The sequence below is a fragment of the Blastomyces gilchristii genome (assembly GCF_000003855.2).
Source record: "Blastomyces gilchristii SLH14081 genomic scaffold supercont1.5, whole genome shotgun sequence".
Taxonomy (NCBI): domain Eukaryota; kingdom Fungi; phylum Ascomycota; class Eurotiomycetes; order Onygenales; family Ajellomycetaceae; genus Blastomyces; species Blastomyces gilchristii.
Genome location: NW_003101678.1, coordinates 1,497,243 through 1,639,868, shown reverse-complemented (window position 1 = coordinate 1,639,868; position 142,626 = coordinate 1,497,243). Strand labels below are relative to the sequence as shown.

Below are 142,626 nucleotides of genomic sequence, written 5' to 3'. Positions count from 1 at the left end.
CTTCATATTCAGATATTTCTGAATTTAGTCATTTTCTTGTAGCTGCTTGAGTTTCTGATAGAAAGTCTATTAAGTATTTAATTCCTGTCTCAGTTGAGAATAAGAATCTCATATTTAATTGATTTAAATCATACTTCTCTTTCAATCTGGCTCTGAGACTATTGTATAATGCACAGTGCATTATAATATACTCAGAATTCTCATTTGTATTGCAGAATGAGCATTCTATTGAGTCAAATCTATCATCAAATCTTTGTATATAAGATTTGAAATAGCCATGTCCTAGTTTCAGCTGTATTATAGATGAGAATATTTTCTTTTTACATTTAATTAAACAAGATTTTCACTTGGGTTTTGTTTTAAATCTTGAATAATGTATACTCTTCTTTTGTTTCTGTCAGCTTTCATTCTACTTATCTAAACAAGATTCTTTTATTTTTCTCTTTATAAAAGACCAGGACATAATTTTTTGAATAGATCTGCTTAATTCTGCACTCTTTTTTACAGCTGAATCAGTCAATTCATTGTCATGAATATTCATATGAGCAGGAACTCAGTGTAAATGAATTATCAGCTTTGATGTTCTTCTCTTTTGAATTTTCAAAACAGAGTTTAAAATCAGTTCAAGATTCATTTGACTATTATGAATCTGACTATTTCTAAGTCTTTTTAAAGCAGCTTGACTATCAGAGAATATTCATGTCTCTTTTAAACTATTTCCTCTTTTATAAGATTTTATTTCAATGAGTTTGAAAGCTTTCACTATTGTAAATAGTTCAGCATCAAAGACTTCAGATTCACAGTCTAAATTTCAGAAATCTGAGATAAAATTGATATTATCTTCAGTATAAGCAATGTCTGCATCTAATCTATTCAAATTCTCATTTTTTGAGTCATCTGAATAAATCAGAATAGAGTCTTTTATATTGATTGTAGAAATTCTCTTCAAATGCTGTTCATATTCTTTCTTCTTAGATAGTTCACTTATTTCTAAGTCTATAAGAGATTCAAGCTTTTCTCTTCAGAGAGATATCTTCTCATGATCAACTTTTTCAATATTTAAAGAAGAAAATTGATTTTTAATCAGAGAGCATAGTCTGTACAGTTGAGAAGACATTTTCTTTAAAGAATTATTTTCATTTCAATCAAGAAATCTATTTCAATCCAGTTCATTTCCAGAGTTAATTGATAGAAATGAAGAAGAGACTCTTTCTCTGATTATATGATTTGAGCTCATCTTTATAACTCTCAGAGCATAGTTCATACAGGCCTTTTCAAATCTAATAGCAGAAGAAGAAATTGAAGCTTCAATTTTCATTACTTTAATAGAAGATGATTTAAATGCTCTCAGAATTCTTCTCAAAGCTCTGTTTTACAGACTTTGAAAGAGTTCAGTGAAATTCTCTTGATTATTTCATCAAACTTAAACTTCATAATCAGCTACTGAGATAATACAGGCTATATATAACTATCTCATAGTCTGGAAGAATAGATCTCTCTCTATATTTGATAGTCTGATTATGTTATTCAATAGTCTTTCTGCCTTGACAGTTCTTTGTTGAATGTGATATTTAAAATTCAACTTGAAGTTTAATCATACTTCTAATTATTTGATATTAACACTGGATTTAATCTCTCTATTTAAAAGAGTTAGAGATAGTTCTTTCTTATTGAATCTAGAAAAGAAATGAATTAACTCAGTTTTATTCATATTAAATTGAATTTAATTGATATCTGCTCTAATAAAGATTTTCTTTGCAGCTTCTTTAATCACTTTCAAATTCTCTGTGATAGTTTTTAAGCTGTAGACTAGATCAATATCATTCATATAACTCAGAGATCACACTATTCTCATATTTCTATTTTTGAATAGATATACAGTGTATATTATAAATAAAATGAGTGAGATTGAAGATTCTTACAGTACTTCTATTTTTATCTCAGTCTTGTCTTATTTCATTTCATCAAAGAAAAGTTGTATAATTCTGTTAGATATAAAACAGTGAATTCATTTTATTAGAAAAAGTGACAGTTTTAACATCTTCAAAGTCTGAATTAACTTTGACTTTGAAATATAATCAAATGCTTCTTTTATATCAATAAAAACTACAGTTAAGATCAGATCTTCATACTTTGCTATCTGAATATTATGAATAACTGAGAGAACAGTGTTAATTACAGAACACTGTTTTCTATCTCTCATTTGTTCACTGAATAACAGAGAATTACTGATAGAGCTTATAAAAGATAGTTGAGTAGCTATTATCTTTTCTAAAATCTTTTCTAGACAGTTCAATAGAGATATTACTCTATATGACTTGAGAATTGAAGTTTTTCTATTAGATTTTATAAGAATTACTTCAGTGACTTCTCTTCAGCATTCAGAATGATATTTATTTTTTAAGAGATTGAAAAAGAGCTTAAAATATTCATTCTTTAAGTAGGAGTATGTATTTTGAATAATCAAGTGATTAATTGAATCAGGCCCTGCAGCAGTTTTAACTGAACTTGAGAAGATAGCTGACTCTAATTCATCTTAAGTAAGATCAGGCCATTCTCAGTCATTTTCATCAATATAGTTAAGAAGTGATATATTCTCTTTCTCTGAATCTGAATCTGATGAGTTTTGAAAGAGAGTTCTTATAAAAGCTTGACATTTTTTCTCAAAAGAGTTTGCTGTATATAATTCATTCTGAAACTCATATTCTAAGGTTGAAAGTTTTGCTACACTTCTTGTTTTAGTATAGTTAAAAGCTTTAAAAACTTTCTTTTCTTATGCTTCTTCAAGAAACTTATTCCAGCAGTCTGTTTTAGCTCTTTTAATATCTGAAAAATATTCATTTCTGACAGCTTTGAACTCTTTATCAGAAATTATATCATTCTTTCAATCTTTTCTAGCAGTAGTCAATTGTTTTCTTTTAGATGTGATTGTAAGAGGCCTACGCCGAATAGATCAGTATAATATTGATAGGTCTTATATAACAAAGATAAAAATGTTAAAGGAGGAAAGAAAGAGAAAGTGCGAGAATTAGTGATTGAGATAGATATTTATACATGTATGTGGTGGCGTACATGGTGGAGCTTCGAGGCGGAAGAATATGCGCGCGTCTGTAGCGGCTGAGGATCAGTGATCAGGAATGGCTGAGAATTGAAGTGTATACTACGCGCGTTCATAGTGACCATGAATCAGCAATTGAGAATGAAAGAATCTATGAAGTGTAATGAAATAGTCTATATAATTGATCAGGCACAGCCTGTCACATTAGTCCCCTCTTTTCAGAAGCAGTTCTCATTAGTCAAGAATCACTGTTTCAGATAATACAGAACTTGAAGTTCAGATCAGTTGATTATAGCTGACTCATTTCATAAGATATTATCAGCTACAGCTGCAGAATCTCTTATTAAGAATATCTTCAATCTCTCACTCAAGCTCATTATCTTCTTCTATGATGTCTGGCAGTTGTCAGTCAGAAGTCAGCTGAGAAGAGAATGAATCAGTGATAGTACAGTGAAGCAAGCTTGTATGAAATATATTATAAATCTCTGATGATGTATCAAGATAATAGTTATGACTATCTAGAACTTCTATCACTTTATACCTGACATGACAGTAGTCTAGTATATGAGATGAATGTGTGATTTGTATGTTCTTGAGATTCAATTATACAAGATCTTCTATCTTATACTACTCTGTGAGATCTTATCAGATATTGATTTAATCTTCTTAATCTTGTTTCATAATTGTCATGAAGACTTCTACTTAGTTATAAGTATCTCAGAGCTTCATTACTATATTATCAGCAATCTGAATTGAACTGCAGAGATTCAGTGTGAACTGTGTAATCTCTAGAAGATTTAACACTTTCATATAGTATCTGTATGTAAGAAAGAATGAGCTTATATCTGTTAAAATAGCATCTCAACTGTTAATAGTGATCTCTGTATGTAGAAGAAGATTATATCAATCATCTTATAAGTGATTACAGAACTTATGAAAATAATTCTTTACAGTCTGAATTGTCTGTTCTGATGCATCATTGATCTCAGAGTGATAGATAGTTAACAGATAATATATAATCTTGAGAACTTAACAGATTCTTGTTCAGAGAGTACTCATGAATTAATGATCTTAATCTAATACTATTAATCTCAGCAACTTATATATCTGATAGAATGAACTCTGTAAGAAGACTTCAGTGACTTGTTCAGTATTCATCTTATTATAAGATTCTAATATTACACTCTTACTTAGTCAGTCAATGATAATCAGAATGTTTCTACAACTCTTGCTCTCAGATAGATTAATAGTGAAGTTAATTACTACATCTTATCAGATTATATCAGAAATATTAAGTGATTTCAGTAGATCTTTTCTACAGTTCTTTCATAAGATAATAGAAGAACAGTGATTGCAGTTTCAGACAAAGCATCTGATACTGTTTAATATCTCAGATCAGTAGAATTCTCAGAAGACTATTTTATACAGTTATTCACAGTCTGAATAACTGATTATATATAAATTATACATCTCTTGCATTATCTGAGTGTGTAAGAATTCAGAGTGAGAGACTCAGCATTATTTATAGAATCATAGAATGTTATTATCATTGATTAAATATTCTGAGATATTAGTTCTTATATATAGTTCTGAGAAGAATCAGAGTACTTCTTAATATACTACTTTAATGAGAGTCTGAAGAAGTTCATCAGTCTGAACTGCTGTATATCACAGTTCATTCAGTGTAGAGAAAATGAAGATATCAATGTCAGTTCTAATCAGAGAAGTATATATGATATTATAAGCTGTTTTATCTTGATTAACTAGTATCTTCAGATTTAAAAGCTGATGCTCTCAGTTCATTCAGTGAGTATCTGTTATATTGAATAATATATCTTACTCTTGTCATGAGAGAGCATCTGTTATTGAGTTCTGACTGCCAGAATGATAGTGTATTGTAAAATGAAAGTAGCTTAGAAACTCAGATTATTACATCTATTATTCAGTAAGTTTATAGATAGTTATGAAGTATTTGAGATTCTTATAATCTGTGACTATCTCAAATTCAGAGACACTTCAGAGTTCAGAGTCTCATTCTTCTAAATAGTGTATAATTATAAGAAGTTTCTTATCATAGATCTTATAATTGCATTCAGTGAGACTCAGTTTCTTAGATATGAAGACATATAATTATAGAACATCTTTATTATTATATTATAATATCACTTCTTCTGTTATATAGTCAGAGAAATCAGCTTCAATAACTATCTTATAATCAGAATTAAATATTATTAGTAGAGAGATATTAATAAACATCTTCTTTATCTGTATAAATGCAGCTTCAGTGTCTGCTGATCATTGAAATACTGAGTCTTTCTTAGTAAGATCTGTAAGTGATCTTATGATATCTGAGAAGTTTCATATAAATTGCTGATAGAAGTTAGTAAATTCAATGAAGCTTTATATATCTTTCACAGTATATGAAGCTTCTCATTCAAGAATGATAGAGACTTTCTCAGAATTCATTTGAATTCTCTTACTAGCTTCTATAATAAAACTCAGATACTTAATACTCTTGACTTTAAAATCACACTTATCAATATCTATTAGTAGTTCTGCTTCTCATAGCTTTTGTAATATCTTTCACATATATTCTTGATATTCTTTTCTGAATTCATCAGTGAAGATGAGAATGTTATTCAGATAAGCAGATACAAACTTATTAAGAAAATCTCAGAGTATTCAGTTGATATACTTCTGAAATATATTGAAGATGTTAGCTAGTTCAAAGAGTGTGACTATTTATTCAAAGAGATTATAACATGTTCAGAATACTATAAGCTATTTATCTTCTTCAGTAATATGAATTTTATGAAATGTGATGATGATATCCAGTTTTATAAATCATTGAGCTTGTCTGATCTGTGCTAGAGTTTCATTGATAAGAGATAAAGAATATTAATCTTTCTTTGTCAATCTGTTCAGATCTCAGTAGTTCACACAGAATTAAAGTTCTTTATCTAGTTTCTTTGCAAAGAGAATGAGAGCTGCAGTGAAAGAGTTACTAATATGTATGAATTCTTTATTCAATAGATTATTGAGTGTCTTTTAAAGAAGAAGAAGTTCATCTTAGAACATATTATAAAGAGGGTCTCATGACAGTTCAGAGTTCTTATCATTCTTTTTCTCTAACTTAATACTGTGATTCACTTCAGAATCTTGTAAGAGAGATATATTCATAATATTATCTTGTTAAAAGATATCTAGATATTCATGATATTATTGAGAGAGTTTTATATAAGAATCTGTTATTATAATACAGAATAACTTTTCTAGAGTCTTTTTAATATCAGTCAGACTGATGAAATAGATTGATACATAGTTCTGCTATCAGTGAACTTATCAGTGACTCTGTTAATAATTTTGATGATGACTTCTTTTTCAGAGTATTTCATATGTGTTGACAGAGATCTGTGTCAGATTCATGATCTTGTGAATGTCATCTTCATGAACTCTATTATTGTTAAGAAATATTAAGCTTCTATTTCAAGTATTTAATAAGATGCCTTGTTCAGATAGTCAGGCAAGTTCTAATATAAGATTATAATCAAGATTATCAACTTCATATACATAGATATCTTCACACTGATGTTCTCTCACATCTATGATCAGCTTCATCATGTAATGAGTACAAATGTCCTTTGAATCATCAAATCCTGTGAGAAGTCAGGGTTTTAATAGAAGAATATGCTGAAGATTATAACATCTTACAACTGAAGATTTTATCATTGCATAGTAACATAGACTGCTGTCTATCATAGCTTTCATATTATACATGTTATCAATCACAGTAGATACAAGAATCACATTCATTGTTATCTTCTCTTCAAATTATTGTTATTCAATCTCTTCAAGCTTCTGTTTACAAATTTGAACAGAAGTTAATCTTTTCTCTGTTTCACTGAGATATTCTTGTAGTTATCTTCTGAATCTTTCTTCACTATAATGTGATTGACATGAACAGGTACTGATCTTTCTCTTGAGTATGAAGACACATAGATTGATCAGCAGTTGAAAGCAATGTGTTCTGATCAGTTACAGTTGATGTATACTTCACATTGATGTCAATCAGTGACTTCTTTAAGAGTGATTTCAGGGACTTGAAAGCCTGTCTGAATAGCGGAGACTCTTGCTTGTGTGTAGACATTTAAGTCTATTCAATCTATGACATCTGCATCATTGTTATTCCTTGATGCAGGTGTATAAGTTACTGAGGTGTAATATCTTCTATCACTGTTCTGTATATTCTTGAGCTTGATAAGACAGTTATTCATTGTTCAGAGCTGTGTGCAGAAGTCTTCATAAGTCTGATCTTCATCTATGCTTACAAGAGTCTGTAAGAGTTCAAAAGTTAATGTCTTTTTAAGCATGCTAGTCTTCATTTGATTCTTTCAAGATTGATTATCTACTTCTAGAATCTTGATGTTGAAGTCAGAAATGAATGTTGTAAGAGAAGTATTTCTCTGTTAAGTACTCTGTAATCAATCTAATGCTTTCTGTTATATAACAGTGTCTCAGAACAGAATATCAAGATATTTAATAATATTATCAGATATTTATAACACTGATTCACATGCTTTTATTCATGAATGAAACTTCTGTTTCACATAATTCTTCAATTGTTTATTAATATATCAATCTTGATTAATTAATGAACTGATAAAATCTTCATCTATACTTAGTTTCATAAGCATTTTCATTCTTCATGATGAGTAGAGAGTGAGATCAGAAGTATTGAAATATACAGAAGTATCTAAGCATTCTTTCAGTGCTTTTGTATCTGATTCTGTAGATATTGAAATCATATGAATTAATTATTGAATCTCTTTGTATTGAAGTTGTTGAGTTGTATGTATATTAGCTATTTATTGTTGTTGTAATTTCAATATTGCTTAAAGTCACTGTGATATCATATCTATACTCGTGTTCAAGAATTTCATATTATCATTAGATATGATTATATTGATTATTGAATGTATAATATCTGTGAAATCTGAAGAAGTGTAATTATATTCTCATAAATCTGAGTGTCAGAACTCTCAGGTCTTTCACTGATATTCTCTTATAAGATCTTATTCTCTTTGTAAGATCTTGTTATGAGGTCAGAGTAACTGATGAGCAAGCTTCTATCTGAGAACTCAGTGTCTGCTTAACTGTTTGACTGTTTCTCTATTTCTTATGCATTGTTATACATTTGAATATCTCTTGATAAATAATCATTTCTGATGAGAAGATAATGAATATTTTTATAGTGTAAGAGGCCTATACTGAATAGATTGGTATAATATTGATAGATCTTATATAACAAAGATAAAAACATTAAAGAAGGAAAGAAAGAGAAAGTGTGAGAATTAGCAATTGAGATGAATATTTATATGTGTATGTGGTGGTGTACATGGTGGAGCTTCGAGGTGGAAGAATATGCACGCGTCTGTAGCGGCTGAGGATCGGTGATCAGGAATGGCTGAGAATCGGAGCATACACTACGCGCGTTCGTAGCGGCCGCGGATCGGCGATCGGGAATGGAAGAATCTATGGAGTGTAATGGAATAGTCTATATGATTGATCGGGCGCAGCCCGCCACAGTGATATTCTCATTTCATCAAGGTTTTGAATACTCAGAAGACTTTCTCTTTGAAATATTGTCTTTAACACTTGCTAGAATAATAGATGTAATGAGCTTCACTCTATTCTCAAGCATTTCATTTGAGATATCTTGATCAGGATTTCAATATAGCTTACTCTGTCTTTCAGATTTTAACAGTTTTATGCTTTCTTCAACTGTCTTTCAGTCAGCCTTTTCAAAGTTAAACTGATTAGAGAGAAGAGAGTTTTCACTCATTTATTCCTCACTCAGTTCAATATCAAATTGAATAATCTCATGATTTGATTCTGATGTCTTATTTGAATCAATAAATCAGTTTACAAGTCTTTTTTTCATTAGATTTTATGATATGAAGATTAGATCTATAATAGATTTCTGTTTCATATCTTTTCTAAAGAATGTTTGTTGATCAGACTTGTTAACTAAATCTATTGAATATTTAAAGATTTATTCAATCAGATTATCAGCTCTTACTGCTCTTTTATATTCTGAATTCTATCAGAGATAATGTGCATTGAAATCTCCTACAATTATAAAGTTTCTTGATAAAGTTATGTTCAGAAACTCTCTATTAATTATTCAGATGTTATTATTTTTCTTTAATAACTTTTTATTATAAATATTTATAAGCTGTATAGTATCAAACTCATTCTCTTTATCTATAATATCACTCATCAGAATATCAGAGTCAGACATAATATTAAATCTTAGATTAAATTGATATCTTGATCTCTTTCTTTCATAGATTACTACTCTTGACTTTATCTCAGACTTTTAAGATATAAAGTAGTAGTAGCTTGAATGAGAAATAACATATTTTTACTCAGCATCAAAATTCAGCTTCTGAAGAAGTATAAAATTAACTTTTTATTCAAATATAATTTGAAGATAAGAATAAATACAACTTGAGTTTCTATTCATATTATTTTGAATAAATATGATTTTTGAAGAGTTTTTAAACTTTTTTTATTATTTTTATTGTATATTTATACTAAAAGAGAGTAGAGTAGAATCTAATCACTATCATTAGATAGTAGATTATAACTATTCTGAAAAGTAGAAATCTCAACTGCTTATATTATATCTAGTTTATTATCAGAGTCATTTCTCAATTCTCTAATCTTAACAGAAGTTTGAGAATTCAAATTCTATTTACATTTAGCTGAAGAATTGAAGTTTGAAGATTTAAATAATTGAGAGTTTCTTCTTTTTAAGTTTACAGTTATGAGTTTACTAGCTTGACTATTCTCTTCAGTTCTAAATTTGCTTTGAGCTTCATCTTTTCTTCAGTTCTTTTGAGTTCTTGAAGTAAACATACATTCTTTTGAGCTAGATGCATGTTTTTCTTTATAATTAGAGTATTTAAGCAGAGTATATTAACATATTTCATCTCTTTTTAAGCATGTTTCACATTTATACTCACTAGTTTTATGATCTCTGACATAGAATGCACATTTTGAGTCCCTGAAACAGGAGATTGCAAAGTGTTCATATCTTTGACAGTTTGAACACTGTGTTTGAGCTTTGAGATTCATTTTTGAGTCTTTGTATTCATGAACTCTCATTTTCAAACCTGCTACTCTTACTTCAGAGACTACGGGTGCTAGTCACCCGCAGGATGCATCTTAAGCTAATTATATTTAACCCTCTATAATTAACCGACCACCGTGTCCATCCTCTCGGGCCAGCCACTAATTTCCAGGGGTGTTAGTTAGTGGCTGTCACCGCCCACTTGGTAATGTACACACCAAGCTTCCGGTTGCTGATCTCGGCCTCATTAGATGCTCATAAGCCTATCAATCAGCTGTCATGGCCTCACTCTGTGTTAGGGACTAATTATAGGCTTAATGACTGCAGTCCTCTCTGTCAGTATTAGGGCTTGACAGTGAGCTTGCAGGCTCTAGCCTATCAGAGTGCCCTGTCTAGAGCCTAGATACACATCTAGGCCTGCTAGTTAAGTGATTTTCAAAATCATTCTCTGTATTTGAAGAGGAGCTAGGCTCTGATGACAGCCCTAGTTAGGGACTCACTTAAGTAGTATATAACTACTACATTAGGCTTGACTCTATATCATTAGAACCTTGACAGGTGCATAGTAGAATAGTGAGACATTGACATCTTATACTGGCCCTGATGAGTGTTCACAGAATCTCACTTAACTAGTGACTTAGCTTGCAGTAGGAAGTTCTACCCCGTACCAAGCCTTACTAATTAGGCTCAGCCTCTATTACATGAGGGCTTTCATGGGTAAGAAGTGGCAGGTGCCAGCAGTGGGATTCGAACCCACGCACCTCTAATGTGTGCGGCCTTGGTTACCAGTCTTATCAACTGGGCCACGCTGGCGATTCTTATATGTAGTTCTGGAGAAAATCAGAGTGCTTCTTGATATACTGCTTTAATAAGAGTCTAAAGAAGTTTATCAGTCTAAGCTGCTGTATATCACAGTTCATTCAGTGTAGAAGAAGTGAAGATATTAATATCAGTTCTAATCAGAGAAGTATGTATAGTACTGTGAGCTGTTTCATCTTGATTAACTAGTATCTTCAGATTTAAGAGTCAGTACTCTCAGTTTATTCAGTGAGTATCTGTTACATCAGATAACATATCTTACTCTTATTATAAGAGAGTATCTATTATTGAGTTCTGACTGTCAGAACAGTAGTGTATTATAAAATGAAAGCAGCTTAGAAACTCAGATTATCATATCTGTTATTTAATAAGTTTATAAGTAGTTATGAAGTATTTGAGATTCTTATGATCTGTGACTATCTCAAATTTGAAGATACTTCAGAGTTCAGAGTCTTATTCTTCTAAACAGTGTATAATTGTGAGAAGTTTCTTATCATAGATCTCATAATTGCATTCAGTGAGACTCAGTTTCTTAAACATGAAGATATATAATTGTAGAACATCTTTATTATTATATTATAGTATCACTTCTTCTGTTATATAGTCAGAGAAATCAGCCTTAACAACTATCTTATGATTAGAATTAAATATTATCAGTAGAGAGATATTAATAAACATCTTCTTCATCTGTATAAATGCAGCTTCAGTATCTGCTGATCATTGAAATACTGAGTCTTTCTTAGTGAGATCTGTAAGTGATCTTATAATATCTGAGAAGTTTTATATAAATTGCTGATAGAAGTTAGTAAATTCAATAAAGCTTTATATATTTTTCACAGTATATGAAGCTTCTCATTTAAGAATAATAGAGACTTTCTCAGAATTCATTTGAATTCTCTTACTAGCTTCTATAATAAAACTCAGATACTTGATACTCTTGACTTTAAAATCACACTTATTAATATCTATTAGTAGTTCTGCTTCTTATAGCTGTTATAATATCTTTCACACATATTCTTGATATTCTTTTCTGAATTCATCAGTGAAGATGAGAATGTTATCAAGATATATAGATGTGAATTCATCAAGAAAATCTTGAAGTGCTCAGTTAATATACTTCTGAAATGTACTGAGAGTGTTGACCAGTTCAAAGAGTGTGACTACTTATTCAAAGAGATCATATTATGTTCAGAATGCTGTAAGTCACTCATCTTCTTCAGTGATGCAGATTTTATAAAACTTAGTAATGACATCTCACTTTATAAATCATTGAGCTTATTCAATGCAAGCTAGAGTTTCATTAATAAGAGATAAAGAATAACAGTTCTTCTTTATTAATCTATTCAATTCTCAATAATTCATGCAGAACTGGAGTTCTTCACCTGGTTTCTTTGCAAAGAGAATAGAGGCTGCAGTGAAAGAGTTACTAATATGTATGAATTCTTTATTTAATAGATTATTAAGTGTCTTTCAAAGAAGAAGAAGTTCATCTCAGAACATGTTATAAAGAGAATCTTATAGTAATTCAGAGTTCTTACTGTTCTTCTTTTTCAACTTAATACTGTGATTCACTTCTGAATCTCATAAGAGAGGTAGATTTGTAGTATTATTATCATATCAGAAGACATCTAGATATTCATGATATTATTGAGAAAGTTTTATATGAGAATCTGTTATTATAATATAGAATAACTTTTCTAGAGTCTTTTTAATATCAGTCAGACTGATGAAATAGATTGATATATAATTCTGTTATCAGTGATTCTTTCAGTGACTTCTTTTTCTGAGCATTTTATAGATGTTGATAGAGATCTGTGTCAGATTTATAGTCTTGTGAGTGTCATTCTCATGAACTCTATCTTTGTTAGAGAATATTAAACTTCTGTTTTAAGTATTCAATAAGATGCCTTGTTCAGATAGTCAGATAAGTTCTAATATAAGATTATAATCAAGATTATCAACTTCATATATATAGATGTCTTCACACTGATGTTCTCTGATATCTATATTTAGTTTCATTATGTAACAGATGTAAATATCTTTTGAATCATCAAATTCTGTAAGAAGTTGAGGTTTTAATAAGAGAATCTACTGAAGGTTATAATATCTCACAACTGAAGATTTAATCATTGTATAGTAGTATAGACTGCTGTCTATCATGACTTTCATATTATACATGTTATCAATCACAGTAGATATAAGAATTGCATTCATTGTCATCTTCTCTTCAAATTGTTGTCATTCAATCTCTTCAAGCTTCTGTTTGTGAATTTGAACAGAAGCTAATCTTTTCCCTGTTTCATTGAGATATTCTCATAGTTATCTTCTGAATCTTTCTCTAATGTAATGTGATTGATGTGAACAGGCACTGATTTATTCTTTGAACAAGAAGGCACTGATCTTTCTCTTAAGTATGAAGACACATAGATTAATTGATAGTTGAAAGCAATGTGTTCTGATCAGTTACAGTTAATACACACTTCACATTGACATTGATCAGTGACTTCTTCAGAAGTGATTTCAGGGACTTAGAAGCCTGTTTGAACAGTGAAAACTCTTGCTTATGCATAGACATTTGAATCTATTCAGTTCATGATCTCTGCATCATTGTTCTTCAGTGCAGGTGTATAAGTGACTGAGATATAACATCTTCTGTCACTGTTCTGTATACTCTTAAGCTTGATAAGATGATCATTCAATGTCTGAAGCTGTGTGCAGAAGCCTTCATAAGTCTGGTCTTTGTCTACATTTATAAGAGTCTGTAAGAGTTTGAAAGTCAATATCTTCTTAAACATACTAATCTTTATTCAATTCTCTCAAGATTGATCACCTGCTTCTAGAATCTTGATGTTGAAATTAGAAATGAATGTTGTAAGAGAAGTGTTTCTCTGTCAGATGCTCTGTAATCAATCTAATACTTTCTATTACATGACAGTGTCTTGAAACAGAATATTAAGATATTTCATAATATTATCAGATATTCACAACACTGATTCACATACTTTTATTCATGAATGAAACTTCTGTTTCACACAATTCTTCAATCATTCATTGATATACTAATCTTGATTGATTAATAAACTGATGAAATCTTCATCTACACTCAGTTTCATGAGTATTTTCATTCTTCATGATGAGTAGAGAGTGAGATTGAAAGTATTGAAATATATAAGAGTATCTCAGTGTTCTTTCAGTGCTTTTGTATTCAATTCTGAAAGTGTTGAAATTGTATGAGTTAATCATTGAATCTCTTTGTATTGAAGTTGTTGAGTCACATGCATGTCTGCTATCTGTTACTGTTGTAATTTCAACATTGCTTAAAGTCACTGTGATATCATCTCTATGCTCATACTTGTGAGTTCAATATTATCATTAGACATGATTATATTGATTATCAGACATGTAATCATATTCTCATATATCTGAGTGTCAGAACTCTCAGGTCTTTTACTGATATTCTCTTATAAGATCTTACTCTCTTCATAAGATCTTGTTACAGAGCTAGAGTGACTGATGAGCAAGCTTCTATCTAAGAACTCAGTGTTCACTTAACTGTTTAACTATTTCTCTATTTCTTATATATTATTATGTGTTTAGATATCTCTCAATGAATAATTATTTCTAATAAGAAGATAATGCATGAATAATTATTTTCTAATAAGAAGACAATGAATATTTTTATAGTATAAGAGGCCTACACTGAATAGATCAGTATTATATTGATAGGTCTTATTTAACAAAGATAAAAACATTAAAGAAGGAAAGAAAGAGAAAGTGCGAGAATCAGTGATTGAGATGAATATTTATACATGTATCTGGTGGTGTACACAGTGAAGCTTCAGAGCGGAAGAATATACGCGTGTTTGTAGCAGCTGAGGATCAGTGATCAGAAATGGCTGAGAATCAGAGTGTATGTTACACGCGTTTGTAGCAGCTGAGAATCAGCGATTGGGAATGAAAGAATCTATGAAGTGTAATGAAATAGTCTATATGATTGATCGGGCGCAGCTCATCATAATTGAGCACTTTAATTAAGTATAAATTCAGCAGCAGTTGATTGCAATGAACTTGAATTTAAATAATATAATTATTAATACTGAAGTTAAGTCTTATTCTGAGAAATTCAATGATAATATAGAGTAAGATTCTATTTTCATTGAAAATATACTATTTTTATCTACTATAAATAATCTATCTGATACTTTGAAAATAATTCTGAAGAAGAATAACTAAAATTGATGAATATACTGAAGCTTTACTTACTTCATCTTTATTTAATATACAATATTACATTTTCACTGATAGATATATTAATAATAGAACTTCTGCATTGTTCTGTCAACTTGTAAGTTAATTAAATATCAAGATTTAAAATAAATATAACTAACATCTGATAAATTTTATTTTTAAGATATTATTTTTCAATATTAACTAATTTATATTTATAACTGATATTTGTAAAGAATGCCTGTATAGAATCTTCAACATATTTATTTATATAAATTACTTATTTATTAGAGTTCTACTTGAAATCTTCTTTATAAAGTAGAGCAGTATAAATAAAACAAGAATTTAGACTGCTAGAGTACTACTTCTCAGTGAAGAAGAAAATGATCTCTTTGACAGTAACTGATATGACTGTATCAGTGAAGATGTACTGAGATTCTTGAGCTTATATTTGAAGATGCTATATCTGCTCTTACATGCAATAATCTGATAGTAAGAATAAGAATTTCTGAACTTGACTATCTGAGCTCTTCTCTTCTCAGAGTACACTCAACATTTCTCATTATTCTCTTGACAGATAGTACATCTATTCTTTCTCAGTAGCTGCTCACTCAGCTGAGTCAGCTCTGTCTCTATTATTCAGTTAATATAATCTTACATTCTCTGCTTCTGCAGGGAGAAGCACTGAAACTTCTTATAAGAGACTAATTATCATTTCTCTGATTTCTGAGGCTGATAGAATGATGAGCTCTTACTTATTATTTAATTTCAATTCTATCTTGAGTGACTTGTCAGCTGTGTCTGCTCTCAATAGACACAGCTGACAGATAAAGTGTTGAGAGAGAGAGAGATATTATATAACATTATTAATAATAACAGCAGCAGTGAGAGAGAGAGAGAGTACTCAATATAGAGAATGACTGAAAGAGTGAGAAAGATGAGCTCATTGATGCAGAGAGTGAAAAGAGCAGGAAGAGTGAGAAGAGCTATAATAACTCTGAGAAGAGAGAGAGAAAGCTAATATAACATATCAGAGATTGATTCTTTCTCTATCATATATATCTTATTCATATTCATATTACTTACTTGATTAATTCTGATGAAACTTCTTTCTCTGCAAAGAACAGAGAAGAGAAGAAGTCTGAGAAAGAGAAAGAGAAGTGAGAGTAAGAACTACTATACAATAATATTAGCTTCTTATTCTCTTATCATATTACACTTATTTAGAGGAAGCTTTTCATATTTATCTGAATAAGTTCAGCTTATCATCTCTGTTCTTTAAAGAAGAAGAAGAAATCTCAGACACTTTCTCATTCTCACTCTCACAGATAAGAGTGAGAGTGAGAATGAGAGTAGAGAGATGAGAGCAGATATAGACATGAGCACAGAGAGAAGAACTAATTGTCAGAGTTAGTATTTCATTCTATTCTTATTATAGTTTTCATGCTGAATAGACACATACAGTGAGTGATAAACTTCATCAGAGTAGAGTTATTCATATAAGATAGCTGTAGCAGTAGTAAGTATATTCTTTTTACTAATGAGAAAGCAGAGTGAGTGCATCTGCATCAATGTTGTGAAGAAGAGAAATATTATATTGATTTTTTTAAATCATGAAGAAGAAGAAAAGAAGAAGAGAAGAAGAGAAGAAGAGAAAGAAAGAAAAAAAAGATTTAAAAATGTCAGTATAGTGTTTGTAAGAGGCCTACGCCGAATAGATTGATATAATAAATAGAACTTATATAACAAAGAGAAAAACATTAGAGAAGGAAAAGAAAGAGAAAGTGTAAGAATCAGTGATTGAAGTGAATATTTATACATGTATGTGATAACATACACAGTGAAGCTTCAGAGCAGAAGAATCTATACATGTTCATAGCAGCTGAGAATTGATGATCAAGAATGGCTGAGAATCAGAGTATATGTATTTGAGAATGAAGCAGTTGAATCAGTGATTAAGAATGACTGAGAATCAGAGTGTATATGTTCAAGAATGAAGCAGTTGAAATCTGTGAAGTGTAACAGAATAGTCTATATGATTGATCAGATGTAGTCTGTCACATTAACTTCTTTTCTTCAGAAGCAGTTCTCATCAGTTAAGAGCTGCTGTTTTAGATAATGCAAAACTCAGAGTTTAGGTCAGACAATCATATCTGACTCATTTCATAAGATATTGTCAGCCGCGGCTGTGAGGTCTCTCATCAAGAATATTCTCAATCTCTTACTCAAGCTCATTATCTTCTTCTATAGTGCCTGACAGCTGTCAGTCAGAAGTCAGTTAAGAAGGAAACAGATCAGTGATAGTGCAGTGAAGCAAGCTTGTATGAAAGACATTATAAATCTCTGATGATATATTAAGACAGTAGTTATAACTATCTAGAACTTCTATTACTTTATACTTGATATGACAGTAATTCAGTGTATAAGATGAATGTGTGATTTATATATTCTTAAGATTCAATCATATCAGATCTTCTATCTTATATTGTTTAGCAGAGTCTCAGTGAATATTAATTCAATCTTCTTAATTCTGTTTAATACTTATCATAAAGACTTCTGCTCAATCACAGATATCTCAGAGTTTTATTACTATATTATCAGTGATCTGAATCAGACTGCAGATGTTCAGTGTGAAATATATAATCTTTAAAAGATTCAGTACTTTGACATAATATTCATGTGTGAGAAAGAATGAGCTTATATCTGTTGAAATGATATCTCAATCATTAATAGTGATCTCTGTGTGTAGAAGAAGATTATGTCAATCATCTTGTAAGTAGTTGCAGAACTTACAAAGATAATTCTTCACAGTCTGAATTGTCTATTCTGACACATCATCAGTCTCAGAGTGATAAACAGTTGACAGACAGTATATAATCTTGAGAACTTAATAGATTCTTGTTCAGAGAGTGCTTACAAATTGACAGCTCTGATTCAATACTATAGATCTCAGTAATTCATACATTTAATAGAATGAGCTCTGTAGAAAAGCTTCAGCAACTTATTCAGTATTCATTTTATTACAAGATTTCAATATTACATCTTTGCTTAATTAATTCACAATGATCAGAATGTTTCTATAATTCTTACTCTTAGAGAGATTAATAGTGAAGTCAATTATCACATCTTATCAGATTCTATTAGAGATATTGAGCAGTTTCAGCAGATCTTTTCTACAGTTCTTTCATAAGATGATGAAAGAACAATAGTTGCAGTTTCAGATGAAGAGACCCGGTGGCGTAGTGATTAACTATGCTATCATGAAGCCTCAATTAGCGGCCTTCCCCCCGGGGAATGAATGTTAAGAGAGAGTAGGTTTGAACCCTGCAAGAGTCATCTTAATCACAGCTTCTACTGTTAAGTCATAAAACAGTATCAGAGGCCCCCGGGTGCACTATAGTGAATCATTATCAAGCTTAAGATGTTCACTTCAGGGGTTCCCAGATGCTAATTCTTACTGATCTTAGAGTTAACAGCTCTCTGAGCACTTCAAGTTAGATCAGTACTAGAGTGATTGAGATCTAGAGTGTCTGCAGAATAGTGAATTATTATCAAGCTTAACTGATCAGATCTCATTTCTCTCACTCTAGATACTCACTTTCAGAGAATTGATATTTAAAAACTATCTGATTAGAACATCCCAGGTCTAGTAAGAATCTAGATGAGACAAGACCTAGGCACTCTTAATAGATGATTAGTGCAAGCAAGATCATGACAGTCAATTAATAGGCTGAAATGCTGAGATTGACAGCTGAAAGATTAGAGAGATAACTAGAATTGAGTAGCTCTGATATTATTCTTAGTGAGAACCTCACTTATGAGTAAACTAGTTATAGAAGCTAGCTGAGTGACAGCTCTTTAGAGAGAATGATAATCTCTGAAGCAGGCCTGAGAGAACAGAGACAGCAGTCAGTTATATAGAGTGTTAAAATATGTATATAGCTTAAGATGTAAACTGCAGAGATCTTGTTCTATAGATCTCTTATTATTTTACTTTACTTTTTTCTTTCTATTCTTTTCTATCTATCTATTTAATGTGTCTATCTTTAAGACTGTGTTCTCTTTTCTTTTATTATGTCAAATGATTTCAAAGTATCAGAAGATGTTAAAATACTGTAATTTATAAACAGTTTTTATATTCTGAGCTGGAATTTTCTGATTTTATATATCTGAAATTGATGAATGTATAATAGTTAACTTTATAGATATAGAAAAAACTCTGAGAACTTTTAGTTCTTAGATAGATATCATAGTCTCTGACTACATACATCTATAATTGAAGAATAATAATAATAAAGTTTTAGATGAAGTGTCTGATACTGTTTAATATCTCAGATCAGTAGAACTCTCGGAAGATCATTCTATACAGTTATTCATAGTCTGAATAATCAGTTATATATGAATCATGCATCTCTTGTATTATTCAGATGTATAAGAGTTCAGAGTAAGAGACTCAGTGTTATTCACAGAATTGTAGAGCATTATTATCATCAATTGAACATTCTGAGATATCAGTTCTTATATATAGTTCTGAGAAAAATCAGGTTGCTTCTTAGTGTACTGCTTTGATAAGTGCTTAAAGAAGTTCATCAGTTTGAGCTGTTATATATTACAATTTATTCAGTATAGATTCAGAGAATGTTCTGATCAGTGAAGTGTATATAGTGCTATGAGTGATCTTATCATAATTAACTAATATCTTCAGATTCAAGAGTTGATGTTCTCAATTCATTCAGTATGTATCTGTTATATCAGACAGTATATCTTATTCTCATTATGAGAGAATATCTGTCATTGAGTTCTGACTGCTGAGGCAGTAGTATATTATAAAATGAAAGCAGCTTAGAAACTTCAATCATCATATCTGTTATTCAGTGAGTTTATAGATTATTGTGAAGTATTTGAGATTCTTATAATCTGTGATTATCTCAAATTCAGAGACACTTCAGAGTTCAGAGTTTCATTCTTCTAGACAGTGTACAATTGTGAGAAGTTTCTTATCATAGATCTCATAATTGTATTCAGTGAGACTCAGTTTCTTAGACATGAAGACACATGATCATAGAACATCTTTATCATTATATTACAATATCACTTCTTCTATTATGTAGTCAGAGAAATCAGCTTCAACAACTGTCTTACAATCAGAGTCAAATGTTATTAGCAGAGAGATATTGATGAACATCTTCTTCATCTGTGTGAATACAGCTTCAGTGTCTGCTAATAACTGAAATACTGAGTTCTTCTTGATAAGTTCTGTAAGTAATTATATAATATCTGAGAAGTTTTATATAAATTGCTAATAGAAGTTAGTAAATCTGATGAAGCTTTATACATCTTTCACAGTATACAGAGCTTCTCATTCAAGAATGATGAAGACTTTCTCAGAATTCATTCAAATTCTCTTATCAGCTTCTATAATAAAACTCAGATATTTGATACTCTTGACTTTAAAATCACACTTGTCAATATCTATCAGTAGTTCTACTTCTTGTAGTTATTGTAATACCTTCTGTACATGTTCTTGATATTCTTTTCTGAATTCATCAGTGAAGATGAGAATGTCATTGAGATATGCAGATACAAATTCATTAAGGAAATCTTAAAGTGTTCAGTTAATATACTTCTGAAATGTACTGAGAGTGTTAGTCAGTCTGAAGAGAGTAACTATTCATTCAAAGAGATCATATCATGTTTGAAATGCTGTAAGTCACTCATCTTCTTCAGTAATGCAGATCTTATAAAATGCAGTAATAACATCTAGTTTTGTAAACTATTAAGCTTATTCAATGTAAGCTAGAGTTTCATTAATAAGAGATAGTGAATAATAGTCTTTCTTTATTATTCTGTTCAGTTCTTGATAGTTTACACAGAATCAGAGTTCTTCACCTGATTTCTTTGCAAAGAGAATAGAGATCACAGTGAAAGAATTACTAATATATATAAATTCTTTATTTAATAGATTATTGAGTGTCTTTTAAAGAAGAAGGAGTTTATCTCAGAACATATTGTAAAGAGAGTCTCATGACAGTTCAGAGTTCTTATCATTCTTCTTGTCTAACTTAATACTGTAATTCACTTCAGAATCTCATAAGAGAGATATATTCATAATATTATCTTGTCAGAAGATATCTAGATATTCATGATATTATTGAGAGAGTTTCATATAAGAATCTGTTATTGTAACACAGAATAACTTTTCTAGAGTCTTTTTAATATCAGTCAGACTGATGAAATAGATTATTATATAATTCTGCTATCAGTGACTTCTTTTTCAGAGCATTTCATATGTATTGATAGAGATCTGTGTCAGATTCATGATCTTGTGAATGTCATCTTTGTGAATTCTATCATTGTTAGAGAATATCAAGCTTCTGTTTCAAGTATTCAACAAGATACCTTGTTCAGATAGTCAGACAAGTTCTAATATAAGATTATAATCAAGATTATCAACTTTATATACATAGATATCTTCACATTGATATTCTCTCACATCTATGATCAACTTCACCATGTAACAGATATAAATGTCTTTTGAGTCATTAAATTCTGTAAGAAGTCAGAGTTTTGATAAGAGAATACACTGAAGATTGTAATATCTTATGACTGAAGATTTAATCATTGCATAATAACATAGACTGCTGTCTATCATGACTTTCATATTATACATATTATCAATCACAGTAGATACAAGAATTACATTCATTATTATTTTCTCTTTAAATTATTATCATCTGATCTTTTCAAGCTTCTGTTTACAAATTTAAATAGAAGCTAATCTTTTTCCTGTTTTATCAGAGCATTCTTATAGTTATCTTCTGAATCTTTCTTCACTGTAATGTGATTGATGTGGACAGGCACTGATTCATTTCTTGAGTGAGAAGATATATAGACTGATCAGCAGTTGAAAGTAATATGTTCTGATTGATTACAGTTGATACACACTTCTCATTGATGTTGATCAGTGACTTCTTCAGAAGTGATCTCAGGAACTTGAAAGTCTGTTCAGGCAGCAGAGATTCTTGCTTATGTATAGACATTTGAGTCTACTCAATTCATGACATCTGCATCATTGTTATTCTTTGGCGCAGGTGTATAAGTGACTGAAATATAACATCTTCTGTCACTGTTCTGTATACTCTTGAGCTTGGTAAGATGATTATTCAATGTCTGAAGCTGTGTGTAGAAGCCTTTATAAGTTGAGTCTTTATTTACACTTATAAGAGTCTGTAAGAGTTTGAAAGTTAATGTCTTCTTGAGTATACTAATCTTCATTTAATTCTCTCAAGATTGATCACCTGCTTCTAAGATCTTGATATCAAAGTCAGAAATGAATATTATAAGAGAAGTGTTTCTCTGTCAGATACTCTGTAATCAATCTAACATCTTCTGTTGCATGACAGTGTCTCAGAACAGAATATCAAGATGTTTTATAATATTATCAGATATTTGCAGTGCTGGTTCACATACTTCTATTCATGAATGAAACTTCTGTTTTATATGATTCTTCAATCATTCATTGATATATCAATCTTGATTAATTAGTAAACTGATAATATCTTCATTCACACTCAGTTTTGCAAGCATTTTCATTCTCCATGATGAGTAGAGAGTGAGATCAGAAGTATTGAAATATGTAAGAGTATCTAAGTGTTCTTTCAGTGCTTTTGTATTCAATTCTGTAGATGCTGGAATTGCATGAGTTTCTTATTAAGTTAATTATTGAATTTTCTCATATTGAAGTTGTTGAGTTGCATGCATATCAGCTATCTATTACTGTTGTAATTTCAACATTGCTTAAAGCCACTGTGATATCACTTCTATGCTCATATTTGAGAGTTCTCTTATATTATTATTAGACATAGTTATATTGTTTTATTGAATGCACAATATCTGTGAAATCTGAAGAAGTGTAATTATATAAATATCTCATACATCTGAGTGTCAGAACTCTCAGATCTTTCACTGACATTCTCTTGTAAAATCTTATTACAGAGTAAGAGTGACTGACAAGCAAGCTTTTATCTGAGAACTCAGTGTTCACTTAACTATGTTTCTCTTTCTTATGTATTGTTATGTGTTCAGATATCTCTCAATAAATAATCATTTTTAATGAGAAGATGATGCATGAATAATCATTTCTAATAAGAAGATGATGAATGTTTTTCTAGTGTAAGAGGCCTACACTGAATAGATCAGTATAATAAATAGAACTTATATAACAAAGAGAAAAATGTTAGAGAAGAAAAAGAAAGAGAAAGTGTAAGAATCAGCAATTAAAGTGAATATTTATACATGTATGTGATAGCATATGCAGTGAAGCTTCAGAGTGGAAGAATCTATACATGTTTGTAACAGCCGAGAATCGGCAATTGAGAATGACTGAGAATCAGAGTGTATGTGTTCGAGAATAGAGTGGTTGAATTGATGATTAAGAATGGCCAAGAATTGAAGTGTACACATTTGAGAATGAAGCGGTTGAAATCTGTGAAGTGTAACAGAATAGTCTATATGATTGATCGGGCGCAGTCTGTCACAGTGTTATTTATTTCTTCTTTAATAGAGTGAATTTATCTTCTCACTTATTAACTAATTTAATAGGCTCAGAAGTTTATACAACTTCAAAGAAATTCACAGATGTTTTGTAAGAAATCCCGCTCCTCGCGGATTCTTTACCTCTATTCCTATCTCTCACATAATCAATAGGGTTAGCAGCCCTTGGCTACACACAACTATATAGACTAGAGTTCACAAATACTATTCATAACTCAGCTTAAATACTATTATATATTTAGTTTCTATATTTTATCTTTCTACTGTGAATACTTCTAGTAGTTAACAGTATATATTATATTAAGCTGCAAACATCTGAATAATTGTCTGTGAGCACTTATTCTTACATTTCAAGCTCAGTCAGTCAGCAACTGCTCATTATAACTGAAAGAACTAGAAACTTATATACTTCAATCTCTGTGAACTCTACTGCAGATACTCAGAAGCAGTTATCTGAATTATAAATAATCTCTGTAAAAGAAGTCTCAGAGAACTTATTAATTACTTATAAGATATCATTCTCTATATCTGTAACAGAGAAACTCTTCAAACTCATGAATAAATCAATCTTAGTGAAGAACATTCTCAAGTATCTCTTACAGAATTAAGCTATTTTTCTATAAGAAATGCTTACTATCTGTAAACACTCTTAAACTGAGTCTTTAGACATGATCTTCAGAGATACTTATAAACTGAAAAGAAACTTTCTTAAGCTGTAATTACTTAAGATTACTTATCAAACTATAATCTATAAAAGCTTTTATAAGTTTGTATTTGAAATTAACTTACAAGTCTGACTATGTAATATAAAAGATGAAGAAGCTGTTATTTATATAATAACAAGTCTCTACTACACTGAAGTCAAGAACTGGCTGAATTATTTAAAGAATAAATACAAGAGATCTCACTGATCTATTCTTAAGATCTATTTAGAGAATAAGTTAAAAGACTTTATAAGCTGAACAGAGAACATCTGAACTGTGATCATCAATATTAGAAAAAGAGACAAGAAATCTGATAAAGACTACTCACAGCATTTCATGAAATTGTGATGTGAATTAAGATCTGTGAAAACAGAGCTCTGAAACAAGATCTGAATAATATTTATAAAGAGACTGAATAAAAATATGCAGAACAAGCTTATTAAGTAAGACTCTAAGTTCTTAACTCTGAAGAAACTGATGACTCTTATTCATTACTTACAGATCACTGTGAGAGTCACAGATCTATAAAAAGTGAATTATCAACTGATCTTATGAGAATCAGAATAACAGAGAACAGATTTATTAGAAAAAGATAATAAGATACAGAGAGATTTGTATCTGACTACTGAGTAGAGAGAGAGAGCTTTACAAGCTTTTATAAATAGAATATATAATAGAGAGATTAAGAAAAAGAGTCTCTATTTTATCTATTCTAAATCAGAATATCTCTGTACAAACTGTCTGAATAAATCTAAATAGAAATTTGAGAAATTATGAACAGAGTCAGTAACAGTCTTCTTAAGAATCTTGAAGCTGATATCTGAATCTGTTACTTCTTTGATGAAAATGCTTATTTATAAGAAGAGACTGCACTGCAGTACTGCTGTCTCACAAGTATAAAAAGTATTAATAAACTCAGAATCTCAGGTCACTGTAGTGTTTCTAAAGCTTGCAGAGTGAATGAGCTGAGTAATAAAAACTGAGAATCTGCTCTTATAATAAGCAGAGTATAAGAACTCAGACCTGAGAGCTGAGAGACTTATAAGAATTATTTTTAAATTACAAGATCTCTTTAGAATCTGAAGAAGATTTATAGAAACTATGATTATCACAGACATTACAGATGATATGTACTTGAGACTTATATAACTTTAAAGACATAATTCATACATAGACATAGCTGTCTATGAGTCAGGTTTATACTTCTGATCAGTGTTGACAGACTTACTTATAAAGATAGAATTAGTTAATACTGCAGAGTTAATTAGAGAAGACAAGCTCATCTATATAATAACTTTATAAATATCTGAGAACTTCACAGTTATGAAAACTGAGCTTCAGATATTAGAGAAATACTGAGATCTTACAGAGATATTTAGTTCAGTAAAGACAGCTGAGCTCTCTTCTCACTGTAAGAAGAATCTGATAATAGATTTAATAGAAAAGTAGAAACTCTTCTGAGAATTAATCTATAAACTCTCTCATTATATGACAGAGATCTTGCAGACCTATGTAAAGAAGAATCTGAAGAATAACTTTATTCAATCTTTACAGACCTCTGTGAGAGCCTCTGTGATATTTATAAAGAAGAAGAATAAAGATCTTAGATTATATATAGACTATTACAACCTGAACTTTAAGATAATAAAGAGTCACTACTCTCTATCTCTGATTGAGAATGTAATTAACTGTCTTACAGAAGCTGTCATATTCATACAACTAAATGTAATTAATATATATACACAGCTGTGAATACAGTCTGAGAATGAATGAAAGACTGTCTTTAGAACTGTACTGAAATTGTTTAAATATCTAGTAATATCTTTTAGTTTGATTAATATCTCTGCAGTATTTCAGTCTTTCATTAATAAAATACTTCATGTATATCTGAATGTCTTTGTAATAATATATCTGAATAATGTGATGATGTACTTCACAAAGAAGAAAGAATACACTGAGTATGTATGAAGTGTGTTGAAGATCTTAGATAAGATAGAACTGTATATTAAGCTTACAAAGTGCAACTTCAGTATCTGTTGAATTAATTTTTTAAAATATGTAATCATCACAGATGATATTCAGATGAAATCTTCACAGATTGAGACTATTCTATCATGACTGAAGTTAACTAGTATTCATGAGATTCAGATCTTTCTGAGCTTTGTAAATTTCTATAGACAGTTTATCTTTAAATTTATAAGAATCTTCTTGACTCTTACAGATATGCTGAAGAATGAAAATAAGAAGAAGTCATTCTATGAACAGAGAATGAAAAGATTATTAAGAAGAAAGAGCTGTAAGAACTTTCTTATCTCAGAAGCTCACAGAGTCTTTATAAGATTGAAATAGATATTCACAGACACAGTGATACTGTTTCACTTTAATCTCTTACTTTTAATCAGATTGAAGACAGATATCTTCTTCTTTACAATTTCAGAAATAGTCTTATAACTACAGTTAAATAAGAACTGAGTTTCAGTGATCTTTTTTTTATAAAAGATGCAATCTGCAGAGATTAACTATGATATTTATAATCAGAAGCTTCTTACAATAGTGAAATTGTTCTGTTACTAGTATCACTACTTTGAGAATCTCATAATAGTGATTACTGTTAGAACTGATTATAACAGCTTATAATAGTTTACTTCAATCAAGAAACTCTTATAGTAGCAGATTCACTGAGCTCAGAGACTGAGTGAGTTCTGATTCAAGATAGAATATATCAAGAAAACTAAGAACTCAGTGAATAGATTCTCTCACAGATCAGACTATATTAAGAAGATCAGAATAACAGATACAGAGAGACTAGAGAAGACAGAAAAGCTTTGTAAGATGTTTAGACTAAGTGTTATAAAGAGATTGACTGAAGAGTCTCTCAATTTCTTATAAGAGAAGAGAAAAAAGAGAGAAGAGAAGCCTGTACAACTACTCTCTATAACACTGAGAGTTAATACTCTGAGAATCTCTGTGAGAATTCTTGAAGAGAGTATCTATAATCTGAAGAGTTTATAAGCTTTAAGAAGTGCTGTGAAAGACCTGATATAAGAAGAAACAGAGTATAAGTCTTTATAAGATCTTCTATTCAGATTGTCTGAACTGCAACTGAAGAATAAATATACTCAGTATATTCAGAAACTGCTTATAACAGAGATCAACTCTATAGAAATAAAGAATTAAAGAGACTTAAATAATCTCTTATAAAGAGAGAGCTGAATTTATATATCTATGAATAAGTTTCTATACATAGAACTTATTAAAAGGCATCATGACTCTTCTCTAGTAGATCATTTTATAGATACTAGAACTCATGAGTTGCTCATAAGAAAATACTTCTGACTGAAGATGCAAGAACTTATAAAGAAGATAGTGAATTCTTATACTATTTATCAGAGTTTATAAGTAGTGTGATTCAGACTATATAAAGAACTTACTTCTCTACTCATCTTATAGAAATCTTAAGAATAGCTAGAAATGAATACTTTTATAAGTCTCTCTGAAATAGACTGGCCGCCAGGACCATGAATTTCACGTTTGATCTCATTTAATCTGGTCCCATTTGATCTGGTCTCATACATTTCTTGGTGTGAATCCCGCTGGGACTAGTCATTAAAAAAACATGTAAAGTGACTATATATCAGATCTTAAAATGAAACCATGACTTGAAAACAATGAGAAAGTGGTCCCATTTGGTCCCATTTAGTCCCATTCTTGGCATAAAGTTACTATTTTTAGACATTTTAAGGTTTTTTTAGACTATTTTTAATTTTTTAAAAAGTAATGCTTTTTGATAACACTCAAATGAGATTTAAAGTCATTTAAAGCAATAAAAATAATTTAAATTGAGAAGTGAAAATCATGATCTCATTTGAAAAATGTGACAAGAGTAGACAGTAAGTCTCACTGAGACAGTATGAGACTACTATCTAATGTTAAAACCGTGTAATGGGATCAGTCGAATTGGTAATAAGACTATCAAAAAATCTAGTCCTGGTCCCAGACACGGTCACACGGTCAGTCTACTCTGAAAGCAAGAATATATATAATGTCTGCTTTGACAGTGTGCTGATGATAGTGAATCACTTCATTAAGATAACATACTTTATATTCACTTACAAGAACTTGAAGTCAAAGAATTTAACTTATATCTTTATTCACAATGTGATTCAGTTGTATGAATTATCTGTAAATATTATCTCAGATAGAGAATCAATCTTCACAGAAGAGTTCTGATCTGATCTGATAACTGTACTGAAGATTTTATGAGATCTAAGCATGACTTTTTATTAATAGATAGATGATCAGATAGAACATCTGATGAGTATATTAAAACAGTATCTGCAGTACTTTATCAATTATAATCAGAATAACTGAATGTATTAGTTATCACTTATGAAGTTTGTATACAATAACTCAAAGCATGTCAGCACAGATAAAACTCTCTTTGAGATACTCACTGAGACTTACTTACAGATAATCTTGATGAATCTATAAGAGTATATTATAGAGTATAGTGATATCTGTGAACAGGCTGAGAGAATTCAGAATATTCAGAAGAAAGTTCATAAATTCTTGAGAAAGACCTAAGAGTATTAGAAGAGATACTATAACTTCAAGTATATTATAAAGAGTTTCAAGAAAGATAATAAAGTCTGACTAAGTCTAGAAAATATTATCATATAGAGATCTAGTAAGAAGCTGAATCTCTTACAGACAGAGTCTTGTAAGATTATGAAGAAAGTTAGCTCACAGTTCTATAGATTGAAACTGTTATCTGAGTTATAGATATATAATGTTTTTCATGTCTCTTTACTCTGTAAATATAAGAAATTCTTAGAAGAGAATTCTGTGACTTATCACTCTGTTCATAAAGTACTAGAGAGTGAAAAAGAATATCAGATTAAAGAGATTATTAACTCAGAAAAGTAAGATTACAAGCTCTGATTCAAGATTCAGTGATAAAAGTATTCTGATAAAATGAATAAGTTCACTTGAGAATTATCTGAGCAGATAAGATATCTGCAGAAGCTGAGACATGACTTTTATACTGTGAATTCTGATAAGTTAGAATAACACAGTCTTCACTAAGAATCTGATTATAATAAAGATATTAATACTGTTATTTATAAACTCTAGTCTATAAGATAATGAGTTTCTACTGAGATGAACAGTTCATAATATATACAAAGAGAAGAAGAAATCATACTCTTATTAAAGCTAAAAAATAAGAAAATAAAAACAGGGCTGTGAACACAATTTAGAGATTAATAAAGAAAAAATAAAGAAAATTCATACTTATATTCTTAATATCTGTAACATTCAATTCTCTCATAACTATTAATTCTTCTCTTTAAAGAAGTAGAGAGTATTATATCTATGATACAGACAATTATTGCATTTGACATGAAGACTGTCAGAAATGCACAGACTTCAGAGAAGCTAAATATCAGAGTGTACACAGTTACAGCAGAGTCTTGAGAACTGATCATCTGTGTATATGATCAGATATCTCTTATAAAACTGTGTTCACTTTCTCAGTTATGCTAAAGTATTCAGCCTGAAAATAATTAAGATGTGAAGAGAGAGCTCATCTACTCAGATCAACTCTTATTACAAATTCATAGTATTTACATTGTCTTGATTACCTGAATTTTACAGGTACTCAGAGACTCATCTTTCATTAACAATGAAATTGCAGAAATGTGCTGCAGCGCGAGAACTGTTGATAGAGAATCTAGACATATTTGCATATACCTGATTAGAGATTATGCAGGTAGAGAGAAGGTGATCATAGATCTGCAGAATCACAGAAGACACTGACAATATCAGAAGCTTTGTAAGAACTGTCAGCTAGAATCTGTAAGAAATTACTTATAAAGAGACTTACAGCAAAAAGCAGAACTGTGCTGCTTGAAGTCAGAGACTGATCTGAGAGAGATATGAAATTGACTGCTGATCTGAAGATCAGATGCAGTGACAGAGCTAAGAAAGATGAAAATACTGTTATAAGTAATAATGTTCCTGCTTTATCAGTTAGTAAAAAGTGATCAGAGAAGTTGTAGAGACACTCACAAGAAGCTCTGTAGTAATCAGACATTATTTATAAAGATATTGAAATTGAAAAAATTTTTATTCTTAGAAAGTGCTTGAATTAATACACAGATATTGTTAGAAACACTCTCTCTCTATCATCTGAGTGAAAACACTTTGTAAATGAATGAGAATACTCACAGTTTGTGAGAATGAGAGCTGTTACAGAAAAAGAAAAAAGAAGATGAGATTCTACAGACAGATCTGAGATATTTATACTACTTTAGAGAAGTTTACTTACACTGTGAGTAATTCTGTGAAACAGTCAGATTACTCTAGTAAATAAAGAGTGATTATGAATTATAGATCTGAATCTTTCTATATAACTATAAAGAGTGATTGCAGACTGCAGATATCTTAATTCTACAATTCTACAGTGTCAAAGAACAATAATTTACAAGAATAAGTGAAAGATCAACTTATAAATACTTCTCTTTGATAAGAGTGATCTCACAGAGAGTGATTCATCTGTAAGATGAATCTGTATGATGATCACATAAGAATCTTATGAAAATGATTGAGAGTTAACTGTAACTCTTCTGTATGAAAGATGTGAGATGAATCTGTGTTATTATTATTATTATTCTTCAATTATAGATGTATGCAGTCAGAGACTATGACATCTACCTGAGAACTAAAAGTTCTCAGGGTTTTTCCTATATCTGTAGAGTTAACTATTATACATTCATCAATTTTAGATATGCAAAATCAGAAAATTCCAGCTTAGAATACAAAAACTGTTTACAAATTGCAGTGTCTTAACATCTTCTGATACTTTGAAATCATTTGACAATATCATGACAAAGGAAAAGAGAACACAGTCTTAAAGATAGACATATTAAATAGATAGATAGAAAGAAATTGAAAGGAAAAGATAAAGTAAAGAGAGACTGTAACAAAACAAATTATTAAAAGATAGTATATAGCTGTTTTAACAGACTATATCTGATTGATTTCCTCCTCTTCATATTCAGATATTTCTGAATTTAGTCATTTTCTTGTAGCTGCTTGAGTTTCTGATAGAAAGTCTATTAAGTATTTAATTCCTGTCTCAGTTGAGAATAAGAATCTCATATTTAATTGATTTAAATCATACTTCTCTTTCAATCTGACTCTGAGACTATTGTATAATGCACAGTGCATTATAATATACTCAGAAGTCTCATTTGTATTGCAGAATGAGCATTCTATTGAGTCAAATCTATCATCAAATCTTTGTATATAAGATTTGAAATAGCTATGTCCTAGTTTCAGCTGTATTATAGATGAGAATATTTTCTTTTTACATTTAATTGAACAAGATTTTCACTTGGGTTTTGTTTCAAATCTTGAATAATGTATACTCTTCTTTTGTTTCTGTCAGCTTTCATTTCACTTATCTAAATAAGATTCTTTTATTTTTCTCTTTATAAAAGACCAGAACATAATTTTTTGAATAGATCTGCTTAATTCTGCACTCTTTTTTACAGCTGAATCAGTCAATTCATTATCATGAATATTCATATGAGCAGGAACTCAGTGTAGATGAATTATCAGCTTTGATATTCTTCTCTTTTGAATTTTCAAAACAGAGTTTAAAATCAGTTCAAGATTTATTTAACTATTATGAATCTGACTATTTCTAAGTCTTTTTAAAGCAGCTTGACTATCAGAGAATATTCATGTCTCTTTCAAACTATTTTCTCTTTTATAAGATTTTATTTCAATGAGTTTGAAAGCTTTCACTATTATAAATAGTTCAGCATCAAAGACTTCAGATTCACAGCCTAAATTTCAGAAATCTGAGATAAAATTGATATTATCTTCAGTATAAGCAATGTCTGTATCTAATCTATTCAAATTCTCATTTTTTGAGTCATCTGAATAAATCAGAATAGAGTCTTTTATATTGATTGTAGAAATTCTCTTCAAATGCTGTTCATATTCTTTCTCTTTAGATAGTTCACTTATTTGTAAGTCTATAAGAGATTCAAGCTTTTCTCTTCAGAGAGATATCTTCTCATGATCAACTTTTTCAATATTTAAAGAAGAAAATTGATTTTTAATCAGAGAGCATAGTCTGTACAGTTGAGAAGACATTTTCTTTGAAGAATTATTTTCATTTCAATCAAGAAATCTATTTCAATTCAGTTCATTTCCAGATTTAATTGATAGAAATGAAGAAGAGACTCTTTCTCTGATTATATGATTTGAGCTCATCTTTATAACTCTTAGAGCATAGTTCATACAGGCCTTTTCAAATCTAATAGCAGGAGAAGAAATTGAAGCTTCAATTTTCATTACTTTAATAGAAGATGATTTGAATGCTCTCAGAATTCTTCTCAAAGCTCTGTTTTACAGACTTTGAAAGAGTTCAGTGAAATTCTCTTGATTATTTCATCAAACTTAAACTTCATAATCAGCTACTGAGGTAATACAGGCTATATATAACTATCTCATAGCCTGGAAGAATAGATCTCTCTATATATTTGATAGTCTGATTATGTTATTCAATAGTCTTTCTGCCTTGACAGTTCTTTGTTGAATGTGATATTTAAAATTTAACTTAGAATTTAATCATACTTCTAATTATTTGACATTTACACTGGGTTTAATCTCTCTATTTAAAAGAGTTAGAGATAGTTCTTTCTCATTGAATCTAGAAAAGAAATGAATTAACTCAGTTTTATTTATATTAAATTGAATTTAATTGATATCTGCTCTAACAAAGATTTTCTTTGCAGCTTCTTCAATCACTTTTAAATTCTCTTTGATAGTTTTTAAGCTGTAGACTAGATCAATATCATTCACATAACTCAGAGATCACACTATTCTCATATTTCTATTTTTGAATAAATATGCAGTGTATATTGCAAATAAAATGAGTGAGATTGAAGATTCTTACAGTACTTCTATTTTTATCTCAGTCTTATCTTATTTCATTTCATCAAAGAAAAGTTGTATGATTCTTTTAGATATAAAACAGTTAACTCATTTTATTAGAGAAAGTGATAGTTTTAACATCTTCAAAGTCTGAATTAACTTTGACTTTGAAACATGATCAAATGCTTCTTTTATATTAATAAAAACTGCAGTTGAGACCAGATGTTCATACTTCGCTATTTAAATATCATGAATAACTGAGAGAATAGTGTTAATTGCAGAATATTGTTTTCTATCTCTCATTTATTCACTGAATAAAAGAGAATTACCAATAGAGCTTATAAAAGATAGTTGAGTAGTTATTATCTTTTCTAAAACCTTTTCTAGACAGTTTAATAGAGATATTACTCTATATAACTTAGAAATTGAGGTTTTTTTATTAGGTTTTGTAAGAATCACTTCAGTGACTTCTCTTCAGCATTCAGAATGATATTCATTTTTTAAGAGATTGAAAAAGAGCTTAAAATATTCATTCTTTAAGTAGAAGTATGTATTTTGAATAATTAAGTAATTAATTGAATCAGGCCCTGCAGCAGTTTTAACTGAACTTGAGAAGATAGCTGACTTTAATTCATCTTGTGTAAGATCAGGTCATTCTCAGTCATTTTCATTAATATAGTTGAGAAGTGATATATTCTCTTCCTCTGAATCTGAATCTGATGAGTTTTGAAAGAGAGTTCTTATAAAAGCTTGATATTTTTTCTCAAAAGAGTTTGCTGTATATGATTCATTCTGAAACTTATATTCTAAGATTGAAAGTTTTGCTACACTTCTTGTTTTAGTATAGTTAAAAGCTTTAAAAACTTTCTTTTCTTATGCTTCTTCAAGAAATTTATTCTAGTAGTCTGTTTTAACTCTTTCAATATCTGAAAAATATTTATTTCTGACAGCTTTGAACTCTTTATTAGAAATTATATCATTCTTTCAATCTCTTCTAGTAGTAGCCAATTGTTATCTTTTAGATATGATATTCTCATTTCATTAAGATTTTGAATACTTAGAAGACTTTCTCTTTAAAATATTGTCTTTAACACTTGCTAGAATAATAGATGTAATGAGCTTCACTCTATTCTTAAGCATTTCATTTGAGATATCTTGATCAGAATTTCAATATAGCTCACTCTGTCTTTCAGATTTTAACAGTTTTATGCTTTCTTCAACTGCCTTTCAGTCAGCTTTTTCAAAGTTAAACTGATTAGAGAGAAGAGGATTTTCACTCATTTATTTCTCACTCAGTTTAATATCAAATTGAATAATCTCATAATCTGATTCTGATATCTCATTTGAATTAATAAATCAGTTTACAAGTCTTTTTTTCATTAGATTTTATAATATGAAGATTAGATCTATAATAGATTTCTGTTTCATATCTTTTCTAAAGAATGTTTATTGATCAGATCTGTTAACTAAATCTATTGAATACTCAAAAATTTATTCAATCAGATTATCAGCTCTTACTGCTCTTTTGCATTCTGAATTTCATCAGAGATAATATACATTGAAATCTTCTACAATTATAGAGTTTCTTGATAAAGTTATATTCAGAAATTCTGTATTAATTGTTCAGATGTTATTATTTTTCTTCAATAACTTTTCATTATAGATATTTATAAGCTGTATAGTATTAAACTCATTCTCTTTATCTATAATATCATTCATCAGAATATCAGAGTCAGACATAATATTAAATCTTAGACTAAATTGATATCTTGATCTCTTTCTTTCATAGATTACTACTTTTGACTTTATCTCAGACTTTTGAGGTAGAAAGCAGTAATAGCTTGAATAAGAAATGACATATTTTTACTCAGCATCAAAATTTGACTTCTGAAGTAGTATAAAATCAACTTTTTATTCAAATATAATTTGAAGACAAGAATAAATACAATTTGAGTTTCTATTCACATTATTTTGAATAAATGTGATTTTTAAAGAGTTTTTAAACTTTTTTTGTTATTTTTATTGTATATTCATATTAAAAGAGAGTAGAGTAGAATCTAATCACTATCATTAGATAGTAGATTATAACTATTCTGAAAAGTAGAAATCTCAACTGCTTATATTATATCTAGTTTATTATCAGAGTCATTTCTCAATTCTCTAATCTTAATAGAAGTTTGAGAATTCAAATTCAGTTTACATTTAGCTGGAGAATTGAAGTTTGAAGATTTAGATAGTTAAGAGTTTCTTCTTTTTAAGCTTACAGTTGTGAGTTTACTGACTTAACTATTCTCTTCAGTTCTAGATTTGTTTTGCACTTCATCTTTTCTTCAGTTCTTTTAAGTTCTTGAAGTAAATATACATTCTTTTAAGCTAGATGCATATTTTTCTTTACAATTAGAGCATTTAAGCAGAGTGTGTTAATATATTTCATCTCTTTTTAAGCATGTTTCATATTTATGCTCACTAGTTTTATAATCTCTGATACAGAATGCACATTTTGAGTTTCTAAAATAGAAGATTATAAAGTGTTTATATCTTTGACAGTTTGAACACTGTGTTTGAGCTTTGAGATTCATTCTTGAGTCTTTGTATTCATAAACTCTTATTTTCAAATCTGCTACTCTTACTTCAGAGATCTTTGACTATTCAAGTGTCTTTGTATATACTAGAACAGAGGCATTTCTTCTACTTTGTTTGAACTCAATTGAATTTAGTCATACAGGCTCTTTTCTCAGTTGAATAGAGTTGTATTCTTCTAATTCATTTTTGAGAAGTAGCATTTCTTCTTCACAGTCAAAAATTTCAACTGAAATATTATGAAGAATGAATTTGTCTCACTTTTCATCTCTCTCAGATAGAATTATTGTATTTAATAAAAATTCTACTGCTGATTTTCAGAGATTCTCATTCTGAATAAGAAATTTCACACTGAATTCAGACATTGTAGTCAGAATGATGAAGTTTTCAAAGAAGAATGACTTGATTGAAGCTATAACTGATTTTTAAACTTCAATATCAGTCATTAACTGAGAAAAGAACTGCTGATTAATTTCATTTCTGATTCTGAAAATGAGATTTGAGTTTAGCTTCTTTCTTTGCAAGATGTACTAGTTTAAGACTTTGAGAATAAGTCTTCTATTTCTGAAGATTTAGAAGTTTTTCTTCTTTTGCATTTTTTTCTTCACTTTTCTATGAATAGAAGTATGAGTATTATTCTTCTCAGTTTTCTCAGGATTTTGAGCAGATTTTAAGATAGCAGATTTAGAGACAGCAGATTCAGCTGCTTGAGCATATGTTTTCTTCTGATTCAAAGAAGAAGAAGAAGTAGAAAAAGAGAAAGAAGAGCAAGATAAGAAGTCAGTGATTATACTAGGAATTTTCAATGTTTTTTGAACTGTGTTTGAAATTCCAAGTTTGAACTTGATCATCTTCTGTAGTTGTCTAGTCTGAGTATGAAGAATTAACAGAACTTCTTCATTCATCTCACTCAGACACTGCTTTTCAAGAATCTTACTTACTTTTTCAAGTTTCTGTATTTCAAGAACTTATTATTTCTCTATTTCTTCTTTCTTTCTTCTCTTCAGAATTTCAATCTCAGAAATAGTATTTGAGAAAGCATCTTTTTTCACATTAACTGAGTGTATTTTTGAACTCATTGTTCTCACTCAATGAAAAGTTGATCAGACTCTTTCAATTGAGATATGTATTGAACTCTTTTGAAAAGTTAGTCAGACTGTTTCAATTAAAAGATTTCTAAGTCTATTTTCAATTGAAAAGTTGATCAGACTGCTTCAAAAGAAGAATAAAAGACTTTTATATATAAAACACCTGATTTTTTTCACACTAGTTCAGTAACTAGGTTAGATTTTTGAAGAGAATCTAATAAACTAAAATTGATTTTTGAGATAAATCAATAAAATCTTTACAATCTCTTTCTTGAGATATAGTGAGAAAAAGTATAATATCAATTGATAATAAATCAGATAATATGACAGTTTTTGAGAGAAAAACTGACAAAAAATAAATCAATTTTTTGCAGAGAAATTGATTAAAACTATTCAATTTTATTCTAAATTATTCAATTCTTCTCACACAACAAGTGTGCAACTCAAATCAGTTAATAGAGAGTGTAAAAAAGAATTAAGAATTAATAAAAACTCTTCAGTCACTGAAAAAGTAATTCTTACTTAAAAGAATATGAAATTATGACAGAAAACAGCTCTGTTTTTAATTCTTTATAAGAATATTGTATAAAACTCAGAGAAAAACATCTTACTTTTTCAAGAGAAGTAAAAAACTATTTCTAAGATCTTTTTTTTTCACATTAACTGCTGCAGAAGAATGAGATAGAAACTGCTAAGATATACACTACTGTATATTCTCTATCAGAACTTTCTCTCTTCAGAGTCTTAATATTATAGAGAATATAAGTCTGTTTCTATATAATAATATAAATATTGTCAGCAGGATGTAGAGGAACTGGTTATTTATATCTCAAAATAGAAGACTTTATCAATGATTATATCAATATAGAGTTAATTCTCAAATTCAATAGAAATCTAGTGTTGCTGTTCTCAATCTCTTGCAGAATCTATTGAATATTAAGATATTAAAACTAGATTTAATATATCTCACTGTGCAGGGATCAAAGGCTCAGTCAGATCTTGAAGTATGCTGATTTTATAGTTGTTATGTCTGCTGATTATGTATCAAATACAGTTGCCGAGGTATCTTTTTGTACTTTTCTGCTGGGGATGGGCCAGATTGGAAGGGGCGGTACAAGGGTGGGACTTGGTGTAAAGACAGAGAGGGTTTTTCGCGGAGGATGCACTTCAGATGTGTCCGTTGATTATGTGCTTGATACTATTGCCGAGGTATCTTTTTGTATTTTTCTGCCGGACGTGGGCCAGATTGGGAAGGGCGGTACGTGGGAGGGACTTGGCGTTGATGTTTTGGAACATCAAAGATAGACAGGGTTTTCGTGGAAGTTGCTTCTCAGATATCTCCACAATTACAGGTCGGGGATCTTCCAAAATCAAGAAGATTGGCGCATATGGCTAGGTCTCTTTGCCTTACAATTTGTATGGCAATTTGGCCCGGGGTTGTGGTGTGGTAGGGGTGAACGGGGGATAATCCCACACAGGAGTTTCGAACAACATCTGGTTCACGTTTGGCTGGATAACTCCACCACCACACGGGGTATGCGGTCGGCGATGGGGTCAAAATGCTCGTATGATCGAGGGCTTTTCGATGGATCTATCAGCGGGTTCTTATTCGAAAAATTGAGCGAGTTCGTGGTGGAGCCTGTTGTCATGATTCAGTTCTTCGATGAATCTGTGTAATAGTCAGAGAAGAATCTATAGACTATAAAGAATCTCATGAAATAAGAAACTGAGTGACAGACTCTTTTCTCTTCACAGTAATAAGAGATTTTTCCTCACTGAGGTTTTTTTATAGATATGAAGGATTTTTAGTGAGTATCACTGCAGTGCTGAGCTAATTCTATAAAGTCACTCAGTGAAAGGCTTCATGAATGAAGTCTTAGAGAGGAAGAGATATATAAGAAATCTCACTTCTCATGAATTCTTTATCTCTATTTCTATCTCTCATGTAATTAATAGAGTTAGCGGCCCTTGACTACACACAACTATATAGACTGGAGTTTACAAATACTATTCATAACTCAGCTTGAATGCTATTATACATTTGATCTCTACATTTTATCTTTCTACTGTGAATACTTCTAGTAGTTAACAGTACATATCACATCAAGCTGCAAACACCTGAATAATCGCCTGCGTGTACTTATTCTTACATGTTTATAAAAGATCAGTGAAGTTAAAAAAAGATTAAAGATCTTATTATCTTATAGTATCATTTTCTTTAAAGATCTCATTGCCTTACAGACAGTATCATTTTCCTTGAAGATCTCATCATCTTGTGACTGTGTGATGATCAGTATTTTCTCATTCTCATTCTTCACTAACAATGAGAAGCTTTTCGTACTCTTTAAGCTATGTGCTGTTTTTCTCAATCTCATTAATCTGAAAGTTCACAGAACTTTAAAGAAGTTTGCAGATATTTATATAAGATTTCATTAACTCAGAAGTTCACAGAACTTTGAAGATTATAATGACTTGAATAGCTAGACTGACCGTGTGACCGTGTCTGAGACCAGGATCAAACTTTACAGTTGTCATGTTGTCTAAAAGCATTACTTCTGATCATAATTTGTGTTTATTACATTGATCTCAAATCATGTTATTTCAAATATTAAAGATTTCAGATTCACTTTTCAAATAAAAATCTAGTTTCAGATAAAGAATATATTTGAATTCTTAGTCACATTTTCATTCTGATCTTATTATTGAAAATGATATTAAATGAGACTATGAAATCATTTCTCACTTATATAATATTATAACATAGTACTCATTTGTTGAAAATTCAATAGAGAGTGTTATCAAATATTGTTACTTTTCTGAACACAGATTATAATTAATATTATTTTAATTAAAAAAAAAATATAAAATATAAAAAATAACAAAAAAACAAAAAACAAAACAACAAGAAAAAATTACAATAAAAAAAAAAAAAAAAAAAAAAAAAGAGAAAGAAAAAAAGAGAAAGAAAGAGAAAGAAAAAAAAAAGAAAAGAAAAAGAAAAAAACAAAAATAAAAAATAAAAAAAAATTAAGATTATAGAGCTGCAGCACTCTCAAAATACTCATTTCTCAGAGTCTTTACAATATTTATTATTAACTGTGTATTTCTCACAGTGAGAGTAACATGGCTGTGATGAGTCATTGTCTTAACATTATCTAATAAATAATCAGTATATATCTATATAAATGTGAATAATTAGAAAATATACACTTAAAAAGTGTGATCAGAGTGAACTCTGCTGCCACTTGAATGACATCAAGAGTAGAATACTGAAATCAATGATTCTTCTCATCAATTTCATGAATAAGATATGTAAAGATGATCTTAGAGAATATAAGATTCTCTGACTTCTGATAAAAATAAATCTTATGAAGAGACTCTATTTTCATCATATCAGAGACTGAGTGTTATCAAAAAGTATTACTTCAATATATATATACTTACTGCAGCAATTCATTCTCTGTGCATGTAACTGAGAGTTGCAGCTTTCTCACATTGCACAGCTCTCTCTGAGATGCTGCTGCTGATTTACAACTCATACAGTCTCTCAGTTCAGCATGCACTGTGTATATGTAGTTCTGCATGCTGAGGTCATGTTGATCATTATGATCTGATGTGATACTCACTTTTCACAGGCCATGTTTCATTTGATTGAGAGAGAGAGAGGACGCGACTGCTGTTTTATTTAAGAGAGAATGAATAATTGAATCTGTAGAAGATAATTTAATTTCTTCTGTATTTGAAATTTGATTAGTCTATACTCTTCAATTTGAGAGTTTCTGAGAGTGTTTTAATAGTTTTTATATCAGCTTGAAATTAGTGATTAATTGAAGAAGAGAAAAGAGAGAAGAAAGAAATGAGAATAACTTATCTTTATAATATAAAAATAGAGAATTGCTGCAATTATTTATTCTAGTAACAAAGATCTGTTTTCTGCATGTATTTCTGATACAGATTATATAATAACTGTATACAAAGAATATCAACAGTGCATGCATTGAATGAAGATGATGTTACTATATAACACTGTAGCTGTTTCTGTACATTGCTGAAAGCTGTTAATATTTTCTTTGAGTCTCTTTATATTTGATAAGTCAGTAATATATTTCAATGCACTCTCTCTTTCATCATTATTATTATCATCATTATCATCATCATTACTATTATTATCATTATTATCATTATTATCATCATCATTATCATTATTATTATATTATTTCTGACTGTCTCACCTGTCTTCACCTCTCTTCAATACTCACTGAAATTAATCATGTCATTTCTCTTCAAATATTCTGCAGTTCTGTGAACTATCAAGGCATGTGAGCACTATCACAGATTGAAGAGAGAGAAGAAGAAGATATTCAAGTAAGAGAAGACAGATTGTAAGATATGTTATAATACCTTGAAGAGACTTTATAAGAGAGTAGAATGATAACAATTTTAAGTAATACTTCTGATAGATTTAGACTGAACTAAGTATAGAAATAATGTGAATAATACTGTCTATAAGAGATTGAAGAAGAAGATAGTGAAGAGTCTCATACAGTAGCAGTGAAATCAGAAGAAGTTCTGAGAATAATTTAAGATCAAGATAAAGAGAGAGAGAGAGAAGAAGAGTATTACTGTAAATAAGTAATAATAGAAGAAGATTGAGAGAGTGTTGAAGTGAGAGATAAAGAAGTCAAAACTGATAAGTTTTTTATTTATTAAGAGATAATGATTTTTGATAATACTTCTGTTCTCTAATTAATTAGCAGAAGCTGACAGAGAAGAAGAGAATTGAGGCCTTATTCAGGTCTCAAATGTGCTTCATGATTCAGAATATTGAGAAGGCAGCTCTGCTCTCTGAGCATGTTAATCTGCTTATCACTAAGATGGAACCTGAGACAGCAGACCAGGAAATGCAGGATTTTAAGACACAGATTAATCTGGCTGAGAGAGAGCAGTGAGAACCCTTCTCTGAGAAGGCAGTAGAGAGAGATTTTGAGATAATTATTATCTCAGATAAGAAGGAGAAGAAGAAGAAGAAGAATAAGAAGTAAATTATAAAGAATAATAAGAAGAATGAGAAAGAGTAGAAAGATAATGAGTAGAAAAAGTTTTTTTCTTTTTATATTAGTTAGTTATAAGTTTATAATTATTAATAATTGAAATTAATTTTGAGTTTTTAAAAATTATTGTACAAGTTGTAATCAAGTCAGGAATAATATATATATATATATATATATTTAACTATCATGATTCACAAATCACTATAATATATAAGTATCAACATTTTTTCAACATTAATATTTACAATATTAATATATTTTTAATGATATTATCTGATAATGCAATTTAATAATACTCTCTTTCACAATATTGATATATTTCAAGAAATATGACAGAGATTAATCAAGATTATTTATTTACTTTTATACATTGATAATATTCAATCTGAGTTAGTACTAAAATTATAACTAAGTTAAGAAATAAGATTATTTTCTCTTATATTAATTCTTCTTACACACATCAGTGATCAGTTATTAAAAATAAATTATTATCTTTCTTAAATTATTATTATGTCTTCTGAATTCACTTCTTTCACTTCTTTTACTTCTATTGAAGATTCATAAACTCTTTAAGAAATTACTGTGAATTATAAAGTCTATATTATTTACAATTCAATACAGAATACTCTCTTTTAATCATAATAAATAATTACTTCATTCTTCACATCTGATTTCAGGTCATGAAATTTATGAAAAACTCAACATAAACACTGAGATGAACTATGAAATAATTATCAATAGATTGTATTGTAGATTACTGAAGAGTTATCTCTCTGCTATAATTACTACAACTTCATTCAGAAACATTCATTATGAACTGATTATAACTCTAAAGAAATTTCCTGACATCTGAAGTCATCAGAATACAGATAATAAAAGAAAAATAATCAGAAAATTACTACTGAGCTGATAAGTTACTCTATCAGATAATAATTTTTAATAATACTAACTTTCTAATTTGAAGAAAATCATGTAAAAACAATTATATATCAGTACTCTGATTTTATAACTCTTATCTAATAACTTCTGTGAATAATTACTTCACATGTGTATATCTCTGATTCTTTCTCTTCAATTAATTAAAAACTCTGAATTTCAAACACTTCTTCAAATGCTTAATTCAAATCTTCATATTCTACATTAATTCTGTCTTCAGTTCAACCTTGAGATATACTACAAAGTCAATATACAACATCTAGAATCAGAGTTAAAGAATCATTGAAGAGTGTCTCTCACAGTGAATATATAAACTAGTACAAACAATCTTGCATTTATGAGAGTTATATGTTATTACATTGATGAGAACTGAACTTATCAAGAGACATTAATTGAATTTAAATCATTGATCAGTAGTTATACTGAGAATTATATAACAGAGATATTAATAACTGTGATTAAAAATAACTATTGAGATATTAGTCTCAGTCTTCTTACAATTACAACTGATAATACTGTGAATAACTACACTATAATGAAGAGCTTGAAGTAAAAATTGACTTTGCATTTCTGAAATGATAAATAAGGTCATATTCTCTGCATTGCTCATGTGATTTAATTTGTAATACAAACACTGATAAAGAATCTTAACATTGAGATAAAGAATAATGAGATGACTGATTCTTGAAATGAGAATGAGATGAAAGTGATTACTTAAATAACTTTTATATTCACTTTATAAAAGATAATGTTTTTTAACAACACTTTTTAATATTTCTTTTTAATAATGCTTTTTGATAACACTACTGTTAATTTTGAATAGATTGACTAATAATTTAAATATCACAGATTCAAAACATTGCTAATGTGATTTGTATCTTCTCTAGATAATTATAATAATTTCATGATATTCAATAAATAAACAAATCAGTCACATCACTGAATATGATACAGAATGTTAGAATATGATGAAGTTCAATATATAAAATAACTATTCAGACTCTTCAATTATGTCAGATAATTAATCATTGAGTACAACACTCTAATCAGAAAAAGATTCAGATATTGAAACTTTCTAATATAAAGTGAACTCAGTTGAAATATATGATTGATTTACTGTTTCAGTTTTATAAGATAATAAAGACAGTCTCAATCACTTGTACATCAATGCTGCAGTCAGTCTGGTGAGTGTATAACAGTTTATTTACTCATCTTAAGAAGCAGTTGAATCACTCAAAAAGAAATTCAGTCTGAGATAATGCTATAGTGCAGGCTATTATTACTGTAAGAAATAAACTAGTATATTATTACAGTAAAACTGAACAATCTTTTACAGAGTACTATGCTGTAGCAGCTCTACTAGATTTCTCTTATTAAGTTAATATCTACACTTCTCAAGATTGAACAGAGAAGAAATGAGACTTATATATTAAATTAGTCTGAGACTACTACAATGTCAACTATCAGAGATTTGAATAAGCAGATATTTGAGATATGAAGATAGTGAAATATAATTCTCTAGTAAGTAATAATCTTTGATAATGCTTTATATTACATAGAACTATAATACTAACTTTGAAACAGAACTTGTATACATTGATTGCAACTGAAAATCAGGCAAAACTACATACTTATAAAACTGAATTTAATTACTATCTTCAAGATGATCTGATGAATTTACACATCAAATCAATTCTAGAGTTATGAAAAATTATTGAGAGTATATATTCAACTGTTGCACTGATGATGTATGATATTCTGATAATTTTATTGACAGAGATGAGAATGAAGTGAAAGTTCAACTCAAGTTGAGATATTTATCACTATTATCAGAGACAATTACAAGGAGAAATAATCAAGAAACTCATGATTATAAAACATGAAATTATCAGACAGTTTAATACCTCTGATCACAGTATATCAGAGAAGTGTAGTTTTCATAAGAAAGTGAAGAATAAACTTGTACAAGAATGTATTTAGTTGTTTCATGAGTGTTATCAATAATCATTATCAAATTCTGATTATATAAGCAATCACTGAATGAACTGAATGAGACTGATTTTAATCTTCAGTTCTAGTCTTATTCTGATTTTGAAAGAATGATCATCTTTCACAGTTTATTCTGAGAAATTACTCTCATTTCACTGTTCTTGAATTAAATCTGGTCATTTTTCACATCATTTCTCTCAGAAATGGTTCATTTTCAGATTTTTTTAAGGCTTGATTCTGGTGAGACTCACGCCAAGAAATGTATAAGACCAGATCAAATGAAATCAAATGTGAAATTCATGGTCCCGCCGGCCAGTCTATGAATAGCTGATATCTTCATTCATTTATAAGCTATGATTATTATCTCAACTCAGGTGTCACTTCTTATTACTTGTTTTACTGTCAGAGACAGAGAGTATGATAATCATGAAATTTAATAATGCTTTTTTAATTGATTCTGTATCATCTGTGAATACTATACTTCTTCTCTCATTTAATACAGTTATACTTGAACTGCTTTCAGACTGCAGTCTTAAGTATGTAAACTGCTAAAGTAAGATACTATTTGAAGCTCATTAAGCTTAAAAGAAAATCTTTGATAGTTATTAAGTCAGTTATATAAGCTATATTTACTTTTTAGAGTGAAGTTTATATCTTTAAGATATCAAGATTCAAGTGAGAAAATAATCTCATCATTCTACAGTATCTGAGTTCACATGTTAATTATCTTTAAAAGATAGTTTCAGATTAGAAAGAAGCTGAGCTTTTATAATCATTATAGACTCAGAAATCTTTAAGTCATAGTTATTAAGAACTTTGTCAGTTGTGTAAGTAAGATTGAGTTTTAACTCTTCAACTGCTTTATAATGTTCAATCAGATATATAACAGCAAATTTAATCATTGATGTAGTTTACAGTTTATTAAGCTTAAAAGAAAATCTTTGATAATCATATAGCAGAATTGAAAGAATAGTATCTTATTAATCATTTAAAATGAAGAAAAAAAGAAAAAGAAAAAGAAAGAAGATATTAAGAGAAAAAAAAATAAAAATAAAAATAAAAATAAAAGTAAAAGTAAAAGTAAAAACAGTAATAGTAATAGAATACAAAGCTACTTCTTAATAATCTTCTTATCAATCTTATAGTTAACAGAATTCATCAGATATAAAGAAAAACTCATTGATAACTTCTCATTAAAAAAATAACTTGTATTATATAAGTTAATATTGTAATCTGTACTGATAATAATCTGAGAATCTTCTTCAATAAATGATTTCAGTGTATAATCATGATAGAATCTGATCAATCAGTTGTTTATTATCAGTATGCTTCACAACTTCTTCATAATATGATAATAATTATTATTATCTTCTTACTTATAACACATCATCTCTCATAATTTTCTAATATAATATTTCATAATAATATAAGACTCTCTGAGAATCTATAATAATATCTATTAATATCTAAGCTTTCTCTAGAAATATAGTGAACATACAGCATAGTATATTAAATCATAAAAATGATAATTATCACATGTCTTTCTAATACTAGAAATAATACATTTATGCTATGACTCAAATTCAGCTATATAAAGACAGTATATACAGATCTTCTCAGACTTTGTCATATAGTGAGTGTTATAATAAGCTTTGAGAATGATAAACTCAAGCTTATAAGTAGATATTGTTGTTTGACTAAACTGTTTAGTTAGAGATTGATTTATACATCATCTATGATTAAGATTTAACTTACTTTTATTGTATTGAAGAACAGACAGGTGAATGAAGTAGCAGAGATAGCAGCAGAGACAGTGACAGATAATATAACAGAGGAATTTTCACATTGATAAGTAGATTATTACTGATTGAAAGAAAGATGAAGAAAATGAAGTAAGAAACTTATATTTATACTTACAACATAAGTAAATAATATATGAGTAAGTTAATAATGTCTAGATTAGACTGACCGTGTGACCGTGTCTGAGACCAGAATCAGATTTTTTGATAGTCTCATTATCAATTCAACTGATCTCATTACACAGTTTTAACATTAGATAGTAGTCTCATACTGTTTCAGTGAGACTTACTGTCTACTCTTATCACATTTTCCAAATGAGACCATGATTTTCACTTCTCAATTTAAATTATTTTTATTGCTTTAAATGACTTTAAATCTCATTTGAGTGTTATCAAAAAGCATTACTTTTTAAAAAATTAAAAATAGTTTAAAAAAAACCTTAAAATGTCTAAAAATAGTAACTTTATGCCAAGAATGAGACTAAATGAGATTAAATAAGATCACTTTCTTATTTTTTTCAAGTCATGGTTTCATTTTGAGATTTGATATATAGTCACTTTGCATGTTTTTTTAATGACTAGTCCCAGCGGAATTCACATCAAGAAATGTATGAGATCAGATCAAATGAGATCAAACATGAAATTCATAGTTCTAGCAGTCAGTCTAGTCTAGATAAGTATATTTCTATTCACTTCTATAACTCTATAATTCATAATTGATTCAGAAGTTAGCAGAAGTTATTAGAAATTGCAAGAAGTTTATAGAAGATTTATTATAGAAGATATCTAACTACTTAATAGTGTTATTTTCTATAGAGAAGTTGTCTCTTTCTCTGTGAGAAGAAGTTTAAACACAGTTAAAATAAGATATCTTTGTAAATATAATATCTGTGTTTATATTTCATTCATTAAATAATGTTCATTTGCAGAGAATTTGAATATCAATACTATTATTATTACTTTGCTACTTGAATGAAGTGTGAACTTAAGCAGTTGTAGATATATAAACTTGTGAACTTAAAGAAGAATGAACTCAGAGACTTGAAGAAGAAGTGAACTATAAAGTAGTGAAAGCACTGATAATAGATATGACTAGAGTAGTGAAGACTTCAGTAGTAGTAATAACAGCTGAAAGAGCTGTAGAGATCTTAGTGAAGATTTTATTAAGTTACTATACTCTTTTTACTGCATATTAAGCAGTTATTCAGATCAGATTATTGTCTTTCATATATTATACAGCTATAAGCTGCTGAGCTGCTGTTATTTCACTGATTAAATCACTACTTGATATTTTAGTAGATACTGTAATCTCTACTATTCTCTCTCTGTTTCTGATTATCTGATATTGATGTCTTTCTATGAGAATAGCTTCATACACTTTATTTACAGCTGTAATTTAACTTAACAGAAAGCTGTGAAGCTGATCTTTAAATTCATCTTAATAGCTTTAAGTCTGAAGAAGATTAATAACATTATATAATTCATTTTAATTAAATTCAAAGATAGATATCTTCTAATGAAAAAGAGCAGCTATCTGTCACTAATATTAAGTAGATATAAATTGTGAAGCTAATACTGAAAAGTCTTAATCATAATAATACTGTTTCTCTGTATATTTAATACATCAGTTCTTAAGTTCTGACAGTAGAATGATATCATGACTATTATCTTAAGATGTCTTGATAATGTTTATAGTGAATAGCTATTTAAATATAGATATACAGCTTGAATTACATCTGCTGCAGCATTTCTCTACAGAAGTATTCATTCTATTTATATTAAATAGAAGTTAATTCTCTTCAAGATAGATTAGAAAAGCTTTTCAATGATATAAGTTATTAATAATTCTCTTTCAGTTAGTGAAGAGATTAACTTATCTTTATATTTTATTCTCTATTTATATCTTTACAGTGATTATTCTATATTGACTTTAACTCTGATTTATTATATTTAATGAAATACTTTCAGTATCAGATATATTCTTTAAGTTTATAAACTATAATAGCTGACTGATCTGATATTAAGTTCTTTACTAAGATCTTTATTTTACTGATAGTTGAGAAGATTGAACAGCTTTCTTTTCATAATCTTCAGAGTCAAATACTCAGTAGAGAAGAAGAATTAAGATATAGTTTTTTCAATCTGATTCACAATCTTCTTACTTATATTATTATTAAATATTCATAATATCATCTCTCTTAATAGGAAATTCTTATATAATAGTACACTTGATATCTGAAATATTTATACTTATACTCAGTGAGATTATTATTATTATAATTCATATTTTTAATATTAATTGCATGAACTTCTCAAAGCAAATATTCTGATTCACTTCAGATACTTAAGATATGAAATACTGAAAAATATTATTAATAAAAGAGATATTAATATTATTAATATTCTATCTATTATTCTGACAGATCTGAAGAAGTATTAATTAAAAATATTACACTACTTATTAAATCTTGATATAACTATTAATAAAGATAATAATTTTTAAAATATATTAAAATATAATCTTTTTATCTGTATTAATAATCTTATTCAATAAAAAATATAATATATTATAGAATATAAGTTTACTGTGTAGAATTAAATATATACTGATAAAAATATTAAAATAATTAATAAAAGTTTGAATAATCTGAGTCTGTTATAAGTTTATATCAATAGAATGAAATTCAGTCTCTTAAAGAATAATATTCTCAGCTTTACTACTAAGAGTTATAGAATAGTTAAATCAGATAATATTCTTATAAAGAAGTAATCTCAGATATCTCAGTTTGATAAACTGACTATAAAATTGACTTCACTGTATAATAAGATAATACTTATTAATAGCTATAAGCTTAATCTTTTCTTATAAAGTAGAGTCTTGAAGAATATACTGAAATTACTTATAAAGAGCTTACTCTGAACTAAGTAGTATATGTATATACTCACTCTGTTAAATATGTTTAAGTAAGTCTTTTTATCTCTGAAGATTATCAGTACTGATCAGATAAGAATTAACACTGAGAAACTGTACTATATCTCTTATTTACTGATTATCAAGCTTGTTTAGAGAAATCAGTTAAATGATTATCTTTTCTATCAGAATTATATAGAATTGAAGAATAAGACTCTTTTTATAACTAGTTCTGATAATAAATAAAGTATTACTATATTTATATATTATATACTGAAGTATATAAACTTATTCTATATATAACTAAAAAGTATACTTAGAATCTGAATATAGATCTTGAAATATTTATTAAAGATAATATTGAATAATATTTTATTATTTATTAATACTATCTAGTCTGATATAACTTATAATAAGTTATAATATATCTTTAATATTCATTGAAAGTATTTATTTTAATAATGACTTTTAAAGCTGCTATTATAGCTGATTTATATATTTTCTTTAATTCTTCTTAATTATATTTAATATAGTTAATGAGATATTGTTCAACTCAGCTATTAAAAAGAAGTATTATATAATTAATTCAGAAGTTATTAAAAGATTTCAGAAGTTATTAAAAGTTATTATAAGTTAATATACTATATAAGATTACTAAGAGTTTAAAAGTTATCAGAAGTTATTAAAAGTCACTGAAAAATATACTTAATACTTTAACTATAGTTTCTGATAACTGAATAGATATTTTAATAGCAAGATTAGAATATTGAATAACTAGATATAATTATAATTAAAAAATTAGTAAATTATTTCTATATTTAAAATCATAGTAGCAGTTTTTAATATAATATTTTATACTCAGAATATATATATTTTCAGATAAAAATTATATCAATTAATAGAAAATTAAAAAATTAATTCTTTAAGATAATAGAGAAATAATCTATAAATAATATTATATAGTAATTCTATCTTAAATATTATAATTAAAGTAAATTATTCTTATATTACTAATAAATAGAAACTATTTTTTCTCAGATACTCTGTGAAGAGTTTACTGAGAATGTCTCATTTAGGTTTAGTATAAGCCCTGTGAGGCTGTGACAGTTGATTGACTCAGATATTAGCAGGACTTGGCAGAAAGTAGCAGTAGTTCGGATTGAGTTAGCTTGGAGTGGAGTGGCTGAGTTTACTGAGATAATCCGGAGCGAAATGATTAGCTAAGAACTGACTCATTGTGTTCACGTGGCTGTTACCACGGCAACAGCGGTCGACAATCATTTGTTGACGAATCAACAACACCCAGCAAAAAAAAACGGTCGAGAAGATAGTTTTCGACATCCAACAGACAGCTCCTCGCCATTTGACCCCTCTAGTTCAACGAATGCCATACTAACGATCAGGTTCCTCACTTTCCTTGTATTCTTGACCTTGCATGACCGCCCAGTTGCTCCCATTACCGCCCCAAATCCACAATGGCGCCGGGGGATTTGATCGACTTCGACTTAATTGAGGCACAAAAGGAAAATGTTCAATCCCTCCCAGGTGGACGGTCAGCGAGGGCGCTTGCTGCAGTTCTTTCCGGCGGCCCTGGTGGCGGCGCTACGTCGTCACCGGGATTGAACGAGACGAGAACTTTCAACGACGCAATCCGGAGAGAATACGAACTCGAGCTTCAATCTATCGCAGAATCTGACGATCCGCTAGATATATATGACCGCTACGTCAAGTGGACTTTGGATGCATACCCATCAGCACAGGCTACGCCACAGTCTGGCCTTTTACCGCTACTAGAGCGGGCAACAAAGGCATTCTTGCCGTCCGCCCATTATAAGAATGACCCACGATATCTAAGGCTTTGGCTACATTATATTCGACTTTTCTCCGACGCACCACGCGAGACATTTGCATTTATGGCACGACACGGTATTGGAGAGGGACTTGCCTTATTTTACGAAGAGTTTGCTTCCTGGTTAGAAGGCGCTGGGAGGTTTACCCAGGCGAAGGAGGTTTATCAACTAGGGCTACAGCGAGAGGCGCGGCCTACTGAACGATTGCTACGAAAATTCAGTGAATTTCGAGCCCGTCTTGAACAGCAGCCAAGGGCCTCGGACGGACCATCTTCACCTGCCTTGCCCAAAGTGAGGCCAGCGTTGGCAGCGAAAATTGACCCCTTCTCTTCTGCTACGCCGTCTCCTGTTGATCCCCAAGCCCCAGCGCCAACAGTTGCCAGAGGGCCGACAGCAAAGAGATCGGGGAAGCCAAAGATGTCGATTTTCTCTGACGCTGACAGCGCGCAGGATGGTGGAAAACCGCTGGCCGGTAGTGAAACCAAAGGTTGGGAGAGTATCGGGTCACTTCAAGATCGCAGGAAGGAGAATACAGTGGAGGTGAAGCCTTGGGTAGGAGAAACTTTGAAAGCAGGAAAGCGGGTTGGAACAGGACCAAAGATGACGGTGTTTAAGGATAAGGTAAGTCACGTATTTTTTTTTTTTTGAATTCCCCATTACTCAAACGCATATCTGATGTCCCATATTTACGACCACAGGACTAATTTCTGACATGTAAACCTATGACGTTTTTCTTCGGTTTTTTCTGTGTATTTCAGATATTTACATCACCGTCCTTATCAGGACACCCACAAGCAATAATAGTAAACAATATACCGCTTCCTCGCAATGAGAAGGAATCAACCAATCCCAGAACTGGTAAAGTTGAACGAGTGTATGTCAACCTTGAAGCTATATACCCTGACCCCGAAAATCCGCTCGTTGAAATGAGTCTTGAAGAGCTACGAGCATTCAGCCGGGGATGGATGGACAAAGATTGGTCGAAGCAAGAAATAGAGCCGTTGAAGGAGATATCTACCAATGTCCCATACAGAGATCCGCCTACCTACGGGCATGGAGAAGATGGAATGGCTAAGAACATGTCAACACAATTGAAGGACAAGCTTGTAATACATGAACAGTCCCCGCAACCAGGGGACCCCCAAGGTGTGGAAGTTAACCGTGATGGGAAAGGATCGAAATCGAGACGTCTAAAAGTTCGCGAAATTAAAGGGGAGACGCAAACAGGTACGTTTTGTTGTGTTATTCCTTTCATAGTTTAAAATAGTTGTGTTTTCTTAACATATGCGGATGAACTGATCACAAAATACAGTCAAAACCAACCTGGAATCGCCGACTGGCCCCAAACTAAAACGCAGAAATGCGTCAGAACCCACCATGACGTTCCATACTCGAGCTGCCACAGATGAAATATACAGTATTTTCAACCAGCCGCTTAAATCAGAAAGGCAAAGGGATCTTGCAGAGAGCCTTTGTGGGAGCGACTATGAGGACGATGACTACACGAGTGCCGGGGAGAGCACATGTACAGGCAGGATATCCGGAACAACCAGCGAGTTTGGAGAGGACGAGACAACTGGCTTCCGAAAGACAAGACAGGACAGTCATTTCGAGCAGGATGAGACGCATGCTGAAAGTATTGGTGTAGGTGATTGGACAGAATTCACTGCCAGTCGACATGTCCCAAGTCTCTACCCTGAAGGAAGCAATGGACAAGGCCAAGATATAACACAACCACACACTCTAGATGTTGAATCCTTAACAGGCATAACTCATCATGATTCCTCTTTAACGAACCCTGCCATGAACGACATGTCCACTCCAGCAGCCGGAATGTCTCAAACCAAAAGTAGGTTTGTGCCTGTTCCTCCAGAAGATTACAATGCCCCTTTAGGCCCTTACCGCGACGCTACGATAGTGGCCCAGAACAGACTGCCATTTATGACCCCAATTGTGGAAATGACGGAGTCATCACTTGGATCGACAACATTCAAAGGCAAAATGTTTGCGAATACGAAGACTCCCTCGAGAAAAGCGGTGCCCTCAACCCCTATGATCCCAGAGATGGATGACCTGCTCTTGAGTAGCCCATTCCATGAGCTTACCCAGTCGAACGACACCGTCTTTTCGTCCTTGCCTGAGGAGAGTTCTCCGAGCCGCCTCGCGAAAAAGATGAAACGTTCACCAAAGAAGGCCAAGTACCCACACAAATCGCAGCTTATCATCGAAGAATCCCAATGCAATCCGATCGACCCGGAAATTAGAGAGAAGATCCTCAAGAATATCTACCCGTCTCTTCACACATATCCGGGTTACTATGATCATGGAAGCCAAAGAGCAGGCCGCGCTTCCGATATTCGCAAATACATCAAAAGTGTCTCGAAACAGCCTAAGGGTAGCGGAGCCGACCGCCCAGCTCTAACACCGCCGGTTCTCTGTTTTACAGGGGCAAACCGGAGCTACGCTATCAATCAGGAGCTAGGGGAAGGTGGCTTCGCTCCTGTATACCTGGTTGAAAGCGTTGATTCGCCAGACACTCTCACTTCGGATTCTGAGAAAGAAAATGGCACCATAACTGCGAATAATCATCGTCGAATTTCTGCGAGTGTGAGCCCCTTATTTAAGTCTCGACGGGATGCTGAACGACGAGGCTTGGAGGCAATCAAGGTGGAGTCGGAATCACCTTCTGCTTGGGAGTTTTATATGCTCCGAATCGTGCATGCACGCATCGGTTCATCTCCCACCTATAGCCGGGTTACGGACAGCATCATACAAGCACATGAGATGCATATCTTCAAAGACGAGGGGTTATCTTGTGGAAGATTACCAAACCAAGGGACGGGTGATTGACCTTATTAACGCTGTCAAACAATAACTCCCCTGTGCCAACGGAACAAGGGCTCGATGAGATTGTTGTTATGTTTTTCGCTGTGGAATTATTCCGTACCATAGAAGCCCTACATGCCTGCGGTATTCTCCACGGCGATCTGAAAGCGGACAACTGCCTTATCAGATTAGACGAACGTTTCAATTCCCCTGTGTCCCGCCTAACTGACGAGTCCGATTTGGACGCCCAGGCGGGCTATTCCCCGACAGGCGCAGGTGGCTGGAGAAATAAGGGGCTAACCTTGATTGACTTTGGCCGTGGCGTTGACATGCAGGTCTTCCCGAAAAACGTGCAGTTTATTGCTGATTGGAAAATCGGTGCACACGAGTGTTCCGAGATGCGGGAATGCCGGCCCTGGACGTACCAGGTCGATATGTACGGGCTCGCAGGTGTCATTCATATTCTATTGTTCGGCAAGTACATGGAGGTTGCACCTGCTACTTCTAGTCGAGCCTCGGGTGGAGAGAATGGAAGTACTGGCAGCCGCAGGTCAGGAGATGGTGACTTTGGACTAGGCATGTCCGACGCCGGGAGAACGGGTCTCGGAGCCAAAAAGGCATATCGAATCAAGGAGTCTCTGAAGCGATACTGGGAGCGGGAGATCTGGGCTGAGACCTTTGATTTATGTCTAAATCCCCAAGGCGATAAGTGGGTGCAGATGGAGAAAGGGATTCCCTCGCCGCCAAGCTCGGATATCGATGCGGAGGATGGTGGTGGTGGTCACACTGGCCCTACGCTGCCGGTTCTTAATTCGATGAGGTATATTCGGGAGAAGATGGAGGGTTGGCTTGTGGCTAATGCGGAGAGGAAGGGGTTACAGGCCCAGTTAGCGAAGCTGGAGAGGATGATTGCCAAGTAAATGGAGGTCGAAGGTTTCCATGCTTCCAAGGATCTGTCTGGGAGTAAGCTTCTGTACCTGGCTGGCCTAGACGATCTACCGTGCGTGGAACCTTGGAGCCGTCTTTTTTTTAGTTTGGTTTTTTTTTTTTTTTTGGGTCAAACTCCCAGCAACGATGACAGAAGAGCAGCTCGTGGCCGTGCTGTGCTTTGTTTCCTTTGTTCACCAGCCAGCCTGTGATCTGTCTGATCTCGATCCTGTCGTCTCCTCCGGGTTATCGTTTCTCGTGTCCGGACTCGGGCTCCTCCCTCCCGCTTCCTTCAAATCTATAACTCAACCGAAACTCTTATTTGCTTATTTTTACACTCCTACAACCACCCCCAACAACAACAAACAACCACTTCCCCGGGGGTTTTCCCCATCTTCTGTGTGCTACTTGACCACCCTGTGTATGTGCTCTACATGTACACATTGTATAGTACATACTACAAAACTGCTCCCGCGAGAATGAGTTGAGAGGGGGTGGTGGTGGGTAGTGAGTGGCACACGCTGGCATTCCTAGAATACCACACCCCCCCTTTCCTTTTTTTTTTTGGGACAAGAGAGGGAGAGTTTTTTGGGGAAGGACAAAAAAAGAACCCCCCCCCCCCCCCCCCCCCCCTTCTTCTTCATTTTCCTGTCTTCTATTTCCTGTAAATAAATAAATAAATAAATAATAATGAGCATTCCTACATGCAAAAATTTCCAGTTAAATCTGACTGTGTTATTATTCACTATGTTTCTACAGGATCTTATGCCTTCTGTTATTCAGGTACAGTATACATCAATTATGTGAGAAGGGGAAAAATAGGTCTCAAAGCAAAACCAAACACAGCGGAGCACGCATGGTTTACATACAGCATATGTAAGTACATGTACATACATATGTAGAAGCAGGAACAAGATCGAAGACAGAAAGAACGAAGAACAAGAGAAGGAAAAAAAAAAAAAAAAAAAAAAAAAATGGTGAATAGAATAGATAGCTAGCAGCAAGTAAGAGCTCTCAAAAATAGATCAGTTAGTTAGTCAGTCATTTGTTATATAAAAAGTAATAGTTAACTATGTATGTTAAAAAAAATAAAAAAATGAAATGAAATGAAAATTGAAAATTGAAATGAAGATGAAGATGAAACAAAAATATCAAAATAAAAAGAAAAAAGACCTTTATTTCAGAACATCAACAGTGTTTATTTCCTCTCTTGTTTTATTCATCATTCTATTTCTTTCTTTCTTTGTTTTTTTGGCTTTTTTCTTTTTCTTTTTTTTTCTTTTTTTTTTTTTTTCATATTGTTGTTCATATCATTTATGTTGCAGTTGTTCATTCATTCATTCATTTGTTTCATTGGCTTTGTTGCATGAGCCCATTTGGTACATAAATAGTCAAAATAGAAAGTATAAAAAGGAGAAAAGAAAAAAAGAGTGAGAGTCTTGTTGAAGATTGGAGACTTGAAATGTCCCGGATAACCCCCACAAGATAGCCCCAAACGCATCCCATCTCATCCATCCCATCTCATCCATCCCATGATCTTCGTTCTGCCTAAGATGGAGTCGACGTTTTGTTGTGTTTGCTCAGCGCGATATTTATATTTAATTTTCTTTCTTTTTTTTTTTTTCCGTCGACTCCATCCGTCATGTACATCGATCGATCGTCCATGGTTGGGAAAGGTGGCAAGTAGTAGGGCTAAGTCTTGATTTGGGTAGCGGAGGATATAAATCCAAACAGAAGGCAGTTAAGGAAATAAAGTGAAAAGCGTGAAGATAGTGAGTGAGGTGAGGAAGGACAATTACAACGTATTGTTGCTTTGCTGTTCGCGGTGTAGGTTTTGTGTTTCTGTCGGAGGTGGAATTGTTTTCGAATTCAAGCTGTTTCGTCCGTATCTCCCCTTGTGTCCCCTCTTAGTCTTAGGCAAGGTTGTATAAAGAGGTGAGTAATGGGAATCAAGCTTCGCAAATTGTTCGGTACGGTATCGAAGTCGCGTTTCCAGTCGTCCTAGGATCAAATCCTCCTCATATCCGCCCGGAGCAAAAGCGTTGTTCCTACGAGCATCATTGCAGGCGCAGGAATGCAGTCGGGATCTGGTAAGTAGATAGATACGTAGGCAGGCAGACATATTCCAACCGCGAAACATACTAGAAAAAAACCAATTTAAGTCCCCAGATATATCCCAATATGGGCAAAATAGATATATTCAGAACAAATAGAGGCAAAGAGAAAAAAGGAAATAATGTAAAGAAGGTAATGTTAAAGTTTGAAAAGAAAGGAGAAAAGATAGAGAACAAAGATAAGGAAATGTGCATTCACATGATTTTTTTCACAAGTCGTCGCCGGTCATGAAAAAAAATTCATAAAAAGAGATTTATGTCTTTATGTATAGACTCCTTTGTTTTCGTTTTCGTTGTCATTGTCGTTTTCATAGTCGTTGTCGTATTGTCGTCATCGTTTTCGTACAGAAGAGCAGTAAAAAAAAGCATCTTTTTTTTTTTCATAAAACAAAATGTCCACTGAATCGAAGATGAATTTTTCTAGCGCGCATGGGGAGATTCGGAAAAGGAATGGAAAAGGAGGCGCTATGAGAACGGCGTGTTAGGCGTATCAAGTTTCACTACCTCGCCATCCGCTACACCAGCACCCACGCCTTCCTTCCCTTCCTTGTCTGTGTCGTAGTACGCGCGGGGAGTGGTCATAGTGCTCTCACTGGGCGGTTCCTGATAATTCGACATCGACATGGGATGGTAACGTTCTCGTTCCCTGGCGGTAGCAGAGAGCATGTTGGCGAAGGAAGTTGAGATAAATGGATCGGAGAGCGAGGGTGCATGACGGGGGGAGTGGGATGGCATATGACGTCTTTTGTTAAAGTACTTGGTGAAAGGGTCAGAGTGGAACGGGGAGCCGAGACGCTTAATATCATCGCCCAGTCGCAAATGGTGGTCAATAGTACTAATATTATGATTAATATTATTATCCTGTTTCTGTGCTTCTTGTCTGTCACTGGCGCCTTCTCTAGCACCAGTCGTAACCGTTGTCGCCGCAGCCGTATCCGTAGCAGTATAAATCGAAGTAGAAGAAGTCCCAGAAAACGCCGAAAATGGAGCTGGAGGGTTGAAAAGCTGATCCAATCGTCCTCTTGAACCACCAATTGCGCCCGTCGTGACACCTCTGTTCCGCACGCGAATGCGCCTCTGGCCAATAATATCATTGTATCTAGGTTGCCGGATGAGATCTGGGAAGGGACGTTGGAGACTGCCACCGCTCGAGTCCAACTCGTCTTCCAACTGGTGCAGGGCTCGCCGCTTGTGAGCGTTCCCGAGCGGGTCAATGCGGGCGCCCGGCGATCGGGTTTTTAAGCTGGCTGTGTGGATTGTCTCGCACTGGCTGGCTGGTGTGACGGAACGGAGACGGCGACGGGAGCTGCCAGGACCCCAGGTATGGTACATAAATGGAGATCCGAGGCGAGGGATTGGGTTGGAAAGGGCGCGGGTTGTTTTGCTGTGGTAGTAGTGGTCGAGCGATGATGATGGGTCACTGTGGCGATTTTGAGAGCTCAGGGGTGGTAGTTCGTGTTCACCTGAAATGTTATTAAACCAATCATTTTCTGAGCTGTTACCGACCAGATCGTTCACTGGAGGTCCCAATTCCGCGACCTGAGTTGGCAGAGAGCTGGACACCAACGATACTCCAAGATCTCGAGTCGCGAAAGAGGCAGCTCTTCTATGAGATACCCCTATGTAAGGAGTCCTAGCAGTCGATCTGGAACGTTTCCATGAAAGGAGACGGACTACGAGATTGAAGCAGTCGTTGATAATGGGGCGCGATTGAAAATTTCCGTTTGCAGAGCTCCTTTAAGCGTCTTCTAGTAGAGGAGTCCGACCTAGGCCAGGTTGGCTTGGGAGCTGCGGTACTGGCAGTTGGCGTCGTACTTCCACTTCGTATCGCAGAATCGTCGGTTGCTCGTTGTTTATTTCCATCCCCACAAACGTCTTCCGCATGTATAACAGGAACAGAGGCTGAGGTTACGGTTGAAGGGCCACCATTCTTCTGTCTATTTTTTGACCTGAACCAAGCTTTCCTGGCTTCACGAGCAACACGATGGGAGACTCCCAAAGGCGGCACGCTCCCCGGAACCATTTTGAACGGGGTGATTCTGGGGTCTTGCAGATATATCTGATACGAATTCCACAGATGGTTGTCCATCTCAGCAGTCCATTTCGGTCCAGTTGTTGCTATTCTGCCAGGTTTCTCCTGCACATTACTTGGCTTGGAAGGAGTCTCTGGTTCTTGTTTGGCGTCACTAGTGATGGGATACGAGAGGAAAGGGTCCTGGATTTCGCTTTCAGGGCTCGTACAGCTTTCCCCCATAGACGGGTGCGAGATATAGGATGTCGACGACGCAGCAGAAGAATCCGAGAAATTGGAACAAGCAGATGATGGTCGTTGTATGGGATCAGCATCGCCATAAGTCCAGCAAGGCCTTTCGTCAACGGGGGTACCCCTGATTTGAGCTGGAGGCGTTCTGGGATCGACCCTACCTCTAGGGGGGACTTGTAGCGCATTATCAGTTATAAGTTGAGGGGCAGCCATGTCGAAAATGTCCGCTACAGAGGCCGAAGCATCGTGAGATAGCTCGATTGACGGCAACGGAATATCTGGTGAGCAGAAAAGTTCGCGCTGGTTTTCCATGGTGAGTCGAGGTCTGCGGAAACGGCAGGAAGAATGGTGAGAAGGTGGCGGCGGCATGGTCAGCTCCTTGGTATGTTGCTCTGGAGTCCTTGGTCGTGCTTGCTCATTGCCAGTGTAAAACGTGAAGTCCTTAGGTAGGGTTCGGGACAACCCTGGCTGTCTGTAGGGCATGGTTTGTAGCTTTTTTGAATTTTTTTTTTAAAATCTTGTTTATCTATTTAGGTTTTTTTCCCCCAGGACGATGGACGTCTAAACAAACCGTGAATGTATCGGTAATCGATTGCTGAATGGATAGACAGAATAAAAAAGATTCTTATTCAACGAAAGTAGTAGTGAATATGGTCGCCCAAAAGTTCAAATCGTAGTCGCGTTATTTCGTGGTTCTCGTTTTTTCAATCCATGCACATCTCAAAATAGCAAAAGATACGATTAATATAAAGATGCTGAAGTGCGGTCGTCGATAAAGGTGTGGGGGTCGAGAAGTCGCAAGGCTTCAATTCAATTGTACATGTACATTGCTCAGCACAAGTTAAAAAAAAGGGGAAGAAAAATATCCAGGTGGGCTTCCCGGGTTCGAAATACGGCCAAAGACGGAACGGTAATGGCAATGGCAATGGCAATGGATTATGGTTGAACAAAAGAAAAAGAAACGTCTGGTCGTGTTAATTAATAAGAAATATCGATTCTGCAGTGTCGCCAATCTGGGGAGTCGTGGATATCGTAATAATAAGGGGCCCCTCAAGCTGGGAGATAAGGATCAAGACAGGGTTTTATTCCAGAGGGCTGACTGGTTCAGGTCATTCGAAACGGGGACTTTGTGTGTGTTATTACGGGACGAAAAGGCGGCCAGGTCGGGACCCGGATGTGTTGTGTTGATTAGGAGTAGTAGTAGTTGGAGAGCATCGTGGATGGCGGCGACAAAGCGAGAAAACCCCAAAAAGGTTCGTTAGGACGAAAAGAAGAGTATCGCGAAGAGTGTTCCTGATATATGGGAAGCGCTGGAGGTTTATTGACAGTTCCAAAAAGGAGCGCTTGATTTTCTTTTCTTCTTTTTTTTCCAAAGCGAATCGGTGGCTCCAATATCGCAGCGCTTGGACCTAACCACCACCAGCAGCAGCAGCAGCAGCGGGCCTGTTTAAGTCAGGCCGGGTCAATTGGCAAAGTGACGGCCAAAAATTAGATTGTCCAGGCCGCAAGGGAATAGTAATGAGTAGAAGCCAACCTTGCGCAAGATGGCGATATGCGATCAAGAGGGAGGAGAAGAGAGGAGTCGAGCAATGGCGGGTAAAAGAGCCGGGGGGGGGGGGGGGTGGGGTGGAACCGGTTAAAAGAATGGAAGAAGAAAAGATCCTTTTTTCACGGCCTGGCCGGGCGAGTCCCCCTTGGGATGGGGAGGGGGCTCCGGGATTCCGCGGGAGAAAAAAAAAAAAAGGGAGGGAGGGAAAAAAAAAGGGAGGGAGGGAGAAAAAGGAGAGGGTAGTATAAAGGTGTATATCCAACAACTTTTTCATTGAGGAAAAAGGCCGGGGGGACTCCAGAAGTTTCAACTTTGATTTTTTTTACTCCATGATCAATTTATGTGACATGATTTCTCGATTAGGCCTTTGCGCGGGAAAGGGCCGAAAGAAGGTTTTTAGAGGCCCCTTTTTTGGAGGGCCCCTAATCTGCCCCAAGGGTAGGAAAGAAAGCGTAGTTGGTATTGTATGCCCAATGTGAATAGTATTAGAATGTGGCTAGGGGGGGGGGGGGGGTCACTTTGCGATAGACAGCGCGAGGGGGAAACCAAAAACGGAGCCAAAACAGGATCTTTGAGGTGTGAAGGAAGAAAAAGAAGAAGGAGAAGAAGGAGAAGAAGAAAGCTCAGGGAGAAGAAAAAGGGGGCGTTGTTGCAGCAGTTGGCAGCTTGGGATGGGATGGGATGGGATGGGAATAGCAGAACAGAACATGTGATGGGATGGGTGATGGTGGTGACAAGCAATGGGGAGGTTAATGGGAGAGGTAAATGGGAGGTATTGGAAGTAATATGGAGGTAATTGGAGGTAATTGGAGGTAATGGAGGTAATGGGAGGTAATTGGGGGTATTCGGGGGGTAATGAGGGTATTGAAGTGAGGAATCAATCTCAGCGACTGGGCCGGGGACTGTGTGGGATTTTGCCCGCCTCGTCCCCTGGGAGCGAGTTCTTGGGCTCTCCTGGGCTCTCCTGGGCTCTCTTGGATTTGGATGCGATGCGGATGATGCGCAAGACCCGAGACTCGGGAACAGGTAAAGTAACCTAGTTATATACACTCTACGGAGTAACACACGTCTGCCATGCATACGGCGAACTCTGTATTATTGAATATCTGGGAATTGGGTTTACAAAAGTGTCTATTATTATTATTATTATTATTATTATTATTATTATTATTATTATTATTATTATTATTATTATTATTATTATTATTATTATTATTATTATTATTATTATTATTATTGAATTGAGCAGGTATTCTTTATGCCCAACAAATGTCGAGCTCATCATTCTCTTCCCCCGCTAACTACCCAAACTCTCCTCCTTCATTCCCTGCATCCCCATATCAAGCAAGTCATTTGACTCCTTCTAGACCTAGGCCTTCCTACTCGCAACAACAACAACAGGTAATATGGAAGCTAGCTCGGCATGCTTTGATTGATTACGGAGTACGGGAGTACTTTGTCTGTGAACTACCTCCAGTCTCTCTATGTTCCGCGTTCCTTACCATATATGTTATACCGTAGATGCAAGCCGCATCGCTAAACTCCTCAAGCCCCATAACGAAGTGCATACATACTATACATACACACATACATACATACATACATACATACATACATACCAGCCAACAAACGGTGCGAAAGCTTAACGGAGTACTGTACTCTGCTTAGACACAATTGCTGCAGGTGCCGAAAGCCCCATTATTCCCATTGTGCTGAACCAACCAAGAAGCCGAAGCCCGGGGGGGAGCAACCAACACAAATCCATCACCACGGGTGAGAGTAGAAATATCAAAAATAAAATACATCATTTAATTAACTACCCCATCATCATAACCCGTGAAATAGCCATCGGAGACCTAAATATAGGCCAGATGTCCTCTCTCCTCTCCTCCCTCCTTCCTCCTTCCATCAACCCCGTAGGTCGGGCTTTAGTTTGCAGCCGTAGTTCGCAGGGCGCTAAAATCGGGGCTGGATGGGATCCACTCTCGCCCGCCCTTGCTTGCGAACGCGAAAAACGACGCGGCCATTGTAGGTAGCTAACTACTGTAGCTATTGATGATTGGCTGGTTAGCGCGATCCGACGCGCGAAAAATGCGCGTCGGGTATTTCTGGCGCGCGTTCGTGGTTATATTATTACGTGTATGATTACACGGTACTGTGTATGTACTGTACGGAGTAGGTATGGTATCATTTGTGGTATGTTCCCCTCTCTCCCCCCCCACAGTTCTTGTGAGGCGATGAGGGAGAGGGAGAGAGAGAGTGTGTGTTTTATGTTTCATGTTTCAGGTGAGTGGAATAATTGAAGCTGGGTAAGAAGTTGGAGTGAGTGAGAGGGATTGATTGATGTGAGTGATGATGTGATGATGTGAGAAAAAGATACTCCGTAACTAGTTACAGTACAATAACTAATTTGGATTCTATCTCTCTTGGATATTCGAAAGAGAACTTTTAATGTCTCTAGTAAGATAGTTATAGTTATATAGAGCTAGCAAGAAATGCATATGCAGGTGCAGACATATCAGCGTATAAAAAAATAAAATATAAAAAAAAAAAATGAAAAACAGCTCATTCCCTCCAGCATTATTTCCTCGGCTCCATAACTACCTCCAACCACCTATCTAAACTCTCAACACGCCCAACGCCCTGCTGCACAGCAACAACACATATCCTGTCTTACAGTACGCATGTATGTACATGACATTGTACATGTACAGAGCTCTGAGAGAGGGCAACTTCCAAGATCATCAAGGCTGTGTTGGCAAGCGAGACTTTTCCGCAACGTTTTCCCGTTGCCATGTTTTGAACCTGTGCCATGCCTACGCTGTGCTGTGCTGTGCTGTGCTGGTCTTTGAAAACACTCGAAACACGTAGCTGAGCTGAGCTGGGCTAGCTAGCTACCTAATTATTTACCTGGATAGATATACCCTACCTACCTGGTTACGTTTTGCAGGCCCAGCTTGGTTTCGCATAGGCACTGTACAAGTACTTCGATCTATATGCTGTACCAGCGTATGGTTGGTGAGCAAGCCGTTTTTTGTATGAAATAAAACGAAAAAAAAAAAAGAATGTGAAACGAATAGTTAGTTAGTTATCCACAACAGCTGAAACACGCGCGTGCCAGGGAGTTTTTCCTTTGGTAGAAGGGGGAAAGTTAATGACGTTGTTTGACAACTGTGGAACTAACTATTCGGGTCGTCTCATGTTCTTTTCTGAAACTTGGATCTGGTTTGCAGGTTCACACAAGTTTGAAAGTTGAGAGAGAGAAGAAAGTGTGTCTGTGTGTGTTAAGAGGGCTTGAAAACTTGGCTGACTGACTAGTTTGTAACTAAGTTATAACTAAATATCTGTTTGAGAAGAGAGCCAGCTACAAAGGTGTAACTAACTACTTGGTTATCTCAGTGGTTCTGTGGATGTGTCTCTCTGGTAGCATCCAGGAGTATAATAAATAAATAACACGACTAAACAAAAATTGAAAATAGGGACAGCAATCAATCTTGTTCTTCTTTTTCTTCTTCTTCTTCTTTTCTTCCCCCCTTCACATTTCTGTAAAGATATCCGCACTGGTATTTGCCGCACGTTTTTAACAATGTAAACACGCCCGTTAGCTATATGCATAAACCTCCGCAAGACAACGAAGAGGGAAAAGAAACAAGACTACGCAGTAGGTCTTGTTTTCCGGCCGCTTGGAACAAAACCTGCCAGCCAAGCGTTCAACCTGTTCGCCAGCATCAATGTTGTGGCCGTTTCCGTTTGCCGTCCCCGTCCCCGCCGCTGTTGCTGCTGCTGCCGTCCTATGTCCTTGTCCTTGTCCTTGTCCTTGTCCTTGTCCTTGTTGGTTGGTAGTGAGTTAGAGGGCTAGAAGATCAGCGTCAAGCTTCCTTCCGGGAATGCATGAAGGGGGGAGGGGGAGGGATTTTTATCGCCTGGACACCAAGAAGTAGGTGCACCACCAAGGGGAATCCATCCTGTGTAGTTTATCTTCCTCACATTCGTTCGTGAAATCAATATCCCGGCTCTTCCCCCGCTCTAACCGCGGCCAATCGGACCCGTTCCTCTAGAGAAATGAGAATGACTCTTGGTCGGCTCCAATAGCACAAACGGATGAATCAATCCTCAATCCGTTAGAGCCGACAGAACAGAGAGGGACATCTGGAGCTGTGGGCAGAGAGGAAGAAAAATGACTCTTGACAAACAAGGATTTTTATTTTTATTTGTATTTGTATTTTTATTTTTATTTTTTTTGCACAATAAGTTACCCGTAAGAATGCCTTTCGCTTCAACTTGCTTGCCTTTTTGTTTTTTATTATTAATTAATGAACTTGGCTGGCGCCAAAGTCTGGGATAGCATTTTTATTGACGGGGTCCGAGAGATAAACTAGCTGGCCTAGTTAAGTTACCCCGCCATCCACTGGCTGAATGCGCTGAATGAGAACGAGATCTGAGCGTTGTTATTTGACTCTCTCCAATCATATCGGAAAACGACCAAACGGCTGGGTTCAACCGGCAGCGAGGGTGTTGCGAAGAGTCCCTCAGCGGAATATCTGTCTCTTTCTTTTGAGACATACTATTCTCCTCGGTTTTTATCGCGTTGTGGGGGCAAATAAAGTAGTAGGACCCCGTCGGATATCAGAGGGTGTTATTTTCTCCACACATCTATCTCTAATACCGGCATGGACAGGGGCGGCTGTTTAAATATCTGGGTTGGTCTAGACGGTTGGAAGCTTGTAGAGATAGTTACACCACCCCTAGCTAGCTTGCACTGAGTGAGTTGTTGTTCTTTTTGCTGTTGAACATGAAAATGCGGGGAAGAAGTTGGCGTCCGCTTAGATAAGATAAGATAGTTAACTAACTAGTTAACTAGTTAACTAGTTATGTTAGTTAAAGGCGCCAACTCACAACTAAAAGTTACAATCGATATAAAGCTGCCTCAACTCCAACCTCTAGAGAGAGAGCTGCCTGCCATCGCTATTCACTTCGTACCATCTCCATCTCTCGCACAGGAGCCTGACTGCTGCATCCTGGTATCAATCGCTTTTTGTTTCCACAGCCTACCGACATCCACAGCCAGCATGGGTGATTTTGGCCCCTCGGTGTCCGACGAGCGAGAACAGCTCCGCGATAGCCTCGTTGTGATCAAGGAGTCCGTTCAGGACATCCATGTGCTAGTTACTGGCTTTGGTGTATGTGGAAGTTTATCAAACTTATCCAATCCTATCACATCTCCTTCCTGGACCCCTCTCCATCCCAATGCCGTACCAGTCTGGGCAAGTAGTGGATGGATAAGACAGACTTACACACCAATAAAGAGCACCCAGCTAACCAACAACCAACACCTATCAACTTAACAGCCCTTCAAATCTAACCCTCTAAACCCCTCCTATCTAATCACCTCCGCCCTTCCAAAAATAATCACTCTCCCACAAACCACCCCCACCTCCCCTCCGCGCCGTATCCTCATCCACACTCACCCCGCCCCAATCCGTGTCTCCTACTCCGCCGTCCGTTCCGCCATCCCCGCCATAATAGATGCCTTCAAGAACGACCATGACGGCCGCCCACCGGACTTCGTCATCCACATCGGTATGGCGTCCACGCGGGACTATTACGCCGTGGAAACCCTGGCCCGCCGCGACGGGTACAACTACACAGACGTAGAGGGGCGCCTGGGCTTCGAGGATGGTGAGGCTGTCTGGAAAGCGGCGGGTTTGCCGGAGGTGCTTAGGCCGGGTCCACGCACTATGCCTGGTGATGCTGATGGTGATGATGAGGAGACCAGGGGCGGCGAGGCGGTGGGTGAGGGTGATGGAAGTGCTGCTACGCAGAGAAAGTCGTCTACCACGGTCTACACCACCAGGGGGATATCAGCTACTGTCGTTACTGACACTACCATCACAATACCCGCCGCCAACGCCAACGCCAACGCCATGACAACCACAACCACCACGACAACGACGACAACGACTTCCCCCCCTCCATCATCATCATCATCATCACCGTCACCAGCACCAGACCAGCCCACCAAACAACCACAAACCGAAGCCCCAGCAGCCACAACCCCCCCCCTTAGCACAATCACAACAACCATAACCACCACCGCCTCCCACACGCCCACCTCCCCCTCCCCGCCAGACGCCCGCTTCCTCAACGCCTGGAAATCCTTCGCCCCGCGCGGAGCTGACGTGCGCCTCTCCGACGATGCCGGCCGCTATCTATGCGAGTTCATCTACTATACCAGCCTGGCGCATGCGTACAAGGAACGGCGCAATCGGAGCGTCGTGTTCCTGCATGTGCCTGGACGGACGGACGAGGAGGGCATCCATCTAGGGAGGGACGTTGCGGTGGGGCTGGTGAGGTGTTTGGTGGCTTGCTGGGTTGTTTGAATGAAGGTTTTAGAGAAAAAAAAAAGAAGGGGAAGGGGGGGGGGGGGGGGTATTGAAGTGAAATTGGGGGGATTGGGGGGGTTGGAAAGGGGGATTGAGTCAAATAAACTATTCTCCCGCCCTGTCGTGTCATGTCGTGTCGTGTCGTGTCGTGTCGTGTCGTTTCTTCGCTTGTACTGTACGTATGGGGCCACTTCTTAATGTGATGATGTGATGATGATAATAGCTTCTTTTTAAGATATCTCTAGCATAGCACTCTTGCCTGGTTAGCTAATTTTGAAGATACAATAATTGTACATACATCCTGTACTCCGTACGGAGCTTCAAACAACTAAGTTTGACGATTTCTATAACGATGACGTAGTGAATGAATGGGGTATGAATGAAAACACCGGTGACACGTTTTTAGTAGCTTTAAATCAATTGAAGTACTCCGTATAACCATTGAGAGGAGATGCGTAAAATTGAAAAGAGCGAGATGGCTGTATAATAGCAGAAAGCAGCTTCAAGAGGAACAGAGAACGAACTGCTAAAAAAAATCATATGAGAATGAATTACGAAAGCCCGGTTTTAATTAGTATATATGGAGTATATTCCTCCTTGTACTGTACACTGTATCTCATATTAACAGATACAAAGTATTCAACTGGGGTATATAGCTGTAAATAACAACAAGTCAACAAAGATTTGCAAATATGAATAAAAAAAAAAATAAAAAAAAAAGGACTGCGGGTGAAACCACAGCCTCCCAAGCCAAAAATCGATAAGGAGCAACAATCCCTCATCATGGAGTGAGCAAAGATTTTGTTCGCAGTAAGTAAATCACTGAAGTCCCCCCAGGGACGGCACACACACGTCATGGCCCATCAACAGTTGTCTGAACAGCCAGGGTCAAAGATGCAAAAGCTCATGTAGAAAGTTAGATATATAACTAATGACTCCATCTATACAACTTCATCCACACTCGACCTGATCACCACCCCTCCCTCTCCAACTGCCTCCGCACATACGTGCACCAAAATAAGCGCAACGGGCGGCATTCCGCATCGTTGAGGAGTGAAAAGGGTCGATTGATATTTATATGCCGGAATTGCCGCTCAAGAGTATAGCATACCACGCCATTTCGACTCTATCAAAATGGCCATATTATTTGACAGAGCTATCCTCTCCCCTCCCCTAGAGCTTACCGGCAGGCGAACAATGTTCGACAGTCTGCAAAAAAGCGCCCGTGGGGTGATCCCAGACTTTAATAATGACCCTGTCTGCAGATGCAGAGAGGATCAGTTTGCCGGCATGTGAAAAGGACACTGCCCATCTCCATTGGAATGCTCCTTGAGGGAGATGCAGAGCTTCCCCCCTGTGCGGTAGTCCCAGGGCCGAATAGTCCGATCTACAGATCCAGACGCAACTGACATATTATCCAGCGAGGACGTAACCGCCCTGACGCGGCCAAGATGTCACCTTTAGTGTCTGCAATAGCTCTTCCGTGGCGGAGCGCCACAGTTTAACCGTCCTATCCTCGGATGTAGATACTGCCATTTTGCCGTCTGGCGAGAAGACGGCGGCTCTAACTCGGTCCAAATGGCCTCTTCTGTCTCTCGATCCCAGAGAATAATTGTCTGTCCTCAGAAGAAGCAGATATGACTGTTTTTCCGTCTGGAGAGAAGCCCACCGCCCGCCCACACTGCACCAGAGTGGCCGTTGAAGGTTCGTAGGAGGGCGCCTGTGTTTTGAAATCCTTGGAGGCAGCTCTCCCCGTGAAGTACGGGTCTGACGCCCAGGAAATGCCCGGCGCAAAAGCCCCCCTGAATCAAGCTGAGGCCCAGTTAGCCCCTTGGGCGATCGTTACGAGCGGAACGACTGGTCTTGTAACTGGCTGGCTCAAAGTGTTGGGTCTCCCCAAACCGAAGCACATGGTTCTTGCGGAGGATGCCCTTATGGGACGCCAGTCGTTGGGACTTGAAGCAAAAGACACAAAGACGTGCTTTGTCTTCGAGGATACCCCTGCTGGTATCACAGCTGGGAAGGCGGCAGACTAGCCTGCAAGGTTATGGGCGTGGTTTCTAGCACATACTGCCGAGCAGATCAGACTGCCAGGGTCGGATTGGATAGTGAAAGACTTGAACAGCGTGGTTGTTGTTGGAATGGAGAGGGTGATAAGGTCGTTCTTGAGTTCAGAAACGATCTGGTCGAGAATGAATTAGCCAATTAACTAGAACTACGCACATTCCATGTTTGTGCCTAGAACTTAACTGTAAATTAGGGGCTCTTTAGCACCAGGATGTCATCTAGTACATGTAGTATTCTCCAAGGAGAGGAAAATGTCGAGCCCTTTTTTTTTCGTTTTTTGCTTTTTGCAAACTTTATCATGCATTCTGGGAAAACTGTAGGGCGTAGAACTCGGACGACTTCATATCCGGACGGAGCAACGCCTCGTACATCCGGCCGGGGGAGTTTACTATGAGTAGGTACCGCACTTAGTTGAAGCCAACAACGCATTCATATCAAAAATGACGCAGACAACACGTCTCGGAGACTTGCCCCTCACAATTGGATGTGCAGCGGGCACACAGCCCCTACCAACTTGGATGCAATCTGTCCGCCTATGCCAACTATTATAAAAATGGAAGTGCAGGTCCCAACTTTCCCTCTTCTTCTCCTCAGGCCCCCCATTCAACATCGCCCATTTAACAGCTTATCCCGCTTCAAACCCTACCTTAACGAAAGGAAAAAAGAGTATCCCCATATTAAAGATGTCCTCAAACGCCCATACCAACACCGTCTATGCCATCACCGGCGCCAATAGGGGCATCGGCCTGGGGCTTGTGAAGACCTATCTCTCCCGCCCTAACACCACAGTCATAGGCATGGTACGCAACAGCGCTGGCGCCAGCATGCTTCGTGAAGCTACCTCTACTACTGTAGAAACCAGAGGCGCGAACAGCATCCTCTATACGGTCGAGCTCGACTTCTCCGACCCAACCATCACAGATTCGCCCGACAAAATTCGCGAGCTAGTTCTTGCCGGTACAGAGAACGTACCGCACATCAACACCCTCATCCTCGCCGCTGCCATGAAAACGCCCATGGTGCCCACGCTCTCCATCACCGCCGCGGATCTGCGCACGTGCTTCCAGACCAACACAATCGCGCCGCTGATGGTGTTTCAGGCCCTGTGGCCGCTTCTAAGGGCGGCAGAGGGCCCGAAAAAGTTCATCATGATTTCATCCTCTGTAGCTTCGATCGGGACCATGGAGTCGCTCGTCGGCTCCGCGTATGCTATGAGCAAGGTGGCCATGAATTGGGCTACGAAGAGCTTGCATGAGCAGATTGTTGGCAAGGAGGGAGACGGTGAGGGGCTAGTGAGTGTTGTGGTTCATCCGGGCTGGGTGTCGACGGACATGGGAGTTGAGGCTGCGGGTGAGTGGGGGGTGAATTATAAGGAGATGGTGGAGGCTGGGATTATGGTTAATCTGGACAAGTCGATCCAGGGGCTTGTAAAAGTTGTGGATGGGGCGACGAGGAAGAACGATGGAGGGAAGTTCATTACGGGGATTACAGGGTCTAGGATGGAGCTGGCATGGTGATGCCGAGAGGTGCGAGGGATGGAAGGGGCAAATATATAAATATGACACGATATGACGGGGGAGAGCACGAATAGGGAAAGTTGTCTTTCTTTTTACTGGTGTTATGGGAGGTGGAGGGAAAACAACATGTTTTGTTGCTCAGGTTCGATATTGAACATAGGGCAGAAAGGCTCATTTGCCGTAAACGTACATGTAGATATCAGGCATATGAGATTGTACTCCGTATAGTGGAGTAGACCTGGCTGCTCTCTACAAAAAGCGATGTTTCCGAGCGTAAGAATTAGGGACCTGTTCGGTGCGTGGTTGCTGTAGTCGTTCCTTAATTCCTTTTATACGGAAGTGGGTTCGTGAGTTAGGGCTAATAAAAGTGACTATCTATCTCGATACGATACTCTGATTAATAACTATACGACGGATATTCGCCTTCGCCGGGTCCGGATGACATCAACAAGTCTCTGTGGCGCAATTGGTTAGCGCGTTCGACTGTTAATCGAGAGGTTGGAAGTTCGAGCCTTCCCAGGGACGAGTCTTTTCGTAGTTTTTTTTTTTTTTTTTTTTTTTTTTATTTTTTTCTTCTCTAGAACTGGCTCAAGGTCTCAGCTGAGCAGGAGTGGATTTTCTATCTTCAATTGTGGAAATATACCATATACATCAACATCAGTAGTCAGTTCTGACCAGGGCAATGGCTGGGACCAAATTCGTGTTTCGTGAACGAATACTTCCTTTGTCAAATACCCTTGAAAACTCGCACGTTGTTTGTTCTACAAACCCCTCGTCCTTTGTTATCCTCATATCAAACCCTCTCCCTTCTAGGAACCGGAGTAAATAAAAAAGCACTTAGACAGTTTAGGTACTGACTCCGAGCTGTGCTGTTGTTGCCACCCAAATCCACTGCCACAATCCCCTACTTGCAGACGGATTCCACGCACTCTAGCAGCTCAGCCGCAGCTCCTTTTTGTCCCAGCCAAGAGAGCATTTCAGCTACTGTCCAAAAAGTAGCTATGGGATTGGCTATTTATGTTGTGAAATGAATATATTTCTTCCTGTCAGCCGGTATAGAATAACATCACATTGGGGGAAGTAACCAAAAATGGACATACCAAGATCCTTTCCGGCTATATCGAAAGCGGACCCATGAACCGGCTCGAACATGGATGGGTTCTCGCGCGTGGGATCAAGGTTACTCGTGGGAGCGATGCCAATTGATCCTGCAAGAGCTGATGCAAGATCGGACAGGATACCGGCGTGCTAGGGGGCGTGGGGGGTAGAGGATTAGGCATGTCAAACTTCACATCAAATAATGAAAAACCACGCACCCAGCTCGGGACCCTACGAGTCCATCTCTTCCCGCTTAAAAGAAAGGGGAAGGTAAACCGACATACCAAATTGGTCGGAACAATGGTATCCAAACTCTCAGGAGTCAGCACCACTCTCGCCGTCATGGCGTCCACCAGCATCTTATCACACGTCACATCGGGAAATTGCGCTGCGACCTCCGCCGCCGCAATTTCATCCCACACCACCAACCCATTTCTCTGCGCGTTGCTCTTCGTGGCGACAGTGATGTGCTTCTTCGCCCGACTCCGCGCAGCCTCAAATGCAAATTTCATGATCCGTTCCACGCCATGGCGGGTAAAGATGGATATATCCGTGGCTACCTCCCACGGCTTGCCGGCGTAGCTGCGCCCACCGTGACCCGCATACTCCCCTTCAGAGTTCTCACGGACGATCACCCAGTCGAGATGGAGCGGCGATTGGATGCCGTGAAAGACCCTGGTTGGCATATTGCTAGTCGAAGACCTTAGAGGGAGATATGATCTGGTACGTCTGGAGTGTTCACAAACGAGAACCAGAGGAAGGTAGAAGATGAAATGGGAGAGATATCTGCCGTGTTTCTTGTAATACGCACTGCTCCACTCAAAGTTCTCGAAGGCCAGTTCAAAAGTATCCAAGCCACGCGGTTAGTTTCTTCAGCACTTTGATAGTTACCAGCTTCTATCACCTCAGGCCCAATGCCGTCCCCACGTATAGCTGCTATTTTGTAACACGGGAGCGCGGCGCCATCATTCGCTGGTTTTGAGGAAGACATGGTTTCTCATTTTTTTGCCTCTCTTCTTCTCCTCTGTTTATTCGGTGATAGGTAGATGGTTATAATCACCAGCTTGTACACCTTGCCGGGGACCAATGCTGCAGAGAACAACGCGGCAGTCGGACATCCAGGAGGATAAGGAAAAAAATGCTTCGGGTGTATTTAGGATGCGTCTATTCCATCTTCATAGCGATCGATCCCGGCTGTATCAAGCAGGGAAGCCCCCGGTTGAATAGCCGAGAGCGGAGATTTGCTGCCAACCGCATCCATCATTCTCAGGATTTCACATATCTGAAAGTTACTCTGTAAGCTGCCGGTCCACTGACCGAAACGAAACATCTTTATATATATCTGGTCCACTATACTATATTGTGTGAAAAAGCGACTTTGGCTATGACGAAGAGTAGAACATTACTCTCAGACATCTAGTCATTTAACTATTCACAGCTGATCTTATATAGATATTTAAAAAGGCCGAGACCAGGAGGAGAGCGCCTTGTCTCTCCCCATCTTCCACTAAATAATAAAGCTTGAACAACTATCCACCTAAACCAACCTGTCCTGCTGAGAACTTACCTGGCCCATCCACCACCCATGAAAATATCATTTCAGTCCCCCCTCCCCCTGTGCTACCCCATATTCCCTCTTTAACACAGAAAATCCACCGTTGAAATCAGCACTCAAGCCATCACATGATCGCAATGGTGTTTGCTATCCGGGCCTTCACACGGGCCTCAAAGAAAAGAGCAGGATGCCGATGACGTGAGCGGGTGATTTGCAGGTCAGCAGTCGGCTCGGTATGTTTCTGAAAATCTTGAAACCGCTCCACCCAGCGGCGAACAGGCTGCCAAGGGGGGCAAGTGGGGGAGGGGGGAGGGTTTTATATATAGAAAAATCTTTAAACGCAACTGAATTTCAGCGCCGGCGTGATTTCGTCTGCTGGATGCAACAAAGGGCCCACCAACACCTTCCTCGGACGTCTACGCTTTTTTGTTGCTTGGCTTGGGATTGATGGCTGAGGTGTTGAGTAATTCCTTAAACATGCCTCGATCCGTACCTAGAGCCGGAGCTGAAATCCCGGATAATAATCCTACGTCTTGCAAGGCGGGTAGAGGTTAGCTGTTGCTTAAAAACTTTTTTTTTTGGTTGTTATATTGATATTTAATCCTCCCCTTCAATCATACTCTTCTGTCAGTTTCATTTTCCAGTATATCATCATTCAGCATCTCTCCCGTCTCTTTTGTGCTTGTCTTATTCGTATGACTTTCACTTCCCGCTTTAGTTATTTATATATTTGCATTGAATGGTAGAAAGAAAACAACATTCCCCTCTCCTTACTGCTATTACTTAGCCCTACGTCAAACCACCCGCACAAAACTTGGGCCGAAAGTGCCAACTCCGCAAGGGAATAAATAGGAAATATATTGGGCCGAGATAGGAAACATCATTATCCGCCGAACCATGCTAGCGAGAGACGAGGTCAGCGTCAACGATGACGACTACCATGACTACACTCGCCTCACCCTCAACTCGAGCAGCGGCGTTGGGGAAGATAGGGGCTATCTAACGACTCTCCCCCCGGAGATCCTCCTCGAAATTCTCCAATATGTTGGCGCCGACGAGCTCAGGGCCAACAACCTAGACATGTTACTCATATGCAAATACTGGCACAGCATTGCATCAACAGTCCTGATGGAAGATGTGAAACTCTCAGCGACCGGCTTGAAGAAATTCCTCGCGCTGCAGCAGCTAGAAATGACTGCACCTGGGAATGATATACCGGACCATGAATCTCAATATCAACATCAACACCAGGGAGTTACAAGTACACGAGCAGAAACGAAATCAGATTCGGAATTATCTCCCGTGAATGAGTGCACTACGCCCACGCCAACGCAGACAACAAGCCTCTCCATCCGCCTGACCGGTTACTCAGGATGGTCTACTCTGATCGACCCTGAGACGCAGCAGGCCATCCCGGAACGATTCAAGATCCTCGCTGACTGGGTCGGAAGGACAAGGGCGGATATGACCCGTCTTTCCAGTTGGCTGGGCACACTGAAGACGTTGACCCGATTCCGATTCCAGGCCGAAGGAGAATCAAACTCGCACGGCATCGTGCAGGCGCATCTGTTCGAGCACATGAAGAGTTATCTACACGCGGATGCGGTTGCGCTTATGTGCAGAAGTATCCCGGCGGATCGATTGAGGGTTCTGGAGTTGGATACATGCGGATCGGCGTTTATGGAGGCGGGTGCGGATTGTGCTGAGGGAAGACATCCTTCGGAAAATGAGCATATCTGCCCGCTTATAGGGAGGTATGTGCCGTACCTGCAGCGGTTGAGAGTGAGGATGCATAAGATCTGCCCAGAGGTTTTTGGCGTTGGTAGTAAGAATGATAATCAGTATACGACGGCTCGGAAGGATTTTGTGTTCCATCTGAGCCTGTATGACCCATTGAAGAGGGTGATGAGCGCAAAGTCTGCGAAGCTGTGTTCAGCTGGTACACATTGCAGGAGGGATGTGTTGATAAACCAGATGATTGGAGGGGCGAATATGGCGGCGAGGCAGATGCCTAATCTTAAGGCCACGGTTTTGTATCATGTTTACCCGTTTGATCTTGTGGCGATGGATTGTCGGACGGGCGATACGGAGACGGTCGATGGCCAGGTTGACTGGTTGGATAATGAGGATTTGGTTTTTAGGGATGGGAGGTATCCTTCAACAACCGCTGGCACGTTCGTGACAGTCTGCGCGTTTTGACCTGTTATAAAAAACAGAGACCAATGCCTAAACCTTAGATTAAAATCTGAAAAATCCGAATTGAGACGGTTCTAATAAAAATGGGGCAATGATAACTCCGGGTGGCTTGTCAAATCGTCCCGCATCTGCCGTTGTAAGTATCATTTCCTGATCCCAACGAAGGAAAGCAACCGGCAAACAATGCTAGACAACTTGGGATGAAGTTGAATGAATGGCTGCTGGATGAGGTCTGAACATTTAAGGCAGTCTCCAAGCGTTTCTTGATCACTCATCCCTGGGAATTTCCCTTATCGACATGGCCCATGATGACGAGATGCAAAGCACATGTGGCAGCTATCCGTAGCCAGAGAGAAGAGAGGGAGGGGACTCTCGAAACTATTTTTCATCTCAGACGAGAGTCCTAAACGACCGTGACGGTGATAGGTTTGCTGTATGCTGGGTTGTCCGACCCCCGATTTGTCGAAGTACACCGCAAGAAAATTTCTGGAGAGGCGCGCTCACGTGCTTGAATAGTTATATTTAATTAGTAGCGTTCATAAACCCTTATATAGTAATATATATTGTCAATAGAATTGTAGCTTGCCCCATTCGCATACAAGCAACTAAATGATGTTATTCAACACCACTCCAAAAAGTCAGCGTGGGGACCTAAATATTGGGTTTTCGTAGAAAATAATTGTCAATAATATGCGATAGATATATCCTTATTTTTAGACTTCCAAATCGAGTTATTTGTTCCAAGCCAGCTGATGAAAAGCTCATCTATGTTTGTTGAAGCTGGAGACGGGAAAACGTGAGAGTATTCTTATGTCCTCAAGGGAGGACACTATGAAAGAACGAGCAGCTATGCTTGGAAAACAACGAAGAGAAGTGATGGAATAAAAACACCGTTTCAAGAATGAACGAGCAAAGCTCTTGGTCAGATACCGGAATAAGTAAGTATTCATATCAGGGTAACATGGCACACAATAAGCGGAGTACAATATGCAGCTGCATGTCGGGCCAAGCAACATGTGCGCCAATCCCAGAGCATTTTATCTTCACGATACCCAGACGTCTCGTCTCAGTCGTCTGAAGACAAGAGTCAGCATAGCAAAGAAGTGGAGCCACTCCGAGGCTTTCTCCGGCCTTTAATCATCGCCGAAATTGTTGAGGTGAATGTCAGGGAACATGTAACCACGAACGTGTAACCACGGAAGGATTTTGGGTTGTTCAATTAGCATCTTTGCTGAGGAAAAATTTTTCCCGTTCACCATGACAACGACGTGCCACCCACGCCTTGCTTCAATGAGTAAAGCTCTCAATTTCCCGGCGAACACAAACTATTGGCTTCTAGAAGATAGGCGCCCCAGAGTGCATGCGCATGAATACAGGTCCTCAGGAGAGGCGAATGAAGGAGAAAAAAAAAAAAAAAAGAATCCACCCAAGGGTAGATCCGGTCCGGAGAAAAAGATACTCGCTGTACACGCTGTAAATTGAGTTCGTTTCGCTAGTCGATGGACTATCGAAATAGTCGCCCGGTCAGCGATATCTGATCGGAGAACGACAGCAAGCAAAAAATATGCTAAGAATTTCAACTCTGTCGTTCTCTTTGCGTCCCAACCTTTTCTTCTGCCTGGGATATGTTTTCTCAATCTCTTTCGGTCCATTCCTGATACTGGCAAACAATTTCCTTTTGATTGAATTCATGAGCTAGCGCTGAGTTTGCCGTTCCCAGTTCCCATTTTAGGACTAGGGCTAAATCTTCTGGTGTGTCACGGGATTTCGTGGCTCACCCGCATTGTTTACCTCTTGGCAAGACGCGGGCCGCGGCGCTGCGTGGAACCGTGGGCATGGCTGACAACAGTGACGAGAAGGAAGAAATATTAAATAATAATAATAATAGTTCATGCCCCACGGACACGAGAAACTGAAACAAGGCCGAAGGAAGCAACGGTGCGGGGTTGGTTAACCTGGCGCCAGAATATCGCGAAAGTAAACTAATAAGTGCCGCCGCACGCCATCAGGCTGGAAGTGATGGATGGGCGGTTGGAGATGGGGTTGATTGATGTGATTGATGAACATGCGAGTCAGCTGGGACGGAAACGCCGACGGGAGAGTAACATCGCGAATCCTTTTCGTCCCTTTTTCTTTTCTTTTCTTTTGCTATTTTAGGGAATGTGATTTGCTTGTTGGCGTTGCGTTGGTACGACATGGTTGGTTTAGAAGAGGGAGATGAGGAGCAAATGCCCGCATCTGCTGTGTCCATTGACACCCAGAGCAGAAGCCCAAGGAGAAAGGAGGGGAAGGGACGAGAAGGGCTGACCCGCGAATCTCATGACATCAACATGGGCTAGAGAAATAAACAGAGTGACCCCACTGCTGCATTTAATGATTCCAAGCCTGAACAGAGAATCAAGTTCAGCGACAAAGACTGTACGATACTATTAAAGGGCTAGCTAGAGCGAATACAGTCAATGATCATTCTTGCTGTGTCGTGGTGACCGAAGGAAGAATTCTGCGCGGGCTAGCTAGCTACCGCTGATTGGATGCTCGCATTTCCTCTCTCGGTTAATATTTAATCTCATTCAGAGCCTTGCGGATTCGGTCTCAATGGCGGGTGCTTCCGGTGGTGTCAGTAAGGGGTGGCACCGAGGGCCATGGCACAATAGAATACAGAGTAGAACCCCAGTTTGTGGTTGCGTGCGGTGTTATTTGCCTTCTTGTTGCAGGCCTTGTTACGAAAAAGAACTAACAGGATCATTTTTGGCTAACGCTGAAGCCAAAGCTCCTGCTTGAGAGTCGAGACAGGAGGATTGGTACACGTAAGTGGATCGTGAGACCAGGATCCATCAGTGCAGGCTGGCTGAATTGGAGTCTCTCTCCGAAGTATCGTGGCTGTTGATACGCTAAATATCTGGTTAAAGAGAGCTATTTTCCATAGCAACATCCTTGTCTTTGTCTCCGTGTCTCCCTGTCTCCCTGTTTTCGGATAAATACCCACGGCCGACGCTTGCGCCATGAAGAGCTGAAGCGTTTTTTAGTGACCAGGGAAGAGGCGCACGGCATGGGATCGTCAAGCAACTTGAAGCAAGGCAGATGATGGGAAGAATCTCAGGTTTCCTCTCTTTTACCATGGGGGCTATTCCGATGAAAGGGCAACTGTAGATCTCCATCCATTTGATTGCAAAAATAAGATTTGGAGATGAACGCAGATATTGTTTGCTTCTAACCTTGAGCAAAGAGACATGGTTGACGATCCGCGGGTAGACAGACACACAGTCAATGCTCTCCACAGCAATGTTGGCATATTGGCGCAATTGGAATAACCAACTCGCTTTCTAGCGGAGTGATGTGCTAAGTATAGTTAGCCAGGGTAGGTGGAGGTGGTGATGTAAAACCAAGCTTGATGTAGAATGATATCCTTGTTTTATTGTTTCATGATATACTGCGTAGTTATTCATCGTAAGCCTGGAATGCTCTCTTCTACATCGACACGAACCAGGAAGTGCTTCCGGAACCCTCAGTTTCTGAATCATCTCTGCGCTTATTTTTCTTCTCCCGCTCTTCTCCAGCGTGTAATTTTTAATCATAGGAATGCCAAAGTAGATTATTTCCTTGTTAATAACGCCTCTCTAAAGGAGGAAACGGGGTTTGTTTACCTCCATCCAGCTTTGCTTTGTGTGAGTTTTTCAAAAATTTCCCGTGCATGAATGCGTTGTCGTTTTGGCAAGAAATTCCTCCTGGGGCTGCACGTCATGCCATCGCTTCAGCAACCAGATCGCGGCTCTTCCAGTGAGGACGATAGTAGGAAGAAGCTACTAGCAAGGTTCCGGTAAAGACTATGCAGTAGTTTATTGGACTGGGCGGTAAGGAGAACAGCCAGGCGGGCCAGTCGCAGCGTAGAACGAAGAGATACGGAGCAGACCAAGCCAGCAACAGCGGAGAGACTGCTGGGATCAGGGAAGCTGAAGGTGTCCGATGTACCGGTACCTTTCCCAGTCCAGCTTGAAGCCTGCATCCTAGGTTCCAGTACCTGGATCCGCCTCGCTTTGTCAGGCCTTGCTGCGAGGTCAAGGGGAAGGAGGTTTGAGGCAACGCTGGTTAAGGCTGGCCATGTACCTAGAAGTACCACGCCACGCATTGTTGGCGGGCGCGGGACCTGCAAAGACTTCCCCCTCCCCACTCCGGCGTACCGTTGCCCATTGCAACACGTTCAGCCGCCAGCTTCAAACTATCCCCAACCCAACCCACGATTCCGCTTTCTTCCTCTCTTCTTCCTCTTCTTCTTTTCCTCTTCCTCTTCCTCTTCCTTCTTCCTTCTCCTCCTCCTCTTCTGTGCTCACTCTTCTTCTCCCCAGTCCAGGAGTCCTCTTCTCGTTTCCCCGCCCCCCGTTACAACCTTGTCGACGGTCTTCCCCCCCGTCGTCCCTCTGCTCTCTGCTGCAGCTGCACGGTTCTGCTCCTGCTTTCGATCTCCCTCCTCACAACGCCTTACAACCAATTTACCTTGCTCACTCTTGACTTTGAACGATGTCATTTTAATCTGGAATTCGGCATCTAACGCCTGTCTTCCTAGGTGGCTCGGATCTCGAAGTCATTGCGGTGGGCATAGCTCGTTTTTTTCGGACGAAAAGTTGAGACAGCTGAAAAACCAGCTTGAGGAGGGGTCTACGTCTTGCCGAGTGCATTGGATGTGCCTGCAGATCTGCATTTCAAGGCCAATTGACTTTTGCTTGACTGCTACCATTTCTCCATTCCTCCCTCCGTCCTCCCTACCTCCCCTCGTGGACAATCCTACGCTCGAGCTGGAACTGGCTAGGGTTGTGTGTACTGGTTTATTGAGCGGAGGAAAAAATATAAGGTGATAGAATAATACTCGTTTTGCGGAGCTAAAGAGCTGGCTATGGAACATTCGTCTCCTCTTGCTGCTATGCAGCCACCCTCTATGCTTTTCGGACATTGTTTTCGAGCAGAAGCAGCTACTTCATTCACATCGTTCCCTGCGGTGCGGAATTTTGGCCCGAACAGCTTCAATTTTAAGGAACTCTCCAAGAAGAAAGGGAATCCAGACTACTTCAGTGTGAAGCCCGTTGGAGGATCTTCTCCTACGGCCAGTCTAGCTGCTGATCTTTCGCAGAACTTCCACATTGACCAGAGGTACGTACATCGCGAGCGGAATATTACCAGTTAATCCCTTCTTTTCCTTCTCGCCATTTTCTTTCCTAGGTTTGTTGCTAACTTGGGCTGCAGTCCTCAACTAGTAACGCCCCGGAGATCGCTGTTTTCAGCGAATTTATTTGGTCCGGAAAATGGTCGAGGTATATACGCCATCTTTGTCACCCAGCCGAAGAACACACCAGTGAAGCTAACAGCAACTAGATACTATGACAACGCCCCCTCTACCATCATCTTCACCAGCAATATCTGTTGATATGATGGACATGTCCCCCCTGCCGCACAAATTGCCATACTCTCACCAATCGGACAGTGACTTGGAGTCTCCCACGACTGATCTCTCCAACCTGAAGCCAAATATCTACATGCCTAGTCCCCTGCAAGATTCACCAATAGAGCCTTTTCATCACAATGTTCCACCAGAGTAAGTGCCGTATTCCCCCGCCGTGTTATACGGAGAGCAATTCTTTCTACTTCCGTATACTCATATCCTTCTAGACGTAAACGTTCTGCTTTCCTTCGCCCTTCATTAATGCGGACCAAAACTCATGGTGGTATCTCTAAAAGTCCAGCAGGGGGCCATTCTCAACCGTTGGTGAAATTCGGAAATGGAAGCAGTAAGCTCTCTACGTCAACATCGCTTTCATTGTCTGAGATATTTGAGGGGTCACCGGAAAGGCCGGCCTCGCGGGCCAACGTTGCAAATGAACACATGGGACCGCCTCGCCCACGAGCTCCCTTTTCAGGTTCTCTCGGACAATCTCGTGGAAACGGTTCTCCAGGGCATGGTGCCGTGCGTAAGGGTTCTAATCCTTTTGCTCGACCTAGGAAACAGTGTAGAAGATCGCTCAGCATGTTTGAACATCCTGACGATGTAATGAATCAAGACGACGACTCCAGTGTGAATATCCAATCTTTAAGCGACATGGAAGAGACACCTACCCTACATTTACCTCACTTTATCCCCGAAGATCAACCTGACAGTCTCCCCCGAATTGAGAGTGCTGTTCTAGTTGATATTCTTGATGGGAAGTATAACGATAAATATAATGACATAATCATTATTGACTGCAGATTTGAGTACGAATATGAAGGTGGCCATATCAATGGTGCTGTCAATTACAATGACAAGGACCATCTCGCCTCAAAGTTGTTCTCCGAGGGCATGAAGCCAAACACCATGCTGGTGTTTCATTGCGAGTATTCTGCCCACCGTGCCCCTATTATGTGAGTCTGGAACTCCCTTGCTCCACGTTTTAACATCCTTTTACGTCGTCTCATTCTTACACATTATCGATTTAGGGCCAAGTATATTCGGCACAAAGATCGTGCGGTCAATATCGACGAATACCCCAAACTCACATACCCCGAAATGTACATCCTGGATGGTGGTTACAGTGCTTTCTTTTCCGTGCACCGCACTCTCTGCATTCCACAAAACTATGTCGAGATGGCCGCAAAGGAGCACGCTTTTGCCTGCGAACGGGGTCTCGGAAAAGTAAAACAACGGTCGAAGCTTGCCAGAGCCCAGACATTTGCCTTCGGGCAGCATTCCGCCCAAATGGAGGACAGCCCTACTGGGCGCTGCCGGAATACTGGTGGTGACCGCAACCTGTCCCTGGAAATCCCGGAACCTGGACGTTTGCCTGGACGGCGCATGTTCAGTTACTGACATCTTTCTCTTAATGATCCCTGAATTATGGCGCTAAACGCTTGATGGAGTTACGTTTGCCTGCTACCTTTTTTCCTCTCCTGTTTCAATGGTGTTTCACTGCCAACACCCGCGTTTTGAATCTTGGACCACTTCAATTTATCCTTTCAATCTCACCCCCCCGCGCCGACGTTTTTTGACATCTCAACAGCTTTCGAACAAGACGAAATGGCTAATATACTTGTGAGACCTACCTTATCATTCTTTTGACCATGCCGCCACCGTCGAGGTCGACCAAGCAAACTCTTTTATTCTAATAGAATAATTTGCGGTGGACAACGAAAACATTTACCCCTTATAGGATACTTGGGAGAATTACAGTTATTGGCTTAGCCAGCCTTGAGCCTCCACTACTAATTATTCGATACCTTATCCATCCACATTGTGCGATATCTCACTCATAATGAGTGGTTTAGTTATTACCTCGCCGCCATCGGCCTATACATTTCCTTTCAAGTTTCGACAAAAACAGCTTTTACGATATGACATACTTTAACCACTTTCATCCGCATCGAACTTTATTTCTTATGTTTGCATCTGCATATCTAAGCGCGACCCACACGCGCGAGGAACAAATTGAGACACTTGCCTATCCATCCATCCTCCACCGATCCCGGAATCTTCTCTGCTACAGAAGCATATCCGATTTCTTCGACTTGCTGAAAAAAAACTTTTCCTATGTTTTGTTCTGTCCTGGGTTTGCTTCTCCGAAATTGCTTGCTCGACTTCAACACTCCTCAATTACGTTATATTTCTCGACCATAATACCTACCTCAATTTTCCTGTTTGACCAAGGCCCTTATTCTAACCATTACCTTCTTCGAAATGGTTCTTAACTCTACCGGCCTTTAACTATCGCGTGTTGCCTACTGCTCTTTGCGACCATTTTTTCTCACCGATGATGCGTATAATCCGGTGAAAAGCGAAAAGATCAGACATTTTTGAATCAAACCGGGGCGGTACTGAGGAACCTGATTATGATTGGCTGGGCTCCATCATGTTGTTTTTGCCTGAAATGGAAGATGGAGAGGTTTCCATTCGTTTGATTTTATGGCTGCGCACTTGCCCGCGCCCTCAATCATCAGGATGTGTGGAGGGGATATTAGAAAACAGTGACTGAATTATTGAAGAATGTGCGAGGTGGAAGAATGGTGTTCTGACAGACTATGGACTACCACTGGCGGGTTGGAGCGTTCCGGGGATGTCCCTTGCCTTTTTCCTTTTCTTCCTTTTCCTTTTCCTCCTTTTCCTTTTCCATCTCTTAAAAAAATATTACAATACCTTTAGAAAATCAAATGAAAATGAAAAAAAAAAAGATTTATAAATTATTAACAGTCCTTCTTTGTAGTACATACTGTTGGCTGTATGCTCTGTACTCCGTACTGGCTCTCATGAGCTTGTCCATCGCATCGCGAAACGCATTTTTGGTGCAACCAAACACGCGATTCAATTTAACCGTTTTGGGAAATTCACCCAATAAACAACCACAAAAACACACAAGCTCACCGCGCGCTCAATCGCTCCAGAACAGCCAAGGACAAGACCTTCTACCCTCAATTATAACCACAACCCCAATTTGCAGATATTAAAAACAAGAAAATGGACATTGATGATATTCTCGCTTCCGTCGATCGACCTGACTTCACGTCGCCAGAGGCCGCCGCGCTCGATGCTCAGCAACTGACGCGATTCTGGGTGACGGAGAGGGGCGTGCCGGAGCTGTTGCCATGGCCGGGCCCGCTGATGGAGAGAGTTATGGAGAGGGTTCGAAGACAGGTGAGTGAGATTTATATTGAATTGAGGCTTTTGAGATTTCCGGAGTATTTGGTTTGAATATGTTCTGTGAGAAACAGTGGTGGTGGGGTTTGCTTCCGCGTGGGGTGGTGCGGGGAGAAGAGCCCCGGAATATTTATCGGCTGAGAATTACATACTATATATATATGTATATATATATTGTGAATACTGTCGGCGGAAAATGATAACTAAAGAAAACATATTATAAATTTCTCCAGATTGAAAAAATCGAAGACCTCACCGCCGCCGCCTCCGATCCCTCCGCGACAAACCCATCAACAAACCCAACCACAAACCTCAAACTCTCCATCCTGCAAACAGACCTCTCACGCACCCAATATATAATCCGCTCCTTACTACGCCAGCGCCTCTCAAAACTCACAAAGCACAGCCTACACTATCTCCTCCTCTCCACCCCCCTCCCCTCGTCATCCGTCGCCTCCTCACAATCCCACGAACAATCCTCCCAAGCAACCTTCAACACACCCACACCCACCCATCCCCGCCGCACAGCCACAAACGCCTATAAATCATCAATCATAGACCAACACCAACAACCCCTCCTCTCCCCGCAAGAATCCGCCTTCCTCCAAACCCACCAATCCCTCCTAACGGCACACTACAACAACTCTTTCCTCTCAACTTTCCCCGCACAGCTGCGGCGATTGGATGACAATGCTGGTGGGACAACTATGATCCAAGGCCCCGAGACGAAGGAGGTGGTGTTCGTGCGCTGTTTGGTGGATGAGGTCAGGATTGTCATCCCCTCTGGTGAGGGTGATGGGATGGGAGGCGATGGGGATGTTTATGGTAGGAGAATGAGGTGGGGGGAGGTTTGGATTGCGCGGTGGGAAGGGGTTAAAGAGGCGTGGGCCAGGGGAGAGGTGGAGGTTTTATGATATTGGCTTCTTCTTTTTTTTTTTTTTTTTTTTTTTTTTTGGGATGGTGAGGCGTATTGTCAAGCTGGTTTGGGTCTTTATATATATATAGAGAAAGAGAATACTAGATGTGAAATATAGATATGGACGGCGTTTACAGGGCGTTTTATGGTCTTGGATGGATGGGTTCCCATTTTTGTTGACCTTCTATACTCGGCTTACAGCCCTCACTTGTCCCATTGTTTCTCATTTGCATTGCCTGGCGATGGTGTTGATTTTATGAATGGGAAATAGGAAGAAGATGAGGGGATTAATGGACACGTTCACAAAAATTCATTACCATCGTGTTGAAGAGGACATTTCTAGTCTACAGCTCGCAAAGTAAAACCGAATAGACAAGGAAGGAGAATTAATTGTATGTGGAATGATTGGGAAATGTGGGCATGGCGATTAACATTTACGTCGAAATAAAAAGTGAGAGGACTTACTCCGATTCGGAAAAGGTATTAAAAAAATAAAATAAATAAAATAAAAAACCGAAGATGGGAGGAGCGCGGGCAGAGGGTTGGTAGCAGTAAAACTAGAGATCGTTAAAGCGGAGGGAAAGTGCACATATCCATTGAATATGAAGTCCAGGCTGAGGTTATTCAATATTCTTTCTCATGCATGCCGTAAGTTCATTACCACGTTCAGGAACAAATATGAAGAAATATAAAAGACAAAAATCAATATTGCTCGCACCATCCAATTTCCCATATGATACCAGCCCCATGTAACCCAAAAGTTTGGCGGAGAAGAAAAGAAATGGAAATGAGCATATGTCGCTGAGAACATGAGCCTGGAAGGGAAAATCGTGAACCTATGGAAGAAGACAAACCCGCTTGAAGCACTAACTGGTTACCTAGTCCTTGGTAGGTAGGGTAGGCTATGGCAAAAGATTCTCAGGATCCCAGAAATCAGAAAAAGAGGGGAATGCAGAGGGGGTCATCTAGTGTCATCATCAAACTACGTGAAAAGGTTGTAGTCCTCATCTTTCGCTGGGAGTGTGCGGGTGAGTGTATTGTCTACGCGTGATATACATAAGCTGGGGGCTCGGAATCTGGAATCCGATCGATGTATTCGCGGTCTATTAGACTCTCAATTCTCTTCTTGACCATGTTCACTTCGGGGGTGAACCGGGAGACGAGTTGCGAGATTACTTCCGCAATCAATTGGGAGTGAGAAAGCGTTTTTCTTTGTCTGTTGATAGGTTCGGAGATCTATAGTTAGCGTTGTTTCTCTATTTACGCTTTGGAGGTTTTGGGAGTAGATTGTTGGGGTAGATATTGTGGATAGGGTCTCTAGCAAATCAACCTCGTGGATTCAGAGGGGGAGCAGAAAAACTTACTTCATAATCCGTACAATGGCAGCTTCGATGCTACCACCGCGCTCCTCGTTCATTTTCTTTTCGGTTTCTTGCCGCTCATCCTTGTTTTCGACCTTGTTGCCTGCACTGCTGACGACACCTATTTTAATTTTGGTATACGGACTATGGAATTTTTCATTGAAGGAGAATCGATCCGTCGGCTTCACGTCTTTACTCATAGGTTCCTTCATTAAAACTTGAGTTTTCCGCGCCACAGCAAGAGATTGCAGGTTTCTCGAGAGTTCGTTGGTTGGGATATTCGTTCGGGCTTGGATTTCTTCGAATGTGAGAGATTCGTCCGCAGGTAAATCATTGAATAGGAGTAGAATAACCATTGCGTATGTGGAAACGTTCAAGTCGTGGCGAACAACCTTTCCATTGGGTCTCGAAAAAGTAGCCCGAATATCGGCAGTACCCATGCCAGACTGCCATGAAAGTTTGCGCCCATTGTGTTGTCCTAAGTAAAAGTGCTCGAAGCTTTGTTTGAGCTGTTCGATGTGCTTTGGGTAATTGCATTGCATCGAAGGCGTGCCGTCTTTATTGGAGCTGGTTACCATTTCCATCGGCCACATTGTGCTTGTAAGCACACTAATTTCGAGGTCAATCCGTTTTGTATTCTGGTCTTCTTGCTGTGACAGGTAGTTCGCATAGTTGGACGTGAGACCGCTGGATAGTTCCATATCCTTGAACATGGCTTCTAATTTTTGCGTAAAGGTATTGCCGACTTCCATCTTCATTTTTTCAATCATCTGTCGTTCTGCTTCTGTGCTTGCGGACCGCTTCATGAGGAGCCGTCGGGAAAGGTGTTTCTTATAGTAGCTCTCGAAGCAATCTTTGTCGCGGATATACCTCAGTAGAGTGATTCCATTATCCAGCAGTGCATCTATTTCCTCCTCTGTTTTACCTCGGATTCCCTTTTTCAAATTTTCATCGAAGAAAAGTGACAGGTACTCCGAATTTCGAGAGTTTATATTGATGAAATCTGCAAAGCTTGTTGTTATGGAGGACTGCATTGCTTGATCCTGCTTGAAAGCCTGCTCCAAAACTTTATCAAACACGTTCTTCAACCGCAGAACATCGTTCACCCATTTTATTGCAGCTGCAGTCTGCAGATTGACTGGGCCCTTGTCATCAGTTCCCTTGCCTTTCGCTCCATTTTGGGCCTGGTCTGGCGTGTTTTGACTTTGTGGAGGGCCTTGAGGAAGTTCAATGGCTGCATTATTGATCTCCGACCCTAGTTCGATGATCCGCGCCTGTACAGCGGATGTTAGGGCCCTCTTTTTCCCGTCAATCCTCGAGTTTAACTCGTAGACATTTTTCAAATCGTCTAATCGATCATTGTCTAGCATGTATTTGACACCGCTATCTGGCAGAGATATAACATCTCCGATGTGTTTTTCAATCAGATTTTCATCGATAACCTGTTTGATTTTGTCCTCTGTCGCAGGAGATAATGTATATCGACAGCGGTCTTCCTCCTCTTGTAGCCTTTCAGCTACCCGCTTACAGAAAGTGGAGGCGTCAGCTGTAGCAAGGAGACGCTGGCCTTCTCCGAGGTAGAAAATCCGGCTCGATTCCAAAAAAGCGGGCTCAAAAGAGGTAAAATAAAGCTTCCCAGATTCCTCTTCCTTTTCTGTTTCATAGAGGCCTTCAAGCATGTATATGCAATGCCGTATTAAAGCTTGATCAATAATGTTGCCTTCTCGTTCTAGCCGGATCATGAATAGCACCGTTGCTTCGAATACATCAGCAACTGTTATTGGTCTATCCTCTCCAATGTCTGATCTCAAGACGTAATCGCGGAATAAGCACATCGCAGTGGTATAAATCGATGGTCGGAGTTTATCCTGGAGGATTATTTTGTCCTTTTTGGAGATGTGTTAGTACATACAAGTAGCAGCCTCGGAACTAGAGAACAAAGTGAGAGTCTTACCATGTACATAAGTACATCTGTGATCATGCCCATGCAAAGCTGGTGATGTTCCCATACTTCTTTCAGTTTCAACAAAAAACGTTCGCCAGCTACCCTTCTCTCGTTGGCTTGATCCAGGGTGTCCACCGCGTCTCCCTCCAGTGCAAGTGATGGGGAAATAATTGCGGTGACTTTTCTTAGCACCTCATTTTGAAGCCAGTTCCTTTCTAGTTCAACTACGCGATCGTAAAGGTCTGGACCTTTTTTAATAAGAACGAGTTTGTATGCGTTCCGGTACAATTCTTCGAATGATAGGTTCGAGGCGTTTTTTGTATGGATTTCTTGAAGCGAGGCAGCCAGTAAAGCCCACGAGGTATCGAAATCAGCGGAGCCGTCTCGCGCGGCCATGCTCTAATTTAAATAATAAAAGTCAACTCAAATGCCCCGATAGCGTGTTTGATTCCATGGAGAAAATATTGCGCTTGGGCTGGTGAAAAGCGGGGAGGGAACGGAGGTCGTGCGGGGGTCGGATGAGAAAACATACCCGTCGCGGAACGCGAATCTTATTTTTCGGTTTCATCGCCATTGTTCACTTAAAATGGCAAAGTATCATTCCTAGTGAGAAATAAAATCACCCTTGAAGCTGAAGAAACAGAGTGAGCCGCTGGGATGAAGACAACTGTGAACTTGGCGGGGGAGAGCGGAAGACGCCAGGAGGGTATGTAGCCAGCTCCAACTACAACAATTAATTTGAAAACAAGTTGAATATCGGTTCTCCATAGCCCAATAGCATTGAAAAACATATAGAATTCACCCTCTTCCCTCTATAGCGGCAACGGGGAGCTGGTGGAATTGTTGCTTGGGCGTAACACATTTGTTGCTGCCTCGAACTATATCACTGGCGCGCCGGAACAATATATTTCCGGTCCAGATGACAGGAATATTATTTATCCGAGAACCACGTGAATCCAATTATGTCATTCCAAAGAGAAAAAAAAAAAAAAAAAAAAGTACTTCGGACTGCGGAACGAAAGTTGTATAACCAAACCCCCTTCAGCATACGAAGACGACGCAATAATTAATAATTCGTTCGGTCTATCCCTTGTCACAAATCATGGCTTCCTCTCGACGACTGGTTCAAATCTTGGCAACTCGCGCAAATCATAGTTCTCTCACTTCACAGTCATCTAGAACTCAATCTTTCATATCATCCCGGATACGTCCATTCACTGCATCCCGACTTCCTGCATGCCGCCCAAATCCTCCGCCGCTCCTCTCCTCACAATTTTGCAGATACAACACAACATCCACTAGACCTCCAAAGCCTCTCACAGATAGCAAACCTGCGACCCCCGAAGATGCCGCGCAGAATGCCCGACGCCGCGCAGAAGAGCGCGCGTTTCAAATTACATTCACTTGCAAGCCATGCGGCCACCGCTCATCACATCGTATCTCGCAACACGGTTACTATAAAGGCACAGTGCTTATTTCTTGCCCAGGTTGCAAGAATCGACATGTCATCAGCGACCATCTGAACATCTTCATGGATAAAAAGTCTACGCTAGAGGATATCTTGTCGGAGCACGGACAGACGCTTTTGAAGGGGAAGCTGGACGGTGATATGGAGTGGTGGGAAGACGGCACCGTAAGGGCTGTTGCAAGCGGCCCTGCGAGTGACGTACAGGGGCAGACCGGCCAGACGGCTCAGCAACAAGACAATGCCGGTGTTGCACAGGGGCAGGAACGGACTCAGGAGCAGAAGCAAGAGCCGGATGAAATCAAGCAACCGGGACATAGATAGCACCAACCTTGACTTCCCCTTTAGGGTGTCATTATATAGGCTATGAATATTTATATTTACAGAGGGTGCGGGTTCTTTTCATACTATGGCGTTGGTTGGATGTTTTGATATATGATACCAGGGCTAGAATTTCCTGCTGACGACTTCTCTAGACACGTTCGACTATGTATGTACTATATAACAATACATTGCACACGAATAATTGGGATATAAAACGCCGCTTCGTCTTGTCACCTGATAAAATTTCAGACCAGTTTTTTAGCCTATATTATCCCAAACATCACACATACTTCCCAAGTGCCACAAAAAAGAAAACGGATAAAAATGCAATATACTAAAGTTATCGTAAACACGAAGAAAATAATTCACCAGCCACGTCTCCGATCTTGATATTCTGCGCCCTTTTCCTTCCTCTTCTCTCGCTTCCGGTCATTCTTCCTCTTCTTTTCTCTGCCGAACTTCTCAGGATCAGCAACAGCTTCGATGCGCCTCTTAACTCTTCTACCCTCCCGTCTTGACTTGACACTCTCACGAACCGCCGCCATTTGCGTCACGAAATCAGTCGTACCTAACTTCTTCTGTAACAAATCGAGGATCTCCTGGCTGCTGCTAACAAGGGCTTTGTAAGTAGCCTGGAACTGCTCATCGAGGGAGCGAGGCGCAGGGATCGATGGGTCGGTTAGATGTATTAACGGAAGAAGGATTGTCTGGAGGGACGGAGTAATTTGAGCGACGTCAAGATGAGTGCAGAGAGCTGCGAGAAGTTTCATGCAAGCCGTTTTATTGATTAAAGAGTCTGCACGGGTGGTTCGAGGCTCTCGTCGAAGGATGGCAGCAGCTCGTTCGAAAATATATTCAATTGCTGGCTTGTTTTGCTTTGCGGAATTCACCGTAGCTGGGTCAATGTTGTCTTCATCGTCGCTGTCGTCGCTGAAATCACCAGCCAGCTCCTCAGCCTTCTTCGAAAACGCAAGGTTATTCTGGCTGAAGCAGCGTCCTAAGAACACCAGATTCCGGATTGTCTGAGTTGCGAGATCTTCGGAAATAGTGGTTGATTTCAGACATAGCAGACTGGCTCGCGTAATATCTAACATCATGCAGCCTTCGAGCTTAAGACCAGATGCGCCGATGAGTGGGACAGAGCCATAACCAGTAACGGCATTTCCTTTCGCTTCGTCTGCAAGCCATATTCCAATTAAATTTGCTGCGCATGACTTGATCCACGCGTGTGGATAGAAGAGGCTTTCGCAAACATAGCGCCAGATGTTCTCGCAATCCTCGGACATGGCAACCGCTGGATAGAGCTGGCATAGTTTTGTAAAGAGCTGTAGCGAATGGTAGAGGACTTCCCACTCTTCCCCTTCGCAGTTCTCCACTGCGGGGCCAAGGATTCGAGGCAATAAATCCGTAACAAAACGCATTTCGCCTTCTTTATTGTTCCTATGCGACTCAAAGAATATCCTGATCGCTTGTAACCCAGTGGCAGTGAGCAGTGTGTTTTGGGATTGCTCCAACCAGGAGCGAAGAGGAGAGAGCATAGACTTTAGCTGCTCTGAATCAGCACGGCTGAAGAGATCATTAAGAAGAACACCAGCCATCTCTCGACATTCAACTGCCTCATCATTAGACATTACCATTACCACTGGCACAAAAAAGTTACCCACAATATCCTGAGCAGGGTCGCCATTGGTCTTGGAGAGAAGAAGATGAACTGCTTCCATAACGGACTGACGGCCTTCTTTATGTTGATAGTCAAGGTTTTTGGCGAGGAATCCAAGTTGCTTCGTCCACCTGCTTTTAGCTTGAGGGTATTCAATCATAAAGTGTATAAAGACACCTCTTGCGAGATCGCGAGCACTTCTTGTGTGGTTTGTTACCATCATCGCAGCAACATTATCGACAAGCTCGTACATCTCGGGAACAATAAATTTGCGAGACATCACTGCCCGAATGAAATTGAAAGCCACTCCTTGACGGTCAGGCTCCTCGATGTCAGCAGCTATTCGTTTCAACAAATAGCCCAGGTGGGAGTCCTTGAGCTTTGTACTCTTACGCTCGCGTAGGATGGAAGCGATGAGCTTCAAGGCAGCTTGGGCAGCTTCGGTATTTGTGTTCGGAGCTTCTTTGACCAACTTAATAGCTTCCATTAGATATACATCAGAGTTTCTATCGAGCTCGGAAAGTGGGACTTTGATGATCGTGGATATGAGTCTAATGGCAGACAGTTTGACCTCCTCATAGCTCTGTAGCAATGCATCTCCAATAATGGGAAGGAACCCTGCAACGTTGGCGGCTGTCATGAGAGATTGGTACTTATTTAGCACGGAGCGGAGAACATCAAGTCCGAAGCGAGAAAGCTTGTAGGAATAGGAAGATGTGCTTCCTCGATTCATACGGTTCCTCGGGTTAAGCAAATTGACGATGAAACGGGCCCTGTTACCTTGCTCCTGTGTTTCAATTTGTGGTGTGTCTGCTTTGTATGACTCCTTTATCACCTCGTAGCAGAAAACCAAAAGATCACGGCTTTCAGCTCCAGGATTCCGCAGCAGGCCGACACCGATCCGTCTAAGCAGTTCGTCGACTTTTCTGATGATGGTAGCCGTAAGTTTCTCTCGCAAAAGCGCTTGCACTGGGTTAATAAGAGCCGAGAGATGGCGGATTGTCGATATTTTCGCGAGTAGCTCCATTGAATCATAGCTTTTGTTACTCTTTACCTCCTTCATTTTGCTCACGTACTCCTCGGCGTCCTTCTCTTGGCCGACGGTGCCGAAAATATCATCCATCACCACGGCTGCTAGTGCGTCGAGACTGTGATCGAGGTCACCAGGCTCGAAATGGTCGCTGGTGGCTACAAGAATCGAATGGACTGTAAAGGACAGCACATGGAGTTGGTATCCTCTTGTTAACGTGCTCCGCAATTCTCTCAGAATATATCCAAAGTAAGAAGGTCCAAGAATAAGCGCGACATCAGCGAGTGTTTTTCTGGCCATATCCCTAGCATCCTGAGACCGACTTCTAAGAACGTTCGATAGGTCTAGCAGTACCGATGGGAGAAGAAGTGCCATTTCATCCTTAGGAAGAAGTTTGAGTAACTTAACAGTTATGACTGCGACTGGGACACGGAGATGAACTTCGGATTCATCCTTCTGGTGTACAAACTCGGATAAGAAAGGGATGAAGTTGGTTTTCAGTTCTGTCCCGATGCGAGCCTCCGCAGGCAAAGTCTTCGAGAGCGTGCTTTTAATCGTAGACTCTTTCTCAATTCCTTCCATTTCTCCATCCCCAGCAACCGGCTGTTCTTCTTTATCAATACTCATTGCTCGAGACAAGCCATCGGTCATCTGTCCTAGAAGACGTATAACGTTCTTTTCCATCCCAGGGCGACTTCGTACATATCCCTTGTATCGGCGGAATATCGCTCTAAACTGGCTCCACTCCAGCCCTTCAGACAGCACCCCAATAGCTGTAACTGTCTCCGCGGCCAGGTTATGGGCACTATCGTCTTCTGCCTGATCAAACACATAATGTTCAATAAGAGGTAAGAAAAAGGAGCTAATATTTGATGACTCAAACTTTCCTTGTCTAGCCTCAGTAGCCAGTCGCCGCAAGGCACGAAGACGACGATGTTGTTGAATATGGAGAATATTATTGAAAAACGATGCCTCTTCATCCCCACCTGCTAGTAAGTCCACCATGTCGGTCACGGCCCGATGGTTCGGGTTATGCGTTATGAAATAACCCAAGACAGAGACGAACTCGGCCCGAACTGTCTCGGCAGGGTGTTTTGCTCCGTTCCTCAACGCAGGCAACAAAGCTTTCTCGAGCAAAAATGAGTAGTCTTCGCTATCACCCTCTGGTTTTGAACCCACGCTCTCGATAAACCTTTTCAGTCCAAATGATGAACTTGATCGAATTGCAAGTTCCTCCTCGTCTTTAACATGGTATAGAAGATTGAATAACAGCGGGCGCCATTGCCTAGCTGTGAACTCCTTGTACTTCTGTTCGTTTATTGTGTTAAATGCCCTAAGCCGTCGGTCGAAATCTAATTCATCAAGATTTTTCTCTGATATAGCGTTGAGGTCTGCACATAATTCGGCAACACCTTTTAGGTCCACTTCGTGGTTTGCAAATGCAGACAACACGGATGAGAGCATAGCACGGTTCGGGTTATCTTTGAAGTAATCGAATAGGGAGGAAATTACTTCAAAGATTCGCTGGTTGAGGTCCACATTTTGGCGTGGATCATATAGGGGGAGGAAATGATGCATAACACGCAGAAGTCCGCTTTTGGCTTTGGGGGGTACTCGATCTGCAGGTTCGTTAAGGAGAAATGTAGCCGTACTAATTAGTTTCGTGGTTTCTTGCGATGACTGGACAAACGGCGCGAGTTTAGATAGGGTCTCAATTGCAGCCATCGTAAGTTGCCGCGTAGATTGATTCCTGAGCAGGGATTCGACATGTGTCAATATGTATTCAACATTGGGTGCCAGCACTTTAGACCGGATTAGATCTGTTGTTGCGGCATCTGGCAAATTCTCTGGGTCGTCTGTCTCGCCATTCGCGCGACTGACGAGGTTGTTAAGAATTTCATTCAGAACAAATATCTTGACGTCTTCGCGAGCAGATTCAACGCCAAGGCAGTCAACAATTCGTTGAATGACCTGTTGGTCAGCATGCAGGAAGTAGAGAGCTGACTTGGGGCTGGACGCCCAGGTGTGGAACAGATGAAGAAGGCCGGACACACTTTGCGCTGTTTCCACGGCGAAATTTCCTAATCTTGGGCTGATGATCTCGTTTAAAATCAGGGGTATATATGGAGTCCAATCATAATCGGGCGAAACAGAAAATATCAGATCGAGACAATGGACACCTGTCTGCCGAGTATTGCGGATGAGAGACGAATGATTCTCTTCTGAACTGGCATCGTTCAACTGCCTGCAAGCTCTGACAAGACAGTATAGAACTACGTTCATGGAGCGGTCAACGAAAGGTGACATCTTGGTTTTCAGGGTTTCGAACATAGTTTCCACCATCTTCAGAAGGCCATATTGCTTTCTAACACCCATCACCTCCTGATTGAGGCACTGGCCATGTCCAGGGTCGGTTTCGAGGACGCGAATATCGCTCAGGGGACCAAACGCTATTTGAACGAAGTGACCAAAGTCGCTTTCAGAGAGTTGGGATATTGTTCTTAAAATGGTCTTTCTGCGTGCCTCTTGGGTCCCCTGTCCACCCCTAGAGCCCCCACGGGCGACAATCTTGCCATATAGAAGTCTCAGCAGAACAGGGAATAGCTCAGCACGATGATTTTCCTTAATCGTACTAGCCTCCTGGCCAGCATTTAAGAACACTGATAGTTCATCTCGGAATCTCGCATCATCCACAATATTCAAAATGTTCGTCTCGTAAGGTTGAATTGCAGGTGACTTCCATGTGAAAATAGCCTTCAGTGCAGATTTTTGAATTTCAGTATCTCCATTACCGAGAAGGCCAAGCAAAGCTTCATGGACCTCTGCTGCTTTGTATAAAACTTTGGGGTTGACGAATTTTCCGAAGATGTCCAGCATAGCTTTCCGGTCACGCAGATTCCAGGAAGAAACAGAACTATCATCTGTGCCACTTGTACCAGAAGGCTTGGATTCGTTGGCGGTAGGGATGTCATCATCATGAGCTGCCCATATCAGGAATAGAGGAACAAATTGCCGAGATCGTTTCTCCGCCACTTGAGGTACAGATCCCAGGACCTTGAGGGCCTGTGTTCGACTAGAAGTAGAACGTTGAGGTTCCGTAACATGAGCACGCTTGAAATCTTCTGCGAGCAACGAATTAGAGTTGCGGGAGTCAGCGAAAGTCGCACACATAGTTTTCTCGACATTTGAAACGTTAAAGCATTCGAATTCCGACGAAATATGCGATTCAGCGGATTCTTCTTCGGGGGTATTTGCATTGGTTCCAAGCGGACTAGGCTCTTGTAGCCCGCGCATGGCGAGCTCCGTAACAATGCTTTCTCCATTTGGAACCTCGCAAATTGCCTTGATTGCCTCACATGCGTCATCCCACAGCGACGCGAGCCGTTTAGATAGCAAACCAAAACAGAAATTTGGAATAATTCGATCCAACCACTTTTTGGAACACACCGTTGGGTATGCAATCGCAAGTTTGCGTACCTGCATGGATAGAGCCCTTGATGCATGCAGAGTAAGCTCGCTCTGTTCGATTTCGATCGCTATTTCTATGCAAGTACTGTCGCTATCGTTCACCCTGGACAATAAAACTTGGAGAATCTTGAGTGACAATTGTCTGATGTCGTGCGATGGGCCAGAAAGGTTATTAATCAGAGTTGTAGCAAATGGTTCAAGGTCTGCGTCCGGGACCTGCTCGTATTTGGTACAAGCAGACAAATAAGCCAAGGTTGCTTCAAGGAAAACCGGACAATTTGAGCACTCAGGGCCGTTGGACACTATCATACTCCAAAGACCTAAATCAAGTGAGCCTAGTTCCGTAGCAAGGCGGACGTAAGCCAAAAACCCTTGGCCTCGGGCAAATGTGACCTGGCCCTCTCCAACGTTGGGGGAGAGTGCCATAGCAATCTTTAACCGATCGTGGAGGCAGTGGGTTAGCTGTGGAAGAATCGAGGGCTCGGAAGTGAGTGATATAGCCTCATGGAGTTTGGTATAGGAATGTAGGAAAGCGATATCCTCGGCTGTGGGATCGAGTTTGCTGAATCTTTCCACGATAGCCTCCTTCCAGCCACCAGGGCAATTTAAAGATCCGGGCCTGTTAGGTTGAGACGTGACGAAATGGGCGGCATGAAGTTTGGGTAATATCTGGCAAAGTCCAGATTCGTAATCCTTCCAGAACGAAGTAATGAACCTAAAGCCAAAATGTCATAAGATGTATCGAAATGATATTTTGATTCACGAGTCACTTACCGCTGAAAGTATGGGAGTACAACGCTTTGAAATCGATCGGTCCCGAAAGTAGAGAATAACGAGCAAAACGGGAGGAAGTAGTCCCGCAATCGGTCGCCGCTAATTAACTCCATAATAGGACGCATAAACGACAGCAATTCGTCCATCGGGGACGTATGCACGGCAGTCACCACGGAAGCTAAAAGGAGTTGAACTGAATCCGCCGGGATATTGGGCGATTTAGCGATGCGACCAAGAAGGGTCATGAGAGTTTGATGTACTCTTTTCCAGTTGCTAACTCTAGAACCCTTGCGCGCGGTTACGGCAACAAAAATCAAGCGGATGTCAATCTTCGTCGCTGCAATGTTACCATTCGGTTTAGCGGATCCAATGTGATCACAGATCACATCAAGCACCGAACCAAAGGTGTTTGAGGATGTGTGATGAACCAAATTAATTACAACCCCACTAAGAACCTGCTCTGCGAGGGCGCTTTGGGCTTCATCTTTCACAGCGGCGGCACTGATTAGGCAACGTATGATGTCAGCTCCATTCGAATGGATACCACCATTCACTCCTTTAATCGCATCAGAAAACATTGACATAAGGCCTTGTTGGTACATTGAAATCTGACGTTCCCCATCAGTGCTGGCGAGATCCTCAAAAAGAAACGTAACGGCTCTGTCGAGTGGCGCCTTATTTTTGTAGTAGACAAGCGCGGCCTTCCGAACCAGGAAGGACATCGACTCCGCAGCAAATCTTGTCACAAAGTGTTTTTGCTTTTCCTTCCCAAGGTACGGGGACATTATCCCGAGTAGTTGGCGTAAGTCCGGAACAAGGAGGCGGGACAGGAACTTGAAAATCCATGCCAGACATGTAAAACTCCATTCTATAACCTCGATATTTGGATGTGTGGCTGCGACGGAGGCCACCAACGTGACGGTCGACGCAAAGTGTCTTTCGAATCGCTGGCCCAAGTCTCGTGCAAACTGAGCTACAAGACTCAGCAGCGGTTCCATGCTCAACTCATCTCTTTTCCCGATATACTCGGCCAATAATCCCATTATTCGATCTTCATGATGCAGAATCTGCGGTAAGCTTTCGCAAAGCCGATTAACTCGCTGGGAGAACTGAGTGAAGTTTTCTGACAGGTTAAGTTCCACCCAGTGCTCCAGGGAGGCCCTGAAGTACGAATCGGACTCAGAGTCGCTGTCATCGCCAACGCTGGCCCGTCGCACACGATGGATAGGATCGATTTTTAATTTGGCGACGCGCTGGGAGAAAGACTCGAATCGGTGGGATTTTGTCGTAGCTGTGCCCTTCTTTAAGAGCTTGGCAGGCTTGCCCTGGCGCCCAGAATGTGCTGTCGCCATGTTGCAGGCTGCCAAATTGGAAAACGAAGGTGTCTTCAAGAACCATTGATACAGCTGGGAAACATTTTGAAGCTTCAAAAATATTTAGGGTTTTATCGCCGCGGTCAAATGATAATCCGATCTTATCTTATCTGATGATGCTTGTAAACCACGTGATATCTTGCCCCAATCTTGGAACTCCACAGCATTTGCTCTGCGAGGCCTTTAATTAATGTCCATTACCGACATTCACCTTTTGAGCGCTACTATTTGTTGGAACAATTGAGCTGGAATTCATGGAGAAATTCAACCAGGTTTCTGTTAAGTCTCAATACAGGGTTTGAAATCTCATCAGTACACATACATAATTAGATAATGCACGCCTGCTCTGTAGACATGAAACTAGAACACCCATTTGCGTCAATCCACCACACAACTTCCAATCAGTAAGCCACATATGTCAATACTTTTGAGGCATTCCAAGCCAAAGGAGAGCTCGTTACAATACCAGGATAGTGTACCAAGAAGCTCCGATACAAGCTGCCTGTATGCTGTCGTGTGTTTGTGCATGTGGGTGGGTTGCATATCGGATCAGTGTGTTTTTAACCCCACAGTTTGGCAGCAGTTGTTCCCTTGTACCCTATATTTGGATAATCTACGAGATACGTCAGAATTTAATCTGTATACTCCAGACCAGGGCTCTCTCTTTAGAGTGAAGTCGATAGATGGAAATGCAAGCGAAAGAAGATCTGGGTATGGCTTACTCGGGTCGTAGAAAACGATATAGCCTCGACTGTTTTCAACTCCAATCTTGGCCTTCAGGAACTCCGTAAAGGCCTCGGAGTAGCAAATGTTATTTTCGGGTGTGAGATTTCCCAGAGATGTTATGCGTAGCTGGAAGCCTGATTGTTCCAAATGGTCAACACTGTGAAATTATGGTTTCGAAAGAACAAGTATGGATGGGATTAGATACATGGATCGTGGGTGCCTGCAAAAGTCAAGATTTCATCGGCACGAACTTGAACTGAAATTAGAGATTCGGGCTTTTGAAGGATCTCTGCCGCTGTTTTGGACAGCGATAAGGCGAGATCCTTACTCTGCTCGCGGGAGAGCGCGACATTCGTGAGCAACTCAAGAAAAGGCATTTCGGGTAAAAGTTACGAAAAACCAAGGGCGTGCGAGAGTCAAGATCCAAAATTGATCCGATACGCTTAACTAATATCTACAATAATGGTTAGAAGAAACGAGATCAGTAGGCGGATTAGAAGGCTAGCCTGCCTGAAACGATCAACGAATTTGCTAGAAACCGATCTGATGTTAACGTTGGCAGAACTGTAAATTCAATGACCTACCTGGTTGGTCGTTAACTATATTGCTTGTTCAGAAGGTTGAACGTGGTTGGTTGTTATGATCTATCTAGTGGCTTAGGGAGCGGCAGCTAATATAATGGATGAGTGTGTGGGTCACGTGGGATAGGGCTAGTGATCCAGACAACAACAGCTCCAGTTGCGTGCACTTCTCTGAAGCTTGCGCACAACATATTCATACGCTAGCATAATGCTATGGCATCTAGAATGTAAGTAATATATCATTTACATCTGAATCAATTGGATATTAGGACTTACATATGGATGCAGAATTGTTCTGGGGAGTGTGAACTGCTCAATCAAAGAAGTGTTCACAAAGTTAGCAAAGCTCCAAGTGAAGCAAAACTTTGCATTTGCTATTATCGCTGGGGATCTTTTTGGTGATGGCTCAAGCGAGGAAGAGCTCAAAGACATTACAGCATTGCTGAGTGGGACTATTGCTGTGCCACTGTCCACATATTTCACCGTTGGAAACCATCCTATCCCAGCCCGCATCATCGAAAAAATTGAATCTGATGATGAAGTTTGCACAAATCTTTACTTCCTTGGCCGACGTGGAACCCTCAAGACCTCTGAAGGCATTAGAATTGTTGCACTGGGAGGCAATCTGGAAAGCCCTGCGACTCCTGCATCGGGCGTGAGCGATAAATACCTGCCCAGATACACGGAAAGCGACGCTAGATCGTTATTCGGAGCTCACAGCGCCGATATTCTAATAACTAATCAATGGCCAAAGTCGGTTCTCGATGGGTCGAAAGTCTCATTGCGTGACGGTGCCAAGTCTCCAGAAGGATTGCAATGCGTGGCAGACCTTTGTGCGACATTAAAACCTCGATATCACTTTTCGTCCGGCGCTCCCTTTTTTTATGAACGTGAACCGTTCTTCCATCTCCCCACGGAGGAATCTCCCGATGTTAAACATATTACCCGATTCATTAACTTAGCCCCGTTCAGCAAGTCATCGAATCAGAAATGGCTGTATGCCTTCACTCTAGATCCGCAAGCCGCTCCATTAACGTCCATTCCCGCAGGCGCCACGGTGTCGCCGCTCCTGACCTCGAAAAAGCGCCATGCTCTTCCCAGCCAGCCGCAGACCTTCAGTCGTTTCGCCCAGGGCGATGACTACCATAGGCCTAACAAGCGAGTTCGGAGGCCTCCACCCGGCCCCTCAGAATGCTTTTTTTGTTTATCAAATCCGAATATTGCCACCCACCTTATAACCTCCATTGGGTCGGATTGCTACCTTACAACTGCAAAGGGTCCATTACCTACATCCACCACGTTCCCCTCCCTGGGATTTCCAGGCCACATATTAATAATCCCTCTGACTCACTCGCCGACTTTCGACGCAATCACCGAGGTGGATTCACAATCAGCCACCATTAAAGAAATGCAAAGATACCGAGCTTCTCTGCACGAAATGTTGGATGATAGATCGAATGGGGAGCTAGGTGCGGTGACCTGGGAGGTCAGCCGTGCTAATGGGATTCATATCCATTGGCAATTTCTTCCAATGCCATCAGACCTGATATCTCGTGGATTAGTCGAGGCGGCTTTCAAAGTGGAAGCCGAAAACCTCAGTTATCCCAAGTTCGAAAAAAATGATAACGCAACGTTGGGCAAGAGTGATTACTTTCGGGTGATGATCTGGCACCCAGCAAAAAAGGCATCGAATGGTGAAGAGAAGGAGGGAACAGATGGTGAATCAGGCGTGGAAACTAACTTGATCCTTCCGCTATCGCCGGAGTTCAGGTTCGATCTTCAGTTTGGCCGGCGGGTGATGGCAAAACTCCTCGGACTCGAGAAGAGGATGAATTGGAGAGACGATGTGCAATTAGAGAAAGAAGAAATAGCTGACGCGGAGGCCTTTAAGAAGGCGTTTGAAAAGTTTGATTTTTCGCTAAAGGAATATTAAGCCCCGGGGGGCGGCGGGGTACGGTACAGAGGATAATATTTGATCTACAGTACCCATTTTACGTGACTCCTTCCGTCATTCCAGCAACAATTACAATTACGTTTAAAAACCTTTCTAGCTTCTACTCTGGCAATTTGTGTTTTCATTACCGCACTCTAGTCTTCATCGCTTGGCCTGTCGTGTGCAGCGAAGACGAGCGAGACACGAAAGCGAAATTACCCCTTTTAATCCATTAAGATTCAGCGATTCATACCACACACCCCAAATACTTCCTTTACAAACCGTCGTTCCGATTTGGATTAATCTATTCCACTTCCAAGTGCGTCAATCGCAAAGTCAATCGTTCCTTCCTTCCCATGATGCAGACCACTGCTGGCCGATGAAGGCTGCAAGAGCTAGAGTCTTACTACGGTTGCTCTTTCCTTTGAAGTGAACTAAAGGTGGTACCAGTAATGGTGCATCCACAGAGGCTTTTCTCCTATCTGCTCTACCTACACGTTTGGCTCTATCACCTCTAAATCTATCCGAAATCATGAGCCCCTGACTTTTCATCGAGATTATTATACTGCCCCTTTGATTGGGCCAACAAGTTCGCCACCGTTTGGGAGAGGCTACATATCTGGGAACTCCTTGGTGGGTAAGCCTCAGAATGCATTGAATTATATTCACGCGTCCAGATATACCTCATTACTCTGGATAGAATGTCTGGAATTCTCTCCTCTTCCCATATTTCCACTAATGTTATGAATCTTTGCCCCAGCGATGTTAGCCTTCTTCTACAATACGTTTCAGCACGGCATCATAAGTTAGCCTTTAAACAACCACTCACTTTGTCCGCCGCCATTGAATCTATGCTAAAAGCATTCTAAAAATTCGCTCGAGGCTTCTTATAAGTAGCTCTTACTGTCGAACATGGCTCCCTCGGCTCCCTCGGCTCCCTCGGCTCCCTCACCATCGGATTCTTCCCCTTCAGAACCCCCAAAGGTTCCCGACCCTGCCAAACTGTCAGCTACGGGCCGATCCAAACTGAGGCGGAGGATGAGCTTCCTCCAGTATCGCAGGCACAATAACCCCAAAAGCAGCCCCACGTCAGAGAGCCTCAGCGAACAACTCAGATGCACATCGCTCTCCGAAGGCCACTCCAAAAAGAGGGTTAAATCAGAGGGTAACACTGCGTCAACCACGACGACTTCGCCTAACGAAGTAGGCCCTAATAGGGACAAGAACAACAACCATGGGTTTCCGTATCTGCTATTTGAGCCAGTGTTTCGAGCCGGTATTCTGATATTGGTCACTTCCCCTAGCGGGGATGTGTCGTTGGGAATGTGTGATGGGGAAGGGGCGCAAAATGGGCTATCAGAAAAAGGCAGGCCGTTAAAGGAAACAAAAGAGGGGCCATAGTTGGGTATCCAGCACAGCGAATAACTATCGGTGGAAGCGGGCGATTTCCTCCTAATGTCAAGTCCCACCATTCGAACGATGAAATTCTCGAGGATCTACCTTCGCTGGCTACGATTCGTCGAATCCGAAAAACCTGACAATCATAATTTGAATATTATTACATTGTCCTTTTGGCAGTATCAGGTGTATCCGTAGAGAGCGCGGTTCAATTATGTACCAAATGGTATAATTGACCTAGTGGAATGAGAAATGGGTTCGACTCAACAGGGCCCATTGGCAATATATTCAAGAAAAGGAAGGCCATTGCAGACTTCATATACCAAATTCAAAACTGGAGTCATTCAAAATATAACCATCTGTGACACACAGTCTAGAATGTCAATGTCAAAACATCAGAGCAGGCTCCTCTTCACGGCATCCATGTCAGGTCACGTGATCTGGCTTACTCATCCTTCCACCATATAACTTTCCACAAAGCTAGCAACCTTTCAATCACACAAGCTTTACACCTTCCACAGGTTATGAGACCTGTTTTGCGCAAAATCACTGCCAATTCGGGATTCCTTGTCAATATAATCATTATTTGAACTACTGCTTCATTTGATACACTCTTCAGGAGTTAAAATTGTCTTATTCTATCAGTATTGATGTGTTTGAGATCTTGATGATTAATAATACTACTGCTCACTTAAAAAAGAGGCTTGCAGAAAATGTATCAGATTTACACAAAAAAAGCAAGAAAAGAGAACAATATTGGCAAGGATTTAATAAATAAATATCAAGATAATGAATTCAATACAATCTCACTCACATACATGTTCATAATCTCATGTTCTTTTCACTGAGTCAGTTGCAGTTGATGATGATAATTCTTCACACTCATACTCTGTCAGTGAACATTCTTCTGAAGCCTTTGAAAGCTTCATTGTTAAAACACTCTCTCAATTCAAAGCTGGTTTGAATACAGCTTCTGACACAGTCAGGCCGGCTCTCTGATCTACTTAACAGCTTGATAAAGCTGGTTCTCATGAAGTCAACAGTTTGAGTGAGACAATATCAGATCAACACATGAAACATCTCAAGATAATACTTGAGATGAATAAGAGAAAGTAAAGAGTTCTAGAACTTAAACTATAACTGAAAAAACTCTGTCAACAGAGATTCTCATTCTCTACAGATTAATTATAAGAAGTTAATAATTATTCTGTCATCACATCAACAGTCTGTACAGTTATATGAAATTCTAATCTTGATAAAAGATTGAAATTCAATCTTTATAAATCAGATAGCTGTGTTGACAAGATAATCTCTTAATTCAAGAAAGATGTCAAGAATACTGTGAGATTAAACAGTCTAACTAGTATATTCAATTACATCATATAAAGTATCTTCATGAAATTGAAACTGGTTGATGCACAGTGTTAATATATGATAGAGAAACAACAGACTTAGAACTCTCTATAAAGAGATGATAAATAAGCATCATTCTGAGATGTCAGAAACTGATGACTTTATACATTCATCTTAAACTTCTTGAGTACAGGTGTCAGACCACATTTCTTCAAGTATAATGAAAATCAGATTGCTTATACTCTATGAAATGTGATTGAACAGAAATACTCTGTTCTCAAAACACAGTTACACTGTGAGACAGTTCTGAAATTCATGTCTCTTAGTGACACACAGATCATTAATTTACACACATTCTTCAATAAGTTCTGATTCATCATTATAAAATTGAAGATGTTGAATACTTCTCTCTCAGATATGTGAATATTTGATATCTTCTACTCAGTTCTACTCAACAATTGAAGAAATTATGTTCAGAAGAAGATAGAGAAGATACAGGATTTCAAATTCATAGCTGTGATATTGAATGTTAATCTTCTCATGAAGAAAATCTGTTCACAGCTTGATTCTTCAAAAGATAAAAAGAATCTGCAGAATATAGATTCTGCAGTCAACACAGCTACAACAGCTACAACAGATACAATGATCACTACATCTATCAATTCAAACAACAATACATTGAATTCGGCCTGTGAAGGCTGTACTGAATGTAATTATAATAGTACTTAAGAGAGCTTCTGAAACTATCAGAGATCAGGAAATTCATCTATCTATTCTGAATGTGAGAGATCTCACTTTAACATCTGTTAATTGATCAATTCAGACAGTGCTCTGAATAATTGAAGAATAAACAATGCTGTGAGAATAAAGAAATTCAAGAAAAAGAAGAAAAAGAATAATAGTGAGAATAGAACTCAACTATTCATTACAGATAAATCAGAGATCTATCAGATGACAAACCTCACAGAGGTTATTAATGTATCAGTCTGTTTCATGAAATCTCACAAGAATCTCCTCACTATATGAAATAGTGATGCTGAATGTTATATAGTAAGTGATAGATCACAATTTTCAGAACTTATAGCTATCAATGATTCAACAGTTCAAGTGATTAATAAGATTATTATGAAGGTTCAGAGTGTCAGCACTGTATTCATTTCAGTGAGTAAAAGATTGATAGAATTCAATTATATATACTACATATCAGAACTATTTACAAATCTGATCTCTGCTGAGCTGATGAAACATCAGAGCTATATTCATCATAATATGCAAGTTAATGCTGAGAACTACTTTGAGTTTCTATCATCTATTAACAGTGATATCTTCTATACTAATCTGTTTCATAATAATATTTACATTCTATCTGACATTTCACTGACATTTCACTGACATTTTATGAGATAATGAATGACTCAATGTATGAAGCAGTGATATATATGACTATTTCAAAATCAAAGACAATCTCAACAGATTATAATCTAAGTGCTGAATCTTTGAAGTCTTTCAATCGCGAGAAGATTGAATAGTTAATCAATTCTAAGAATTCAGATACTGATTTCTTTATTATCTTATCTTCATCTTGATTATCTGCAGTTCTTCTGAAACAGCTTTCAATAGATGAGTGACATCACTGACTTGATCATATCAGTGAAAATAGTATATTAAAAATGATCAGAGATCTGTGATTTGATATTATCATTATCAGTCTGAAGAAATTATCATTCTGTGTTACATGTGTTAAGACTAAACAGAAACACACTTTCTACAAGAATTTCACACCACATCATGCCACTCACAAGGCCTTGAAGATTTGAATGAATATCTTCAGTGATGATGAGACTCTTGAAACTGAGAATGATATATCATCTTACACTGGTAAGAAGCTTGCAATGATGATAACAGATAATGCTATCTGTATAAGATGAATATTTCTATTAAAACACAAAGATGAGACATTGAGATATCTACAGATCTTCAATCAATTCATCAAGAATCTGCTGAGATGTGGCATTGCAATTATTCACTCAGATTGTGAAGAATTGAATTTAAATGCAGTCACAGCATATATGCTCAGTGAAGATATAAAATGAAAGCTGACTTCTTCTCATACTTCATAGCAAGATGAAGTAACTGAATAATTAATCAGTTTGATCATTGAGAAGTTCTAATCACTATTAATAGACTCTTCAGCTCTGAAAAAGATGTGAGATGAGACAGTTATTACAGTCACAGAGCTGCTTAATCTTATATCAATCTCAACAATATTGTATAAGAGCTCTGAAAATACAAAGCTGATTACATTATATGAGGCCTGACTTGAAGCTCTACTCTCTGCATGTGGCATTCACTGATGAGGTTGCAAAGCATTCTTGAAGATAGTTCTCAAGCCTATCAATAAGATGACTTCCTGTTTCAAAGAGTTGATTTTTATGAGTTATGATGATTTTATTAATTATAGATTAATGAACCTCTTCAATAAGTATTTATATATATCAAAAGATGTCATCTTTCAGAAGAACCTTCATCTTGCCAATTCATTGATACTGACTACAACATACAATCCGAAGGTTCTACTCAATATGACCTGTAAAGCGGCTGCAGTGATTTCTTCAGTGATATCAGGCCTACTCACTGCAGTCTGTTAAGAGACTGCAGTGATTTCTGATCTGTTCATTGATGAGAAAATTCAACCTGAGTGTTTATTATTTCTTATACTCACTAATAATTAGTGAATTGACTATAATATCTTCATAAGAATATCTATCTTTTTAGTGCAGAATACACTGAACTCTTCAGAACTCATAGTTAAATCAGATAATTCTTCAACATCTATAAGAAATATCACTATAGTGAGAGAATCTTTAGTGAGAAATAGTCTTGAAAATCTACTCACTGATTCTGAGATTACTGCACTTCTGATTCTGAAAAATCTTATACACACTAAAGCTTTCATGAAATGAAAGTATTATTATAAGATCTATATTAAAGAGATTAACTGTTTAAAATAGATAGAGATCTGATAACTAATTAAGAGAATATTATAAATGAGTGTTCTTCATGATCAATAAGTATTTGATAAAAAGTTTAATAATATAAGTGATGTTATCTATTATAAGACCTGCTGAATTGTCTGCAGAAATCTTCAATAGAAGAGAGTTAATTACTTAAGAATCTTTACATCTATTATCTCTGTATTCATCTTATAAGCTCTTATGACAATCTCAGCATCTCAGAGATGATATGTTCTGTAGATTGATATAATAACTGCTTTTTTAAATACTCAACTGTCTGCTGATAAATGAATATATATAAATCAACTCACAGAATTCTGTGAAGATTATAATGATCTTATATATGAGTTAATACAGAGACTCTATAATCTTAAGCAAGCAGCACTCTTATAATATAAGAAGCTGTGAAAGATGCTATTACACTCAGACTTTCATATCAGTCTCTATGATACTGAACTATTTATTCATAATAAAAGATAGATTTATATAATTATCTATGTGAATAATATCTGTCTCTACAGACTGAAAATCAAAGATCTGAACTGAGTCAAAGCTGAAATCACTGCTAATTATAAGATCAAGAATATAGAGAATTTCAACTGCTATCTAGAAATGAAGATTGATAGAGATTTAACTTTATTAATATTATCTCAATCTCTCTTTATAAGAAATCTTCTGAAGAAGTTCTCAATAAATGACTGTCATTCTATATTCACTTCTATGAAGAAGAATGTTAATTTTATGAATAATAATGAGAAACTGATTATATACATAGCAGAATTTATTCTACAGTTCTATTAATTCAGTATCAGATCTCTGCAATATCTGATATTTAATACATATTCTGATATGAGCTTCACTGCAGGATTTCTTGAACAATTCAGCTCCTGATCTACATCAAAGAACTGAGCTGTATATAAGCATACACTCTGATATCTACAGGGTTCAATCAATGAGGGTATAACCTATCACAGAGGTGCTGAAATTGAACCTGTAGCATATGCAGATGCTGATTGAGCTAGTAGGGATCCAGGATCCTGTTCAACCACCGGTTATATCATCTACATGGCAGGTGGTCCCGTTGCATGGCGGAGCTGCTGGTAAACAGAGGTCTTTAAGTCATTAACAGAGGCCGAATATATTGCATCCTCTGAGGCTGCATATGAGCTTGTCTGTCTCTGAGAGCTTCTAGAAGACACTGAATTCATCCCATCCCACCTCAACAATCTGAATGCCGATGATCACCTCATTTCCACCACAGTCAATGATCTGGCTTATACAATCCATGCCAATAATAAGTCTGTCATAGAGCTATTCTCTTCCGAAGCAATTCCACGCTGCTTGAAGCATATAGAGGTTCATTTCCACATTCTTCAGAATCTTGTTTACAAGAATGAGATATCTATCTGATATGTTTCATCTGCTGAGAATGTGGCGGATGAGCTTACTAAATCACTTGAAACATTGAAATATACATGTTGGAAAGAGAATATAAAGAAGATAGGGGGATAGGGGGATAAAAAATGATGTATAAAATGACTGGTTTTTCATTACTTCACATTTTCCAGTCATTTTTTGTACCTGTACTTGATTTGAAGGCGAATTTTGTATATAGCATCGTGTATAGTTACTCTGATGAGTGGGGGTGTCAGGTCACGTGATCTGGCTTACTCATCCTTCCACCATATAACTTTCCACAAAGCTAGCAACCTTTCAATCACACAAGCTTTACACCTTCCACAATCCACGATAGAACCCAACTGTATATAGTGAAGGAAAACCCCAAGAAATAAAAAATTCATTGAGGAATCCAATACATTTTCGACTCGTAGACGTTACATTCGCCGGCAGGTTGTTTCAAGCTATCCTTTCATTTTTGGGCCGTAACTTTTATCTACTACACTTCCCGATTGTCCGCCGACAGATGTGCTGCATCCTGCCTTACAAACCATCCCCAAAGATCCTGCCTGATTCGCTTATACAAAATATTCTTCCTTACAAGCTCAGCGTCAGAAAGGCGTTGTTGAAAATATCAGCAGCCGCCAGGCCCACCTGCGCCGCAGCGAGAGCTCGACCCAAGAAGCAGGCGTCAATCACGGCCCGACTAGCAAAGCAAGTCGTAGCTAAAGTGTTGCAGACGAAGAGCGAGAGGACGTCGATTGATATGACTGCGGAGTGTCTGAAGAAGACAGAGTCAAAAGGCGAGTAGAGGCCGTTGTTGAAGATGATGAATGGGTTAGCGCCGGCGCAAATGACCAAGTCAAGGTTTAGAGACAGAGGCGCCAGGGAGGACCTGGAGGAGGAAGGGAAGAAAGGGCGGGAAGAGGGGGAGAGGGAGAAAGAGCCGGACGAGAACGCTTGGTTTGAAATTGTTTTCGTGGCTTGAATTTAGCTGTTTTGAATTTGGCCGGCTAGAGTTTGGGTATTTTCAACTTAATCAACGCCGCCGGAAGCTGCGGCGACGGCTTCCGACGTCGCGGCCGCAGGAGCTGTTTCAGCCGTGCTTGCAGTAGCTGCCGTTTCGGTCTCAACCACGGTGGCCGCGGTTGAGGCAGTGGCTTGATCCGGGACATCATTGGCACCAACCGCATCAGCCGCCGTAACATTCTCAGCATTGATACCAGCTTGCTCGAGATGATCTCTTCTTCAGTAACGTCCGGGACAAGCAGATTCTCGGTGAAGATGCAGCCCTCCTCGTCTCCCTCGGTGTTGCCTAGAGTTGTTTTAGTCGATTGTCAGTTGGGTAAACATTAAAAGTTTACGCTTAGGTAGGTATAACTGAAAAGGGAGGAACACTAATAGGTAATTATTTCCGGTTCTAGTGGCATCATTGACATCACCCGGGGCGAATGTGCTGCTCTCGATAGCCAAGAGTAGATCTCCGCCGATCGAGGCGATCTGGACGGTAAGGTCCAAAGCGATTTGCTTGTTAATTTCAGCTGCGCCAGCGGAAGCTGGGTCTTGGTGCTGGGTAATCGCAGCAACTTCAGGGTTTACGGCTTCCATGCTTTCGCAGAGCGCACTGGCCAACCCAACGGTTCCAGTATTGCGCTCCAACGCGCGGTAGATAAGAGAATGCGTCATACCATCGACATCACCAGCTGCCTTCACGTGGGTAAAGGCCTAGTCGGCCGTCGCTTGTTGGAGGCAGTCAGGGTCTTGAATCAACCCAGCGCCGGCAGCCGCTCCCTACTGACAACAGAATAATTAGTATTTATCGAGTTATCCCAATTTAATAGGTTTGGAATTTGAGCATGTGGAAGTCAGGTCCTCGGTAAATACCTCATTATCCAAGAGCTCAAAAGCGGTATCCTGGAGGGATTCCTGGACGGAGGCCAGGAATTTGGAGTGCGACAATTCCTGTGGAGCTTCACGGACTCGGAGCCGGGATGGAACATTCGCATGAGGAACTGGCCTTACCAGAAGCCAATGAGGCCAAGGACAATTCAAGGAAGCTTTGCTTAATCATCTGTTTATTAAAATTCATCCGAGGCATTTGATTTTCATTTTGATTTGCATACCAGATTAATTTTTACCCGCGACTACCTAGCCACCACTCGCCTTGTTTTGAGACATGTTCATCAGAGGATGGGATGATGCGTGTGTATGGGGGAATATGGTTCGCAGGGCGGATTCCACATCTTCAGGAGAATGCCCTGCAGGTGGTGAGGATAGACATAACCAGCGTGGTTCTCTCATCAAAGGTCTCATGCGAAATACTGTCATTGTCACTAGCATCCCTAAGGATCGCTTGATCTGATATGTTTAGGTTAGAATCGCAGAAATAGATTCGCAGCTTCGAAAAGCACCTACCATGGCTGTCTTGAAAGCAGGGAGCCTGAGTCTCCGGTATCTCCTCATCGTACACTTGGTTATTCCAGCCCCTATTGCCAGACGACACATGGCCCTGTCGAGCGCCCTTGTGTTCATCGAGGAAACTGGTCCATATGGGAGAATTACGAGTGGCGTCGGCTGAGGCGGTGGTAGCTCGTGTAAATATCAGTCCTTGGTTTGTCATGGCTATTTTTGCCGGCCAAGGGGACCACATTCGCTTACGGGACTTTCGTCAGAATCAAGAGAGGTATCAACACCTGGCATGCCATGATCGCTACAAGGAGATTCGTGACTCATAGTTTGTTATCTGCTGCTAGCAGCGGCACAGCGAACCCTTCCCCAGACCTGCCACCTGCAAAGCCGGGCAGAGGCTTGATGTATATGAAAATTGAATATAGTGTCAATCTCAATCTCATAAGTCGCGATAACCATTGTGGATAGAACCTATTTGGGTATCATCATATCCGTAATATTCATCAAGCAAAAAGCCCATAATGGAATGTGTCCGCTGATTAAGAAATGAATAAAGCGTATCAGGAACCGTGTAACAAGAAGAGTAAAGCTCTTAGGCCTAAAATGAGAAGCATTGCGGACCTCTACTGTATCCTGTCAGAATTGCGGTCATATTCTCCAGCTTCGCTCTCAGGCCCCCAAGAAATGCTTTCTTCCAAGTTGGTTTCCTGTGAGTCGGAATCATCTGTGTCAAACTCCTCCAAATCCTCCTCTTCTGAGAACCCGTCCTCAAAGTCCCATTCCAACTCGGACTCATCCCTAGGATATAGGACAGCTGTAGTTAGCTCGTCCCACGGCAGCTCGTAAGTGTCGAGACTGTCTGATGAGAACTCAGGTTTGCCATGAGTAGACTCCTCATCCTTAGAGGTCGATTTTCCCAGCAGGTATAGGTACTCGGTCACGGCATATCTGACCGCTTCCAGCTTGCTAGACATCTGCAGACGCTTGTCCTCTACCTGGCGGTAGTATCGGCACCCTATGCCTCCTTTGGTACACGAAGAAGCTTGCTTCGTCTCGTACATTATGCTCCTTTCTCTGCATGCTCGTTCCACTTCCTCGTGCGGTGGGTCGGCTGGGTCGGTGTAATATCTTTGAACGTCATTTCAAGCGTGATATGTCCCAGGTGTGGAAAGTCTATACTTGTTATGACATCCTGCAATTGCCTGGCAAGAGTTTTATTTCGGGCCAGTCCTTCGTCACCATAGAAAGTTAAAGACTTGAGAGTCAGAGGTAACTATTTAGTTGTGCTTATTGTGGCGGACATATTACTTGCGAAAACAGAATTTTCCCAGCCCCCCCTGAAAATTAGTAGCAAAACACCACCAAAAAATCAAAATATCTGCATTTCTCTAGAATCATTCCATATCATCCAATACGCGTCTTTTTCAATCGAATATCATTCAAATACACGTCTTTCTTACCTTTATCATCAATATGTCATCTCAACTCTGTGATTTCATCATCAAGATTGTACATCTTCTTAAGAATGATTATATGTGTAAGAAATCCCGCTCCTCGCGGATCCCTTACCCCTATTTCTATCCCTCATGTAATCAATAGTGTTAGCAGTCCTTGGCTACACACAACTATATAGACTGGAGTTTGCAAATACTATTTATAACTCAGCTTAAATACTATTTATTATATATTTAATCTCTACATTTATCTTTCTACTGTGAATACTTCTAGTAGCTATCAGTATATATCATATCAAGCTGTAAATATTTAAATAATTGTCTGTGAGTATTTATTCTTATATTTCAAGCTCTGTCAGTCAGTAATTATCTATTATAACTGAAAGAACTAGAAACTTATATACTTCAATCTCTGTGAACTCTACTACAGACACTCAGAAGTAGTTATTTAAATTATGAATAACTTCTATAAAAGAAGTCTCAGAGAACTTATTAATTATTTATAGAATATTATTCTCTACATCTATAATAGAGAAATTCTCTGAATTTATAAATAAATTAATCTTAGTAAAAAATATTCTTAAGTATCTTTTATAGAACTAAGTTATTTTTCTATAAGAAATACTTACTATTTATAAACACTCTTAAACTAAGTCTCTAGACATAATCTTCAGAAATACTTATAAACTGAAAAGAAACTTTCTTAAGTTATAATTACTTAAAATTATCTACTGAATTATAATTTATAAAAGTTTTTATAATATTTATATTTAAAATTAACTTATAAGTCTGATTATATAATATAAAAGATAAAGAAGTTATTATTTATATAATAATAGATCTCTACTATACTGAAGTTAAGAATTAACTGAATTATCTAGAAAATAATTATAAGAGATTTTATTAATTTATTCTTAAGATTTATTTAAAGAATAAGTTAAAAGACTCTATAAGTTAAACAGAGAATATTTAAACTATAATTACTAATATTAAAAAAAGAGATAAGAAATCTGATAAAGACTACTTATAGTACTTTATAAAATTATAATATAAATTAAAATCTGTGAAAACAGAGCTCTGAAATAAGATCTGAATAATAATATTTATAAAGAGACTGAATAAAAATATATAGAATAAGCTTATTAAGTAAGACTTTTAATTTTTAACTTTGAAGAAATTAATAACTTTTATTTACTATTTATAAATTACTGTAAGAGTTATAAATCTGTAAAAAGCAGATTATTAATTAACTCTATAAAAGCTAAAATAATAGAGAATAGATTTACTAAGAAAAGATAATAAGATATAGAGAGATTTATATTTAATTACTAAGTAAAAAGAGAGAGTTTTATAAGCTTCTATAAATAGAGTATATAATAGAGAGATTAAGAAAAAGAGTCTTTATTATTATTATTATTATTCTTCAATTATAGATGTATGCAGTCAGAGACTATAACATCTACCTGAGAACTTTTAATTCTCAGGGTTTTTTCTATATCTGTAAAGTTAACTATTATACATTCATCAATTTCAGATATGCAAAATCAGAAAATTCCAGCTCAGAATACAAAAACTGTTTACAAATTGCAGTGTTTTAACATCTTCTGATACTTTGAAATCATTTGACAATATCATAATAAAGGAAAAGAGTACACAGTCTTAAAGATAGACACATTAAATAGATAGATAGAAAGGAATTGAAAGAAAAAGATAAAGTAAAGAAAGACTGTAATAAAACAAATTATTAAAAGATAGTATATAGCTGTTTTAACAGACTATATCTGATTGATTTCCTCCTCTTCATATTCAGATAATTCTGAATTTAGTCATTTTCTTATAGCTGCTTGAGTTTCTGATAGAAAGTCTATTAAGTATTTAATTCCTGTCTCAGTTGAGAATAAGAATCTCATATTTAATTGATTTAGATTATACTTCTCTTTCAATCTGGCTCTGAGACTATTGTATAATGCACAGTGAATTATAATATACTCAGAATTCTCATTTATATTACAGAATAAGCATTCTATTGAGTCAAATCTATCATCAAATCTTTATATATAAGATTTAAAATAGCCATGTCCTAGTTTCAGCTGTATTATAGATGAGAATATTTTCTTTTTACATTTAATTAAACAAGATTTTCACTTGAGTTTTATTTCAAATCTTGAATAATGTATACTCTTCTTTTATTTCTGCCAGCTTTCATTTCACTTATCTAAACAAGATTCCGTTATTTTTCTCTTTATAAAAGACTAGGACACAATTTTTTGAATAGATCTGCTTAATTCTGCACTCTTTTTTACAGCTGAATCAGCCAATTCATTGTCATGAATATTCATATAAGCAGGAACTCAGTGCAGATGAATTATCAGCCTTGATATTCTTCTCTTTTAAATTTTCAAAACAGAGTTTAAGATCAGTTTAAGATTCATTTGATCATTATGAATCTGACTATTTCTAAGTCTTTTTAAAGCAGCTTGACTATCAGAGAATATTCATATCTCTTTTAAACAATTTCCTCTTTTATAAGATTTTATTTCAATGAGTTTGAAAGCTTTCACTATTACAAATAGTTCAGCATCAAAGACTTCAGATTCACAGCCTAGATTTTAGAAATCTGAGATAAAATTGATATTATCTTCAGTATAAGCAATGCCTGCATCTAATCTATTCAAATTCTCATTTTTTAAGTCATCTGAATAAATCAGAATAGAGTCTTTTATATTAATTATAGATATTCTCTTTAAATACTGTTCATATTCTTTCTCTTTTGATAGTTCACTTATTTATAAGTCTATAAGAGATTCAAGCTTTTCTCTTCAGAGAGATAACTTCTCATGATCAACTTTTTCAACATTTAAAGAAGAAAATTAATTTTTAATCAGAGAGTATAGTCTGTACAGTTGAGAAGATATTTTCTTTGAAGAATTATTTTCATTTCAATCAAGAAATCTATTTCAATCTAGTTCATTTTCAGAGTTAATTGATGAAAATGAAGAAAAGACTGTTTCTCTGATTATATGATTTGAGCTCATCTTTATAACTCTCAGAGCATAGTTTATACAGGCCTTTTCAAATCTAATAGCAGGAGAAGGAATTAAAGCTTCAATTTTCATTACTTTAATAGAAGATGATTTGAATGCTTTCAGAATTCTTCTCAAGACTCTGTTTTACAGACTTTGAAAGAGTTCAGTGAAATTCTCTTGATTATTTCATCAAATCTGAACTTCATAATCAGCTACTGATGTAATACAGGCTATATATAACTGTCTCATAGCCTGGAAGAATAGATCTCTCTCTATATTTGATAGTCTGATTATGTTATTCAATAGTCTTTCTGCCTTGACAGTTCTTTGTTGAATGTGATATTTAAAATTCAACTTGAAGTTTAATCATACTTCTAATTATTTGATATTAACACTGGATTTAATCTCTCTATTTAAAAGAGTTAGAGATAGTTCTTTCTCATTAAATCTGGAAAAGAAATGAATTAACTCAGTTTTATTCATATTAAATTGAATTTGATTAATATCTGCTCTAACAAAGATTTTCTTTACAGCTTCTTCAATTACTTTTAAATTCTCTTTGATAGTTTTTAAGCTGTAGACTAGATCAATATCATTTATATAACTTAAAGATTACACTATTCTTATATTTCTATTTTTGAATAGATATGCAGTGTATATTATAAATAAAATGAGTGAGATTGAAGATTCTTATAATACTTCTATTTTTATCTCAGTCTTGTCTTATTTCATTTCATCAAAGAAGAGTTATATAATTCTTTTAGATATAAAACAGTTAACTCATTTTATTAGAGAAAGTGACAGTTTTAATATCTTCAATGTCTGAATTAACTTTGACTTTGAAACATGATCAAATACTTCTTTTATATTAATAAAAACTGCAGTTGAGATCAGACTCTTGTACTTTGCTATTTGAATATTATAAATAACTGAGAGAACAGTGTCAATTGCAGAACACTGTTTTCTATCTCTCATTTATTCACTGAATAAAAGAGAATCACTTATAGAGCTTATAAAAGATAGTTGAGTAGCTATTATCTTTTCTAAAATCATTTCTAGACAGTGCAATAGAGATATTACTCTATATAACTTAGAAATTGAAGTTTTTCTATTAGATTTTACAAGAATCACTTCAGTGGCTTCTCTTCATCATTCAGAATGATATTCATTTTTCAAGAGATTGAAAAAAAGCTCAAAATATTGATTCTTTAAGTAGAAGTATGTATTTTGAATAATTAAGTGATTAATTGAATCAGGCTCTGCAGCAGTCTTAACTGAACTTGAGAAGATAGCTGACTCTAGTTCATCTTGAGTAAGATCAGGTCATTTCCAGTCATTTTCATTAATATAGTTAAGATATGATATATTCTCTTCCTCTGAATCTGAATCTGATGAGTTTTGAAAGAGAGTTCTTATAAAAGCTTGACATTTTTTCTCAAAAGAGTTTACTGTATATGATTCATTCTGAAACTCATATTCTACAATTGAAAGTTTTGCTACACTTCTTGTTTTAGTATAGTTAAAAGCTTTAAAAACTTCTTTTTCTTATGCTTCTTTAAGAAATTTATTTCAGTAGTCTGTTTTAGCTTTTTTAATATCTGAAAAATATTCATTTCTGACAGCTTTAAACTCTTTATCAGAAATTATATCATTCTTTCAATCTCTTCTAGCAGTAGTCAATTGTTTTCTTTTAGATGTAATATTCTCATTTCATCAAGATTTTAAATACTTAGAAGACTTTCTCTTTGAAATATTATCTTTAACACTTACTAGAATAATAGATGTAATGAGCTTCACTCTATTCTCAAGTATTTCATTTGAGATATCTGGATCAGAGTTTCAATACAGCTCACTCTGTCTTTCAGATTTTAACAGTTTTATACTTTCTTCAACTGCCTTTCAGTCAGCTTTTTCAAGGTTAAACTGATTAGAGAGAAGAGGATTTTCACTCATTTATTTCTCACTCAGTTCAATATCAAATTGAATAATCTCATGATCTGATTCTGATGTCTCATTTGAATTAATAAATCAGTTTACAAGTCTTTTTTCTATTAGATTTTATGATATGAAGATTAGATCTATAATAGATTTCTGTTTCATGTCTTTTCTAAAGAATGTTTATTAATCAGACTTGTTAACTAAATCTATTAAATACTCAAAGGTTTATTCAATCAGATTATCAGCTCTTACTGCTCTTTTGCATTCTGAATTTCATCAGAGATGATGTGCATTGAAATCTTCTACAATTATAGAGTTTCTTGATAAAGTTATGTTCAGAAATTCTCTATTAATTGTTCAGATGTTATTATTTTTCTTCAATAACTTTTCATTATAGATATTTATGAGCTGTATAGTATCAAACTCATTCTCTTTATCTATAATATCACTCATCAGAATATCAGGGTCAGACATGATATTAAATCTTAGATTAAATTAATATCTTAATCTCTTTCTTTCATAGATCACTACTCTTGACTTTATCTCAGACTTTTGAGATAAAAAGCAGTAGTAGCTTGAATGAGAAATGACATATTTTTACTCAGTATTAAAATTCAGCTTCTGAAGCAGTATAAAATCAACTTTTTATTTAAATACAATTTGAAGACAAGAATAAATACAATTTAAGTTTCTATTCACATTATTTTAAATAAATGTGATTTTTGAAGAGTTTTTAAACTTTTTTTATTGTTTTTATTGTATATTTATACTAAAAGAGAGTAGAGTAGAATCTAATCACTATTATCAGATAGTAGATTATAACTGTTCTGAAAAGTAGAAATCTCAACTACTTACATTATATCTAGTTTATTATCAGAGTCATTTCTTAATTCTCTAATCTTAACAGAAGTTTGAGAATTCAAATTCTGTTTATATTTAGCTGAAGAATTGAAGTTTGAAGATTTAGATAGTTGAGAGTTTCTTCTTTTTAAGCTTACAGTTATGAGTTTACTAGCTTGACTATTCTCTTTAGTTCTAGATTTACTTTGAGCTTCATCTTTTCTCCAGTTCTTTTGAGTTCTTGAAGTAAATATACATTCTTTTGAGCTAGATGCATGTTTTTCTTTGCAATTAGAGTGTTTAAGCAGAGTATATTGACATATTTCATCTCTTTTTAAGCATGTTTCACATTTATACTCACTAGTTTTATGATCTCTGATATAGAATACACATTTTGAGTCTCTGAAATAGAAGATTGTAAAGTGTTCATATCTTTGACAGTTTGAACACTGTGTTTAAGCTTTGAGATTCATTCTTGAGTCTTTGTATTTATGAACTCTCATTTTCAAATCTGCTACTCTTACTTCAGAGATCTTTGACTGTTCAAGTGTCTTTGTATATACTAGAACAGAGACATTTCTTCTACTTTATCTGAACTCAATTGAATTTAGTTATACAGGCTCTTTTCTCAGTTGAATGAAGTTGTATTCTTCTAATTCATTTTTAAGAAGTAGCATTTCTTCTTCACAGTCAAAAATTTCAACTGAAATATTATAAAGAATGAATTTGTCTCACTTTTCATCTCTCTCAGATAGAATTATTATGTTTAATAAAGATTCTACTACTGATTTTCAGAGATTCTTATTCTGAATAAGAAATTCTGCACTGAATTCAGACATTGTGATCAGAATGATAGAGTTTTCAAAGAAGAATGACTCAATTGAAGCTATAACTAGTTTTTGAACTTTAATATCAGTCATTAACTGAGAAAAGAACTGCTGATTGATTTCATTTCTAATTCTGAAAATAAGGTTTGAGTTTAGCTTATTTCTCTGCAATATGTCCTGATTTGAGACTTTGAAAATAAGTCTTCTATTTCTGAAGATTTGAAGATTTTTCTCTTTTTACATTTTTTTCTTCACTCTTCTATCACTAGAAGTATGAGCAGTATTCTTCTCAGTTTTCTCAGAATTTTGAGCAGATTTTGAGATAGCAGATTTAGAGATAGCAGGTTTAGAGATAGCAGATTCAGCTGCTTGAGCATATATTTTCTTCTAATTTAAAGAAGAAGAAGAAGAAGAAGTAGAAAAGAAAGAAGAGTAAACTGAAGAGTCAGTGATTATATTAGAAATTTTCAAAGTTTTTTGAACTGTGTTTGAAATTCTAAGTTTGAACTTGATCACTTCCTGTAGTTATCTAGCCTGAGTATGAAGAATTAACAGAATTTCTTCATTTATCTCACTCAGACACTGCTTTTCAAGAATTTTACTTACTTTTTCAAGTTTCTGTATTTCAAGAACTTGTTTCTCTATTTCTTCTTTCTTTCTTCTCTTCAGAATTTCAATCTCAGAAATAGTATTTGAGAAAGCATTCTTTTTCACATTAACTGAGTGTACTTTTAAACTCATTATTCTTACTCAATGAAAAGTTGATCAGACTAATTCAATTGAGATATTTATTAAACTCTTTTGAATTGAAAAGTTGATCAGACTGTTTCAATTAAGAGGTTTCTAAGTCTGTTTTCAATTGAAAAGTTAATCAGACTATTTCAAAAGAAGAATAACAGACTTTTATGTATAAAACACCTGATTTTTTTCACACTAGTTCAGTAACTATGTTAGATTTTTGAAGAGAATCTAATAAACTAAAATTAATTTTTAAGATAAATCAATAAAATCTTTACAATCTCTTTCTTGAAATATAGTGAGAAAAAGTATGATATCAATTGATAATAAATCAGATAATATGACAGTTTTTGAGAGAAAAACTGATAAAAAATAAATCAATTTTTTACAGAGATATTGATTAAAACTATTCAATTTTATTCTAAATTATTTAATTCTTCTCACACAACAAGTGTGCAACTCAAATCAGTTAATAAAGAGTGTAAAAAAGAATTAAGTATTAATAAAAGCTCTTCAGTCACTGAAAAAGTAATTCTTACTTAAAAGAATATGAAATTATAATAGAAAACAACTCTGTTTTTAATTCTTTGTAAGAATATTGTATAAAACCCAGAGAAAAACACCTTACTTTTTCAAGAGAAGTAAAAAACTATTTCTAAAATCTTTTTTTTTTTTTTTTGCATTAACTGCTGCAGAAGAATGAGATAGAAACTGCTAAGATATACACTACTATATACTCTCTATCAAGACTTTCCCTCTTCAGAGTCTTGATATTATAGAGAATATAAGTCTGTTTCTATATAATAATGTAAATATTGTCAGCAGAATGTAGAGAAACTGATTATTTATATCTCAAAATAGAAGACTTTATCAATGATTATATCAATATAGAGTTAATTCTCAAATTCAATAGAAATCTAGTGTTGCTGTTCTCAATTCCTTGCAGAATCTATTGAATATTGAGATATTAAAACTAGATTTAATATATCTCACTGTGCAGGGATCAAAGGCTCAGTCAGACCTTGAGGTATACTGATTTTATAGTTGTCATATCTGTCAATTATGTATTGAGTACAGTTGCTGAGGTATCTTTTTGTACTTTTCTGTCGGGGATGAGCCAGATTGAGAGAGGTGATACAAGGGTGAGACTTGGCATTGATGTCTAGATACACTGAAGACAGACCGCGGAGATTGCACTTCAGAAGTGGTTATTGATTATATGCTTGATATTATCACTGAGGTATCTTTTTGTATTTTTCTGTCAGGGATGGGCCAGATTAGGAAGGACAGTACAAGGGTGAGACTTGGTGTTAGTGTTTTGAAACATCAAAGATGGACAGGGTTTTCGCGGAGGTCACTCCTCAGATATCTCCACAACTACAGATTGAGAATCTTCCAAAATTGAGAAGATTGGTGCATATGGCTAGGTCTCTTCACCTTACAATTTGTATGGCAATTTGGCCCGGGGTTGTGGTGTGGTAGGGGAGAATGGGGGATAATCCCACACAGGAGTTTTGAATGATGTCTGGTTCATGTTTGGCTGGATAACTCCACCACCACACGGGGTATGCAGTCGGCGATGGGGTCAAAATGCTCGTATGATCGAGGGCTTTTCGATGGATCTATCGGCGGGTTCTTATTCGAAAAATCGAGCGAGTTCGTGGTGGAGCGGTTGTTCTGTTTGATAGAAAAAGAGTCTTTATTTTATCTATTTTAAATCAGAATATCTCTGTATAAACTATTCTAGTAAACTAAAATAGAAATTTAAAGAGTTATAAACAGAGTTAGTAATAGTCTTTTTAAAAGTCTTAAAATTAATATCTGAATCTGTTACTCTTGTAATGAAAATATATACTTATAAAGAGAGATTACATCACAGTACTATTACTCTAAAAGTATAAAAAGTATTAATAAACTTAGAATTTCAGATTACTATAGTGTTTCTAAAGCTTATAAAATAAATAAGCTAAGTGATAAAAACTGAGAATTTACTCTTATAATAAATAGAATATAAGAACTCAGATCTGAGAGTTAAGAGACTTATAAAAGTTATCTTTAAATTATAAGATCTCTCTGAAACTTGAAGAAAATTTATAAAAACTGTGATTATTATAGATATTACAGATAATATATACTTAAGACTTATATAACTTTAAAGACACAATTCATATATAACTATTTATAAGTTAGATTTATACTTTTAATTAGTATTAACAGACTTACTTATAAAGATAGAATCAGTTAATACTACAAAGTTAATTAGAGAAAATAAGCTTATCTATATAATAACTTTATAAATATTTATAAAAGTCTCTGTGATATTTATAAAGAAGAAGAATAAAGATCTCAGATTATATATAAACTATTATAATTTAAACTTTAAAATTATAAAGAGTTACTACTCTCTATCTCTGATTAAGAATATAATTAACTGTCTTATAAAAGCTGTTATATTGTGGTTCGGAAGAATGTATGACTGTCAGATAATAACACAGCCGCTTCTGAACTTGCTTATGAATGTAAAGAGATCATAGCAGTCATTAATTAATTTAGTGTACTGTATATAAGAAGTCAGCATACATCTGTAATCATATACTGACTTAAAGCAATCTTTGAATCACATCTGATAGCATGTCTAAAAACTGGTGAGAAGTACAGACTTCTTCAGAATATGATAATTTTATCTATGAAGTGATTCATAGTTATCATGTCAGTATGATTCTAAAAATATCTCAAAAGATAGTATATAAAGAGTAGTGAGTAGAAGAGCATCTGATTAATACTGCTTCACTTGTTGAGAGAAAACTTCATACTCAGATGAATATTATGTATATAAATGAATGAGATGTGAGAAAGAGAATAAGAGCAGTGAATCAGATTCAAAGAAGTTCACTCTCTACTTAAAAGAAGAATAAAAAGAGAGATGATTATTACTGAAGTTGTACAATGATAATAGGAAATGAAAATCAGAAATCATATAATAATATAATAATATAATAATATAATAATAGACGTTGTATAATCAATGAGAAATCACTGAAATGAATATCTTTTCTAGTTAATACAAATATTCTTCTCTGCTATCTGAACTAGAAGATATGCAGAACATCTCAGAGAATTTACTCAAAGTAGTAAGAAAAGCAGCTGAGATCACTGAACTGAAATCAAAGCTCTGTATATGCACAAGAATTCTAAATAAGATCAAGGCCTTGTGTACACAGTGACAGGCTGAGACAGAAGTCAAACAACAATTGACATTCACTGCAGATTAAGTATTTACTATGAAGAGCTTCATCAACACAATTATCATCATTAATAAAAATAGAGAAAATCAGATTGTAGATCTGCAGTGAGAGATTGAACATTTACACAGATAGATAATTATAGTGAATCTGAAGATCTCATCATAATTATTCATGATCTCTTCAGAAGTATACACATTATCAAGAGACTGCTGTGCAGAATGAGAATTTAAACATGAAATACATCAAGTCAGAAGATTTGCTGAAATTATCAAGCTTTAATAATAACTGAAAAAATGATGCTGCAATCAGCTGATTAAGTCAGATGCAATTATATTATTAGATTGAACATGAACTTATAGACAGATAGTTAACAGAATTTTAACAAGTCTTAAGATCTGTCACATTTCTACACAGAAAAGTGAAGTTATTATAAATAACTAATGAAAAGATGAATCTCACAGATCTGAAATAATATTCATTCTCATAAATATGAAATGAGAATGAGAATATCTCATCTAAAAGGAAAGAATTAGCTACTGCTAGAAGAGATTGAAAGAATGATGTAATATCTGATGAAGAGTTCAAAGCTGTCAGAAATGAATATTTTTCAGATATTAAAAGAGCTAAAACAGACTGCTGGAATAAATTTCTTGAAGAAGCACAAGGAAAGGAAGTTTTTAAAGCTTTTAACTATACTAAAACAAGAAGTGTAGCAAAACTTCCAGCCTTAGAATATGAGTTTCAGAATGAATCATATACAGCAAACTCTTTTGAGGAAAAATGTCAAGCTTTTATGAGAATTCTCTTTCAAAACTCATCAGATTCAGATTCAGAAGAAGAGAATATATCACTTCTCAACTACATTGATGAAAATGACTGGGAATGGCCTGATCTTACATAAGATGAATTAGAGTCAGCTATCTTCTCAAGTTCTGTTAAAACTGCTGCAGGGCCTGATTCAATTAATCACTTGATTATTCAAAATACATATTCCTACTTAAAGAATGAATATTTTGAGCTCTTTTTTAATCTCTTGAAAAATGGATATTATTCTGAATGCTGGAGAGAAGCCACTGAAGTGATTCTTGCAAAGCCTAATAGAAAAACTTCAATTTCTAAGTCATATGAAGTAATATCTCTATTAAACTGTCTAGAAAAGGTTTTGGAAAAGATAATAGCTACTCGACTATCTTTTATAGACTCTATTAATAACTAGACTGACTGTGTGACCGTGTCTGAGATCAGGACCAGATTTTTTGATAGTCTCATTATCAATTCGACTGATCCCATTACACAGTTTTAACATTAGATAGTAGTTTCATACTGTCTCAGTGAGACTTACTGTCTACTCTTATCACATTTTTCAAATGAGATCATGATTTCCACTTCTCAATTTAAATTATTTTTATTACTTTAAATGACTTTAAATCTCATTTGAGTGTTATTAAAAAGTGTTACTTTTTAAAAAATTAAAAATAGTCTAAAAAAAACCTTAAAATGTCTAAAAATAGTAACTTTATGCCAAGAATGAGACTAAATGAGATCAAATGAGACAACTTTCTCATTTTTTTCAAGTCATGGTTTCATTTTAAGATCTGATATATAGTCACTTTGCATGTTTTTTTAATGACTAGTCTCAGCGGGATTCACACCAAGAAATGTATGAGACCAGATCAAATGAGATCAAACATGAAATTCATGATCTCAGCAGCCAGTCTATTAATAACTCTCTTTTATTCAGTGAATAAATGAGAGGTAGAAAACAATGTTCTGCAATTGACACTGTTCTCTCAGTTATTCATGATATTCAAACAGCAAAGCATGAAGATCTGGTCTCAACTGCAGTTTTTATTGATATAAAAGAAGCATTTGATCATGTTTCAAAGCCAAAGTTAATTCAGACTTTGAAGATGTTAAAACTGTCACTTTCTCTAATAAAATAAGTTAACTGTTTTATGTCTAAAAGAATCATACAACTTTTCTTTGATGAAATGAAATAAGACAAGACTGAGATAAAAATAGAAGTACTGCAAGAATCTTCAATCTCACTCATTTTATTTGTAATATACACTGCATATCTATTCAAAGATAGAAATATGAAAATAGTGCAATCTCTGAGTTATGTAGATGATATTGATCTAGTCTACAGCTTAAAAACTATCAAAGAGAATTTGAAAGTAATTGAAAAAGCTGTAAAGAAAATCTTTGTCAGAGCAGATATCAATCAAATTCAATTTAATATGAATAAAACTGAGTTAATTCATTTCTTTTCTAGATTCAATGAGAAAGAACTATCCCTAACTCTTTTAAATAGAGAGATTAAACTCAGTTTAAATGTCAAATAATTAGAAGTATGATTAAACTCCAAGTTGAATTTTAAATATCATATTCAACAAAGAACTGTCAAGGCAGAAAGACTATTGAACAACATTATCAGACTATCAAATACAGAGAGAGATCTATTCTTCCAGGCTATGAGATAGTTATATATAGCCTGTATTACCTCAGTAGCTGATTATGAAGTTCAAGTTTGATGAAATAATCAAGAAAATTTCACTGAACTCTTTCAAAGTCTGCAAAACAGAGCTTTGAGAAGAATTCTGAGAGCATTCAAATCATCTTCTATTAAAGCAATGAAAATTGAAGCTTCAATTTCTCCTCCTGCTATTAGATTTGAAAAGACCTGTATAAACTATGTTCTGAGAGTTATAAAGATGAGCTCAAATCATATAATCAGAGAAAGAGTCTCTTCTTCATTTTCATCAATTAACTCTGAAAATGAACTGGATTAGAATAGATTTCTTGATTGAAATGAAAATAATTCTTCAAAGAAAATGCCTTCTCAACTGTACAGACTATACTCACTGATTAAAAATCAATTTTCTTCTTTAAATGTTGAAAAAGTTGATCATGAGAAGTTATCTCTCTGAAGAGAAAAGCTTGAATCTCTTATAGACTTATAAATAAGTGAACTATCTAAAGAGAAAGAATATGAACAGCATTTGAAGAGAATTTCTACAATCAATATAGAAGACTCTATTCTGATTTATTCAGATGACTTAAAAAATGAGAATTTGAATAGAGTAGACACAGACATTGCTTATACTGAAGATAATATTAATTTTATCTCACATTTCTGAAATTTAGGCTGTGAATCTGAAGTCTTTGATGCTGAACTATTTACAATAGTGAAAGCTTTCAAACTTATTAAAATAAAATCTCATAAAAGAGAAAATAGTTTGAAAGAGAAATGAATATTCTCTGATAGTCAAGCTACTTTAAAAAGACTTAGAAATAGTCAGATTTATAATAATTAAATGAATCTTAAACTGATCTTAAACTCTGTTTTAAAAATTCAAAAGAGAAGAATATCAAAGCTGATAATTCATCTGCACTGAGTTCCTGCTCATATGAATATTCATGGCAATGAAATGGCTGATTCAGCTGCAAAAAAGAGTGCAGAATTAAGCAGATCTATTCAAAAAATTATGTCCTGGTCTTTTATAAAGAGAAAAATAAAAGAATCTTGTTTAGACAAGTGAAATAAAAGCTGGCAGAAACAAAAGAAGAGTATACATTATTCAAGATTTGAAACAAAACCCAAGTGGAAATCTTGTTTAATTAAATGTAAAAAGAAAATATTCTCATCTATAATACAGCTGAAACTAGAACATGACTATTTCAAATCTTATATACAAAGATTTGATAATAGATTTGACTCAATAGAATGCTCATTCTGCAATATAAATGAGAATTCTGAGTATATTGTAATGCACTGTGCATTATACAATAGTCTCAGAGCCAGATTGAAAGAGAAGTATGATCTAAATCAATTAAATATAAGATTCTTATTCTCAACTGAGACAGGAATTAAATACTTAATAGACTTTCTATCAGAAACTCAAGCAGCTACAAGAAAATGGCTAAATTCAGAATTATCTGAATATGAAGAGGAGGAAATCAACCAGATATAGTCTGTTAAAACAGCTATATACTATCTTTTAATAATTTGTTTTGTTACAGTCTTTCTTTACTTTATCTTTTTCTTTCAATTCCTTTCTATCTATCTATTTAATGTGTCTATCTTTAAGACTGTGTTCTCTTTTCCTTTGTCATGATATTGTCAAATGATTTCAAAGTATCAGAAGATGTTAAAACACTGCAATTTGTAAATGATTTTTGTATTCTGAGCTGGAATTTTCTGATTTTGTATATCTGAAATTGATGAATGTATAATAGTTAACTTTACAGATATAGGAAAAACCCTGGGAACTAAAAGTTCTCAGGTAGATGTCATAGTCTCTGACTGCATACATCTATAATTGAAGAATAATAATAATAATAATAATTGATATTCTGTTCTGAGACACTGCTATGTAACAGAAAGTATTAGATTGATTACAGAGTGTCTGACAGAGAAACACTTCTCTTATAATATTCATTTCTGACTTCAACACCAAGATTCTAGAAGTACATAATCAATTTTAAGAGAATCAAATAAAGATTAGCATGCTTAAGAAGATATTAACTTTCAAACTCTTACAGATTCTTATAAGTGTAGATGAAGACCAGACTTATGAAGATTTCTGTGTATAACTCTGAACATTGAATGACTATCTTATCAAGCTCAAGAGTATACAGAATAGTAACAGAAGATGTTATACTCATACACCTGTACTGAGAAATAACTCAGTCACTCATACACCTGTGCTGAAGAATAACAATGATGCAGATATTATGAATTGAGTAGACTTGAATATCTATACATAAGCAAGGAGCTTTGCTGTCTGAACAGGCTTCTGAGTTCCTGAGATCACTCTCAAAGAAGTCACTGATTAATGTCAATAAGAAGCGTATATTAACTGTAACTGATTAGAACACATTGCTTTTAACTGCTGATCAGTCTATATACCTTCTCACTTAATGAATGAATCAGCATCTGTCTACACTAATCACATTGCAGTGAAGAAAGATTTAGAAGATAACTATGAGAATGTCTTAATAAAACAGAGAAAAGATTAGCTTCTGTTCAAATTCACAAACAGAAGCTTGAAGAGGTCAGATGACAACAATTTGAAGAGAAAATAACAATGAACACAATTCTTGTATCTACTGTGATTGATAATATATATAATATGAAAGCCATGATAGACAGCAGTCTATATCATTATATAATGATTAAATCTTCAGTCATAAGATATTACAACCTTCAGTGTATTCTCTTATTAAAATTCTGACTTCTCACAGAATTTGATGATCTAAAAGACATTTGTATGTATTATATAATGAAGTTGAATATAGATGTTGAAGAACATCAACATGAAGATGTTCATGCATATGAAGTTGATAATCTTAATTATAATCTTATGTTGAAACTTGTCTGACTATCTGAATAAGACATCTTATTAAACACTCAAAATAGAAGCTTAATATTTCCTAATAATAATAGAGTTCATGAAGATAACATTCACAAGACTATGAATCTGACACAGATCTCTGTCATCACCTATAAAATGCTTTAAAAAGAAAGTTGTTAAAAAGATCACTGATAGCAGAATTATGTAGCAATCTATTTCATCAGCCCGATCAATATCAAGAAAGCTCTAGAGAAGTTATCTTATATTATAATAACAGATTCTCATACAAAACTCTCTCAATAATATCACAAATATCTAGATATCTTTTAACAAGATAACACTACAAATATACTTCTCTTACAAGAACCAGAAGTAGATCACAGTATTAAGTTAGAAAAGAAGAATGATAAGAACTCTGAGTTATTATGAGACTCTCTTTATAACATGTCTTAAGATGAACTCCTTCTTCTTCAGAAGACACTTAATAATCTGTTAAATAAGAAATTTATATATATTAGTAACTCTTCTGCTGCAGCTTCTATTCTCTTTGCAAAGAAATCAGATAAAGAACTTCAATTCTGTGTGAACTATCAAGAATTGAACAGATTAATCAAGAAGGACTGCTATTCTTTATCTCTTATCAATAAAACTTTAGCTCACATCAGACAAGCTTAGACTGACTGTGTGACCGTGTCTGGGACCAGGATCAGATTTTTTGATAGTCTCATTACCAATTCGACTGATTCCATTACACGGTTTTAACATTAGATAGTAGTCCCATACTGTCTCAGTGAGACTTACTGTCTACTCTTGTCACATTTTCCAAATGAGATCATGATATTCACTTCTCAATTTAAATTATTTTTATTGCTTTAAATGACTTTAAATCTCATATAAGCATTATCAAAAAGTGTTACTTTTTAAAAAATTAAAAATAGTCTAAAAAAAACCTTAAAATGTCTAAAAATAGCAACTTTATGTCAAGAATGGGACTAAATGGGACCAAATGAGACCACTTTCTCATTTTTTTCAAGTCATGGTTCCATTTTAAGATCTGATATATAGTCACTTTACATGTTTTTTTGATAGTCAGTCCCAGCGGGATTCACGCCAAGAAATGTATGAGACCAGACCAAATGGAACCAAACATAAAATTCATCGTCCCGGCGGCCAGTCTAGACAAGCTCAATGATTTATAAAACTAAATATCATCATCACATTTCATAAAATTCATATTATCAAAGAAGATAAATGACTTACAGCATTTCAAACACATTATAATCTCTTTGAATGAATAGTTACACTCTTTGAACTGATTAATACTCTCAGTATATTTCAGAAGTATATCAACTGAGCACTTCAGAATTTTCTTGATAAATTTGTATCTATATATCTCAATGACATTCTCATCTTCACTGATGAGTTCAGAAAAGAATATCAAGAACATGTATAAAGAATTTTATAACAATTACAAGAAGCAGAACTATTAATAGATATTGATAAGTATGACTTTGAAGTCAAGAGTATTAAATATCTAGATTTTATCATAGAAGCTGACAAGAGAATTTGAATGAATTCTGAGAAAGTCTCTGTCATTCTTGAATGAGAAGCTTCACATACTGTGAAAGATATACAAAGCTTCATTGAATTTACTAACTTCTATCAGTGATTTATATGAAACTTCTCAGATATCATGAGATTACTTACAGAACTCATCAGAAAGAACTCAGTATTTCAGTAATTAGTAAATACTGAAGCTGTATTTACATAGATAAAGAAGATGTTTGTCAATATCTCTCTACTAATAATATTTAATCCTGATTATAAAACAGTTGTTGAAGCTGACTTCTCTGACTATATTACAGAGAAAGCTATATTACAACATAATAATGAAGATGTCTTACAATCATATATCTTCATGTCTAAGAAACTGAGTCTCACTGAATGCAACTATGAGATCTATAATAAGAAACTTCTTACAATTATACACTGTCTAGAAGAATGAGACTCTGAACTTCAAAGTGTCTCTGAATTTAAGATAATTACAGATCATAAGAATCTCAAGTACTTTATAACTACTTATAAACTCACTGAATGACAGATGTAATGATCTGAGTTCTTAAGCTGCTTTCATTTTATAATACACTATCATCTCAGCAGTCAGAACTCAATGACAGATACTCTCTCATAATAAGAGTAAGATATGCCTTTCAATGTAACAGACACTCATTGAATGAACTGAGAACATCAGCTTCTAAATCTGAAGATATTAGTTAATCAAGATAGAATAACTCATGACACTATATATACTTCTCTGATTAGAACACTCTCTCTTCAAACCGTCACTGACACTGACACTGACACTGACACTGATATCAATATCTCAACTTCTTCTGAATCTAAACTGAATGAATTATAACATGTAACAGCTCAAACTGATGAACTTCTTCAAGCACTCATCAAAGCAGTATATCAAGAAGTACTCTGATTCCTCTCAGATCTACATATAAGAATCAATATCTTAGAATGCTCAATCAATGACAATAACACTCTGCAGTTTCATGAATAATATTGAGCCTCTCACTTCAAACTCTTACACATCTGAATAATGCAAGAGATGCATGATGTGTATATAATCAGTCACTTAGATTATGAACAATTATACTGAATAATATCTCAAGAGTTCTACTGACCTGAGATATTAAACAGCATCAGATGTTTCATTTGAAACTATAACTATTATTCTTTCATTATATTGTGAAAGAACTGTAGAAAAGACCTACTAAAATCACTCAATATCTCTAATAGAATCTGATAAGATATAGTAATTGACTTCATCACTGATCTCTCTGAGAGTAAGAATTGTAAGAATGTTCTGATTATTATGAATTAATTGAGTAAAGATATAATATTGAAATCTTGTAATAAGATGAATACTGAATAAGTCACTGAAGCTTTTCTACAGAGTCTGTTCTATTAAATGTATGAATTGCTGAGATCTATAGTATCAGATCAGAGCTATCAATTCATGAGCACTCTCTGAACAAGAATCTGTCAAGTTCTCAAGATTACACACTGTTTGTCAACTGTCTATCACTCTAAGACTGATGACATGTTAGAACAGATAATTCAGATCATAAAGAATTATCTTCATAAGTTCTGTAATTATTTATGAGATAATTGACATGATCTTCTTCTACACACAGAGATCACTATCAACAGCTGAGATACTGTCTTAACAGATATAAGCCTGTTCTTTCTTACACACAGTTATCATATGAAAGTATTGAATCTTCTAGAAATCACACATTTCACACTGAATCTCTGCAGTTCAATTCAGATTGCTGATAATATAGTAATGAAGCTCTGAGATGCCTGTAACTAAGCAGAGGTCTTCATGACAACTGTGAAACAAGATTAAGAGAATTAAATCAATGTTCACTGAGATCTCACTGAGCAATATAAGATAAAAGACTTGATGTAATTAAATCTTAAGAATATACAGATCACATATTCATCTCATACACTGAATTATCATCATACTAAGTATAAAGTGATAGAAGTTCTAGATAGTTATAACTACTGTCTTAAGATATTATCAGAGATTCACAATATTTTTTATACAAGCTTGCTTCATTACACTGTCACTGATCTGTTCTCTTCTCAACTGATTTCTGACTGACGGCCGCCAGGGATCATAGAAGAAGATAATGAACTTGAATGAGAGATTGAAGATATTCTTGATAAGAGACCCCGCGGCCGCAGCTGATAATATCTTGTGAAATAAGTCAGCTACAATCATCTGATCTGAACTCTGAGTTTCATGCTATCTGAGACTGTGACTCTTGACTGATAGAAACTACACACAATCAGAGAAGAGAGAGGCTAATGTGACAGACTATACTTGATTATTATATAGACTATTTCTTTACACTTCATAGATTTCACTGAAAGCTCTGATTCTCAGTCATTCTCAATTACTGATTCTCAGCTGAAAAACTCACAGAATTTCTATTCTTCTGCTCTAAAGCTTCACTGTGTATGCACTGTGTATGCATATAAATATTCACTTTGATTGCTAATTCTCGTACTTTCTCTTTCTTTTCCTTCTTTAATATTTTTCACTTTGTTATATAAGACCTATATATTATACCGATCTATTCGGTGTAGATCTCTTACAATAACTGCTATTTCATTTAAGAGAGAGAATGAATAATTGAATCTATAGAAGATAATTTAGTTTCTTCTGTATTTAAAATTTAATTAGTCTATACTCTTCAATTTAAGAGTTTCTGAGAGTGTTTTAATAGTTTTCATATCAGCTTTGAATTAGTGATTGATTGAAGAAGAGAAAAGAGAGAAGAAAGAAATAAGAATAACTTATCTTTATAATATGAAAACAGAGAATTGCTGTAATCATTCTCTCTAGTAATAAAGATCTGTTTTCTGTATATATCTCTGATATAAATTATATAATAACTGTATACAAAGAATATCAATAGTGCATGTATTAAATAAAGATATTATTACTATGTAATACTGTAGCTGTTTCTGTACATCTCTGAAAGCTATCAATATTTTCTTTGAGTGTCTTTATATTTGATAAGTTAATAATATATTTCAATGCACTCTCTCTTTTATTATTATCATTATTATTATTATTATTATCATTATTATTATCATTATTATTTTTATCATTATTATTATTATTATTATTATTATTATTATCATATCATTGCTAACTATCTTCTCTGTCTTTACTCTCTCTCAACACTTATTAAATTTAATCATGTCATTTCTCTTCAAATATTCTGTAGTTTTATGAATCATCAAGGCGCGTAAGTATCATTACAGATTGAAGAATGAGAAGAAGAAGGTGTTTAAGTAAGAGAAGATAGATTATAAGACATATTATAATACCTTGAAGAGATTCTGTAAGAGAGTAAAATAATAATAATTTTAAGTAACACTTCTGATGAATTTAGACTGAACTAAGTATAGAAATAATACAGATAGCACTATATATAAGAGAATGAAAAAGAAGATAGTGAAGAGTCTCATGTAGTAGCAGTGAGATTAGAAGAAGTTCTGAGAATAACTTAAGATCAAGATAAAGAGAGAGAGAGAGAGAAGAAGAGTATTACTATAAATAAGCAGTAGCAGAAGAAGATTAAGAGAGTGTTAAAGTAAGAGATAAAGAAGTTAAAACTGATAAGTTATTTATTTATTAAGAGATAATAATTTTTAATAATACTTCTGTTCTCTGATTGATTAGCAGAAGCTGATAGAGAAGAAGAGAATTAAGATCTTATTCAGATCTTGAATGTACTTCATGATTCAAAATATTAAGAAGACAGTTCTACTCTCTGAGTATATTAATCTACTTATTACTGAGATAGAACCTGAGACAGTAGATTAGAAAATGTGAGATTTTGAGACACAGATTAATCTGACTGAGAGAAAGCAGTAAAAACTCTTCTCTGAAAAGATAGTGAAGAGAGATTTTAAGATAATTATCATCTTCAATGAGAAGAAGAAGAAGCAGAAGAATGAGAATAAGAAGTAAATTATAAAGAATGATAAGAAGAGTAAGAAAGAGAAGAAAGATAATAAGTAGAAAAAGTTTTTTTCTTTTCTATATTAGTTAGTTATAGACTTAATAGCTGTTAAATAATAATTGAAATTAATTTTAAGTTTTTAAAAATTATTTTGCAAATTGTAATCAATATCAGAAATAATATATATATATATATTTAACTATCATGATTTATAAATCACTATAATGTATAAGTATCAACATTTTTTCAACATTGATATTTATAATATTAATATATTTTAAATAATATCATCTGATAATATAATTTAGCAATACTCTCTTTCACAATATTAATATATTTTAATAAATATAACAGAGATTAATCAAGATTATTTATTTACTTTTATACATTGATAATATTCAATCTGAGTTAGTACTAAAATTATAACTAAGTTAAGAAAGAAGATTATTTTCTTTTATAATAATTTTTCTTACATACATCAGTGATCAGTTATTGAAAATAAATTATTATCTTTCTTAAATTATTATTATATCTTCTGAATTCACTTCTTTCACTTCTTTTACTTCTATTGAAGATTCACAAACACTTTAAGAAATTACTGTAAATCACAAAGTCTATATTATTTATAATTCAACACAGAATACCCTCTTTTAATTATAATAAATAATTACTTCATTCTTCACATCTGATTTCAGGTTATAAAATTTATGAAAAACTCAACATAAATACTGAGATAAACTATGAAATAATTATTAATAGATTATATTACAGATTACTGAAGAGTTATCTCTTTACTATAATTACTATAACTTTATTCAGAAACATTTATTATAAACTGATTATAACTGTGAAGAAATTTTCTGACATCTGAAGTCATCAGAATACAGATAATAAATAAAAAATAATTAGAAAATTACTACTGAGCTGATAAGTTACTCTATCAGATAATGATTTTTAATAATACTAACTTTCTAATTTGAAGAAAAATTATGTGAAAATAACTATATATCAGTACTCTGATTTTATAACTCTTATCTGATAACTTCTGTGAATAATTACTTTGTATATATATATCTCTGAATCTTTCTCTTCAATTAATTGAAAACTTTGAATTTTGAACACTTCTTTAAATACTTAATTCAAATCTTCACATTTTACATCAATTCTGTCTTCAGTTCAACCTTGAGATACACTACAAAGTCAATATACAATATGCAAAATCAGAGTTGAAGAATTATTGAAGAGTATCTCTCACAGTGAATATATAAACTAATATAAATAATCTTACATTTATGAAAGTTATATGTTATTACATTAATGAGAACTAAACTTATCAAGAGATATTAATTGAATTTGAATCATTGATTAGTAGTTATACTGAGAATTATATAACAGAGATATTAATAACTGTGATTAAAAATGACTATTGAGATATTAGTCTCAGTCTTCTTATAATTACAACTGATAATGCTGTGAATAACTATACTATAATGAAGAGCTTGAAGTAAAAATTGACTTTGCATTTCTGAAATAATAAATAAGGTCATATTCTCTACATTGCTTATATGATTTAACTTGTGATATAAACACTGATAAAGAATCTTAACATTGAGATGAAGAATAATAAGATGACTGATTCTTGAGATGAGAATAAGATGAAAGTAATTACTTAAGTAACTCTTACATTCACTTTATAAAAGATAATATTTTTTGATAACACTTTTTAATATTGCTTTTTAATAATGCTTTTTAATAACACTACTGTTAATTTTGAATAGATTGACTAATAATTTAAATATCACAGATTTAAAACATTACTAATATGATTTGTATCTTCTCTAAATAATAATAACAATTTCATGATATTTAATAAATAAATAAATCAGTTATATCACTGAATATAATACACAATATTAGAACACAGTGAAGTTTAATATATAAGATAACTATTCAGACTCTTCAATTATATTAGATAATTAATTGAGTGTAATACTCTGATTAAAAAAAGATTCAGATATTGAAACTTTCTGATATGAAGTAAACTTAGTTGAAATATGTAATTGATTTACTGTTTCAGTTTTATAAGATAATAAAGACAGTTTCAATCACTTATACATTAATGCTGCAGTCAGTTTAATGAGTTATTATTATTATTATTATTCTTTCATTATACTCATATGCAAGCGGAGCTTATGATGAGTTCTTGCATGATGTTAAATACAGGTCAAGTGTTGATTATACAGGAGGAAATACAGGTGTTAAGACCACGCCAAGATAACAAGAACATAGGAAATACAAAGAAATGACAATTAAATACATGCGATAATAACTTCCCAGCCCAGGAACATAGAGTGATTTATTGAAGCAATTTGTACATCTCTGTATTTATTAGAAACCTGAAGTGCTTGAGTTTCAGATTTAATGTATTCTCTGCGGGTTTCGAACTCACACGCCTTGGTTTCCCACGCCAAGGCACTACCGGGTGGCCGCATTAACCATTCGGCCACCGGGGTCAGTCTAATAAGTGTACAACAGTTTATTTACTTATCTTGAGAAGCAGTTGAATCACTTAAAAAGAAATTTAGTCTGAGATAATACTATAGCATAGACTATTATTACTGTAAGAAATAAACTGATATATTACTACAGTAAAACTCAATAATCTTTTACAGAGCACTATACTATAGTAGCTCTACTAGATCTCTTCTATTAAGTTAATATCTACACTTCTTAAGATTGAACAGAGAAGAAATGAGACTTATATATTAAATTAGTTTAAGACTACTACAATGCTAACTATCAGAGATTTGAATAAGCAGATATTAGAGATGTGAAGACAGTGAAATATAATTTCTTAGTAAGTAATAATCTTTAATAAGACTTCATATTATATAGAACTATAATACTTACTTTGAAACAGAACTTATATATATTAATTGTAACTGAAAATTAGATAAAACTACATACTTATAAAACTGAATTTAACTGCTATCTTTAAGATAATCTGATGAATTTACATGCTAAATCAATTCTAGAGTTATAAAAAATTGTTAAGAGTATATATTCAACTGTTATACTGATGATATATAATATTCTGACAATTTCATTGATAGAGATAAGAATGAAGTGAAAGTTCAACTCAAGTTAAGATATTTATTACTATTATCAGAGATAATTATAAGAAGAAATAATTAAGAAACTCATGATTATAAAACATAGAATTATCAGACAGTTTAATACCTTTGATCACAGTATATTAGAAAAGTGTAGTTTTCATAAGAAAGTGAAGAATAAACTTATATAAGAATGTATTTAATTGTTTTATAAGTGTTATCAAGAATTATTATCAAATTCTGATTATATAAGCAATCACTGAATGAACTGAATAGAACTGAATTTAATCTTCAGTCTCAGTCTTATTCTGATTTTGAAAGAATGATTATCTTTTACTGTTTATTCTGAGAAATTACTCTCATTTCACTATTCTTGAATTAAATCTGGTCATTTTTCATGCTATTTCTCTCAGAAATAATTCATTTTCAGATTTTTTTAAGACTTGATTCTGATGAGACTCACGCCAAGAAATGTATGAGATTAGATCAAATGAGATTAAATGTGAAATTCATAATTCTGTCACCCAGTCTAGTCAGAGAGTATAGAAGATAACAGAGAATCTCAAAGTAATTTATAGACTTATTAAATGAATAAGAAATAGAGACAATCTGAATACTCTAATCTCAGAACTCTGCTATTAGAAAATAAAGATTATTACTTTCAGAAAAAAAGTCACACTTATTATAAAGTTCTTCTTCTTAGTATCAAGAGAAGTAAGTCTATGAAATGTGAAATTAAGTAAGTATTTAATTCTTATAATAACTTCAATAATAAGTGCTACTGAGATTAAGAAAGTAGTTATAGAAGTAAGTGTATATAAGATCTCAGAATCAGACAGTATTCTTAACTATATACTTCAGATAATATATTCTTAAATAGAAGCTTACTTAATTAAACTACTTAATACATATCTAATTACAGAGTATCATCTCGTAAAGTTCTGAAAAGTTATAATTATTATTCTAAGAAAGTCAGATATGAATGACTATATAACACTCAAAGTCTATAGACTTATAGCACTGTTAAGTATCATGAGTAAAATACTGAAAGTAATTATAGTAGTAAGACTGAGCTATCTAGCTGTGAAATACACTCTGCTATCAGTAAGTTATAGAAGTGAACTCAAGATAGTATTAATAGAAGTAATCTTACATCTTCTATAGAAAAGTATTTATAAAGTATGAAATAAAAACAAAGTAATCAGTGAGTTATTTCTGAATATTACAGATATCTATGATAATATATTATATATTTATCTACTTCACAAGCTTAGAATAAGAAGAGTTAAATTAAAATTACTTCAATAAGTGAAAAGCTTTCTGAATAAATATTACACAGAGCTGAAACTCTCAGAGTATTATCTAGAGAAGTTCTTTATTAACACTGATATCTTATAGAAGTTCTTTCCGCCGGTGGCTGAATAGTTAATGCGGCCACCCGGTAGCACCTTGACGTGGGAAACCAAGGCGCGTGGGTTCGAAACCCGCAGGGAATACATTAAATCCAGAACTCAAGCACCTCAGGTTTGTAATAAATACAGAGGTGTACAAATCACTTCAATGAATCGCTCTATGTCCCTGAGCTGAGAAGTTATTATAGCATGTATCTAATTGTCACTCCTTTGTATTTTTCTATGTTCTTGTTATCTTGACATGATCTCAATTAAACTGACTGTGTGACCGTGTCTGAGATCAGAACCAGAATTTTTAATAGTTCTATTATTAATTCAACTGATCTTATTACACAGTTTTAACATTAGACAGTAGTTTCATACTATCTCAGTGAGACTTACTGTCTACTCTTATCACATTTTTCAAATGAGATCATGATTTTCACTTCTTAATTTAAATTATTTTTATTGCTTTAAATGACTTTAAATCTCATTTAAGTGTTATCAAAAAGCATTACTTTTTAAAAAATTAAAAATAGTCTAAAAAAAACCTTAAAATGTCTAAAAATAGTAACTTTATATCAAGAATGGAACTAAATGAGATCAAATGAGATCACTTTCTCATTTTTTTCAAGTCATGATTCCATTTTAAGATCTGATATATAGTCACTTTGCATGTTTTTTTAATGACTAGTCCCAGCGGGATTCATGCCAAGAAATGTATGAAACCAGATCAAATGAAATCAAATGTGAAATTCATGGTCCCGGCGGCCAGTCTAGGGAAAACTGATATTATACTTGTAGAATAGTATAAGTATCTGAGAGTTATACTGAATCAGAGACTGAACTGAAAAGTCTATATTAGTACTCAGAAAGATAAGCTCTTTAAGTATCTCTCAGCACTGAGTAGTATTCAGTTATTATTATAAGAGATAAGTCTTGAGAATCTGTGTATGACAGGCTGTGTCTGATCAATCATATAGACTATTTTATTACACTTCACAGATTTCTACTGAGGCTCTGATTCTCAGTCACTGATTCTTTGCTGAAGCTTCAATTCTCAGTCATTAATTCTCAGCTGAAAATCTACAGAATTTCTATTCTTTCACTCTGAAGCTTCACTGCATATGTTACTGCATATGTCACTGCATACATGTATAAATATTCACTCTAATCACTGATTCTCACACTTTCTCTTTTCTTCTCTTCTTTAATGTTTTTCACTTTGTTATATAAAATCTATAAATATCATACTGATCTAATCAGTGTAGGCCTCTTATACTTGAAAAACATTCATTATCTTCTTATTAGAAATGATTACTTATCAAGAAGATATCTGAACATATAACAATGTATAAGAAATAGAAAAATAATCAATTAGTTAAGCAGACACTGAGTTTTCAGATAGAAGCTTGCTTATCAGTCACTCTGACTCTGTAACAAGATCTTATAAAGAGAATGTCAGTGAAATATCTGAGAGTTCTGACACTTCAGATATATGAGATATTCATATAATTACACTTCTTCAGATTTCACACATCTAATAAATAATATAATCATGTCTAACAATAATATAAGAAAACTCTTAAACATGAGCATAGATGTAATATCACAGTGACTCTGAGTAATGTTGAAATTACAACAACAATAAATAGCTGATATGCATGCATATCAATAACATCAATATAAGGAAATTCAATAATTAACTCAACAAGAAACCCCTGCAATTTCAACATTAACAGAATTAAATATGAACACAATGCAAGTACTAAAGAAATGCTTAGATGCTTTCATATATTTCAATACTTTCAATCTCACTCTCTACTAATCATGAAGGCTGGAAATGCTCATGAAACTAAGTGTAGATAAAGATGTCATCAGTTCACTAATGAATCAAGATTAATATATCAATAAATGATTGAAGAATTGTATGAAACAGAAGTTTCATCTCTGAATAAAAGCATGTGAACCAGCATTGTAAACATCTGATAATATTATCAAATATCTTGATATTCAGTTTCAAGACACTGTTATGCAATAGAAAGTATTAGATTGATTATAGACTGTCTGACAGAGAAACACTTCTCTCACAACATTTATCTCTGACTTCAACACTAAGATTTTAGAAGTAGATAATTAATCTTGAGAGAATCAAATGAAGATTATTATGTTTAAGAAGACATTAACTTTTAAACTCTTACAGATTCTCATAAGTGTAAATAAAGACCTGACTTATGAAGGCTTCTGCATATAACTTGAAACATTGAATGACTGTCTCATCAAGCTTAAGAATATACAGAACAGTGATAGAAGATATTACATCTTAGTTACTCATACATCTGTGCTGAAGAATAATAATAATGATGCAGATGTCATGAACTAAGTAGACTCAAATATCTATATATAAGCAAGAGTTTTCACTGTTCAAACAGACTTCTGAGTCTCTGAGATCATCTCTGAAGAAGTCACTGATTAACATCAATAAGAGATGTGTATTAATTGTAATCAATCAGAATATATCACTTTCAACTGCTAATTGATCTATATATCTTCTCACTTGAGAGGAAGATCAGTGTCTTCTCACTCAAAGAATTATTATTATTATTATTATTCTTCAATTATAGATGTATGCAGTCAGAGACTATGACATCTACCTGAGAACTTTTAGTTCTCAGGGTTTTTCCTATGTCTGTAAAGTTAACTATTATACATTCATCAATTTCAGATATGCAAAATCAGAAAATTCCAGCCCAGAATACAAAAACTGTTTACAAATTGCAGTGTTTTAACATCTTTTGATACTTTGAAACCATTTGACAATATCATGACAAAGGAAAAGAGAAAAAGAACACAGTCTCAAAGATAGACACATTAAATAGATAGTATAGAAAGAAATTGAAAGAAAAAGATAAAGAAAAAGATAAAGTAAAGAGAGACTATAACAAAACAAATTATTAAAAGAGAGTGTATAGCTGTTTTAACAGACTATATCTGATTGATTTCCTCCTCTTCATATTCAGATAATTCTGAATTTAGCCATTTTCTTGTAGCTGCTTGAGTTTCTGATAGAAAGTCTATTAAGTATTTAATTCCTGTCTCAGTTGAGAATAAGAATCTCATATTTAATTGATTTAGATCATACTTCTCTTTCAATCTGGCTCTGAGACTATTGTATAATGCAGAGTGCATTACAATATGCTCAGAATTCTCATTTATA

The 142,626-nt window shown here is 36.2% G+C and overlaps 22 protein-coding genes, 1 non-coding gene and 1 pseudogene across 27 annotated transcripts; 12 read left to right on the top strand and 12 right to left on the bottom strand.

Annotated features, from left to right (window-relative positions):
- Positions 1-10,925: 10,925 nt before the first annotated feature.
- BDBG_16805 lies at positions 10,926-11,006 on the bottom strand (annotated as a pseudogene). The gene has a single exon. The product of its transcript is annotated as a tRNA-OTHER (tRNA).
- Positions 11,007-29,480: 18,474 nt separating this feature from the next.
- Positions 29,481-30,590, bottom strand: BDBG_16804 (uncharacterized protein; the record flags this gene model as incomplete). Its single annotated transcript, XM_031724684.1, has 6 exons — positions 29,481-29,585; positions 29,881-29,982; positions 30,015-30,022; positions 30,302-30,350; positions 30,381-30,475; positions 30,566-30,590. 6 exons carry the CDS (start codon positions 30,588-30,590, stop codon positions 29,481-29,483), a joined length of 384 nt encoding a protein of 127 aa, XP_031577700.1.
- A 20,684-nt stretch (positions 30,591-51,274) lies between these two features.
- Positions 51,275-54,499, top strand: BDBG_16803 (checkpoint serine/threonine-protein kinase; the record flags this gene model as incomplete). Its single annotated transcript, XM_031724683.1, has 3 exons — positions 51,275-52,270; positions 52,408-52,876; positions 52,962-54,499. 3 exons carry the CDS (start codon positions 51,275-51,277, stop codon positions 54,497-54,499), a joined length of 3,003 nt encoding a protein of 1,000 aa, XP_031577699.1.
- A 68-nt stretch (positions 54,500-54,567) lies between these two features.
- Positions 54,568-55,395, top strand: BDBG_16802 (checkpoint serine/threonine-protein kinase; the record flags this gene model as incomplete). The annotated part of the gene is made up of 1 exon (XM_031724682.1): positions 54,568-55,395. One exon carries the CDS (start codon positions 54,568-54,570, stop codon positions 55,393-55,395), a length of 828 nt encoding a protein of 275 aa, XP_031577698.1.
- A 1,760-nt stretch (positions 55,396-57,155) lies between these two features.
- BDBG_03373 (uncharacterized protein) lies at positions 57,156-57,641 on the bottom strand. The gene has a single exon (XM_031721224.1). The coding sequence runs from the start codon at positions 57,540-57,542 to the stop codon at positions 57,198-57,200; it is 345 nt and encodes a 114-aa protein (XP_031577697.1). The 5' UTR covers positions 57,543-57,641; the 3' UTR covers positions 57,156-57,197.
- A 286-nt stretch (positions 57,642-57,927) lies between these two features.
- On the bottom strand, positions 57,928-60,295 carry BDBG_03372 (uncharacterized protein). Its single transcript, XM_031721223.1, has 2 exons — positions 59,191-60,295; positions 57,928-59,135 (listed from the first exon to the last, which is right to left on the bottom strand). The coding sequence occupies exons 1-2, from the start codon at positions 60,260-60,262 to the stop codon at positions 57,982-57,984; spliced, it is 2,226 nt and encodes a 741-aa protein (XP_031577696.1). The 5' UTR covers positions 60,263-60,295; the 3' UTR covers positions 57,928-57,981.
- Positions 60,296-66,397: 6,102 nt separating this feature from the next.
- On the top strand, positions 66,398-67,708 carry BDBG_03371 (pyroglutamyl peptidase type I; the record flags this gene model as incomplete). The annotated part of the gene is made up of 2 exons (XM_002626161.1): positions 66,398-66,508; positions 66,677-67,708. The coding sequence occupies 2 exons, from the start codon at positions 66,398-66,400 to the stop codon at positions 67,706-67,708; spliced, it is 1,143 nt and encodes a 380-aa protein (XP_002626207.1).
- Positions 67,709-69,492: 1,784 nt separating this feature from the next.
- On the top strand, positions 69,493-69,747 carry BDBG_03370 (glycerol-3-phosphate phosphatase; the record flags this gene model as incomplete). The annotated part of the gene is made up of 1 exon (XM_031721222.1): positions 69,493-69,747. One exon carries the CDS (start codon positions 69,493-69,495, stop codon positions 69,745-69,747), a length of 255 nt encoding a protein of 84 aa, XP_031577695.1.
- A 282-nt stretch (positions 69,748-70,029) lies between these two features.
- On the top strand, positions 70,030-71,817 carry BDBG_03369 (toxin biosynthesis ketoreductase). The gene has a single exon (XM_002626159.2). It carries the CDS (start codon positions 70,462-70,464, stop codon positions 71,293-71,295), a length of 834 nt encoding a protein of 277 aa, XP_002626205.1. The 5' UTR covers positions 70,030-70,461; the 3' UTR covers positions 71,296-71,817.
- BDBG_16801 lies at positions 71,747-71,820 on the top strand. The gene has a single exon. It is a non-coding gene; the product is annotated as a tRNA-Asn (tRNA).
- Positions 71,821-71,850: 30 nt separating this feature from the next.
- BDBG_03368 (tartrate dehydrogenase) lies at positions 71,851-73,663 on the bottom strand. The gene is made up of 3 exons (XM_031721221.1): positions 72,678-73,663; positions 72,396-72,543; positions 71,851-72,306 (listed from the first exon to the last, which is right to left on the bottom strand). The coding sequence occupies exons 1-3, from the start codon at positions 73,077-73,079 to the stop codon at positions 72,200-72,202; spliced, it is 657 nt and encodes a 218-aa protein (XP_031577694.1). The 5' UTR covers positions 73,080-73,663; the 3' UTR covers positions 71,851-72,199.
- On the top strand, positions 71,873-76,663 carry BDBG_03367 (uncharacterized protein). The gene has a single exon (XM_031721220.1). The coding sequence runs from the start codon at positions 74,846-74,848 to the stop codon at positions 76,145-76,147; it is 1,302 nt and encodes a 433-aa protein (XP_031577693.1). The 5' UTR covers positions 71,873-74,845; the 3' UTR covers positions 76,148-76,663.
- Positions 73,690-80,270, bottom strand: BDBG_03365 (the record flags this gene model as incomplete). 2 transcript variants are annotated; one of them, XM_031721219.1, is made up of 2 exons in its annotated part: positions 73,690-76,651; positions 76,744-80,270. In XM_031721219.1, the coding sequence occupies one exon, from the start codon at positions 80,268-80,270 to the stop codon at positions 79,896-79,898; it is 375 nt and encodes a 124-aa protein (XP_031577692.1). In that variant the 3' UTR covers positions 73,690-76,651; positions 76,744-79,895. The 2 variants fall into 2 exon arrangements, with proteins under 2 accessions (XP_031577692.1, XP_002626201.1); XM_002626155.2 differs by having other exon boundaries at positions 73,690-80,270.
- BDBG_03364 (M-phase inducer tyrosine phosphatase) lies at positions 79,655-84,339 on the top strand. The gene is made up of 5 exons (XM_002626154.2): positions 79,655-81,286; positions 81,380-81,447; positions 81,509-81,728; positions 81,803-82,531; positions 82,607-84,339. The coding sequence occupies exons 1-5, from the start codon at positions 81,033-81,035 to the stop codon at positions 82,974-82,976; spliced, it is 1,641 nt and encodes a 546-aa protein (XP_002626200.1). The 5' UTR covers positions 79,655-81,032; the 3' UTR covers positions 82,977-84,339.
- BDBG_16800 (uncharacterized protein) lies at positions 80,393-80,666 on the bottom strand (the record flags this gene model as incomplete). Its single annotated transcript, XM_031724681.1, has 1 exon — positions 80,393-80,666. The coding sequence occupies one exon, from the start codon at positions 80,664-80,666 to the stop codon at positions 80,469-80,471; it is 198 nt and encodes a 65-aa protein (XP_031577691.1). The 3' UTR covers positions 80,393-80,468.
- A 115-nt stretch (positions 84,340-84,454) lies between the features above and the next one.
- BDBG_03363 (GINS complex subunit 4) lies at positions 84,455-85,730 on the top strand. The gene is made up of 2 exons (XM_002626153.2): positions 84,455-84,791; positions 85,028-85,730. Exons 1-2 carry the CDS (start codon positions 84,615-84,617, stop codon positions 85,706-85,708), a joined length of 858 nt encoding a protein of 285 aa, XP_002626199.1. The 5' UTR covers positions 84,455-84,614; the 3' UTR covers positions 85,709-85,730.
- A 124-nt stretch (positions 85,731-85,854) lies between these two features.
- Positions 85,855-89,991, bottom strand: BDBG_03362 (Cullin 3). The gene is made up of 4 exons (XM_031721218.1): positions 89,549-89,991; positions 89,026-89,415; positions 87,075-88,957; positions 85,855-86,926 (listed from the first exon to the last, which is right to left on the bottom strand). The coding sequence occupies exons 1-4, from the start codon at positions 89,588-89,590 to the stop codon at positions 86,752-86,754; spliced, it is 2,490 nt and encodes an 829-aa protein (XP_031577690.1). The 5' UTR covers positions 89,591-89,991; the 3' UTR covers positions 85,855-86,751.
- A 35-nt stretch (positions 89,992-90,026) lies between these two features.
- Positions 90,027-99,786, top strand: BDBG_03361 (DNL zinc finger domain-containing protein). Of its 3 annotated transcripts, none has more exons than XM_002626151.2 (3): positions 90,027-90,870; positions 90,958-98,809; positions 98,884-99,786. In XM_002626151.2, the coding sequence occupies exon 1, from the start codon at positions 90,119-90,121 to the stop codon at positions 90,803-90,805; it is 687 nt and encodes a 228-aa protein (XP_002626197.1). In that variant the 5' UTR covers positions 90,027-90,118; the 3' UTR covers positions 90,806-90,870; positions 90,958-98,809; positions 98,884-99,786. The 3 variants fall into 3 exon arrangements, with proteins under 3 accessions (XP_002626197.1, XP_031577688.1, XP_031577689.1); XM_031721216.1 differs by having other exon boundaries at positions 90,027-90,872; XM_031721217.1 differs by lacking the exon at positions 98,884-99,786 and having other exon boundaries at positions 90,027-93,744; positions 93,838-94,381.
- Positions 90,862-99,187, bottom strand: BDBG_03360 (HEAT repeat protein). The gene is made up of 2 exons (XM_031721215.1): positions 97,738-99,187; positions 90,862-97,678 (listed from the first exon to the last, which is right to left on the bottom strand). Exons 1-2 carry the CDS (start codon positions 99,087-99,089, stop codon positions 91,171-91,173), a joined length of 7,860 nt encoding a protein of 2,619 aa, XP_031577687.1. The 5' UTR covers positions 99,090-99,187; the 3' UTR covers positions 90,862-91,170.
- Positions 99,187-100,257, bottom strand: BDBG_03359 (uncharacterized protein). Its single transcript, XM_002626149.2, has 3 exons — positions 100,042-100,257; positions 99,833-99,970; positions 99,187-99,723 (listed from the first exon to the last, which is right to left on the bottom strand). Exons 1-3 carry the CDS (start codon positions 100,211-100,213, stop codon positions 99,671-99,673), a joined length of 363 nt encoding a protein of 120 aa, XP_002626195.1. The 5' UTR covers positions 100,214-100,257; the 3' UTR covers positions 99,187-99,670.
- A 373-nt stretch (positions 100,258-100,630) lies between these two features.
- On the top strand, positions 100,631-102,350 carry BDBG_03358 (CwfJ domain-containing protein; the record flags this gene model as incomplete). Its single annotated transcript, XM_002626148.2, has 2 exons — positions 100,631-100,644; positions 100,706-102,350. The coding sequence occupies 2 exons, from the start codon at positions 100,631-100,633 to the stop codon at positions 102,348-102,350; spliced, it is 1,659 nt and encodes a 552-aa protein (XP_002626194.1).
- Positions 102,351-103,262: 912 nt separating this feature from the next.
- Positions 103,263-103,751, top strand: BDBG_03357 (uncharacterized protein; the record flags this gene model as incomplete). The annotated part of the gene is made up of 1 exon (XM_031721214.1): positions 103,263-103,751. The coding sequence occupies one exon, from the start codon at positions 103,263-103,265 to the stop codon at positions 103,749-103,751; it is 489 nt and encodes a 162-aa protein (XP_031577686.1).
- A 6,763-nt stretch (positions 103,752-110,514) lies between these two features.
- On the bottom strand, positions 110,515-112,133 carry BDBG_03356 (uncharacterized protein; the record flags this gene model as incomplete). The annotated part of the gene is made up of 5 exons (XM_031721213.1): positions 110,515-110,828; positions 111,202-111,238; positions 111,398-111,530; positions 111,793-111,871; positions 111,929-112,133. The coding sequence occupies 5 exons, from the start codon at positions 112,131-112,133 to the stop codon at positions 110,527-110,529; spliced, it is 756 nt and encodes a 251-aa protein (XP_031577685.1). The 3' UTR covers positions 110,515-110,526.
- Positions 112,134-112,545: 412 nt separating this feature from the next.
- On the bottom strand, positions 112,546-112,983 carry BDBG_03355 (uncharacterized protein; the record flags this gene model as incomplete). The annotated part of the gene is made up of 1 exon (XM_002626145.1): positions 112,546-112,983. One exon carries the CDS (start codon positions 112,981-112,983, stop codon positions 112,546-112,548), a length of 438 nt encoding a protein of 145 aa, XP_002626191.1.
- Between the last annotated feature and the right edge of the window lie 29,643 nt (positions 112,984-142,626).

Coding starts and splice junctions, on each gene's coding strand:
- BDBG_03359 (XM_002626149.2), bottom strand. CDS start 100,213: ATGCCTTTTCTTGAGTTGCTCACGAATGTCGCGCTCTCCCGCGAGCAG. Junction 99,971..100,041: donor TGCAGGCACCCACGATCCAT/GTATCTAATCCC, acceptor TGGAACAATCAG/GCTTCCAGCTACGCATAACA. Junction 99,724..99,832: donor TATCGTTTTCTACGACCCGA/GTAAGCCATACC, acceptor CGTATCTCGTAG/ATTATCCAAATATAGGGTAC.
- BDBG_03362 (XM_031721218.1), bottom strand. CDS start 89,590: ATGGCGATGAAACCGAAAAATAAGATTCGCGTTCCGCGACGG. Junction 89,416..89,548: donor AGATTCGCGTTCCGCGACGG/GTATGTTTTCTC, acceptor TATTTAAATTAG/AGCATGGCCGCGCGAGACGG. Junction 86,927..87,074: donor GCCATTGTACGGATTATGAA/GTAAGTTTTTCT, acceptor ACCTATCAACAG/ACAAAGAAAAACGCTTTCTC.
- BDBG_03367 (XM_031721220.1), top strand. CDS start 74,846: ATGCTAGCGAGAGACGAGGTCAGCGTCAACGATGACGACTACCATGAC.
- BDBG_03360 (XM_031721215.1), bottom strand. CDS start 99,089: ATGGCGACAGCACATTCTGGGCGCCAGGGCAAGCCTGCCAAGCTCTTA. Junction 97,679..97,737: donor GTACTCCCATACTTTCAGCG/GTAAGTGACTCG, acceptor TTTTGGCTTTAG/GTTCATTACTTCGTTCTGGA.
- BDBG_03372 (XM_031721223.1), bottom strand. CDS start 60,262: ATGCCCTACAGACAGCCAGGGTTGTCCCGAACCCTACCTAAGGACTTC. Junction 59,136..59,190: donor ACGACTGCTTCAATCTCGTA/GTCCGTCTCCTT, acceptor CTCCTTACATAG/GGGTATCTCATAGAAGAGCT.
- BDBG_03373 (XM_031721224.1), bottom strand. CDS start 57,542: ATGTTTCGCGGTTGGAATATGTCTGCCTGCCTACGTATCTATCTACTT.
- BDBG_03364 (XM_002626154.2), top strand. CDS start 81,033: ATGGAACATTCGTCTCCTCTTGCTGCTATGCAGCCACCCTCTATGCTT. Junction 81,448..81,508: donor TGGTCCGGAAAATGGTCGAG/GTATATACGCCA, acceptor AACAGCAACTAG/ATACTATGACAACGCCCCCT. Junction 82,532..82,606: donor GCCCACCGTGCCCCTATTAT/GTGAGTCTGGAA, acceptor TTATCGATTTAG/GGCCAAGTATATTCGGCACA.
- BDBG_03363 (XM_002626153.2), top strand. CDS start 84,615: ATGGACATTGATGATATTCTCGCTTCCGTCGATCGACCTGACTTCACG. Junction 84,792..85,027: donor TGGAGAGGGTTCGAAGACAG/GTGAGTGAGATT, acceptor AAATTTCTCCAG/ATTGAAAAAATCGAAGACCT.
- BDBG_03368 (XM_031721221.1), bottom strand. CDS start 73,079: ATGCCAACCAGGGTCTTTCACGGCATCCAATCGCCGCTCCATCTCGAC. Junction 72,544..72,677: donor CCATTGTTCCGACCAATTTG/GTATGTCGGTTT, acceptor CACGCCCCCTAG/CACGCCGGTATCCTGTCCGA. Junction 72,307..72,395: donor TATAGCCGGAAAGGATCTTG/GTATGTCCATTT, acceptor CAACATAAATAG/CCAATCCCATAGCTACTTTT.
- BDBG_03361 (XM_002626151.2), top strand. CDS start 90,119: ATGGCTTCCTCTCGACGACTGGTTCAAATCTTGGCAACTCGCGCAAAT.
- BDBG_03369 (XM_002626159.2), top strand. CDS start 70,462: ATGTCCTCAAACGCCCATACCAACACCGTCTATGCCATCACCGGCGCC.